Genomic DNA, 144,179 nt, shown 5'->3' with positions numbered 1-144,179 from the left:
GGCTCGGTTTGATTGAGCCTGTTCATGGACGGTAATTAAAATGCATGCTACCGTCCACGCCCTCTAGCCCCGGGTTGAGCAGAACTCAACATTTACACATGCTAAAAATACAAAAAACAATCTAGAGACATCCGCAGATGTGTTCATACGGCGGTGCACACGGAACCTTCAATGCTACACTAGCGTGTAATTCCATGAAGAGCGGCATATGGTCCCCAGTTAAAATAATGGGTTTGCCCTAAACGAGAAAACAATGAGCAGAACTAAACAAACTGGAATTTAGAAAGTGGATCTGAGGTTATGGAGCCTGCATATCACAGGAACTGCCAAAAGACAAAATTAAAAAGCAGGCACCATATCCAAGGGGTAATTAAACAATACCCAAAGCTATAAAAGCGGGAGTATTGGAACCACCCAGACCGAAATGTTCATGCGGAGAAACTAAATAGTACCAGTAACACGACATAAAAGTCGTGCTGAACGATCTGAGAAGATCGAAATATAACAGCCCTGATTGAATGTACGGGGAGACTTTTTACGGCCGCCACACGGCACAAACAAAGTTTCCGAAGGAAAGCCTTATATCAATAAATTGGAAATACATATTAAAGTTTTAGCTCTTTCCAAACGAATACTATAAGTTTTGTTCAGCACCGAGTTAAAATATATCTACAGCAAGTAGCATGCTATATTTCGCATTACTATTATCAACAAAATTGAAAGTTTTGATGAAAAAGTAAAATGAATGGCAAAAACATTAGAATTAAAATAAAATGCTTACATTTGATATTTGACCGTTTGATATGACCTTACTAACCATTAGGAAGAAGACAGCCCGAAAGGTATGATTCCACTTTTATACGAGGATTGTTCAAATATGAATGCATCTAAGCACATACAAATTTATCCTTGATAGATTTCAATGAAAATTTTGTTTGGTCCCCTCTAAGTATTCACCTCCAACAGATATGCAAAGTTTCAGTCTTCTAATCCAATCCTTGAAGGCATTTTCATAGTCTTTTCTAGGTATACTATGAAGACATTGGAATATTGCAGAACAGAGGCGTTTGCACTGCACAAATTTTCGACCAGAAAGGTATTTTTTGAGCCTTGGGAACAAAAATAAGTCACACGGGGCAAGGTCAAGAGAATAAGGAGGGTGAGGGAGCACAACAACCTTTTCCTGCTTCAGAGTCTTGTACAATAGACGCCTTGTGCGATGACGCATTGTCATATAGCAATCTGACATTGGCCAAACCAGTTGTGGGTCTTCAATTTTTGAAATATTTCTTCAGTTTTCGAAGAACTTTAGTCTTGTAAAACTTCGCATTTACGGATTTGCCTTTAGGTATAGCAACCTGAATAGCAGGACCCTGAGTTGTGACGAATATGGCATACATTACCTTCTTGACACTCATGGTCCGCTTTGCAATGCATGGTCTTTTGCCACACTTTGTTGCCCATATTTTGTTCTTAATCTTTCGTTTGGGCTCAAAAAAGTGAATCCATGTCTCGTCACCAGTGACGATATTTGCAAAAGACCGTGCATTGTAATATGGAAACTGTTTGAGCAACATTTTTGCTCATTGCACGCATGCCTTTTTCTGCTCATCTGTCAACAGATGGGGAATCCATCTAGCACAGATCTTTCTCATTTTCAAATTAAGTTTCAGCATTGTATAAGCTGCTCATAATGAGATGCCAACCATACTAGCTATTTTCCTAGCGGTGTATCTTGCATCAGTAGCAACTATTTTTTTCACTCTAGCAACCATCTTGGCAGACGTTGCTATTTTCGGCCGACGGCAATTTGGTGCATCTTCTGTTGAAACTAACCCACATTTGAATTTCTTAGACCAACGAATAACTGTCGAGAAAGACATTTCATTATGCCCATAAACAGAACATATTTCATCAAACATGTCTTTACACCCTATGCCAAGAATACAACGATTCTTAATATAGGACCGTTTTTCAACGGCGTACGCTGACCTTCTTCCAACTATTTTTGTATTAGTATACACGAGTAGGCAATGTTTAGCGAGCGATAGACACAGCTAAAGTGAACGGATTTTAATGGGTGTGGTATCAATGTAAAGCTATCTTGTTTCTCTACTCAATACTCTTAATTTCCTTGTGATTTTCGCATTATTGAGCGAGATAACATTCTAGATGCATTCATATTTGAACAATCCTCGTAAAGTTAACAGTGATTATGACTGTCAAGAACTTCATTAAATGCAAATTCTAGGCCTGATTTTTAGTTTATAGGCGGACTTATAATCTATTAAATAACATAACTGTCTGTACTAAAATATCTAAACTACAGATGGAAATATCTTGTACATAGAATCATTCTTATATATATGGAGTGTTTTTAGCAAAAAAACATATCTTAATCGGGTAAAATCATTTTAATCGTCCAAAGAAAATGCCTTATCAAAAGCATTGATAGTACTTTCAAACCTTCTTTTAAAGTGGATTGTTTTGACTTATAGCTTCAATTCAAACTCCTTTCTTACAATTGAGATTTTCATGAATATGAAATTTACACAAGTATTTGTAGTTCCACATTGGCTTTTAAAGAAAATACGCAAAGATATGATATTCCATATTTTCTGGAAAATGGCCTCAACTAACAATTTAACGTACTAATTATCAAATGATGCTTAACTACTAAAATTTTGGAGCATTCAAGCAAAATGTACATAAAGTATTTGTAAGACTATTTTGTATGATGGCTACCACAGAAAAAAAAATTAAAGTCGTTTGAGAAATTGTGGCAAGTATGTTTTTTCATCTCTTAGAATTTAGCATTTTAAATGAGGTTCCAACTTTTTGAATATAGTTTAGTGTCTAGTTGTACGGAAGAGTAGGGACGGTAAACATGCATTTGCACTGTAGAATGTTGGTAAAGATAGATGTTGTTCATTTATCAACACTATCATGTCGACTTTATAAAGGTCATTCTATTCATTTCCTCATTTTGATTAAGGTGCATACGTCAATCTACCTGAAATGTCATAATACGAAACAAATTGTTGAACCAACGAAAACTGACTAATTTTACATTTAAATGGCTCCGACATATTACAAATACAAAAGAGCGTAAAATTCTATAGTTCTCTGACTATATTGTCATAAGAACTTATTATCCGAGAGTATGGCCCTTTCTTGGTGTCATTTTCTGTGCTCTAAGGTATGTCAATAAAAATAAAAGTATTTTTAATCTTGCAAATAGTGTCTAAATTTCTGTTCAATATTCATATAATCGGTAACTCTTTGTTTCTTTGGTTTGATGAAATACTGCTGAATGTCTGAGCAATTATCAAACTTCGTATATAATGAAATTTTTTATCTGCTGTCAAAGTTGTATTACCTAATATATATTTGTGAATCAAAAAGCATATTATCCCAGCAGTCTAGTATCTGAGGGGGGTTCTGTGTGCATGAGAAGTCCCCTAATGACCTTTAAATAATTATGTAGTTGGATATCTAAGGTGTTAGAAAAGGAAGGAAATCATGGTGCCCTACGAGAAATCAAAGATGACTGCCAAGATTGCTGCCAAAATTTGAAGTCGCACAAACCTCGATATATTTGCCAATGCCTTAAACATAATTTGATTGATTTGATTTGACTTTTTTATGGTCTCAACCATCACTCTTGATCAAAAGTTCGTATTCCATAGGGTTTTTTTTGAAAAAATGTCATGATTTTGAACACTGCACAATTTATCACCACAGAAAAGGTAAACAATATTGAAGAAATCAGGAATAATTTTTGAGTGCATTTTTAAAATGAAATGCTGATTATAAATAATGACAATTATTTAATTCATTGAAAATAGTAATCAATAAAAAATAAATCAAATTAAGACTCAATTTGAGTTTTGCATGCGAAATAAAGTGGGCGGGGTCTTTCAACATAAAAAATAGAAAGCCTTATTTGTGTGGTAGAAAATTAACTTGACTGTTCGTTTGTAAGCACACTTGTACTTTACTGAGATAAGTCACAAAACCATGGTTATCAATAAAACTGTACTAGTATTCGGAAACTCGTTGATTAATAGATATCATTTTAGAGAACGTATTAACCTTACTCATTTGGCTTATCGTGATGACTTATTTTATGATCTGATATTTTATAGTTGTCTACCCTCTAGACCTTACCCGCATCTGCATTGTAATTTTAGGGAACTACAGACTTTAAAACACTAAAACAAGGCATAATATACTGGTTAGACGTAATTGCTTTAATAAATTAAACATTAATGTTCATGTAGAAACTTTATATGGGTTAAATTTAATCAATAATTTTAAATAAGAGACTTAAATCTTCGAAAATATGATGCAACAGGTGCGATGAGATATATTCCCTTGCACCGGTTTATACATTTATAAAACGTCAGCTATGGAAGGTTAGGCTATAATGTTAACATTCATTCATTATCAGAGATGTAATCATTACAAATACTTTGCACATGTACCAGAACACGTTCATAACGGATTTCATTGGGAATTTCCTAACAAAAATATGCAGGATAAGTTTGGACGTGACGGAGACAGCGACAGTAAAAAATTATCACGCAGTCCCGAAACGTCCTATTATTTTTACTACTTACTTATATGCTTGATTAACATAAACAAAAACATTCCTTTTTATGCATCATACTATGTTGAAAATATGTAATATTGTTATAAACATCCAATTTGATAATTTTTGTGAGTGCGTCAAACACCTAAAGTGATCTAATATTTAGTGCATTTTGAAACTGTGTTTTAAGTTTCATACCTCATTTGAATTTGGCAAAATATTTAAATATCATGTTCGGTTTGTCATGTTAATCTTACTTTCTAAAATAAGTCTAAGACCTCCTTTACGAATAGTGAAATAGCTAGCAGGTAGCTATTTGTACGTCAGTTGTGTATTACATTGCATTGAAGTCATTCAACTGATATATTTTCAGTCGATATCTTTACTTTTCCTTTATTTTCCAGTCGCATATAAAGACTGAAGAAGTGATTTCGAATAGAGAAAAAGACTTCATTATTCATACGGTAGAGCCGTATTCACTTTTCATATTTAAATACCATATATCCGTATCTCATGTATTATCTTATTTCATATGTTACACTTATTTTGCATGGGCCACGATGAAAAGCGCCTCCACGAGGCATGGCCTTGTAGTAGTTGAATACAGCTATTCAACTGAAAAGAGTTGTAACTTGTTATTCAACTATAAACGTTTTCTGTAACTAATATACAGCATACGATGACAACCATATTGCACATAAACAAAAAATAGCCTTTTTCTATATTCTATATAACGTCTTGTTTTTGTCTTCTCTGGATGTGCGATAAAAAAGTAAAGAAAAGTAAAGTAATCTGTTGAAAATATATCAGTTGAGTGAGTCAGTGCAATGTTATACAAACTGCCGTACAAATAGCAAACTGCGGGTTATTTCTCGTAAGAATAGTCTTAGATAGTCTCAGATGAACTTCCTGCTTTTTGTTGGGTTCAACAGGGAACAGTCATTGGCCCCTGTCTCTTCTTAGCTTACATAAATGACCTCCCAGTATACATCAAAAGTTACGACTTTTTGGAGATTACACTATTGTCTATCCAACGATTAAATCCTCCGTTGAGTCCCAATCCTTACAAAATGATCTCCATTCCCTAGAAGGTCGGAAAATGGACTTGTGAATGGAGTTCCACCCGGATAAGTGCGAGGTATTGAGGATTATTAAAAAAAAACATCGTCTACAATTATACACTTCAAAATATAGCACTGAAACTATAGAAACTGCTAAATACCTGGGCGTCACACTAAGCACAAGGTCATCCCTCATGTCATAGATTTTGCTATGTGTAATATTGTCATTAATAGAGAGATGAGATGTAAATTTAAAATATGACACAGCCGTTTTCGAATAATTAGTTTTATTTAAACTGGAGCTCCCGTGGAGTAAAGAGTATCCAATCAATTGACCAAAAAAAAAAAAAAAAAAAAAAAAAAATCCATGTTAATAAATATCATCTACGTAGAGTGATATACTATTATATGCAGTAATAATATCTACCTGCGTATCTGAAGAAATGCTCGATATAAAGTCTCTCTCATAGCAATATGATGATAATAATATGATGAAAATCTTGTTGGCTGCCTTGTCAGCTGGACCAAAGACATACTGGAATGAAATTCTTGGATTTCTTTTTTCAGATGTCTTGAAGTAAACTTTGATTTAGGTAGAAGTAGGTTTTAATCTGTTTTATAAAAAATTATATGAGAATCGACAATGTTAATAATATTTCTTTTCCATGATGTTAATGCATTAGGATCAGAATTTTTACGACAACACCATTTAACACAAACGGATTCAGCCATCTGACCACGACAGGCATAAAAATGAATATTTAAATGTAATCTGTATTTGGCTCTTTTATCAATAAATTACAAATACGATTGTCTTTAATAATATCAAAATTCCCAGTGATGACATGACCGGCATTTGAAATATTCTGAGTTCTTTTTTACCTTCGGAAAATTTATTTGAACGTGTTGTGTTGAATAAGATATGGAACAGTGTGAAAAGGATCTGTTAAAATTAACGTACTACTGGTCCACTTTCTCGTCCACGTGCCCTCCGAGTATTGTTTCATGCGTAGTCGGACACCTCAGTGGAGCCACTGATTTTCCATATGCCAACTGGATGACTTCCTCATAAGAAGAATGCTACATTCCAAACGAGGATTTGAAATCACATCGGTAAGGGAAAAGTAATTCAAAGTCAGCGACTTTAATAAATCGGCCCCGGAGACCTCTATTCTAGTTTAAAGACACTGATTCTGGTTTGCAAGGTACGTGGCTTGTGGTCTGCGAATTGGCGGTAAGTGCCAGAGTACAAGACTGGACTACCGATAGACTTGCTTCTGTTTATCACAATAAGCTACTGTGAGCAGTACATAAATTGCATGTGATATTTTTCACCTTTATAGAAAACCAGTTCTCACCTTTATAATGAATTTACAAAGCCTGATTAAATTAGGGCAAAAAAAAAACAACAACCCCCCCCCAAAGTAATAGATACAACAGTTTTTTTTGCATAAATCAATCAAACCGAGCCTGCAACATTTTCGTTTTGTCGTGTTGAGCGACCTGTGAAGTTTCCACTTTTCTCTATTTTATTATCACAGCAGCGTTGTTTGTGCCGTTTGGCGGCCGTAAAAAGTCTCCCCGTACATTCAATCAGGGCTGTTATATTTCGATCTTCTCAGATCGTTCAGCACGACTTTTATGTCGTCTTATTGATACTGTTTAGTTTCTCAACATGACCATTTCGGCCTGGGTGGTTCCAATACTCCCGCTTTTATAACCTTGGGTATTGTATAATCACCTCTTGGATATGGTGCCTGCTTTTGAATTTTGTCTTTTGACAGTTCCTGTAATACGCAGTCTTCATAACCTCAGATCCCCTTCCTAAATTCCAGTATGATTAGTTCTGCCCATTGTTTTCTCGTTTGGGGCAAAACCTTTACTTTATCTGGGGACCAAACGCCGCTCTTCATGGAATTACACGCCTCAGCACGTGGATCATTGAAGGTTCTATGTTCACCGCCGTTTGAATACATCTGCGGATGTCTCTAAATTGCTTTTTGTACTTTTAGCATGGGTAAATGTTGAGTTCTGCTCAACCCGGGGCTAGAGGGCGTGGACGGTAGCATGCATTTCCACTACCGTCCATGAACAGGCTCAATCAAACCGAACCTGCAACATTTTCGTTTTTGTTGTGTTGAGCGACCTGTGAAGTTTCCACTTTTCTCTTTTTTATTACAATAATGTCTCATTGCTGTTGGATTTATATTAGAAATAAAAGAAAATGCATTCAGACATCTTTTATAAATAATAAATCATTGTGTATTTTGAATAATGATATCTCATTATTGCTGGATTTTATTATAAATAAAAGAAAATGTATTTACACAACACACACGGAGCTATATATTCCCAAATGCATTTTTAATATATTAATTCCTTCTGTCTTTATTTCTTTTTTATTCATCAAAAATGCAACTGAATGCTTCTTCAATTTCTAATAAAATCCAGCAACGATATTTTTTTTCTGTTTTTTTTTTTTATTTGTTTACTTAGATAAAAAAGATCATAATAATTGAATAAAAAATTATTTCTCTTATTAGGTTTTAAATAATTATTTTCTTCTTCATCAAATAAAGGTGAGAGCTTTCTAAAACTGTGAGATTCGCTTTGCTGTACAGTTATAATTTAACTGGTTAGGACATTACTCAACTTGACTGTCAGAGCAATTATAATTAGTATATTGTCATCTAAAATAATTTGCCTATATTCTGAAAAAGCTGCATATCAGTCAATAAAATTCAAAACACAGGGAATAACCAATTATCTTTACATCAATAAAATTTATGATCCTGTGACATAGACCACATGTCAAGTGTACATGAGGTTTATGGACCCTTATCAGACTGGACCAGACAGGATCCTACTTATTGGGGATTAAAATGTCTGGCATTTGGAGGGGGGTGGGGGTCACTTATATAGGAGATTTGCTTTGCCTTTAAGAGCCAGAAGGAGTAGTTGTAACTGCGGTCATATGATGTCCGTTGTAACCTATGATACTAGTATTCTTCCACAAATACCACTCGACCTAGTATACTGAAACCGTTGCAATTTTTCTCGCTTTGTTGTATTTATACAAATAGGGTCTATATCTGAACCACTATAGATGCAGCCTTGATATGTTTTTATAATATCATTTAAGTAATAAAAATGATATTTCTGGGGTCACTACTACTTTCTGTTGTTAGCCCACTCACTTGATATTGTATGCATAGACTAAGATAGTGCACAAGTGATTTCTCCTAAAAAGAACAAAATTTTGTCTTTTCTGTCTTATTTCAATTCGCCTTTTATGAGGCTTTTGATATACAATTAAAATTTGGTGGCAGTCTTATTTGAAAGAAATAAAAACGTTTTGTGAGTTTCATTGGGATTATTTGAATGCAGTGAATAGTTAAACTATTTCTTGAAAACATAATAGATGTTTTAAATACATTATGCTATTAAGAAACTATTAAATATTTATTATGAATAAACATATATGCGTATGTTTTCCTACATATATACGACTATTACTGAGTATCTGAGTACTAGTAAAATTTCACTAATAACGATATTTTATTTTTCTTATTTATCTCAATAAAGTACAACTGCGTTGAAATGTTGTAGTCATCTAAAGTAACTTCAAAAATCATTGCTTAATATCATTAATGTAAAAACATACAATGTGTCTAAGATATCAATTGCAATGACAGCAATATTATAATTGTTATGTTAAAGTTTTAAGACAGATTTCCGTCTGTTTTAAAAAGGATAAATAACGTCCCCCAAAACAATTTCAAACAACTCTTTCTAAGATGGCACTTTAAAATAACTACTATGTTATATATAATGAGTAAGTGGTGCTTGACATGATATTCTATCCTGTTGATCTTCTTTTTCAGAATAAACAAAACTGGTATGACCTATTGGACAGCGAGAAAGAACTATTTCCTACATTCTAACTGATATTTTCTGTCGGTGCCATTCACCTAAAGTCGATTGAATGTTAGAACTTTTGCTAAATTTACATTTCATTAAAACTTATCGTACAGTATCTTCGAGTAAGATTGTGGTCTTGTTGTTATATCAGCATCATTATTTCCATTAATACAGATACTTACGTGTAATTTCTTGTATCAACAGCAGATGCCATATGTTTAGGGTAATCACTGCATTTATAATCATTTCCAACGGCTTCAGGAAGAAGATCGACGTCGTGAAAAATGAAACAGTTGTAATTCAGTAGCTCCGATGACTCTTTAAACCCGGCATTCATTAAGAGTCCTCTGTTGAAATCTGTGTAAGGCGGCTATGAACGAAGATTTGTCACTTCATGAGACACAATTGAGACACAATGGAGATTAGACACTAAAAAACGAGTGTCCTGCATAACGTTCTGTCATTTGGTTAGGATTTCTTAAGTGCAGCGTTTATTCAAAATTATTACAAACCTTCAAAGTATTTCCCCACATTTTAAAAACTTTGTACCCAATCGCGAAAAGCAGAAAAACAGTCTGCTTTTGATATCTGAGACACTGATAAATGGCGTGCCCAAGATAACTTTTGGACTTCTATTTCTTTCCAGAAAGTATGTTCTGAAGTCTTTAAATGTAAAGAAACACAGAGACGATTCAGGTAAGGTAAATAAGGCGAATGGTTAACAATTTCCAACATTTCAGCTTAACGACCCCGCACTTGCGACCATCCTTTGCTTGGATGTTTCTTATTGTAAAAGTTTTTTTCACTTTCTTCAGTACAGAATTTTTATAGAATCGTCCAGTGACTGCATGACCAGATATACAAAGTGGACTGCTCACGAGAAGAAAATTGCGTACAACATCTTTTTCGAACTTGTTGTCCTCTTGGCAATACAGGGGTGCTTTTTATATTTCCGCTTCCACTGCTTAGTATCAACCTTTCTCTGGGGCTAAGACATGTGTACCCAGGTTTCGTCACCTGTTATCAAGAAATAACCCTATTATCACAGCCTTTGTGTGTTTTCAAAAGCACATTTAAGGAGTTGTTTTTTTTGCTCCTAAGTGGGAAAATGATGTATCTACCTAGCGCAAACCTTTCTGAGCTCCAAACGCTTTTTGAGAATTTTTGTGCACACTTCCGTCTGACATGCCATTATAATATTTTACTAACAATCGAGCATCCTGTTCGACCACAGCTTTAACAGCAGCCATTTTAGGTACCAGAGGTTTAAAGCCAACCAGAACGGGTCTCATCTTCGACAGATAATTTCCTAGCTTTTAAAGCTTTAAAACACCTAATACCTGCGCGCATTGAAGTGGCATGAGGTCCATATATATCACACAAAAATCCAATATCTGCTGAGAATCTACATAAAGCCTACTGCGGCATTTGATATGTCTTCGAATTTCAGTCTTTTGGTCCATTTTAAAATGTGGCTCATAAATTGGTTAGTGTGCATGACTGCATGCCTTTCAAATTGAAATAATCGTTCATTTCAAACGCATTTTGCAAGAAATAAACGGATGTCGTTAGTCATTGGACACACCATACAAGTGTAATTAAGTTTTTAATACATGGGATAAAACTACGGAAGCCAATTAGTGACAGAACCTTTTGCAAAACGCTCGTAATGGATCAAAGTTTAAAAATTATTTACTGCTTATTTTTAAAAAAAGCTTGGAAATAATTTACATTAGGCGGCTGAACTCAATAAACATGTATGTTGAAAAAGTTTTATTGCCTCTCAGGAGCTCATTCACTGGTCTGTTAGAAAATCTAAAGCAGATACAATTGTTACGGGGTTTTGCATTTTTCTCCTTTTTGAATGTTTCTAAAATTATTATGCACCATTGAAGCTTAAAAATCCCTGACAATATTTGTCATAGCATAATGATGAACACAAATGTTTGAATCTAAAAGTGTGTGTTATCACTACCACTATGACAACTGTTTGAAACTGAAACGGGGTTTGCTATGCATCGCTTACCCGTGAACATCCTCTTGGCATCTCGCAAAGAAAACAATTGATAGATACTGTTGGAAACCAATGGCCGTTAACGACGTTCGAAAATTTAGTGTTTTGTTTTTGAAATTGCGTGAAGATAACTGTGTTATCATACACAGAAAAAAAGTTTTACTTATTCAAATAAATTAATGAATAAGTAATATTTGATATTTTAGTGTGGCAACTGAACGATAACTATGTGAAATATTATAAAAACAAGATACTGAATTTACTAGCATTTACAAAAAACAATATTTTCTGTATATGTCAAGTTTCTTTTTAAGAATTCCAATATCACATATATTTTACTTTAGCAAAATCGGAAAACAAAACATACAATACGTTAATAAGCCTCCTATTAGGTAAAGGCATTGTTATTATGTTAAAATGCTACATTCTTCGTAGATATTATACATAGATAACTTTTAAAAATGTTATAAAGATGTGTTCTCACCATTTCGATAACGAATATTCCATACTCAAGTTTTTGTTGTTGTAAAAACGGATGGATATTTCTCAAGAACACCTTTAGATGATTTTCTCTGTCCCTGTAAGGAATGATGATTGCGACCTTCCACATAGATATGCAGTCTTTAGGTGTAAAGCGTCCTCCAAGCTGTACATTTCTTACATTATTCTCAACAATCTCCCAGGGAAGAATCTCAGTATCTATGTTGTAGGATGAAGCTACATAAAAACACATCTAATATTGAAAATGCTACTACATGAAAATATTACATACAGTATTGAAATGCTCCTAAAAGATGGTTAAATGTAATGAAGTATACATTAATCCTAACACATATATATATTAACTGCAATGATTGTAATAATAATCATTTTCATTTGTGGCAATTCTTTTTACTACATAATAAGTATATGATAAACAATGCTTAGAGTGTTATTACATAAAGTAAGAAACATGTGATATCACTAGTACTTACCTCATTTCGAAAGATTATATTAAAACTAACATTAAATGACAGGGATTTTGTATCATCCTGTTGTTACCTTTCCTATCAGATTTGTTCAGTACAGGGAAAGTTTCAAAATAAAGATATCATGACTTGCTTCTATTATTTAGATTGAACTGCACTTCACCAAATGCATAAATAAGCATACCTAAAACAGGATGCCTAGAAAAATATATTGCATTTATCATCTTAAAAAAATAACTTTTCAATGCTCATCAGAGAGCAATTCGATGTATTCATAATAGATTATGTCACTAGGATTTTGTATTAAAGTAACTGGGTATACATAATACAGCTCGCGCTTGACTAGCACTGGTCTAGATAATATTCATGTGAGCCATTTGCAAGAGATACAGCAGCTGTCTAACAATATCGCTAACACTTACATAATTATCATGTTTGATGATTCAGATAATGGTCACGACGATATAAAATAAGTTAATCTGGAGGGATACAAAGGCTTCCTACGGCTTTAAACACACACACACACATACACACACACACACACACACACACGCACACACACACACACACACACACACACACACACACACACACACAAAACAATTTATTGGATTGGATTATTTCAGAAAATATTTATTCTTTACGAATTCAATCGGATTGTACCACAACATTTGTTTACAAAAAGATGTTTTATACAGTTAAACTTCAGTAGCTCGAACTCGGATCTTTCGAACACCTGGGATCGCTCGAACTCTTCGCCCGGTCCCGAATTTATTCCTTCTTTTTTCTATATAGTTCTATCTCGGATCGCTCGAATTTCGAAAATTCAAACTCTCGAACTCATTTGGTGGTCCCTTCGGCTCAATAAAAGTGATAATTACACCTATTCAGTCGAATAGGCAATTTATCGCCGCAACGGCTTGTGTTTACAAAATTTTTTTCACACCTCTGCCTGACATTCGCCAAACTTCTCCTTTAACCGGCGCGTGCGTATTTTTTAAATTTTCTTTCTGAGCTGTCTTCACCAAATTCTTTTAATTATATTAGTTTTTTATCTGTGTTTTTTCGTATCTATGTCATATTTTAAAATGAATAAGAAAGCCTATTTTAGCGTTCGTTACTTTACAACTGTATCATACACACATTTAGGTACAATATAACAATATATTACGATGTAAGATTTGTAACACATCATGCCCTCGAATTCTCAAAATCAAAATGGCCCCCATTTGGATGGCTCGAACAACTGAAAACTCGAACTTATTTCCACGGGACCCTCGAGTTCAAAGCATCGAAGTTCGACTGTATAAATATTATTCGACAAGGAAAGTGGCTATTCGTATTCGATCCTTTCCCTGGATCTTATCTTTTCTACTTTTTATTATTATTATCATTTTGTTGGGTTTAACGTCGCACCGATACAATTACGGGTCATATGGTAACTTTCCAGCTTTAATGGTGGAGGAAGACCCCATATGCCCCTCCGTGCACTTCTTTATCACGATCGGGCACCTAGGTAGAACCACCGACCTCTGTATGTCAGCTAAATGGCTTCCCCACATTTGTTTTGATTAACAAAATGCTTTTGACATACCAATTTTCTAAGTAAAATGGCCATAATTCTGATATGATTTTAGAAAAAGTAATGTTATCAGACCTACTCACAACTCTTATGATAAGAAAGATTTGTAAAAGATTTTAAAGCTACTGTTCTTATGGTTATGCTGAAATGTAGACTTTTTTAAATAAAAGTCCAAGTACTTAAGAAGTGAAGAATAATGCGCGAGTTTTATCATTGGAATTTCCTTTTGAGATATTGAACTCTTATTTCGCGGCAACTTCGATAAAACAAAATTCGGATAGGATCGTTGAAAATTCTTTTTTGTTTAAAGCATGTGTACTTGGCTTCATATTTCTGCAAAGATTTTGGCGTTTCATATAGGCGTCTGGTGTTATTTTGTGTATGTCTCAATAGTACTTGTAACAGCCCGGGGTAGTTGGTGATCCTCTTTTCAAGAAAGTTCAGCAATTTATCGTCGATCTTTAAATTAATGTTGTTCTTCTGGTTAGTTTAAAGAAAAACCAAAGATATGTCTGCATTCTCTTTTACAATTATACAAATAATCCCAAGCTTCCCAAATTGTTTTAGGGTCGTAAATACCTGGAAGTGCAGTAATGCTAGGGGCGTGACATATTTTGTATTTTGCATTTTCTTTTACCTCTCATGAACAGACTCTATCAAACCGAGTCTGCTATCATTTTCTTGGTTGCATTCTATGCTTCCAAAGGATCTATCTAAAAGATGTAGATAACTCCGTACTGGGGACCGGAAGTCAACCGGACAGGAGGTGTCCTTTCTTCGATATTTTAGCTGGTGGTCCCCTAATTCTAACAAAATCGTTTCTACGACGTCCAGGTACTTGTCAGTGCCAATAAATGATGAGTGCAGATGCACGCTACACACTCAGAAGAATCCAAACATATCCGGCAGCCTAAATATTGGCACTGAATGTAGAAAAATCTAAATTACTTGGGTTATGAAACTTAATTTTGTATCTGCACTTGCGCTCCGGTTGCTACTTACACTGTTGTCCGGGTAAGCTTCAAGGGCATTTTCCGGCGATGTAGTCGGGATACTTTCTTTCTTGTGCGCCTGAAAATCTTATATCTAAATTGTAAGATTTCGCATGAAGTCTTCTGTATTTAACATCCCGTTCCCAATATATTTTCACCGTATGTAATTTTCTGCAAATAGCTTGCAATTACAAATTTCTGGGCCTCTCTTCTGCTTAATTTTAATAGATTTATTCCAATTTTTGTCACGGCACAAATAATATCATGAGATATGCAGAATAATGCGCTGTGTTTTCAACTGTTTTATTAGCGTAAGTGATACAAAGACGTACTCAAACGTAATGAACGTAGACGCGCAGTAAACTTCCAAAGCTAATGTCCTTAGAAAATTCAAGTTAAGTGAACAAAATGAATTGCATAAATTACCTTCAAAGACACATTTCTAAATGAAGGCGAGATGTCTTTCGCTTGGTGCAGAAGGAGACAATATTCCCGAGCAACATTTATTTACATGTACATGTTAAAAGGAATGTAAAATAGAGAAAAGTGAAAACTTCACAGGTCGCTCAACACGACAAAAATGAAAATGTATGTTTCTTCTTTTTGTTGAGGAAGAAACAACTATTTCCTTGTATTCTAAAACATATTTCTAAATAGGGACGAAGTTTCATGCTATTTGTCCGGAAGGTTCAAATATTTCCCAGTAATGTCTGTCACAAATTGACATACGGGCCTTATTTTATCTGTAGTGTAAATGCAGGTATTGCATCATCTTTTTGTAAATTTTTGAGTTATTGAGGTAAATGTCAGATTTCACGCATGAAATACCTCTCATGTTTTTCTGTATTTCATAACTTAAATTTCCATGTAAATTTCATTAAATTCTGTTCAGTAATAAGAAAGTTGATATTTTATAAACTTCAGTAATTTATGTTTTTATCCCCAAAACCACTATAATGGGCCTCAAATTGTCAATTTAAATTCGCGCCAAAGTAGTTAGATTTCCCGGCTATATCGTGAATCCCGTGAAAATGACAATAGTCATAGCTCACGGCTTAGCCGTGAATCCCATGAAATTTAGTATTTGGCGGGACATTATCCTTTAAATAGACTGGACTAGATATGCCTTGCGCACACCACCTTACGACTTTATAGACGAATCTATGTCTGAATTATTTTCTTGCTAGAAATTTATGCTCGATCGAGGTAAGAAATTTATTTGTTAGATTTTTGTATGATTTTTGCATTACGATTTTTATTTGGTAAATTTTTGTTCATTCTACAGAATTCTGTAACATTTACTTTTCGGCACATGATTTTGGCTAGTTTCGGTATGTTAGGATAATTTATTAAATTTTTCAGACTTTTGTAAATTATTTAGAAAGAGGAATCTAAAATGTTTCATTTATATAAGATGTAAAATTTGTACTGAAATTTGTAACATGATATTTATAAAGTACTTTGTTTCAAAAACTTATGTCAAACATTTTGTTAATTATGGAACGCCATTACTGCATTGTATGGTTATGTATAAATCTATATGGCAAGTCTAGCACCATGTATGTAATATATTATTGTAATTTGTAATTGTGTGACAGTCTATTGCATACACATACAATGTCCGTTTTAATGTATGGCATTAGACATTATATGGATGCCAACTCTCATATAACGTTTGATTTATATTGAATTTTGTTAATTTGTAGTTGTAAATAATGGCTGCAGTTTATCATTTCCATTACTATAATGTTTCATCATAAACTTTTCATATCTTTTTCATACTTTAACTTTAGTCTTTTAAGTAAGTAATCTTTGTAATAATGGAAGTAATAAGTGACGTATTTTAATCATGTGACGTTTGAACTTAGTAGCACATATATTTTGTATAAGTAGCACGTATTATTTATGGGAGCCTACGGAGGTATGGTATACCCAAAGGAGCAGTTTTATGCCCTGACTTATTTGTTTTGCTATGGTGCTTACCATATGTTATATATTTTAGCTTCTTCCGCCAGACGATTTTACCTGGTGATGTCATAACCCGGAAGTACAATGCCCGAGGTTCACTTGTCTTCACTCGCCTGGATGTGATATTCCCAGCGCAGAGCTTTCGTCCCATGGTTGTGCCGTAAACCGCAAAGACGATGATTTTTGTTATCCTCTGAAGTCAGCTCAGGGATGCAATCACCTACCACCATAGGGAGCCAATACGGAATCAACGTATTCACGGTTTAAAGGGACTGTATTTTGAATTTAGAAGCTATGTTTTGTTTGTGCTACTTAAAGTTCACAATTACATTAAAGACCTGTGTCACGTCAGATTAGAATGGACTATAAGAACTTTTGTATCTAGAGATACTGAACTTTCTTTTTTTTTTCTTTCTTCTAATCAGTTTTTTTTCTTTTCATATCTATTCATTGTAAATAATCATCTTATGTAAATAAATTTGTAAATATTGTAAAGGGTGTTGATTTGTTCTGATGGTTGCTGTCGCCGGTACGGCCTTTCCTGTCACAATGTCTGCTGTAAAGCTTTTGCTGCGTATATAAAAATGTATGTAAATATTAAAACTAGATACATAATTATAAGTTAGCTACTAAATTATCTAAATGTTCTGGTGGACAGGAAAATTAATGTAATGTAGAAATCGAAAGAATTTGAAAATAAGACTGAATGTTCATTTCGAATAGACATGTTCAAATAACAAACTATTCCATAGCAGTGTATGTATGGATGAGTATATGATTAACATTATGTACACAAATTAATTTGATTTCGTTCAAAATGTAAAGTTACTAACTGAGATTCCTACGCTTTATTTATCGCGTTATTTTGTGACCTTTCTCCGATGCAGCGTAAAGCGATGCATCTAGGTATGCGTTATTAACATAGAAATGTCACATGTACAATATATTTAGAAAGTGCTACTTGTTTAAAACTTATTCATGAGTATTTGATTCTTTATATAATTTCCAGTTTCAGTAAAGCTACGATAATTCTTTTAAGATGTTAGTAACATACAAAAATAGGCACACTTTGATAATTGAATAAAATATCAAACAGTAAATTTCTAGTATGATGAAATATTTACTGCGCATGCGATGCAACGCAATATTTCAACACCCGATTTTTTATGTAAAGTTTGTTTATAATCTCTGAAGCATTCAAAACCTTTAGATAGTGCTTCACAGTATGCAAGAGGTGTTACAAAGGATATCTTCATAGATTTCAGTAAATATCGCAACAAGGGTCTAAAATGCCGTTTTGTGGCTGTAAAACGTATCTTTTTACTAGAAGTCGGTGTATTTATATTTTCTGTTTTGTTTGGGTTCATGAAAAACATTTATTTTCATTGTAAAAGAAATCCACTCTAGCCGAGGTCAGAGAGATGTTGTTGTACCTTTTTCTACTATACATAAACAATCTCAATCAAGCTAAGTCCGGTATTGTTTATAATTTGCTTAATTGCGTTGTATGTTTAGAAAGTATTTTTCTTTTTCACAGATTTTATCTAAATTAAGTCCACTAAGTCTTGTCATTATATCTCTATTTTTGCTGTGTTTTTTTACGCTACGCCGAGGGTTTGATATAAAGCGATATTATACTTTTGGTATCTCACTTAGTATAGTGTAATAAAAAATAAGCATAGAAGGTCTTTAAATAGCTTATGATGGATAAAATAGAAGAAATTACGCTGCTTCAGCACAAAATCTAATGTGTGCCTTTCTACATTGATTTCATGGCTCTGGTAAAAAACGATAAAATGGTTGTTTTGTCCTCGTGTGTTGGCTTTGTGTGTGTGCATGTGTGTGTGTTTGTGGTGTGCACGTAGGTTTCGTTTTGGGGAGGCTGCGATTTTGGTACGTGACATTCCCTGTTTGATATTTGTCTTTGTTTTTTTACATTGGCTGGAATTTCAACTTTAGTATAAATAACATCTATACATAATTCGTATTTCGTATTCCTTTCGAAAAAAATGCTTTTTCGTTATATAGACTACACACAAAGAGCACAGGATTTCTATGTAGACGGTTTGACATTTGATCAAAATAATATCACACAAAGATCCTTACCAGTAGTCACGTTCGTACAGAAAGCAAAACCTACATTACTTTAACTACGGACTAGAAAATAAATATACTAAAATAAATAGATAATGTAAGACAAATACGACTAAACAAACAAAAAAGGTACACCTCAAAGCCAGTCAAATTACAGCCTACGCGGAGCATATACAAATCTGATTACTCTCTATAAGTCCAGCTGATCGACAAATATTAGAGGACTTTGTCCAAGCTTGAAGAAATCAGCTGTATAAACAGCTGTATAAATACTGCTTTTGTGATAGTTGATCAAATCTACAAGAAGATTCTTTGGAAGAAGGAAATACAACAAGCAAACAAGAACAAGGATCAAATAAAGGAAAGCTTGGTTTTAAAAGTAAAACATATCAAGTTTATGTATGTAGTTATGTTTATAGGTAGGTAAGTAGGTAGGTAGATAGATAGGTAGGTAGCTAGGTTGGTAGGTAGGTAAGTAGGTAGGAGGGTATAGGAGCTTTAACAGGTTAATTGCGTGCAAAACCTCACTCTTTATCCACATCATGCTTTAATGTTACAAAACACTGAAAATAAGCCACCAGATGAATCCCTAAAACATGTATTGCTAAAAAGGTACACTATTTTAAACACAAAATGCTCATCACACTTTTCAAATAAGTAAGAAAATTTGAATGGCGATATACAATTCTGTAGACAGCAGAAGAACAAGGGGATAAAAAGGACATTCAAAATGGCAATCAGTAAAGTAAGTCATTTTTAAAATGATTAGTACTTGAATACTTACTCAACTCAGGGGAATGACACAGCGGCTGAACATACAACTTATCTGTAACAGACAGGCTAACTGTTCCAAAAAGATACAGCCAAATTGTCAAACATGTGGCACATAAAAGAAGTGCTGTATCCCTCACTTTTCTTATCATATCTGTTCTGTACTGCAATATAAAAATGATGTATTCCTCACTTTTCTCGTCACATCTGTTCCATTTTGCAATGTAAAGAGTGTTAATCTGCTTTTTAAGTGTAAACACAAAAAGTGTTTTGCATTTTCAACCGTCAAACGTCTAACTTTGAAAGGATCAACACAGTATACCTTTTTGTTATCTTTTATTGCTTTGTTTGACATAAACTAGAAACTTTACAAGACACAATGAGTGTATTTCGGCTTACCGTTTTTAGAAATTTGGGACTTCGTTCTGTGAGAAATTAAATAAATGACTGGGAAAAGCACGACTAATCGGAAATTTGTCAATTTTACATGAGCATTTATGATTACAAAACTTAAACGTAAACTATACTTATTTAAACTAAGTAATTGTTTGAATGCACACCAGGGATAAGATCTTGTTGCACAGTTTGCTTTAATCATTATGTTATTATGTAAATAGAAAGCATTATATTATTGATCATTTATCTTCACTTCTTTTACCTATGATCATTACAATTACAATTAAAGTATTAAGGAAACTTTATTTATAAGATCTTGCGTAGGTTCCATTTGTCTTCAGACAGTTTCATATCTAAAACATCCTGGACGATTTCAGCAGTTTCATGTATCACAAAGAACAAAAACGAAGGTCATGGATAACCTAAAATCACTCAGACTATAGAATAATGTTAACATCCTATTTATTAGTATTTGTGATATATACTTCTAGAAAACCATAGCATATAAAAAAGTTATTGAGTGCATGATGTCTCAAACTACGACAGGCTTACCAATGAGTCATCAATATACAGATGATATTGTGAAGCATACTGGTAAATGACATTTACATAAAATAAGTGAGTATCAAGATTACATTGACCTTAATTCAGAGAACCGTAGTCTAGTATAATCTGAGAGCAGTTTATCCTACATCCGCTTACCTTCATCAGATAATTTACCGTGATCAGTAAATTGTGTCCACTAATAGACATTTGCGAATTAAGGCTATGTGGACTGTGAACACCTAAGACGATCGATTTTTCAAGGGGACCGTGTCAACATGATAATTTTAATTTATGTTTGGTAGGAAAACATTCCTGTAATGATGGTAAGGTCTGGCTTATTATGTCACCGAACAACATAAGATCTGGATTTGTCTTTCCGCCCGTCTGTTCACCAGAGAAATGTTCTATTATTCATATAGCAAAGGGTATTTGATCGAGCGTCATAACACCTTTCTGAAATGTTCTTTAATATTATAAGTTCCGCATAGATCTGCGACAAAGTTGAAAAGATGAGCTAGTCTGATCGCAATGTATCCGTATTCCATCGTCGTCGTCCGACATGAAAAATCTAAACTGGGTCAGCTGGGATCAAAATGTAGGTCAGTAGGTAAATCATTGTGAAATCTGTGGAAAACGTAATAACTTATGTCTCCATTCCTTTGTTGTTATTATACGCCCGAGGAGACCTATTTTAGGATACCACAGGTGTTCATCTGGCCGTCTGTCTGTCTGTCTGTGTGTCCGTCTGTCCGTTAGCAATTTCCTGCCGACTCGTGGACTCCTTAAAGGATTTTAAACAAACTTGACAAATGTTCTCCACATCAAGTCGACGTGCACAGCGCCTGTATCAGGTGGCTCGCTTTAAAGTCAATGTCACACTTAGGTGTCAAGTATGACTTTGTTTCGTGTCCGCTCTGTAACTCTTGATCTGTTTGAGGGATTTTAAAGAAACATTGCACAAATGTCCACCACATCGAGACAAGGTCAATGTCAAACTTTGGTTTAAAATCAGATATCTCTGTTACTGTCAAATCTATTGACTTGAAACAGTTCAACAGTTAAACAGTTCATTAGTTAGTTTTAATCACGACCTTCAAATAACTGATCTCAAACAGTATTTACTTTCTCTAAAAGTCACAAGTAGTTTGATTTTTATAGGTATTAATATTTTCAAGTAATTGATTGAAGATTATTTTTGTCTTAAGGATTTCGGATCTTGATCAACTCAGTACCAAATAATACAATACAAAATAATTTATGTACATAGGTCTATTAATCTAAGATACTGCACATAGGTATAGTATAGTATAGTATAGTATAGTATAGTATAGTATAGTATAGTACAGGGTACATCTATTGACCACGAGCAAACTTGCTCTAACTTTTGACCTACTAATTTTGCTAATAGACATTTGCGAATTAAGTCTACGTGGACTGTGGACACCTAAGACGATATATTTTTCAAGGGGACCGTCTCAACATAATTTGATTATATTATGCGCGGTAGGAAAAAGAGTTTATAACGGCAATACGGTTTGAGTTATTATATCATCACTATGCGGTAGGTGATATAAATTCGGATGTGCCTGTTTTTAGCTCGACTTTTCGAAGAAAAAGTAGAGCTATTGCATTCGCTTCGGCGTCAGCGTCGCCGTTGGTTAAAGTTTTTAATAAAGTCAAATATCTCTGTTACTATCAAAGCTATTGACTTGAAACTTATAAAAGATATTTATTATCAAAGTCTACACCAGGAGAAATAATCTCTAATAACTCTAATTTGAATTTTGATAGAATTATGCCCCTTTTTAACTTAGAATTTCTGGTTAAAGTTTTTGATAAAGACAAATATCTTTGTTACTATCAAAGCTATTGACTTGAAACCTAAAATAGTTATTTACTATTGAAGTCTACACCAGGAAAAAAAACAATTTTCATTACTCTGATTTGAATTTTAACAGAATTATGCCCCTTTTTAATTTAGAATTTTTGGTTAAAGTTTTTGATAAAGTCAAATATCTCTGTTACTATCAAATCTATTGACTTGAAACTTAAAATATTTATTTACCATCAAAGGCTTCACCAGGAGAAACAGTCCCCACAACTCTGATTTGAATATTGATAGAATTATGTCCCTTTTTAACTTAGAATTTTTGGTTTAAGTTTGTCAGTGTGTATGTGTATCTACGCTTGCTTGTCATGGGTGGTGACCCACAGTGTTGTTTGTTCTTACTCGTCTGTTTTTATACCTGTGTATGTAAGATGTGTGGGTGTGTGTGTATGTGTGTTTGTCTTTAGTATGTGCGTGTCTGCGACGTTGTAGGAAATACCGCGTTTAAGGAACGTGGTTTTCCCTGTTGAATATTCACCCTTGCTCAGTCTTCCCCGAACACCCGACCCTTTTATCAATCTTTTACCACCAACCCCCATTTTCTGTATTTTGCATATATTTATAAAGTACTTATTGTTCGATTTTTTTAAGCAGCCCGTCTACAACATTTTCCGTTACAGCTTCTTTTTGTTGTGGGCCTACTTTGCCATGCATGTCTCTTTGGCTGTGTCTGTGGTGCTATGTGCTTTCGGGAAATATATCCCTTAACTTCTTTCTTTCGACGTCACAACGAATTGTTTACTTACCATATAACGTCTTTTAAGCTTTTGATGGTGGAGGAAGATACCAGGTGCCCTCCGGGCAATATATTTTAATACGGTCAGCTCAGTAGAAGTGCACATCTTCTAAAAGCAAACTGGTTGGCTTCCTTACATAAAGAATTAAAGTATGCACCCAAGCAAGTGCACAGATGGTTATTTACATATTAACGCGTTTAATTCAAGTGCCAGCAGTTCAATATAATATTTGGGCTTGAAAGGGTGAAGATTTAAAATGTTTGAGAATCCAGCCTTTACAACCCTCTTTAAATCATTCAGACCGACTCCCATCTAGAGGTATGATAAAGTTAAAATTGAATATAATATTTCTTATAGGTGTTTGATATTTATAACAGATAAACGGAACTTCGGAGTTACTGAAATATTCAGGCACAGAATCAGTGACACGTTTATCCCAAAATATACGAGGTACATCGATGAAGCCAATTCATAAAACATATCTTCAGGAAATGTCTGTCGTTATCAGACTGAGTATCGATATGTGGACGGAAAATATGTTGTGTATAACTTTGAATAAGATATAATAAGTGTAAAACGGATCTGTATAAATAACATACTGGTCCGCTTCCTTGTCTAGTTTTAAAGAGACTGAACAAAAAACCCCCAAAAAAACATGAGACGAAAAAGCAATGTGTGTCTTTCAGAATTTGAAAGAATTAAATCAAGGTCTGCAATAGACACATTGACTCAAGATTTGCGCTTAATATTACCATTGCGTCTTATTCCATGAAATCCAGATTTACGTTTTCTAATGTTTTAAATAGAAAAGATATCAATATCAGAGTTTTTAAAGTTATTACCTTCTTAATATATATTATCATTTAAGCCCAACGGAAACGCTGACTGTAAATTTTTGATCCATTTGAATTTGTTTTATATATATACTCATATTTGGTTTATCAAAAAGTCTCTTTTAAATTTATATATAAATTTTTGACAATCAGTTATAATCAAAGAGATTTATTAATCGGTTCCTAACGTATTAGGCTAGTTTCATAGGGGTAGCCCCCTAGACCATTGGTTAATTGGTTTAAACAGTTGGGTGCCGAAAGGCCCACTTTTCCATTTCGTGGCCCGACTTCGGACCAAACTGTTGACTTTCCGAATTAAAGTAGACCCTATAATTAACCATGTTTAAAACTATATATGCTTCATAAGTATCCGTCGTCGTACTTTGTCTATATAATAACACTACTATTTAGCATTTATTTGAAATGGGTAGAAATGAAATTAAGTTATCATACAGTCATAAAACTATGTATTATACTTGTTACTTATAATATCACTGTCAAATAATAGAAAATATATATCATGCTGCTTCGTTCTATCTAATTACCTTCCAACTCCCGGATAGGTCTCTAATTACCTTCCAACTCCCGGATAGGTCTGCAAATGGAGCTCCTGGGGATGAATAGTATCTACCGATTGAGTAAAAAACAACTAAAAATCCATATTAAGAATATCATCCAGTTAGAATAATAGACTGTTAAATACAAGAATAATGTACGTCTGTGTATCTGGAGAAAGTATCAGAAATAACTCTTTCCTATCAAATGAAAATACTTGGCGAAAACAGTTTTATAATTTGTTCCAATACCAATAACTGTTCGTACAGCTGCCTTCCCGCGTGTAATGTTAATTTAGTTCAATAAAGATATGACTTTACAAACTTCTTCACATACGAACCAACTAGATTTATAATAATGCAACTTGTATAATTGTTTAAATGCAATTGCAAGCGTAAATAATGGGCTTTTTAGATGTCTCTAAAATTTCGCTAGTTAATCTACCAAAATAAGTTTTTACCAAAATGTTCTTATCTCTTTAACTTTAGCTTTTACAGCAGAAAGACATGATACTAGTAGCTTTGTAGTAGTGCAAAGGCTTGAAAAATCGATAAAAGGAGTTTTATATTATTGTATATGTGGTTTAGGAACCCAATTAATTAATCTACTGATCATCTATTCGAACTTTCAAATAAGTTAAGTTTTAATATATAATACGATAAAACTGATATATTTGTTAGGCAGGAAGTCAGAATTAAGACCTGAGCAGTCAGTGCACTTCAAACTGAGAAAGAGATTTGATAAAATTAATAGTGGCCAGTCTTTTAAAATGAGCTCTGCTTTGCTTTTTATAACATTGTAACAGGATATTGAACTAATTTCAAAAATAGTTTATGAAAATAAATACTACAGCGTATTATCCTTAATTATAGAAACATGATCCATATCGAGCTCTGTTCCTTTCATGAAAGATTAAGTATAAGAAACAAAATGTTTTATTCTCTTAAAAAACTCAGACGGGTTAAACTAAACAAAATTGAAAGCCTTCAATAAATCCATCCCGATAACGGTAACTATTTAGTAACATTTCGTTTGTAATTTGTGCATTTCTATGAAAAAAAAAATCCTCTAAAATTGAGCAAGCTCCTACATAATCAGTACGTTGTATTTGACAGACTCCGTGGAGTATTGGTCGGTTGTTATGGAAATTGCAAAGCTTAAAGTCGCCTCATTTTTTATTTTAATTTGTTTTAAATTCAAGCACATTTTTAAAGACCATGCTGATCCAAAAAAGAAAATAACGCCTAAACATTTCACCTCCCAACATTAATTTCATTGATTTGATAATAGATCTCCCCTTTTAAATGTTTGTACTTTGAATGTCGACTAAAGCTTCGAGAACATTGTTCAGTATTTATCTTGAGCTATACATTCTAACAGTATTAACATAAACCTGCTTTTCAGTAGTTTGCATTTAAAATTTGTCTGTAAAGTAGTATAGAAGATAGAGATAAAAATAAATGTTCAAACTTTGGGGGATCTATTTATTCATTTTGTAGCATCTTCAGAATTATAAAACTGACATAATGACTGTTTATTTACTTTTTACAAGACATTTTAGCATATGATTGTTGATTTCTATTGGACAGGAAGTATAAAAGGAAATAGTTTGTGTAATGCATATAGAAAGGTTAGCTATTGCTCACAGTTAATCTGTCAAAACCTCCATGTTTAGTGCATGACACTGATCGGAAATAGTTTGTGTAATGCATATAGAAAGGTTAGCTATTGCTCACAGTTAATCTGTCAAAACCTCCATGTTTAGTGCATGACACTGATCGGTCAAAGTTCCATGGCGTTCCAATGTGTTGTTTTTCCCTTGTTGTTTACATACTAAACATTTCTATGCTTTTATATGCCAAATATATATAACTTAAGAACAAATAAAAGCGGCAGGGAAAATTCACTTACAGAAGACTTGTTCTTTCGGCTCGAAACAGCGTTACACTCTGACTGGAAGACTAACATATACAAGTTAAAGCGAAATTATTTATATGTTGATATGTTCTGTACATATACAATAAATATAATTGAAAAAGAATCAATTATATGTATGGCTGTGTATTTTTTGTTGAAAAAAAAAACAAAAAAAAAAAAACAAAAACAAAAAAACAGATAAGCTCAGCGAAAGGATCAGATGCGTTACGTAATTCACGCTTTCCTGTCACGTGCTTGCCAAATTGAAAAATTATTGGTACAGTAATTATACGTAACTATTAATAGTGTATTATATAGTTAAAACCCTAACACTTGCAGTCAAAAATCGAGAAAGAAATTCATAGAAATTAAAACGACACTTGTCTCTTCAATATGTGTTCAATGGACGGAATCTTGTAGTTAAATAAAAGATAGTCCTGTATATAAATGTGTCTTAGATCTTCAAACAGTTCTTGTGGTAATGTTTTAAAGTATTTTGACATCATGTCTGCCGATGGCACATGCTTATAATATTCTTCTCTTTTTTGAAACTTGACTCTATCCTCAATACTGAGAAGTTTTAAGAGAGCGGCAACGTCTTTCTTAAATGATTCATATTTCCCAATGAAATTATACTTTACAAGACATGGGTGACAAAGGTTACTGACCGAGTCCCAGTGTTCATTGTATCCTTCTTCGATTGTTCTCCAATGTAGCAAGTATTGAACAAACTCTGTAAAATTTACTCCACCTTTATCGGGAGACATCTTGCTAGAAATGTTTCGGGATATGCTTTTGATTTTGCTACTTACATAGTCTATAAATCTAGGGTCATTTGTTAGAATGAATTTATTCCTAAATGCTGAAAAAACACGCTCAAGCGGTTCTCGGACAAAAATTATGTTCTTATAATGATTTATTCGGTACTCGATTTCTGGCTTCGAGTACCTATCCAAGTTGGTTAGCTTTTTTTTCAAAATATGGACATCTTTCCCTTTCAAAAGAATAGGATTAGATACATTATTGTTATCATTGAGTGATAAAAATATACGCAACAAATATGTACATGCAACCTTCGGCACATAGCAAAACATAGCTTTGTTCTTGTCATCTACGAGAATGTGTTTGAATCTCATTTTCTGCTTATCCTGAAATTTATATCCATGCTTGCCAAGCCTGTGGCACATTTGGTTCAGCTCATCAACCCGAGCTCTTCTCGTCACTTCTGCAGTTGCATATCTATACTGAAGATAAACCAGAGTTAATTTTAAACATTTTCCAAATCTTAGACTAATATTTTGTACATGGTCTGCTGAAATCGCAAAATAAATTTTCAGTAAAGTTTATGTTGATACGTAAAAGAAGGTTTAGAAGCGATTAAAAGGGTAAATGGTTGTTTTTACATTCTAGAGGAACCCTTAATTAAAAATTGTTTTGGGACAAACAGACAAAAACTCTATCGAACAATGCAAATAAACACTTTACAATAAGTCATAACATGTAGTACATTTTGTTGCTGCCTCATGAAACATAAAAAATGTAAACAAATATTTGCTTGTTGCGTGGAAATATTTTGAAAGCAGATCTCATACATTTGTTCGAAGTCAGATTCGACAACAATCATGAGTTTAGGTGTTCACACAAAAGAAATTCTGCATTGTAAGATGTTATTAGATAGAAAGAACATTATTGTTGATGCACCATGACATGTTAGGTCTAAATGCGGCGTTATTCTTGATTTAAGTTACATCACTAAATTTAGTTAATTTCAGCACGTGTTTATAGCAATTAATGCGTTAGCTTTGCGGTGATAATAACGATATTTCTCGGGAGGTAAATAAAATAGTAGGAAAACAGTGTGATCAAGTATATATTTTAGCAATTCGGTGTTGTTTTTTTTTCCATTGCGTTATATTATCTAATAATGGATAATGCCTTGTGGGCAATGATGGTAGAGCAGAAAATAAACTTAAGGAAACTGTTATTTAGGAATTTATTTCGAAGATAGTATGAACAACACTTCGCGAATTAGTCGCTAGTATTTAAACGAAACGTAGGTTTAAAAGTATTGTTTTATTTATACAGACTGTTTTGTCGTATAGTTCATCAAACATAAAAAGAAATGGAAAGTTTGATTTTTGTAAAGACTGAATATCTCAAAATTCAAAATTACAAGGTGTTTTAACTTATTTAAAACAACTTTACAACGGCCTATATTCGACCAAAATAGTTTTGACTTTTATAAATTGCAACTGCATGTAAAAAAAAACTTCTCAGGCCGGACAAGAACGAAAAAAAAACATGGGTAGAACCGATGGATGCTCCCCAACATAAAGCATATTAATCGCATAGTTAAATAACAACAGTGGAAAGCATCGACTGTGCGTATACCTATAATGAAGTTTTTAGAACTGAAAAAGTAGTAGAAAAGCTATAGTTCATATTAAATAATAAAAGGGCATATGTACAGTGCACAATGCATTTCTTACTAAAAGTGAAGCTTTCTACGAATTATCGCTGAATTCGTTTATTTATAGGCTATTTATGTATCAGTATAAGTAGTATAAGAATTGTTTGTGCGAAGTCAATCTGACCCCCCTGACCTATAACCCCTTGGTCCGAACCGACCAATGCCGGACAATTTAAAAAATAAGAAAAAAACAGGTTTTCAGGTTGCTTTAACTTGACAAAACCTTACCAATTAACAAAAATGAGAACAAAATCTAAAAATATTAAAAATAATTAACTATAAAATATTTAACTATAAAATGTACCTCCTGTAATATTACTTCCGAATTTCTTATTTATATACTAACTATTATACCGCAGTTAAACAGACGATTTATTGTCGCATTCCTTTTATCAGCTGTTATTTGCAATAATCAATAAAGCGGCACCGGTGCATTAAACCAATATTTGTTTAAAGTTGTTGATATTGATAAACTTGAAAATGACCCCGGGTGTTGATAAATAGTTTTTGTTGTAAACAGTTTATTGAGAATTACGCTGTAATCCGTCTGCACTTAATGACCTTAGTATAGAACGTTTCGCAGACGACATATGTGTCAGTTTTTGTTGAAACAGTTTATTGAGAACTACGCTGTAATTCATAAAAAATTTTAAAAACCATTAAACGTATAGATTATAGCTTTGTAATTTGGTGACACACGGTGTGTTTACAATCAATATTATAAGTTAAACAGACGATTTATTGCATTCCTTTTAAGATAAACATATATCGAGGAGTTGTTTATACAACATATTTGATCTTACTTTCAATTAGTAAGTATATTATTAGGGTACACATAGTAATTAAACCTTTAATCCAAAAGTCTGTTTCTATCATAGGATACAGGTTCATCCGATATGTAGAATTTGATGTAACTATCCGCCAAAAGCGAAAATGTTACTTCTGTAGATTTTGAATCGTCATAAGGATGAATATCAAACATTGTTCCTTGTTTTAGATAAATTTTAATTTTTTTCTTATACATAGATATTAACTGATCAGTGTCAAAGTCCTCGGCTGTGATATTTACATTATCAGATGTATTCAATAAAAGAAAAGTTGGAATAATACTCAACCACCTAAATATAAAATGTGATATTGGACTTTTAATCGGTTTATCCGGTTCACCTATAGGTCTGGCCCCCGTTAATAAAATATTAATATCTATTATATAAATTCCAGTTTTTTCGACTATAAACACACCCTTCAAAAGCACATCTTGTGCAATTAATTTATATTCTTGGTTTGTTTTTATAAAATCTTTATAATCTACAATAATTCCAGGTCTAAACTGAAATGTATTTAAATAGTTCAGACCGGTCATATTTTCATATGTTGAATATATCCAGGCACCACCACGGTTAAAATACTTTTTCATTTTTACATAATCATAAAAGCTTTTATTATAGTATTCAAAGAGAAACACTTCATGTCTCACTTTTTCTATTTCTTTTTCCAATTCTTCTTTTATTTTTTTGTCTTTCTTTTTAAGTTTAAGAATTATTTCAGCTAAATCATCAACTCGTTTTGTTGTAGCAACTTCAGAAGCAGATAAATTGTCAACAACACCTTTTGTTCTAGCTAATTGTGTTTCTTGTTTTAAGAAAACATTTTTTACTTTTGTAATTTCTTCAGCATTAGTGGTAATTTCTTCGACATTAGCGGTTATTGCTTTAGTATTAGCAGTAATTACTTGGGTATTAGCAGTGATTGATTCTCCTTGTTTATCTGATATTTTTTAATTTGATCATTAATTATCTTAATTGCTTCTTCTTGTTTAGCTGATATTTCAACTACAGAGTCCAAATCATTTATTATTTTTTTAATTTGATCATTAAATTCATTAATATCTTCTTGTAATTTTTTTGTAATATTACTTAATTCTGCATACTTTAAATTGTGACGGTTGTCAACAATACTAATCCAATTTCGAATTTGTTTTTTAAAGTCATCTATTTTAGAATTAATTTCTTTTTAAGGTTATCTAATGCTGTATCATGATCATCACCTCTTTGTGAAGCTGCCTTTTCCAATTCAGATTTATATTCTGCAAATTTATTTGAAAATGTATCGAGTAAATCTTGATTCCCTTTTGCCATTTCAGTATTTAGTTTATTTATTTCTGTTCTGATTTCTAACTGATACATATTTTGTAACTTTTTCTCAGCTTCCATAATCTTGTCTTTTAGTTCTTCATGTTTAATCATACTATCTTTTAATTCTTGAACTTGAGTGAATAAAATGTTTAAATTAACTCGAAATACTTCTTTTATGTTGTCATCTGTCAAATCAGATTTCTCTTCAAGTTCTTTAATAGAATCAACCATAGCTTTCATTTCTTCTTCAATTTTACCTTGTAATTGATTAATTAATAATGAATTCTTTTTAAAATCTTTTGTTAATTCTTCAATATTCTTTACTTCTACTTCTAGTGTTTGTTTTATACTTTTGATGTCTTCAAGTTTATAGTCATCTATTACACTTTGAATTTTTTTATACACAAACCGTCTTGGAACTGCATCGTTGGGTTTATCTGGATTTCCTAGGTTGATTATTTCATTACCTCCCATATCTAATGCTCTGTTCATTGTGTTATCAAGTTCCTTATTTCTGTGAAGATACGATTCCGTTTACTTTTTAAGCTTTTTGAATTGTTTTTAGTAGCATAATCACTTAAATCAATATCAAATTTAACTTTACTTATACTGCCAGGTTGATTAATTTGTTTTACATCATTAAAAACTCCCATTATATAATTATTATATATTACCAGTAAAGTTTTTTCTTAAAAACTTCCTTGGTTTGTCAATATATAAGAAATCATATTTTTGATTTGTTGCATTAGCAAAAGTATCACGATCCATATTTTGTTCATCACAAATCCTATTATTTTCCATTTTACCTGGACTTTCAAATAAAATATAATGTGAACAGTTAATCCGAATATCCTTTTGTGTTATAGTAAGACTGACTTAAATAAATAACACAACAGTTTTTGTGGCGTCCTTGAATAAAGTATTTTGTTATTTCATTTTGAACCTTTTTATCTTCACATACAAAATCATCAAATATTACTACTTTTTGTTAATTCTGATTCAAGATTCTCACAAGGTTCAATTTGGTCGGGATCAGCTGAATATTCAAGTATTTCATTTGGATCTACTTTAATTTTTTTTGCAATTTCATTTAAGTGATTTATTAAATCTTGATATTTAGATTGTTCTAGGTTTTTAGCATACAAGTATAATTTATCATAATATATAAGAGGTTTTCGAAGTATATGCATTAGTGTATTTGTTTTTCCAGATCCCGACGATCCACATATTAACATTCTAAAACATGAATCTGGCATAAAAGGATAAAATTGTTTAAAGTTATTGGATTTATCATTTTTTGTATCATAATTTGGAATTTCCATTTATATAATATTACATTATTTTACAATATCTTACATTTTCTTACATTATTTTACATTATTTTACATTATCTTACATTATTATATAAATGCAATCAAAACTTAATGAAATAAGAATAAGAAAAAAATTAGTCGGGCAAAAGATGAGAGATCTTAGAGAAGAAATAATGAGAGAAAAAATAAGAAAAGCTACAAATCGGGATATGTATACTGAAATTTATAAGCCAATTACTGAAAAAATAGAAAGCCAAAAAGAACAATTATCAAGTCAGTTAAAAGCATTACCTGGAATAAAACAACAATTAGCATTACTAGGTGATGAAATGAAAGACATACAAACATACCAGGGTGTACCACAACTATTCCAAGAACCGTCAATTACATGGTCTCCTGAAGATGTGGCGAGGGAATATAAAAAATACAGGGAAATAAACAAAGAACCTACTGAAAAAGAAATTAAAAAAGTACTGAAAGATTATGAAAGAGAACAAGCTTTAAAATCGGCTTCACCAATAGATTGGGGAGATGAATCTGTTGGACGGGTTTCTCAAGATGAACTTAAAAGATTAGAAGATTATGGAAGAGAAAAGATGGGAATAACTGAAACAACTGATGATACAACTAAAGAATTTCCTGAAATTGTTGAGACAAGACCAAAAGAAAAGGAAATACCTACAGTAGATTTAGATGCTTTTGTGGATAATGATGTTTTAGAAGAATATGAATATTACAAATCGTCTGAAATGTTTAACTTTTTTACTGCAGATGAATCTGATCCAGATAAAATAAGTAAAGACGATCTTAAAGCTACAATAGATAAGGTTACTGAAGATATTAAAAAATTAAATGGTCCAATAACAAGCAAATCAAGATCAAAAGATCCAAATAAACAAGAAGAAGCAAAAAAATTAAAACATGATCGAGATGAATTATTAAAGTACAAAGACCGGTTAAATCATATTCTTGGTATGGCTTCTACATATAAAAAAGGAAAAGGAATAAGATATCATAACCCATATAAAGTTTTACCAAATGGACAATATGGTAATTTAATTATTAACTTAAATAAACTTTATGGTCAAAATAAATTAATTGCTAAGGATAGAATAACTGGAAAGGAAGTAATTAACACTAAAGTAGATGATGATTTAATTGATTTGATTAATAAAAGATATAACAATAATAAAAAACATTCAATTCATTCAAGAAAAATATTCAAAGAATTAACAGAAAAGTCAGGATTACCTATCAATAAAAGATCTATGAAATTTAAAAAAGTAATTAGGGGACAAGGTTATGACGTTTGTCCATGTAATCCAAAAGAATTGGTTAATGACTTAGAGTTAATTTGTGGTTCAATTAATGCTGGAAATAATAATGAAGAACTAAAAAATGAAGGTATTAGAATAATTGATGAACTATTAAAAATGAATTCTCTTTTACCAGAACAACATGAAAAGTTATATAAAAATTATTTTTCTTGAATTTAGATTTTAATTAAAGTTTTTAATTATATATAAATGGAACAAAAAATAGTATTAAGTTCTGAAACAGTTAAAGATAATAACAAAAATACTCCGAGTGATTTTACAATCAGATTTAGTCGTTCTTTAATTTTAGATAAAAATAAAACTTATGTTGTTGGTTTGGATAGTATTAACACTATGACCTACTCTTGGCATAATATTAGTGATGAATATGACAATAAAAGAATTCGTTATCATAATGGTAAGGATTGGAAAGATATTATATTTACAAATGGTTCTTACAGTTACACAGATATTAATAATTATATTAGGGAAACATTAATAAATAATGATGATTATGAATTTAATAAATCAGAAATTGCTCCAATAAGTTTGGAATTTGATTTAAGTAGTTTTAAGATTTTGATTTCAATTACAGATAATTTTAAGTTGGATTTGGAAATATCAAATTTTCATACATTGCTTGGATTTGAGAAAAAAAAATTAGACAAAACTGAATGGGGAACTAAAACACCAAATATAACTAACTCTGTGGATACAATTTACATTCATTGTGATCTTATTGATAATTCACTTGTTGATGGTAATTTCAGTGATATTATTTATGCTTTAAGTACTGCAGATTTAACAAGAGCTTATCCATTTACAAAAGAACCACAAAGAGTTGGATATTCTGAAATTAATAAATATATTATAAATTCAATTAGAATATATATTACAGATGTATTTGGTAGAATAATTAATTTTAATGAGGTTGAAACAAGTTTTACATTAATATTAAAAGAAATTAATTAAAACTAAAGTTTTAAAACTTTTATTAAAATTTAGTTTTATATAATGTACAAAAAAGTTTATGACAAAAATAAAGGAATATTTATTTATGTTGATGGTCACACAGGAGAAGAAATCATACACGGGACAGGTATCTTTGACACTTTAACGAAATTGCTTTCAAGTTCAGCCGCATCTTCAATTAGCACAGCTGGAAAAAAAGCTTTGGAAACAGCAGGAAAAGCAGCACTTGAAAGTGGAACAAAAAAGGTTGGAACAGAAGTTGGAAATTTAGCTGTAAATAAAATTTTTGAAAAACTTAAAAAGAAACCTGCTCCAGCAGTTGGTAATTTAATTGCCAAGGAATTACAAGAAAAGAATAACAGTAAAAATAATAATAAAAATAATAATAAAAATAATAATAAAAATAATGATAATGAGGAGGATATTCATATGAGAATAAATAGAATATTGTCAGGATCTGGGACTTTAGCTCGTGCTGGAACTTCAGCTCAACAAAAACGTATTAACAGATTAATTTATAAAAAATAAAAACTAAAATAAAAACTAAAATAAAAAATAAAATAATATATAATATATACATGTTTAGAACAAAAGAATATTGTGAAAGATATGAATTAACTCCTATTCAATTAGATACAGCTTTAATATCTGTCCTGGGAAATAATGTTAAACAACAAAAAAACGGATATCACTTTACAATTAATGATAGAAGTTCATATTTTGATTGGTTTAATGCTTATTTTGAAGTAAGTTTTAAAGTAAATAAGCTTGCTGATGGTAATAATTATGATGTTGGAGATCAAATTGCTTTAATTAATAATGCAGCTTCATTAATTGATCAGTTAGTGGTTAAACAAAATGGAAAAATTGTATATGATTGTAATAATTTATACAAAGTAATAAATGTAAAAAATTTAGTTGAACTATCTGAAGATTATGCAAATTCAACTGGAACAAATGAATTTATCTCTTTAGATACTACTGCTACTGCTGAGAGCAGGAAGGATCAAGCTGGATATAATAGTGGTTTCGCTATTAGAAAGGCATTAATGGAAATGGCAATGCGCATGCGTCGGGCAGTCACCGTCTTTTTCTTCCGGCACAACAAAACTAAATTTTTCACTGCTTTTCAGGGCCCAAATCACTCTCTCTCCTTGGTAAACAGGTAAAACAGTGCCCAATTAATCGCCAAATACAACATACCTACTAATTTACATCGTTCTGTTAGTCTTAGGAATTCTGTGGAATTTTAGGTAGTACTTCCGGTTGTAACATTTTTTTTTCAGTCACTTCCGGTTTATCCGAGTATTACTAAATTCGGGTAAACAATTAGTTTGAGGACTTTCCAGGGTATAACATCGGGTTGTCTTTAATTATAGACACCGTGTCTGCTTTTATACAGTTCCTGCCAGTACTGTTTACCCACTGACTGATCTAGGTAACTTCCACTGAACCAAACATGAGACTTTTCATAACCCTCATGTTCTTATTCATAATCATTCTTTGGTTTTAGGTTAACAGCACAGTACCAGATCCCAGACTTGGTCAGCACCAGCAATATTACAGGTTTGTCAGTGAGAGTCCAAACCAAGAATGCCATTGTCAACCACACCATTAGATCTGTTAAGGGCAGGAATGGGCCTGTCCCAGGTAAAACGACCCTGGTATTTTTACACTGCTTGTTGGTCTGTCAATGCCCAGATTGAACTAAATCCTGGACCCAGTACTTCCAAATCGCAATACTTATGTGGTCACTGTGAAGAGGAAGTCACTTGGACCCAGAAGGGCATTCTGTGCGACACCTGTGAACAATGGTACCACACAGACTGTCAAGGTATCGGAGACAGCACGTATGATCGTCTTTCTGACTCAAGGTTTGCCTGGCACTGTCAATACTGTGGACAGGCGAACTATTCCTACTCCCTAATTGAATCCCTTGACTCCCTTAATGATAGTAACAAATACTCCCAATTAGATTATAGTTCTACCATTTTAGATGCGAGTCACCGACCAGATCGGTCAGTTAGGTCACTCTCAGATACCCCAAATTTCAAACCCTCCCCAAAAGATACTTCTACTCCCAAAACAAAGGTCAAAAAACCCTCCAAAGTCAACATGACAAAAGCGAGAGGATAACCATTCTTAATATTAACTGTAGGTCCATAAAAAATAAAATCCCAGATCTCCATCAATTAATACAACAGGTCAAACCAGATATCATCTCTTGTACGGAAACCTGGTTGAAACCAGATATCCAAACCTCTGAAATCTTCCCCAAGGACCTAAACTTCCAGGTTTTCAGGGATGATAGAACCTCAGGCCAGGGAGGAGGTGTCCTTACTGCAATCTCCAAACACCTCATTTCTCAAGAAGAACCTGAACTGAAAACCAACTGCAACCTGTCCTGGGCGAAAATTACTATCAAAGGGGCCAAGGATATATACATTGGCACATACTATAAGCCCCACGAAAATGATGAGGACTCCCTCACAGAGTTATGGTCATCCCTTTCTAAAGTACCCCAAGACAGTACAATTTGGTTACTCGGTGACTTCAATCTACCTGATATAGATTGGTCATCTGAGGTCCCCAAGTCCAAATGCAGATTCAAGGAAATGTATGAGGACTTCATTGATAGGATAAATTCCTTTAATCTACAGCAAATGGTCAAGATCCCAACCAGAAATGAGAATATTCTGGACCTGTTCCTCACTAACTTCCCTTCCCTAGTTCAATGTACTAAAACAATCCCTTGTCTAGGTAAATCTGACCACGACATTGTTTTCCATGAAATCAACATAAAGATAGGCCGTCCCCTCCAACCCAAAAGGTCAATAAAATGCTTTAACAAAGCAAATTGGGATGATTTCAAAAGGGACCTATCAGAGTTTGGAAAGAAATTCGCTGATTCTGACCACTCTGACCCCGCCTCAGATTGGAATCTGTTCAAAGATGAACTCAATCGACTTAGTTCTCTACACATTCCAACTAAAACTACTAAGACACGCTGCGACCTCCCATGGTTAACTCCAAGATCCTTAGGCAAATCCGCAAGCGTGATAAAATGTACACTAAATTGAGGAAATCCAACCAATCCCCATGTAAAAGTAACACCTTCAAAGCCCTTAAATATAGCATCCAAAAACAGCTAAGGAACTCATACTGGTCTTACCTAGAATCAGTCATATTCATGGACGATTCACAACCAGGTAAAATAAGAAATTCTATTCCTTCATAAAACATAAGAAAACAGAAAATTGTGGTGTAGCACCTCTTAAGCATGAGGGTCTAACATATACTGACCCTGCCACCAAGGCCAATATACTAAATAGGCAATTTGAGTCGGTCTTCTCAAAACCCAAACCACTCAGTTTGAAGCAACTCTGCAAAAAAGTTACTACAAACACTTCAGCACCCAACATGCCCATGATCTCTGTTACAGAAGAGGGTGTTGATAAACTCCTGCAGGGGCTCTCTCCAAACAAAGCCTCTGGCCCAGATGAACTCTCACCAAGAGTTCTAAAAGAGCTACACCACGAGATAGCGCCCATCCTTACAATTATATTTATGTCATCCCTGGAAACTGGCTGTGTCCCGCCAGATTGGAGAAGTGCAGTTGTCGCCCCTGTTTATAAGAAAGGCCCGAAATCCAAGGCCAGTAACTACAGGCCAATATCTCTCACCTGCATAGCTTCCAAATTATTGGAACACATTCTAGTCTCCAACATCATGACACATTTTGACAATAATGACCTCTTAAGCCAGTACCAGCATGGCTTCAGATCTAAGCATAGCTGTGAATCACAACTGATCAGCTTTACACAAGAAGTTTACGACAACCTTGAGCAAGGTCAACAAACAGATGTAATAGTAATGGATTTTAGTAAAGCATTCGACAAGGTTGATCACAATAAATTGATATTTAAACTTAATGAGCTGGGTGTCCACCCTCTGGTATCACAGTGGATAAAGTCATTTCTGAAGGGTCGAACCCAAAGAGTAGTTGTAGACGGCTGCACTTCTGACACCCTGCCTGTCCTGTCCGGTGTCCCTCAGGGATCCGTCCTAGGGCCCTGTCTCTTTCTGGCTTACATTAATGACCTACCAGATTCTATTAGAAGTAAGGCAAGACTGTTTGCAGATGATACCATAGTATACCTTACAGTCAAGTCCTCATCTGATGCCCAAACACTACAAAAAGATTTGTACGCCCTTGAAAAGTGGGAACAGGACTGGTCAATGGAATTCAATCCAGACAAGTGTGAGGTGCTGAGAATTACTCGCAAACGAAACCCTGTCATGTTTCCTTACACCCTGCATGACAAGGAACTGAAATCTACCGGTACCGCTAAATACTTAGGTGTTACACTAACTAAAGACTTAAACTGGTCTGAACATATTAATACTATTTCCTCTAAAGCAAACAACTCTCTTAAATTCATCAAAAGAAATGTTCAGACAACAAACAAAAAAGTCAAAGAGAAAGCCTATAACACCTATGTCCGTCCACAACTTGAGTATTGCTCATCCATCTGGCACCTCTGGCAAAAGTCCCTCTCATACAAAGTCGAAAAAGTGCAAAGATCAGCTGCACGGTTTATCTTTAACGACTATAACTATACAAGCAGTGTAACCCAGATGATTAACACCCTAAACTGGCAAACTTTAGAACAACGGCGCATACAATCTTCTCTCATCTATTTTTACAAAATCCGAACAAATCATGTATGCGTCGACCATAACCATCTAACTCCGACCAGAAACCTGAACTACCTAATTCCACAGTCCCGTACTCAATACCACATGAATTCCTTCTTCCCCCGTACAATCAGACTATGGAATGGCCTTCCCCAATATGTACAGTCCAGCCCCAGCCTCAACATATTTGCTGAGCGGCTGGTCACTGTACATCTGCAGTAACTTCCTTCACTATGTTTTTTTAACTTAGCACCTGTAGTAATTTTTATTCTTTGCACCTAATGAGTTTTCTCATTTTTAACACTGCCCAGACAAGCGCCTTCCAGTCATAATCGTTAATGATTGTTGGAAGTATCATGTAGATGTAGATGTAGAGATGTAATCCAGGGTGGTAATGAGGTAAATGCTAAAATTCCATTAAATAATTATTCATTTTTTCAGGGTTTAGAAACTAATATTTTACCTCCAAGTCAAATTCAAATAACACTGCAGCTAACGGATGATGATGAATTAATTTTTAGAGCTGGCGGAGACCCAGGTAGAGTAATTGTAACAAAATTAATTCTATGGGTTCCACGTTTGGTTTTTAATGAATTTGGGTTTGATCTAATTGCTACTGAAAGATTTACAAAAGCAAGATGGTCATACCTTAGGGAAATGGTGACGCAATCAACTGATACACAACAAAATAATATAACCTTTAGAATAACAGCTGGTGTAACAAAACCACAACATGTATTTGTTTATTTACAACGACCTGACAAAAGTAATTCACAACAACATAACCCACATTTATTAGATACATTTAAAGTTAATGCTAATAATTATAATTGTACATTGGAATCTTGTCGTCTTGAAGTTGGTAATGGTGTTTTTTATCCAGAAACAGAATACACAAGTATATCAAGAATATATGATGATGTAATTAATTATTATTATAAACAAAATAATAAGACTACTGGAAGCCTGCTAAATGGATCAAATTTTTCTGGATTATTTGGATTTATTCATTTTAACTTGGAATATAAAAAGGAAGTAATAACAGAAGATCCTAAGCATATTACATTAACAGCTAAATTAAATATTCCACCAGCAGCTAATATTCGTGTTTACGCAATTGTATTGTATGAAGAAACAGTTGAAATAAATACTATTGGAAATGAACTTGTTATTGTTTAAATAAAATAAATTTTAAATATATAATGTCATCAAATTATATTGAATATAAAGTTAACCTTACAGATGGACAAAAGAAAAATTTAACACAAGCTTATAATAATAAAATTCCACATACTTTTAGATTAAAACATGAACAATTACGTGGAAACTTCCCTTTACTTTTAACAAAAACACAAATTAATCAAATTAAAAAAGCTGTTGCAAATAAGAAGGGATTAGAAATTACAATTTCAAAAAAACAAATGTCCAGTCAAGGTCAAAATGGTGGATTTTTAGGAGCTTTGGCTGGTTTGTTAGGAAAAACAATTCTTCCAATGGCAGCAAAAATAGCTCCAAAAATATTAGCCCCTCTAGGCATCGGCGCTTTGTCTGGGCTGGCCAGTACTGGTGTTAGTAAAATACTTGGAAATGGTATTATTTCAGTAGCTAATGATAAGAGAAATATGATATCACCATATCTTACACCTAATCAAAGAAAGCAACTAGTAGGATCTGGAGTGATTAAATTAACACAAAAACAAAAACAAGACGGTGGCTTTTTAGGTATGTTGGCTGCTAGTCTAGGAATACCTTTGATTACATCTTTGTTAAGTGGAAAAGGACTACAGATTGATTCACAGCGGAGACCTTACAGACGAATTCCTATAGTAAAAAAAAAAATAAAATTTATAAACAAACCTATTTCTAACTTTGAAATTGAACAATGGGTAAAACAATTAAAAATTAAAAACTTTAGGGGTGTATTTAGTAGAAATAATTTATTAAAATTAAAAGAAAAGGACGAGTGTGGAATTATAAATTTGGACGACTCTGTTGGTCCTGGAACACATTGGGTTTGTTATATTGGTAAAATATACTTCGATCCGTTTGGACTTCCTCCACCAAAAGAAGTAATTCAGTATATACCAAATGTAAAATACAACAATGTTCAATATCAAGACAAAACAAGTATGCTTTGTGGATATTATTGTTTATTTTTCATTAAAATGTTACAAGATAAAGTACCGTTGTATGATTTATTGTATAAAATACTAAAAATTAATAATCAAAGAGTAAATGAACAAACTATTATAAATTATTTTAATAAAAAAGGACATTTATTTAACTGGAATAATTAATATAATGGGAATATTCAATAATATAAATGAAAAAGTAAATAAAATAGAAAAACAAATAGAAAGGCAATTAATAAGAAAACCTCCATTGTTTTTAACAAGTTATACCCAAGATACCGATGGTGGATTATTTCAATGGCAAACTGTAAATGCTAGTCCTGGTTTGGTTCAGGGTGGTAATATTGTGGCAATTAAACAAAATTGCATCTTAATTATTCTTGTTGATGCAATTAAATTAGATAAAGGAGAAGCTAAATTACAAATAAAAAATAAAGAAAGTGTAATTCTTCAAAGTTATCATGTAAAAAATAATAGAAAAAATGAATCTATTTCTATTAATTATGCAAATGAATTTAAAATGGATGATGTTTTTTATATTAATTCTTTAAACGTTACGAATATTCAGTTAACAATTTATGGTTCTATAATTTAAGAATTAATTTAAGTTTTAATTTAAGAATAAGCTAATGTATCAATACCATTATCAAGAATATATCTTTTAAACGTCATAACATGATAAAGATGTTTTATTTATAACATAACTGGAAAGATTGTGTTTATCAAGAACGAATAACTTTAAAGGTGTGATTACTTTGGGTTGAATTAAACAAAGTATCTTTATAATTTTTATGAACTATTGTTTTCTTATCAACAAGTTTTTTAATTCCTTTACATTTTTTAACATTAACTTCGTTTTCTAATAAATATGAATACATTTTACTTCTTAATCCAACAAATTCAACAATTACTACACCAGCAGCTTCATCTTTAAATTTTCCAATTACTTTTTTATTATTATCAAAATAAAACTTTGAATTACTATCGTAATCACTATTATCAAATAAATCTTTGTCCTTATAAAAATCCTCATATGCATCTTTGGTTTTAATTTCATAACATAATGAATCAGTGTCAGTGAATAATAATTTACAATTACCCTCGTACTTTTCCTTAATGTAATTATAATGAAAATCATACATTAAATATTTTGATAAATCTAGAATGCACATTCCAACATAACAAGGTCTGTTTAATAACAAACTTTCTTTTATTCTATGAATACCAAAAAGGTTAGAGTTAAACATCGTTGAACTAACAAATGAAGGTTTGGCTATGTATTTTAATAAAATATTTTCATCATGTGTTAATTTAATATTAAACCTCTTGCGTAAATTCTCCATCGTCTTACCAAATACAGAGTTGTTCATTAACTTAAAAAGGTCCTTTTCAAATGAATTTTTTGCTTTAGATCTTTTTTGAGTATTAAAATCAATATACTTTTTTAACCAAGGACTTTCGTCAAAAGTTAATATTTTATGTATTTTTGTTACTTTTAACCCTAATTGTGTATATAGTTCAAGATTTTTATAATGAACTACATAATTTTGTTTTTCATTTAAAGTTGGAACCAACTTCTTTACATTACTTTTTCCTATTTCAAATTCTGTTTTAATATTTTTACTATAATCAGAAAGCCATTGATCTGGTATTTTAATTTTTTCAGGAGCTAAAGGATAATCATTGTGGGTTTTATGTAATTCTTTTGGATATTCAAGATCACATTCAACAATAAAGTTAGTTTTACCTTTTGCAATTAATTTCTTAAATTGTTTTTCGGATATAAATTTAAAGTTTCCAGAGGGTAAAGGTTGACACATAGCCCAACCGTAAAGGTTATTGGCGTCGAGGTACATAATGTATTTGCTTTCTTCTTTTGAATTATAATCCTTCATATATTTATTGTTTGCTTTACTGTATCTGTTTGAAATATAACTTATTCCTCCTCTCAGTCCCTTTTCAATAAAAAGATACATATCAATATCAGTTATTAAATCTAACTTAATTCCAGTCATTTTTAACATTGCATTCCAAGCTAACCCAGGACTACTAAAATAATGACAAGGATCTAATTTGTAGTACTCTAAACATAGTTTTCTAAAATTTTCAAATACATCAGCTAAAAGTAATACGTCTGTTTTTAAATATAGATCATGATATTCTCCCATTGTTTTAATTTTAAATTTATTCCAAACATTTTTAGCATGTTCATATTCATTATCAGAAATATTAGTTTCATTTAAAATTGAATAAAACTCTTCTTTAGAAGGTAATTTTGTTTCTTTGAATTTTTTAAATGAATCCATGTAATCATATGGATAAACACCTTTTGTTTTTAATAATTCAACATTTTCACAATCAAATTCTTGAGATAAGTATTTAAATTCTGGAATATTTTTTACTAAGTTATCCAATGATTGAGACATAAATTGGAATGAATCAATAAAGACCAAGTCAGAAATCATAAATGCCATATATCTTTCCATATTGTTAGGAATAACATTAATTTCTTTTTTAAATTTCCCTATTTGTTGCATAATAAAATGACCGTCATAACCTCTTAAATTATGAAAAATAACAGGAATTTTATGTGTTAGTTTAAAATTAATATTACATTCTGAGTGAGCACTTCCTCTGAATTTTCCTGTTATATGACAATGATCTCTTACTTTGATTGAATCTTCTATATATTCTTTTTCACAGATATGACAAAACTTTTGTTTTTTTAAATTCGGTTGAATCATTTTTAGACATTCTTAGTTCTTTGTTAAAGTTAACACTAAATATTTCTTTACAATATTCCACTTCCTCAAGCATTTTTTCAATAAACTTATAAACTGCATTAGGACCTCTATAAATCTGGGTTGGTTTAGTATATTTATCGTCATAACAACAAACAACTTTATAGCCGTAACCACAATCTATATGATTTTGATATGGTTCAGTAAATGAAGATTCAGTTGATGGTAAAGCAGTTAAAACTTTTTTAGTTATTGAATTAAAATCAGCATAAATTACAAAAGGTACTGCTAAACCTTTATGATAATTTTTAAATTGTACTTTACTTCCCTCTTTTGGCATTTTTACACCTTGGGTACCATTAATAGCTAAACAATTTGGTATGTGTTCATTTAATATTCTTTCTTGAGTAAAATTCTGTAAACATGATTTACAAAAATGTTTCTTGTTTGTATTTTTTGTTTTGTTATTCATTAATCTGTTAAAGTCTTTTATCCAAACATAATGTTGGACTACAGTTCTTGAGGGCTTACAGTCATCATCAGTTATTTTATCATTTATTTTATCATTTATTTTATCATTTGTTTTATCATTAGTAATTAGCAACATGTCACAGTGTTCTTCGTATTGATATTTTGATATGTACAATGGATAAATACTATTTTCTTCATATCCAAATATATTAAATGATATTTCATTTAAAACTTCTATTTTAGGTATTTGATTTAATGTAACAGGAAATTTAATTCCAGTATAATCAAGATCGTTTATATGTTTTTTATAATTTGAAACTCTTTCAGAATGTTTTGTTACAGGAAATTTGTTAGCTAAATGACACCATCTAAAACATTCATTATCATCATTCTTTATATTTATTAATCCTTTCATTGAATTTTGTAACGGTTTTGGTAATTCTAAATAACTTGAAGCAGACAATGGACTATACTTATATCTATTTATATAATGAGCATCAACTGACTCTATTCTCCAGCCACTTCCTTCAGAAATCCAATTACCAATTCTATTTATTATTTCATCAAAAGCTTGATGTAAAGTTTTTTTTATTTCGTTTGTGTTAATAATTTCTAAAGCCTTTGATTGAAAATAAGCTGATTTATAAATTGTATCAGTTTTATCCATTTTTGCAAAAGTTATTTTTAAAACAACATTTATTTTTATACCTTTTAAAGTTTTAAGTTCAGATTTAAGTATTTCATAAGAGTCGTTTATAGTTAAATATAATTGATTCTTTGGATCTTGTCTATATGTAATTTTAATTTCAAATTTCTTATAATATTGTTTTGTAGATCTCTCAATTTCCATCTATATATTATATTTAGAAAAAAAAATCTTCAAGCAAAAAAGGATTAAAAAAATAATTAAAAAAATAATTAAAAAATAATAAAATAAATAAAGTTTTAAATTATCTTTAAGAAGAATTAAAATATTTAAATTTATATCTTTTTCCATTAACTTTTGATATTCCACATTTTACTCGGTTTGTCCTTCACAACACATTTTTATTAACCCAGCATTAATACCAAATTCTTTAGATGCTTTGTAAGTGCTTCTATATATTTTTTCTTCATTAGTATCACAATCGGTTACAATAACTTTTTTAGGATTGTTTCGATAATTATTTGGTCTGGGACAATCACATAATCTTTCATCATTTTCTTCTTCAGTTAATAGACAACCACAGTCCCATTCAAATAAAGTTCTTTTACGAAGATAAGGATCTATAACATTTTGTAATTTATCAATAACGTGATTTTTATATTCATCGCTAACTATTTGATTAAGTTTTGATTTAATAACATTTCTTCTTTTAAGAACTTTCTTATATGAATTTTCATCTGGATTCATTATTTCTCCTAAAGTGCTAGATAATTTTGGCATAATCATTCTATCTACCTTTCTATTAACCATCTATATATAATATACTTATAGAAAAAAATCTTTAAAAAACACACGTAAAATTTAATACAGCTCTTCTTCTTTTTTACTTTTATATCCGTTAAGTTTAAATTCCTTCATATGCATTTCAAGGGGTGTTGAATAATTTTTTTCTTTCTGCATTTCTAATAGTATTGTAAAAATATCCTGAATAACTTTTTTCTCTTCTTCTTTATTTACTTTTCCAATCCGTGCTTTTGTTATAAGTTGTTTTATTTTGTGGTGATGTGATTTTAAAAAAAATTTCTTGTCGTCAAGTTTTAGTCTGTTAGTAAATATGGTAATTACTGATGGAACAGCGCCAGCAACTGCTACAAATATAGGAATAGCTGGAACAAGTACTAATGCAGCTGAGCAACCAAAAATACCTGCTGTAATATATAATCCAGTATTTACTCTCCCACAAAATTTATAACTTTTTCTGTAAGCAGCAGCTAGTTTAGTTAAGTGAATAATTAATTGATCTATTGTTTCTATTCCATTATTATTAGAAATTAGATTTTTATTGCTCATTTATATAATTAAACTTTTTATTTCTAAATTAAATTTGTTCAAGATCGCTAAATGGTACCCAACTATTAAATTTTTCATTGTAACCTTTCCATTTTACTAAAGCTTGTTTTTTCTTATAGTCTCGTCTAATAACTTTTTCAATTCTAAAAACTTCTTGTGTAGTAGGTAAAAGTTCTTGTTCATAAAATGAACCTTGAATTATTTCATCATTTAAATCTTTAATAGTGTATGTTCTGGGATTTGTATTATTGATTTTATAAATTATAAATATTTCCTCTGTCCAGTTTGGTGTATAATCCTTTTTCAAAATGTCTTTTAAGTTTGCTTAAGCGAACTCGATCACCAATTTTAAATTTTGCTTTGCTCTTTGGTATCTTTAAATCACCATATAAATTAAAGTAAACAGTACCTTTATTTAAGTTTTTACTAGCTTCGGTTGGTGTCATTTTTATACTAGAATGTTTTGTTTTGTTATATTTATTAACCATATCCTGCAAATTATTTAAATAAGTATAAGTATTATTTGCTGTAAAATATTTCCACATTATTCTTTTTAAACTTCTATTAAATCTTTCTATTACTACAGCCTTTCCTTCATTAAATGTATGATACATATTAATTTTATTTTTATTTAAAAAATGATTCAAACTTTTTATTATAAAATTCTTTTCCTTCATCTACCCATAAATTTACTGGTAATCGTCCTTCAGAAATTATTTTTTCAAATGCTTCAGTAACAAATTCTCCGGTTTTATTCTTTAATGGAATAACCCAAGCATATTTACTAAATATATCAATAACAGTTAACAAGTACTTTACTCCTTTATTATATTTTGAAAAAGCTTGCATGTCAACTAAATCAGCTGACCAAGTATCATCAATATCATCAACTATCACTCTCCGTTTCCTAAATTTCCTTTTAATTGGTTTGTGTAATTCTTCTGCTAATTCATCGCTCCAATTTATTTTGGGGGTAGTAAAAGTTTGCTCTACCCCCTTTTCCCGTTTTTTGACTTTTGTCCCAGACCAAGTTTGTATTTTGTTTTAATTATAGGTTTCACAACTAAATGTTTTGCAATCTTTTCTCCAAATGTTTTTGATTTAGTTTTATTTAAATTGGAAAGCATTTTTTTGTCACATTCACTTTTACTTAGTCTTGAGTCATAGCAAAAATCATGGTCCATACATACTGCATCCAGTTCATTGACAGGGGGTCTATTATCTAGGGGATTTCCTGGCCCCAATAATTATATCCTGGAAGTGTTAAACCTTTCTTAGGTAATAAAGGTAACATTGCTTTGTGAATATCTAATTACCCCCTGTACTTTTAACAAACTTTGATTTCATCTTTCCACAAGATGAACAGGTAGCTTTTATCATTTTTCTCCCATTTTTTGTTATAACATAATGGGGGTTTATATTATCCGTAAATCTTCTTTCTTTCAAACGATATATTTTATTTTGTAAACTCATCTATATCATATGTATTTAAATTTAACTTTAAAACTTTTAGTCTGTTTAAAACCTGTGGATTTTAAATTGTCCGGCATTGGTCGGTTCGGACCAAGGGGTTATAGGTCAGGGGGGTCAGATTGACTTCGCACAAACAATTCTTATACTACTAGTATACTGTTTTGTATATGTTTAAACATATTCCCCTTCATGCAATATAACTTTACGATATGTTTGTAGATAAGTAAAAGGACAAGAAATATATTTTCAGGTTTTTTTCTTTTTATAAATGAAGAAAAGTCGAAAGGATTGTATCGCTGTCCTGTTCATTCTATAGGTTTATTAAAAACTGAAAGAAAATGTGGCCACAGTACTGCAGCACTTCACCATCACACTCTCACAATTCGCCATCAGTTTTTGTTTAGTTGATTGTTTGATATGACGTTTTTTATATTACATGTCAGCTGAGCTGCAAATTTTTAACTGAGTGTCAATCGCAACAGTTGAGTGTTGCTTTTCGATCAAACCTTGCCGCTTGATAAACTTTAAAGAGTGGATATGCATCTTCGATATCACAGTGGGCATGATATGTCTCCTGCAAGAACTCGAGTACAACAAAGTCGGTACTGTTTAATAATTTTTCTCTTTTAAGTTCTCTTTCAAATATGCAATGGAAGAAACGTTATATCAAGTCAGCAATCGAGCTTGAGTTACAAACAGAAAATCAGTGATGCAAAATATAAAGTATTTCTTTAAACTAAAAAAAGAATAAGTAAACAAACTCCGTTAACAGTAAAAATTCAACTTGTTGGTAATTCTTTATCTTTCGTACATATAGCAACAATCCGACATCTAAGGCGCACAGTTATGATATTTTACATTGATATCGTCCATGGATATACGGTCTCGTTGTCCTTTAGAAAATCTTGAAACGGTAACATGCATGAGTCCATTATAACACAAGTGTTTTTTTTTTGTCCGTTTTTTTTATTTTATAAGGATATAAAGGTGGTTTTGGCAAGGAGAGTGAGGAATAAATACCTCCCACATACGGAACAATATGATAAAATATAAAACGAAACGGACAAAGAAAAACACGTTGAAAATGGGGGTAAGAGGTAGGTTTCATTATTCTTCACCCTCCTTGCCCATACCACCTTTATTTCCTTATAATATGCATTTTTTGTTGGAGAAAAAATAACATGTAATCACCGTAAAGTTTCTTTTGCAAAAAGAAAAGGAAACAATTGTTAGAATTAAGCGATAGCGATTGTGCCCATAAATATGTTTAAATGTCTCTTGAAAGCATGTGCACAAAAAAGATCGATATACATGCACTTATTGAATTATAACAAATTGTGGTTAAATAGGAGAACAGAAGACAGGTCATATGGTGACTTTCCGGCTTTGATGTTGGATGAAGACGACCCCAGGTGCCCCTCCGTGCATTATTTCATCACGAGCGGGCACCAAATTTGACTCTTTCAACTCTTCTAAAAAGAAATTAGCCTGACAGTTTGCATGCCAAGTATTGCTTACTATCTATCATATTGTATTTTTTCTCCACAGCGCAGTGAATATCATAATCTATTCGACATCGAGAAAGAACAAAAAGCTCTGTTCCCTTAGTGAAATCGCCTGAAGAAAACTTTAAATACTTTTAAACGAAGTATTTTTAAACGACGGTTGCTATTTAGATAAAAAGTATTTACATATAGTTGAAAAATAATTTATCGTTATTTTGGATTTCTACTGCACTCTTTTGTGACTTTTCAGTTTTGGGTTAACTTATTGCATCTAGCACGGCTCAATAATTTACGTTCAATTTTATAGTCGTTATGTTTCATTTCTTTTGTTTTATTTCATTCTAATCTAACAACCGACCATCCGACCATATATTAACTCTTTATCCAGGCCCGAACGTCTCTGATTAAGTAAATTCGCGTGGCACTGACCATAAGGATTTGGCCAAGATAATCAAAAATCTGCTAGGAGACAGTCATGATGCTGTTCGTCCCACTAACTCATCTTCAAAGGAATTTGCGCAGAAGTTTATTTATGGCGACGTTTTACACCAAAAACAATTTAAAAGATTAGAAATGACATATTTTGCATAGTCAAACTGATTGTGATTCAACAGACTTGCTTGGTTAGAACACCAGGAAGTATTAAACCGTCTTGTTGATTTGGCTCCTGTAACGATAGAAGATATAAAACAAATCATACAAACATTTCAGATCAAATTCTGTGAACTTGACCAATTGCCAACATCACACTTAAAGAAATGACTTGAGTAGATCTTGCCATTGATAACAAACATCATAAAAAAACATCAATGGAATTTGGGTATGTACCAAAAGTGTGTAACAGTGCGATGATAGGCACCTGCTTAAGAATCCAGGTCTTGAACCTAACCCTAACCCTAACCAGATAGCACACTTAACGAGTTGCAACATGTCCAGAACATGGCAGCTCGTGTCATCACTAAGACACCCCGTCGAAATCATATGACCTCGGTTCTGAAGGAGCTCCATTTGTTGCCAGTGTAATACAGAGTGCAGTACAAAGTTCTGACTTACACCTTAAAGGCTCTACACAGTCAGTCTCCTGCCTACATAAGGGATATGACAGAAGTGTATAAACCGGTCAGAAACTTAAGATCACAACACATGTTGTCACTGGCAAAAAGCTAAAGCCGTGTTGTATGGCAATCGCAGCTTTTCGTTCACTGCTCCCCAGCTTTTAAACTCCCTTCCCGTCAAGATAATGGAAGCTCAAACGCTTGGTGTTTTCAAAAACCTGCTAAAACTCACATCTTTGTACAACAATTTCGTTTACTGGCCAATGCATTTATTTCTTCCAATAACACAGCGTAGAACAGTATTTGATCCTAGGGTCAAACACTTTTAAAATGTTTATATGTCTGTCTTGTTTTAGACATATGTTTTGTTAATGTGAAATACAATGTTAATTTTTGCCTGTGCTGAATGCATATTTGTTTGTATTGTTTATAACCTGTTCTTTAAAGCACTTTTGAGCGTGTATATGTGCATCAACAGTATGCTATATACATGTGGTATTATTAATCGCGCAATTTCAGCACCACTGGTGCTCCGCTTCGATGGAATTGCGGCACTTCCGGTGAACAATTTGCGAAGGGAATATCAACAAATTTACGGTCAGTGGTTTCTTTTTCTTTATATTATTTTTTTTTTATTTGAAACACTCTATCAAAAATCGGGCTTCGCAGTTCATCCTGTATATAAACAAAGACTTGTCCTGGAAAATATCGTCTTAATTAGTGGAAAAACGACCGAGGCACGATGAAAATTCTGCACGCGTATTGACACAAACTTTGCCCAAAGGAATCACAATGCTGTAGATAAATGTTATTTTCTTGATTATTTACCCATTCCAAAGGATGAAATAGCAAAAAGCCTTTCAGATATTACATATGCTTACTTAAAATCGTATTTTACTTACAAAGAGAGCACAGACTTGCATGAAATAAGTCAAAATAGAACTGGTGCTCCAATTGCGACACAGGAGATAGAATTGCACATATATTTTTGTGAAATGATATTCGTTTTTAATGTTTCTATGCTTATTGTTAATCACGATAGCGTCATAGGTTTAGCTCAAACCAAAGTAAAAGAAGGCGTACGACTATGATGTTGTTACCGCGTCTGAAATACGTTGCTGCCACCCGAATTCTATTAATTGTAAAAAAAAATATTAAAGATTAGTTTCCGAAACAGATGTTCACTATTACACCAGATTTATATTGCGCCCTATTCATGATAAACACGTTCAAAGGCGTTTTACAAAGCATACATTTTCCCCCCACTTAATTACTGTTTGATACACCTTCCTATATTAGATTTTTTTGTCGTATTTTATCATAGATTTATATATCAGACTGACAAAAAGGGGTCTCCTGGAATGATTGTGATAAATTCATACTCCGGTATAAACCGGATTTAAGCAACTTGAATGACAAGTATCTTTAATGTAAATATTTTGTAACCATGGTAATCCTAACCCTAACCTTTAGTTAGTATATCATACATACTATATACACTAAATGCGTGTGGACATGCAATGTTTTGCCTATCTTTGCCGTGCTCTCCGATTGATAATCACTTCGGGACATGCGCAGAAGTCCGCTCCAGGTCTGCAATCAGCAACATCGTATATATCATTCGAAAGTCTCTATGGATGGAAGTTTCAAAATTCTGAATGATATCTTCAAAATTTAGATTTCATTTCCAGAATGCCGTTTATTCCTTTGTAAAGCTATGAAATATGCAAATTTAGAAAAAATATCCCAAATGTAAAAAAAGCGTTGCATTTTAGCACAATCCGTCGAGAAAATAATTGCATGTCAAAATTGGATTTTTATTGTCCAAAAATGACTAATGAAAACTGTAAAAAGATCCTTTGGAAGCATAAAATGCAACCAAGAACAATAATAGTAGACTCGTTTTGATTGAGTCTGTTCATAAAAGGTAATGAAATGTGCAACACGCCCCCTAGCACCGGCTAACGCGGAACTCTATTACACATCTATTGAATGGACTCTAAGACAATATAACAACAATATTTATTTGTGAGCTTGAGACTAATTTTCTTTCGAAACGGAGATTTTCCTGCGTGAAGACATGTGGCTTTCTTTTTGAAAATATATGTTGATCGTTTTTTCCGTGACAGGCACAGGCCTTTCTTTGTGAATTTAAACAATCCCATGCCTGAAAAAGAACAGACTTAATGGCCTCTGATTGCTACAGGAACGAGTGTCATTTTAACTAACACTAACTAATTACGTATTGGTGGTAAAAACAATATTTGCCATCTCCCGCTAGTGAAGCATTCCGGATCTAAAGCCTCAAGCTGTTACCATATCTATGAGTGATCTGACATTACAAATCGAATAACAATAAGCATAGAAATATTAGAAACGAATATCAATTTAAAAAACAAAAAATGCGCAATTCTATCTCCTGTGTCGCAATTGGAGCACCAGTTCTATTTTGACCAATTCTGTGCTCTCTTTGTAAGTAAAATACGATTTTAAGCAAGCATATGTAATATCTGAAGGGATTTTTGCTATTTCATCCTTTGGAATGGGTAAATAATCAAGACAATAACATTTATCTACAACATTGTGATTCCTTTGGGCAAAGTTTGTGTCACTACGCGTGCAGAATTTTCATCGTACCTCGGCCATTCTTGCACTAATTAAGACGATATTTTCCAGGACAAATCTTTGTTCATATACAGGTCGAACTACGAAGCCCGAATTTTGATACAGTGTTTCAAATTAAAAATCATCATAAAGAAAAAGAAACCACTGACCGTAAATCTGTTGATATTCCCTTCGCAAATCGTTCCCCGGAAGTGCCGCATTTCCATCGAAGGGGAGCACCAGTGGTGCTGGAATTGCGCGATTAGCAACGCAACCGTGATATAGCTAACAGCAATGATTTAGCTTAGATGTAAACATGTATAACTTTATGATAGATAGTGCTTCTGACACCATATATTTACCAAATACCCTCCACGTAGCCGCTTGTAAGTTAAATTGCCAATGAATATAACACTAACAACGAAGGTTAGTAACACTTTTCGAAAACATTTACTGAACTTCATCGGATGCAGATCGTCTAGTCTTAAAGTAGGACTGTACACCTGCAACAAAAATTCTGAATTAAACTACATCGATTACACAATAAAAAACAATTTAACAGTAGTTCAAAAATAACATTGATAAATCAATGCATGCAATTAAGATTACAATATGAAAATCTGTACCAAGCATAATTTTACGTAAATGGTCATTTCACAAAAACGCGCATACGTTTGAAATGTAAATGCGGTTAAAAATTCGATGTTCAGACTTACCTTGAACACTTATTAAAAAGACTTTACTTACTGGTATCCGAAAAACCATGCAAGCGTACCACTCTTTACATTTCTGCTATGAAATATTTGATTCACCTTTTTTTTTTAGTAGCAATGTTTATTTTATAAAAAAAATATATGTAGGATTACTTTAAATTTGTAGTGTGGGTAAAAAACTTGTGTAACGTTTGTTGTTGGACAGTTAAAAATTGTCAATATCGAAGTAATATATTCATGTTTAAGTTCTGTATTCCGATAGAGTTTATCGTATTGCCATAAAGGCGACCCCTGCAGAGATAAGGGCGATACCACGACAACATGATGTGACGATACGTTAACACTTCTCAATAGCATGCCAACATGTGTTAATATTTTTTTTGTGTTCAACAAATTGTCATCAATATCGCGCGATAGCATCCAGATATCGCTGTGTCGAGGTCAACAGTACGACAACAGTATCGTGTGTGTGTGTTTTCGGGTTTAACGTCTTTTTCAACAATATTTCAGTCATATAAACGACGGTGTCTACTTGTAGCAGTGAGCACAGTGCCCAACTTTATAGTGCTGCTCACTGGAATATCACACCGTAAACACGTGGCATGATACCCCACCCAGTCACATTATACTGACACCGGACTGACCAGTCCTAGCACAATCCTCTTAATGCTGAGCGCCAAGCGAGGAAGCTACTAGTACCATTTTTACGTCTTTAGTATGAAGCGGACGGGGATCGAACCCACGACCTCCCGCACTCGAAGCAGACGTTCTACCACTAGGCTACCGAGGCGTGTGACATTGTTTTGCATGATATATGGTATTTTTCGGAAACCTGTAATATACTTACTGAATCAAATAGTAATGATCCACTGCTCAACTAGGAAACTTTCAAAAGTAGAAACAAAATCAAATCAAGCGCTTTTTTAAACAATGAAATATTTACAGTACGACATTTGCTGAGCTAGTTCTTTGTATACCTTGGTACCTTATTAGGACTTATAACGAAACACTCGACCAGTCCGAAATATTTCAGTGAAATAGTTTCTAGGAATCTAACTTACATACAAAATTTCACCAAATCCCTATACTTAAAGAGATATGGTTTTGAAAAAAATAAGACTCGGCAGCAAAATCTCTTCAGTCGTCTTGCTTAGAGATGCACTGTCTGTCAAGGAAGCTTTGATCAACAAAACTCCACAGCCAGCCAGGAGAATGCAGAGCCTGAGTATCACCTGCAAAGTAGTACTTCAGTGTATTCCATCCTATTTTGGACTTGCAGACATTAAAGAGTCAGACTAACTTGCTAAGCTAGCAGCTCTGTCACAACCAACTCATGGTAGCTACAAGGAGAAAGTCACCATCATTAAGGTACTAACGAGACCAAAGTTAGAGGAAGATGTTTTTATCTCCTTGATCGGTCTGAACAAGTGATGCTGGTCAGGCATAGCTCAAGGCACAACAAGCTCAATGCTCGCATGTACAAGAAATATATACTGGCACCATCACTAACCTGTTCATGTGGTGAGAAGATCAGACTACGGAGCATGTACCTTAGAAATGTAAAAGTTATGAGCAAGCTGCGACTAAGCCTATAGATACCTCGATCCACCAGGCATTGAGGATCTGCGGCAAACCACAAATTTCATTGAAGCTACTGGCCTGACAGTGTAGGACGAAAGAAGAAGAAGAAGAAGGAGAATGTTACTATGTTACTTGGCATGCGATATGTCATCTTATTCAGATTTGAGTTTGAAACCTTCTTGGTATAATTATTTCGAAGAAACTTGCAATGTCTCTAAACTTAGAATGTGCATCATTTTGATACAATACAAGCTAGAGTTATGTACCTTGCCCTCTGAAATCATCTTATAATTGTAAAGCTTTTTATGTAGGGATAATACACGTTTTTGTATGATTAGTCTGCAAACCCGGGGATGTTACCGAGACGAGTCAGTCCAAACATATCCTAAGGGCTTTCTGCAGGCGTTTATACACAAAACAAACGTGTATTGTCGCTATTCTTGCATAAAAAAACATTTCACGACGACGAATGCATTGTTTACATGTGTGATGACTTGACGATTCCGGTGCATTTTTATTTACCATTCTTGTTGTACTTGGAAACGGTAAACATGTTTTAAATATCCATAACCGGGGCACACATAACAACAACATATCTAAAAGCGTGATTTGAAGGTTTTTGAGCATCTTATTTTTATTTTTCGTTATAACAAACGTTACATTACACATAATTTTGCATTTAACTTAAAAATCTGATAAACAGGAACACAATTATTCTAAGAACAACAACTTTACATTCGAATTTTTTTGAGTACGAACAAACAGAGTACGAATGAGTACGAAGCTAGTGACTAGCTTTCGAGGTTTATTATATGGATTCTGCGAAAAATCAGGTAAAAACAAACCGACTGATACTAGCAAAAATCATTAATATAATACCTAAAAACGGGCAATAGCACAAGTTACATGCGATAGTTATTTATTCACAGTTATTTACAATAACTGAACAGACGCTTTGTAAAGGGAGTAAACTGTAAGAGAAGCTAGTGCGTACATTGATGGGGGCAGTACGTTTGGGGCTGGAAACTGATACAGCTAAACATACTATGGATTTTATTGTATCTATAATGCTACAAGAATAGGTTATTATGGAAGAAACAAGATGCAGATGCCAGATATCAGTCTGCGCAGAAATACATACATACGTCCCTGGCAAAGCATTTTAAAAATAACAAGAAATATCTTTAAAAATGATGGTCGACGAATTGTAATAAGGAAAGAAGTTTATGAATTTTTCATCTAACATTCATCTTTCATCTAACATTTTTCAAAATGCAAAACTAAACACCGCACTTTAACAATTTAAATGGTTCTCTTTTAATTTTTCGCAAAGGTTTCGTAGGGTTGCAATTTTGTTTCGTTTATCCTTAGACGAATAATTACAGCAGTAGTTTGATGAAGATTCATGAAGCGGTTCATGAGAAGAGGTCATTAAACGTGTTTATATTTTCAGCTAAATTGGTCCCTATCCCCATTTGTAACAAAATAGCAGGAGACCTTACGATATTGTTACACATCGAGTTTGATAAAAATCCATTACATTTTAGTGGTTAATGCGAAGAAAGGCATATCTACTTTTAACTATAGTGGTCCCTAATAGGGCCCAAATTCCTATATAAATAAATTTGGAAGAGGACCTTATAATGATGCTCCAGACCAAGTATGACAAAGATCAACTAAGCTGTTCATGAGACGCTGTATAAAGGCATTTCTAGTTTTAGCTCTAGCAGCCCCTAAAAGGGGTAAAATGTCCCAGCTGAACAAAGTTGGTTGAGGGCCTAATAAAGATGCTACAAATCAAGTTTGATTAAAATACATGAGAAAAAAATCAATTTAAGGATTTTTTTATTTATTATTTTTATTTATTTCTAAAATAGGCCAACTGATCCCGCTTTAACAAATAGCATATTCGCTATTCATGAATCTTTGGACAATGGCGTCACACCTTTAAAAAAGTGAAGGTCAAGCAAAACAATTGTAATTATTTCAATATTTCTGTTTCATAAGCAAAGTTTGACCGTAGTCATATCACATAGATAAACTGTATGCAGCGTACCTTCATTTCAGTGTAATGAGATTCAGTCATTATATAGCATATATATAATAAAACAGATTTCAACTGAGTTCAATATTTGCATACCATACTAAAGAAAAATATTCATATATAATAAATCAGTTAAAAATTTATAACAAATATATCAAAGCAAACAAGTACTCATTTTAATATGCAATCTGAATAAGTCACAAAAGCAAGAAACATTTTCATATACAGACGACAATTGTAACAAGGGAAATCTTTTAAAAAGCACTTCTCTACAATAAAGACTCTTATCACACCCTTATTCATGTGATACGCAGACCGTATTCAGCTCTTTCTTTAATTTAATATATGTTGGTATTTGAACAGGTTTTTATCATATTTATTAAACTTACTTATCATTTTGAGATATATCAATATTCTTGTTAAATATACTGAGCCAAAGTTAGCTTTAAAACTGTGAACAGCGTCGTTTAGGATAAACGCTTTGTCTACATTTCACAGAGTGAAAGAAATTGACACTCTCGTCCAATCAGGCAGAGTGTTACATAAATCTTCCATTTTGATAAATTATCTATAATGCGTTATCAAGTAGTTTGATTTGCAAACTGAAGTCACGTGGCATAGGTAACGAAAACGAATTTAGACGGCGTCGCCGAAAAATCATGTATTAACAGCACGTGAATTGCCTTGTTTGCACACGATTTTTCTCCCGTTTATACATGGGTGGATCCAGTGAAAAAAGTAGTTTTTATGCAAGAATGGATTTTGAAAGTATTCCGTACACCTTATACTATTGCGGGAATTATGTTATAATACCAGAACAGCTTTTATACAAATGTAGATTACAATCATTGCAAAAACGTTTATTACGGCAATAATTCTATGATTCCTATTTCTGTTTCATTTATATACGTCAGACCTGTATTTAGCTTACATAAGGAATATGAATCATTAAACTACCTTTGTCTAATAGGAGTGGGATAGGGGACTCTGCCGTCTTATAATATCTTGCAAATTTTGATTTTGTTAGTCCATTTTCTCATATAATTGACTGTTTTTAATTTTCGTTGCCATTTATATTTCCACGTTTTCGCATTAACAGCAAATATTTATCACAATCATATAACAATTTGCTTTTAATAAGATACTAGTTTCCAGTCAATTAAAGTAATTATTTAGTTGGTTATTAGCATGTGTTACTGGCATTCCATGACTTCTAAAAAACAACTGTAGATCAGTATTTCAGACGTGCGATTATAAACAAATGTTATTTAAAGCTAATAAATAATGATAATGAAATGTTGACTATGTGCAGTCAATCTAAATGTAAAAATCGGCAGTATTCTTATTTATATAACGGACTTCTCTGAAAAATCTCGCCTTCTAGTTTCCAACAATTTCGTATACATAAATCTGAAGAGCAATGATCTATGATGTAAAAAATTTCAGAATGAAAAATCACCTTTACAAATTATAGCAGTCTTAAGTATATGTTAATATTAAAAAAAAAAAGAAATATAAATTATCAAATGTTACTAGAGAGCTACATTTTAATTAAGATTTCTGATACAATTCACCATACAATTTACCACTTCTACTTTTTCAACACCTAATATTTCCAATAAAAAAATCTTTTATTTTGTTATTAACAATACTCACCTGTAATTTCCTTAGTTTCCTTTGAATTATGAATATATTAACCTCACCCGGCACATATCAGATCATGATCATATTATGTACCTGCTAAATACCTAAAAAATGAACCTGTGCAGTGACTGTATTATAAACTACAAATACTAAATTATTAATTACACATTTATACTTAAAATATTACTTAAAGATAATTCTAAAATTCAGTGCGATACTAATGATGTTAAATGCTTTCATTTTTTTTTGACTTGTGTATAAGGTTAACCACAATGATATCATAATTTATAATGATACGTAATTTGAATTATAAAAAGCAATTTCTGCATATTTTTAAAACTTAAAATCGATTACATGATGTCTATTACGCACTGAGAAGAAAAACATCCTTTAAGTCACTGCGCAAGATGTACATTTGATGTCAGATTGATTTACAAAATACGATATTATATAAATTTACATTATCTGTGATCTTTACGAGGAATGAGAGTAAGAAATTTCCCGTACTTTTACACCGCCTCAAAAACCTAGTGGTAGAGCGCCAATGTATGCGCGGAGGAGTCATGGGTCGATGGTTCACTCAATATCTACGACATACTAAAGACGTGTAAACTGATACAAGAGTGATCTACTTTCCAGATTTTATTTGGCAGATGCTCAAGCATAAAGAATATTGTTCTCGGATCGGTCAGCCCGATATCAGTATGATGATTTTAGGTTGTATAACATCTGTCTACGTTGTGATATTCCAGTGTGACGGCACTATACAGTATGGCATTGTCACACACACATACACACACACACACACACACACACACACACACACACGCCAGTGCTAGCCCTGGCCATTATAAATTAATAGCCACTTTTTTTCAGGGAAAAAATTAATAGACAAACTTGGCGCGCGCGTAATTCGCGTGCGCTTTCGCATTTCAATGAAAAAGATAAAACAGGGTATTTATAACTGTTTTCTTTTTCATGGACCACTTAAACACACTTCATTTTTCAATTATCATTTTTCATGTTTATCATAGGCTTTGAATAATCAATCATACATTTATGCATATGTTTGTATTCAGATGTCACTGACACACACACACAAGCACACGCACCCCTTTCATATACATGGTTGAAATCGTCGGTTTGGGAAATATATGTTCTTTGAAATGATATTGTTCTTGTTGACATTTTGTGAATGTTAAAAATACGCATTTAGTATTGTAGGGTGTTTCAAAAGTCCAAATACATCAAATTAAAGCTAACTACAAACTTCAAAAGATTCTATTTTTAAGACGAAATCAGAAATCTCTTTTTCAAATGAAGTAGAATACTAACTTGTCAAATCATTTATAAGGGAAATACGACATCAGAATGTATAAATGTCACTCTCAATATTTCAATGACGATGTTTAACATCTTGCAATGCAAAATTATGATGACAGATACGCCTCTATCAGATAAAAAACCCATCGACACTATATCGGATAGAAATTTATATATTTTCCGAGAGTTGATACATGATCTTCCTTAAACTCACTATACTAGTGGTATTGGAATATATTGTAATGAACATTATTGAAGAAATTATGTTAAATTTCGTAACACACTATAGTATCTGAACTAGTGTTATTTTCTACAAATTTTAGCGCTAGGTTTGGTAAGAAATTTCAATAAATTTTGCATTGCATCTTTAAAATTGGGAAGAAGTCTTTATAGGTTAGCAATGAAATGGACGAAAATTGCATTCTTTGTTATGGTTTCTGCTTTGGCATATATTGTTTTTAACTGGTTTATGCCGACGTTTAGTCAGAAAGATAAAAACGAAAAAGCTGCAGATGGATCACATTTTATCACAAATGGAATATATTGGTCTGACCTTGCTGAGTCCTACGTTCCGAAAGGTAAACACTTCATTCATGATATTACATCATCTCCACTCTCTTGCTTATGGTAGTTTTGCATGTGTAGAAAACCGGAACTAATTTTGTAAAGTTTTTATCCAAAATACATAGATTAAAGCTCGAACCCAGCATACAAAAACGAAAATCATTTCATGAAATAATATTAGTCCGTCCGAAAACCTATCAAAGGCAACTTTACTGTCTAAAAGGTAAAAGTTTGACCTGTTAATTACTTAAAAGTAGCTTAAAATGTAATGGGCATATGTCGGAAATATTCCTACGTGCCTATACATTTTATTTTATCATATTATAGACGATATGATTATTTACAACTGTGAGAAAATTCATTGAAAACAACATTGCAGAAAAAGATATTTGCAAATATTTCAGCAATTTTGTGATTTTACGTTTGATTCCCACTATGAAAACTTTGGTCAAAATAGATCAGATCAGCCTAGCAAAAAATCAAGCACAAGCTCCTAAATTTTATTTGAAAAAGTCGAGGTTCAGTATTAAACTCTACATTGAAAAAAAGTTTTTTATCCAAACGTGCAGAACTATCTTATATTGAATCATAAATTTATAATTAAGTCGCTTTATTAACGTTTTGCCTCTTACTTGAAATGCCATATACTGGTAGCCTTGTTTATTATCAACCATGGATCAAATTTTTCCGTAAAACAATTTATTTTAACAAAAAACACATACTAATCTGAATTTACAATATAATTACTGTATACGTTTTAAATGTCAAAATGTCTAAAGCTAAATTTTCAGTATTTTTTTTAAATATTAAGGACAATGATTACCTAGGAAAGAGCAAAGAATCATGTAAACTAAACCCTATACCGTAAGTGATTGGTTATGTGCATAAGAGCTATATATTAAAGAAGTTCGGCCATGCGAAAGGAACGGAAAATATGATCGGAAAATCCATAAATTGCACTAGCGATTAACGATTAATATACAAAACGAAGACAAATATCAAACAGGGAATGCCACGCACCAAAAACGCAGCCTCCCCAATACTCATTTTGCAAAATCTCCGGAAACACTTCATTTTTAAATTACCATTTTATTTTCTATCTACTTGTTACCAAATTGTTGATATTTTATTGTATTTAACAACAGAATGACACAAAGTTCGGAAGGACACATATATTTGCTCTATTCAGACACTGTACAATATTGCACTTTTCCTGCATTCTTAGCGCTAATGGAATCTATAGAGAAGTATTCAAGAGAATAATTGAAAGGTGCTAAATAAAGACAAATAAACAAACATCAATCTTATAAAAGACTACACATTTTGAAATAAACTACTAAACATTACGATAGCCGTGCAATATTCCCTTGAAGTCAAAACATGTGCAGAGATACGAATGATTATTTTTGTATTTCCTAAGACTGACATGAGTGGTCTTTTTGACCTACCTTCGACTTTATCGCGTTTCCGTAATTGGTTGGAAATTCTTTGGGATCTCGCGATTTTAAAATTAATTCAAACGAATATCCGTTTAGATTACGTACAAATCCCAAATGATAACGTGATTCCCGCGCAATTTCAAGGACGCGTCCATTTCATGATAATAGACATAACAACAATACATATTGCTTTGCAATGCCTGAAAAGTAAATATCAGTATTTGTTTCAACTTAACTGTCAAATATATTGCACAATAGCTCAGTGGGTATAATGCAGATACCAATAGCAAATCATCACGTCTTTTTGTATGAGTTCGAGTCCTCATTAGGACTTATTAATTTTTGTTTTAGTTTTGTTTTTTCCTTTCCGTTTTTAATTTTGTTCCCGTATTCTTCGTTTCTTTTTGATGGTTTCTATGTGCAAACATATATTTATCAAACATAATATGTTCACTATTCGCTTTCTATTTATAAGTTTAGCACATGCATTTAGCTAATATTACTTTGCCATATCTGCCTCAGATATTTCTCTGTCGTTTTGTCGTAGTGCAAAAGAAGGAATCATTTTTAGGCAAAAATAAAAAAAAATAACTGCCGTGAGTTTCGAACCCATACGGCAAAATATCTGATGAACATAATCAGTATATGCTTTACCACTGAGCTAATTTGTAATTGATATGCAAACAAGAAATATTAATATTTTGACCAGTTACAAAAATGTTGAATTCCCAAAGTTTAATTTCAATCTATTTATAGTTATGTTTGTAAACATCGGCATAGTATACAATGTTGTTGATCTTTCACGCTATATTTTGCATCTATTAATATTTTATAGCCTCGTTTCGGAGCATTCTTCCGAAAAAATCAGAAGATGCGCGACGGATCCGTAAGCCATCGGAAAACATACTTTCGGTTGAAATTGGAAATAAGTATTTGTTGATTTGTTGGTTATTCTTGAATATATTCATGACTATTTGGTCAGATCGTTCAAATGTTAGAGGTGGGACTTTAAAACACAAGAAATAATGGTTTGACCGGCTTTTTTCTCCACCATATTGGCCAAAATCATACGCCTACGGACGACTGCAAACAAGCAAAATCTTTCTTGTCAAAATGACGCGTTGTGCATATTTTTGATATAAATCTTTCCTATTCTATATTCTTTTACACTTTGTATCAATTTACTCAGATCTCCTCTCTTTAAAAAGTCATCTATTATATGTCTTCCTCACTATTCATCATCAAAAAGAGGTACTATATTATGTATTTCCAAATAAGAACATACTTATTGTTGTCAACCAAGGGCAAGAAACTGTAATAACTGACAAAAGAATAATAAGGAATCACATAAGTTTTACGAGGAAAAGATTGCTATATGTAATAAAATATATTGGCGGTCTTGCTCATTAATTCATATCACGTTTATTCTGAGAAAACTGTTGCGATATTATTTTTTGATGTGCTTAACGTCGCACCGAGAAGATTATAAGTCACATGGTTTCTCAATTCAGCTTTGATGGTGGAGGGAAACTTTAGGTGCTCGTCCGTGCATTATTTCATCCTGAGCGGGCACCTGGGTAGAACTACCGACCTTCCGTTAAAAAAAAAACAAGGACAACTATATCTCAGGGAATGCCATGTTCCAAAAACGCAGCCTCCCTCAAACGAAACCCACAGCACGCAAAGGTGCACACTACAACACACACACACACTCGCATACAAAGCAAACACACGAGGACAAAATGTACTAATTGCCTTTGCAGAAGACAGAGCAACAAGAGAAACATCCATATGGGCCAGACAAAACAGGCCAGAAGACAGATATCAGAACAGTTCAGTCCTGAAGGGATTTAAAAACTGCTTATCATAGAGTCCCCCCTCCCCCCTCTTCCTTCAGACACAATCAAAGAGGGAAGCATAGTGTCCAACTATAAACGGTATGAACACTAAACATGAGGTATGTCTCAAAACAGTTGGGTCGTAACCTCTTTTAAAAAAGCGTTTAATAATTTTACCAAATACAGTTGGAAAATTACCATGACCAAAGATCTTACGAAGTTTGTAAACCACATCCCCATAAAAAACGGTTTTAGAAATACCTTCTCGCAGAAGTGTCTTTAAATTACTATTGAACTTATTTTAAACTTATTTTAACTTATTTTAAAATCAGAATAACGATAGTAAAATTTAGCAAAATATTTACGCAATTTGTAATATATTGATTACGTTCATTGAAATCCTTGAAATGATTACACGCTCTGGCAAACCGAATTAATTGAGAAATATATACCCCATAAGATGAAGCCTAAGGTACATCCCCATCCAAATGGGAATCAATTACAATACAAAAATTAAAGTCATCCCTCTTATCATAAATTTGGGTATGTATAATATTATCATAAATAGACAGATGTAAATCTAAAAATGAAGCATCAATGTCTGAACTGTTAGTTTTAATTAACTGAAGCTCCCAAGGATAAATGGTATCTACTAATTGACGAAAAAAAAACCGATTATCCGTATAAAGAATATCATCCAGATATCGTGATGTATTAATAAATGCAGTTATAATGTCTGCCTGCGTATCTGAAGAAAGGCTCAACATAAAGTCTCTTCCATAACAATATAAAAACAAGTCTGTGACAAGGGGTATAAAATTTGTTCCCATGGGAGTACCAATTATTTGTCTAAAAACTGCATTCCCAAACCTGATGTAAATGGTGTTCAATAAGAATGAAAGGGCTTCAAAAACTTTGTCAAAGAGCTACATTGTATAATGTTTAATAACAGTGCTAGTAAAACAAGCTTTACCAAAATTGCAAGTGAGAAATGTAGCATTCTCTCTGGCAAAAGTCTTTTGAATTAGAGAAGTTAGTTTGTCATTTATCGAATTATGTTGTAAAGTAGTATACAAAGTAGCAAAATCGTATGTACTGACTCTAGATACTTTGAAATTATTAATTTTTTACTTATCAAGGATTTCGTCAGAACATTTAATCGAAATAATAAGTGTTTACCAGAGTTTTCGTATACTTGATCGCAGAATCTTTTAACGTTGGCTTTCACAGCAATTAGACATGATGTTAATACTTTTGAAATATTTGTAGTGGTACAAGAGCTTGAGGTGGCGATGAAGCGAGCTTTATATGGTTGTTTAGGAATCCAGTTCATGGCTGGAAGTTTAATTTGTTGATCGTCTATACGAACTTTCAAATTAGAAACTTCAGTGATGTGATCAGTGACCAAATTCATTTTCAACAGGACACAATGTTTAAGCTTTAGTGCTAGTTAGTTCGTTTTGTAAGACATTGATATAATGTAGACGTCAAATGATGATAATATTGTTTGCCTCCTTGTCTTGTCTTTTTTTTATTAAATGTTTTTATTTCTCTATGTCCAAACTATGTTCACAAAGAAATATTTTCATTTTCCACACACACACACACACACACACACACACACATACATGTAAACGCAAACAATCGGGGATGTAAGCTATAAACCTACCAACTGGGAACTTCTTTATTACTGTAGCTACAGTTATCATATTTCTATCAACTCTTATTCTTATGATCTTAAAATTATCCAAGGCTTTAGATTAAAGCTATCTTTAATTATTAAGCAATGATATTTTTGACATTCAGAGCGGGGAATTTTGTGTTTAAACAAACTGAGGTGAATTTGTAACAAACCGGGTGTTTGTGTATAGACGAAATGTGGAATTGTGTGTTTCAACAAAACGGGGAGTTAGTGTATAGACTAAACGAGGTACAAGTGTATAACTAACCGGGTACGTGTGTAAAGTTGAAACGAGGAACTAGCTATTAAAATGGTGAATGCGGAAGCTCCTATTACATATCATATATATGAGGAAAGACAACCGAGGGACTTAATTTGATTTGATTGGTTTTACGCCATTTTAAACACTGTTTCAGTTATGTCAGGTGGGCAGTTTACCCAACAATCGTTCCTAGAAAGATCAAGTACTAGTACTCAAACTGTCATCTTTCTTACATAAAGAGACCTGGTCGGTAGCAAGGATTGAACCCATGCCCCTTAATTAGTGAGTACTTACGAGTGATTTTAAGTCAGCGACTCTAACCACCCGAAAACAGAGGCGGTCAGACAATAGAGAAAGTTCTATATTCTGTATGTAGATACATGTAGCAATCAGTCGACATTCAATCAAAAATTGTCTATGTCAATGTTAACATTAAAATAACTGTTTTATGACAAGACATAGAACAATTGAAGAACAAACCAGACTAATCATGCAGAGACATAATAAAGCACAAAACAGATCTGGTTTTATCTTTGTTTTCTTAAATCACTTTCCATTGCCTAAGAAAATTTTTAAACTTCGTCTAAAAATTTTTTTTCACGGGTTGTGGGTGCTATAAAAATACCGGGCCTCGGGGAAAATTTTTAGGGGGTTACGAGGCCTTCCCGATTAAACGCCAAATAGCACCAAAGGGCAGGTTTTTCCCTTTGCACCTAAACCATGGTCTTTTTCTTGATCCCAGTTTCAAAAAATTAATAAAAAAAATGAAAAAAAATCAATTGAACACTTTCTTTTTTAAAACTATCTTTTCTTAGGGGCAGTGTATTTAAACAAAGCGGGGGAAAACCCAACGTTGAAAAAGGAAAATTTCATGACGTTTCAAAATAAACAACAATGTTTATTTCCCGGTTTTCGTGATTTCACAGGGTCGTGCCACCCCAGGGTTTTAATATTTTTTCAAACCTGCCCAAATACTTTTTCTTTGCCCAAATATTTGCAAAATTTTGCATTTTAAAATTTCAAATAGCTTTTGTAACTTACATAATTTTTTTTTGATTTTTATTTCCAAAAATTTTAAATGTATTGTTTGAATTGCCCTTTTTGCGAATTTTCCCGGCTTTTATGTGCTTCAAAAAAACTTGCAGAACACAGTAATTATCTTTTCCAAATCAATTGTTTTAAAAATTGCAAAGGGGTGTTAAATAAATGTGCGGGGACGTTTTTAAATAGCTTCTCAAATAATAAATTTTCACGCTCCAAAATGCCCTTTTTGTCAAAAAAATCCAAAAACATGGCCCGGTGTGAAAATAATGATTGCTTATTTAAAAATGTTATTTTTCAGAAAAAACTTCTTTTTAAATTTAAGACTCTAATACTTGCTTGACATCCCCAAGGCAAATATTTTTATCGGTTAATTACCCTTTGGGAAAACGGATTCGCCTTTTAATTTCATCATTCGCCGCCTGAAAGACAAAGGCGGAGCTTCGAATCAAAAGAAAGTAGACTGCACTTTAAAATAAAATGTTGTAGTTTCTAGACTTTCTGATTGCTCATTTTTTTATCTTATTTATCTGTTTCCACAAAAATAGGATCATAATTACATACAACCATTTAAAAATTTAATCCTTGTGGGGACCCTTTTAAAGTTTTAAGTTCTTCACCAAAGCCGGGCCAGGTGAAAAATTTTTACAATATATCAAAAAGCAGCTGAAATTGGTTTTTATTAGCGTTTTAAACTACTGAAATTCAAAAAAAAAGTGATCCGTAATTAAGTTCATTTGGGATGTAACCCAAAAATTTTTTAAAAGGGGATCCTACATTTTGGAAAAAAGAATACTGGATTTTTTTGTGATATATACTGTATGGGCAATGTCCCCACTTGTTTAATTTAAAAACACTCGAAAGCCCAAAAATTTGGAAGCAGTTTTGAAAAAATTTTTCATCGCTGTGCCCCTTTAAATTCTATGGTTTTTGTGATTGGTCAAAATTTTTGAAATTAATTTAAAAAAAAACATAATTAATTTTAAAAAGGGGATTGGGTTTAAAAGGTAAATTTTATCTCACGTCGTTTTGTGAAACAATGACAAAGCTTTAGACTTTCGAACGACCCTTTTTTAAGAACAGTTAAAACCAATTGATTTCCCCCCCAGTAATTTGCGAGTATATCCCATTTAAAAAGGGCACGGGGCAATCGTGATAAAGTCCCCTTCCCCAAAGGTACCCCGCAAGGGGGTTTGAAAGGGAATCAAACCGGGGGCCTTCCCCTCTGTGGCACATAATGCCCTATCAACCAATGCTTTTGAGGGTTTCCCTCTTTAGTTTATTTTTAAATTATGTAGTTTGAAGTTGGGGGCTCACTAAATCCAGGGGTCGGGTTTTCAAGCCCAGTGGGGTCGGGATTTCCCCATATACACAGTTCTGGTTTTTCCAAAAAGCAGACTCGAGTGGTTCCGTAAGCTTAAAACTCTGTACATTTAAAAGCAAAATACCTTTTTTATTCCAACACTTCTCTCACCTTTTTTTTTTTCACATCTTTGGGGAACCCCTTTCACAAAAATATAGTAAAAAAACAAAATTTTTTTAAATGTAAACCTACAATTTAAAAACCCCCATTATTTTTTTTAAGTCCTAACTTTTTTGTAAGATCTTTACCCTTTCAGCGTGAAGAAAAAGGAATGTTTTTTTTTTTTACAGTTACTTTTCAGAATTGATGAAGTCTTACACCCAAAAAATGTCCCCTTTGAATTTTTTAGTTGTTAATGTCAGTTTCTTTTATTTTTTTTAAAATAAAATTAGAATTTTTTTTTTTTGTGCCGTGCCAGAGAAAACCACAATTGGATTCCCGGCCAGCAGGGACCCAGACCACTGGCATCGCATCTGGTCGGGACATGCTGTTCGCAAACAGTTTCTTTTTATTCCCAATGGGTTTTAAAAAAGCGAAAGCAGGTTTTTGTAACTGCTAGAACGCAGGCTGGTCGGATCCATGCTGGTCAAAACCCCCTTTGTTGGTTTTTCATACCCGGGCTCATTTTCCTGAAAAGGGTTACATGATAAAAAAGCACTTTTTAATTTACATTTAAGGATTTCAACATTCCCCAAAAGGGCCCCTTTGCACCTTTTTGACATTATTTTATATCATTATATAAAAAACTCTGGACAATTTAGAATTCATTGTTTCATTTTTCAAATAAAAAGTTTTCAATTAAAAGTAAATTTTTCTTCACAATGCTCAATTTTCCCCCATTTTGGGAAAAGTTCACAAGTGAATTCTGTGTATTGAAAAAAAAAATTTTCTTCTTTGAACTATTCTAGAATATATATTTTGCTCAGTTTGCCCCTTGCATTTCTTAGTAACATAATAAAGATGTAGAATTTATGTCACATTCTACCATGCAGGGATTTTGCATTTTTTACTCTCTGAGGGATGTAATAAATGATTTCAATTTTTGGTTTTTTTTAAATCACTTATTTTTTATTTAAAGGAACACATCTTTGAAAAGCATTGTGTTTTTTGTGAAAAAAAAATAGAACTAAAAATAATAAGAAAGAATATTATAGATTTTCATATGTTCCCCCGTGACTGCAATATAAATCAATTTGAGTTGAAATTTTGAAATAAAATTACTGGCATTCTTTAAATTTGGGATTTTTTAAACATTTAAAATTTGAGAAAAAAAGGGGTTTTTTAAAATATTTAATTTTTTTCTTAAAAAAATTTTCTACAAAGTTTTATTTTTATGTCAATTTGTGCAGAAACTGTTTTAAAAACCAAAACCCACAAACTTTGATTGAATAAATTTCAAACCAACCATTACACCATTTTATCATATATTGAAAAAATTTAAATGTTAATTATTCCCCTTTTCTAAAACACTGCAAAATTTATCACCCTTCAACTGCAATTGAAATTCCTGAACTTTTAAATTTAACGAAATTTTCTGATAGGGTTTTTCCAAAGAATATAAAATATTTTTAAGTCTTTGGTTTTTTTAAACTTTCCCAAATTATTTCCCTTTAATTTGAATATTTGCTATCATATAAAATAGGGACCCCCCTAAGAAAAAGGGTTTTTAACTCTATTCCCACTTTTTCTTCATTTTTCATTTTTTTAAAAACCCCCAAATATAAACAATCTGAACGTCCGTTTTTTGACTAAGTTGGAAAAGGTAAAGGGAAAGGGAATTTTTTTTTACCCTTTTCTTTTTGAAAAGGTTTAAATAAGCCGGCGACCTTTAGCAACCCTTTTTCGGGAAAAGTTTAAAAACACAGGCTAACTTAAATTTTTTTCACGTTTCGAAATAAAATTAAAGACAGATTTTGGGGGTCCTGGGGATGGGCTATGGGGGGATAAGGTTGGATTGGAGGGAAGGGCCCAAAACACAATCTGGCCCCTTTATGACTTTCTTCTGTTTATATAATAACTTGTGCATAAAAAAAATTTCAGGTGATATTTCTCCCTTTATCAAATCTTTTCACCTTTTAAGGAGTTTGAAAAACTTGATTGAATTTGGCTAAATACACAATGATAGGATAAAAAAGTGTTTTTCATTTTTTGATTTACATCTCATCATTGCTGTTTTTTTTTTTTCAAAAATGTAAAAAATGCAACGGGACAATTATGTGTTTTTGAACTTTTATAATTTCTTTATTGCTGGTTTTTTTAATAAAAGAAACGTTATTTAGAAAATGGGAATTTTTGCTTTTTAAATATAAAATCCTTCTGTCCATACCCCTTTTTTTCTATTAAAAAGCAACTGAAACGCTTCTTTTTAAATTTTTAATAAAATTCAAAATTATTTTTTTCTGGTTTTATTTGCTTACTTTGATAAAAAGATCATAACATTTAATTAAAAAAACTTGTAATTTCTCTTAAATAATTATTTTTTGTTAAGGAGGTAGAAATTGCTTTCCCCAAAGATTATAATTTAATGGCCCGGGCATTAATTACACAACATGACTGACAATCAATATTATATATTTCGTTAAAATAAATTTTTTGTACATCTGAAAAAAAAAGAAAAAAAAAAAAGCAAAGCAAAACAAAGGAAATAAACCCTTTATCTGTAGGAATAACATTATATTCCCTGACAATAAAGATAAAAGTCAAGTCTACAGGGGTTTTATGGACCCAATCACCCGGGGCCCGACGGACTTTTATATTGGGGGTTAAAAAATCTGGGGATTTAAGGGGGGGGTGGGGGGGGGGGTCCTTATATAGGGGATTTTCTTTGTTTTTTAATAAAAATTCATTAAACCAGAGGAAAAAAAACTCTTACAGCAAGTTTTTTACATAATAAAATTAAAAAAATAATATTTTTAAAAATCTGTAAATTTCCCTCTAGTGCGACTCAAAAACCCCATTGATGGGGCAATATTTGAAGCCCCGAGACCTTAACTACTTGGGCCCCACTCACAGTGCCCCCTACCCAAAAAAAGGTGAAGATTGAACTAACCCTGTCTATCTTTAAAAACAATTTGTGCATCATTTTTCTTTTAAGATAACAAATTTAAAATAACTTTTAAACTATTTTTTTCAAACAGGTTTAAATCTTTAAACACTAATAAAATTTTTTTTGCAGTTTAAGTCCCTTTTTTTAGACTTCTGTAGCAAGTGTAATTATATTAATTTGTAACGAAATGTTTTGAATGGTGATTGCAAAAGGAAATACGATGAACAAGATGAATTTCTTTTATTTTGTCTCTTGGAACCCTCTTTTTTTTTTCTGCACAATCATTGCATGTCTAAGTAAATATACTAAATTAAAAAAAAGATTTTAAAATAAAAAAATTTAAAAAAGTATGCAAAATCCTTGCAAAAAAATTTGGTGGTTATTGAAATTAAAAAAGCAGAATGGTTGTGTATAGGCAAATTCCCCTCTTTTTATTATTCAAAATTTCCCCGTTTCTTTTTTATTTTTATTTGTAAATTTCCTGGTTTTTTTTTTTCAAATTTTATTTAAAAATTTCTTACATTAAATGCATTTTTCTATCTGACATGAAAACCCTGGTCCCGGAGGGGATGGTCACTTTCCTAAAAAATTTTTTAATATATATATAAAAGCTGTTCCAGTTTTGAAATAATTTCACACAAAGGCCCCTTTTTTGACCTTCTATAAAGACTGTACAAATTATTTTTTTTTTATAAACATGGGTGTCAGGGGTAATTGTCACTTTTTCCATATTTGTAATAATGGAAACTTTAAAAATGTTCTGGTCAGAAACAGACAAATTTACATTAACTGTCTACCATTATTGTTCAGCTTATTCCTTTTCATTCAGAAATCATGGGGGGGGAGGGGGGGGGGGGGGGGTGTCATAACCTAATATTCACCAGTCCTAAGTATTACATTTTCTACATTAACATTTTCTTCAGAAGGGCTCTCATGTTATTACTGACGCATTTTTAGCTCGACTATTCGAAGATATCAAGGATTTGACTGAACTATGGCCCTTTGAAACTTTTGTCACTTGTTTATGATAATAGTCTCTCTATATAGGCAAGAGTTCATAACACTGTAGAGTATTTTGGATGAATTATGTCCCTTTTGGACTTTGAAATTGGTTCAGTTTTTGTACAAGTCCACATTTTGACAAAACATTTTGACATATAGCTTTCAACACTAAGTCTTACCATTACAATAAAATAACTTAAAATAGTTGTTCAACATCATCAATCATCACCCACATCATATTACACAAGATGCATAACTCTTGCACTAAAATTTAATGAATTGTGCCCGTTTGCTTAAAATGTACTTTGTATAGTGTTTTGATACACTTTATTTTTATCTCTCATATTACTTAATATTTTAAAAACAGACTTAGTTATTATGCAATATCTTCATCCGCCGTTGGAGTCATTAAACACAACAGTGACAGCTCCAGTGTTCTCAGATGTGCCCAGGCTCACTATCCAGCACCGAAATAGTCGAGCATGCTAACTGAGAACAATCAGGTAGATAACTATGGACAGATTTTATGTCAATTCACCTCCCTTTATTTAAAATTTGAAAATGGGTACATCAGCGTAACTAATGAAGATACTGTTATGCCATCAGATTGACTTGGACAGTCAGTGAAGATACATATTGACTGAATTTATGACAAAAGTACCTCCCTTTATTTTTTATGTAAATGATTATATTTAGCAGCTTCTAATGAAATTGGTTTGAAAGGCTTTTTATGTCTTCCATGGTAAGATATAGCCATGTTAGATAACTCTTGATTGAATGTTTATAGATATGAATACTTCTCTTATATATTATTGTGAAACTTGTACTGTGTATCTTCTACATGTATGTACCAATACATGATTACCTTCCCTGATTTTTATAAAAATGGATTTATCTCATTAAGCATATATATAGGACTCATTTGAAATTTCATTATTGTCATTAGTTGGACAGAGGCAATTATTGTAGATTATATTGACTGATTTTTATGTCAAGTTACTTCCTCTCGTTTCTTGTTAAAATAGGTGTATCTCTGTAACCAATGAAGATACTGATTTGCAGTGTCATTTATTTCATAAGATGGACTCGGACAATCAGGGTAGAAAACTTTTGACTGAATTATGACAAATAACCTCCCTTATTTTTGTAAGTGAATATATATCCCCGCAGCATCTAATGAGATGCTTTAACAATGTTATGTAAGTCTTCCAGGGTAAGAAATAGTCATGCCAGTACAAAAATGCAGCATTTGAGCCTGGGTACCCTCAAACATGATATAGAGATTGGCTCTGGACTAGTATGTGACCCATAGGTCAAAAGGGACTGTTACAATGAATTTTTTATCCTGATGATATTAATGTGTAGCACTCTCGTCTAAAGAAATTTTTGATTTATTAGGAAAACAGCAGTATTGGGCAGAACTGGATAAAAAGTACATTGTTAGAACTTCAAATATGCAACAAAAAAGGTGAATATAGGAAAATTTATAAATTCTCACCACAGGATGTGTGGGTTAGTGGCTTTGATTTGTGTAAATTCTGTACATAGGTCTATAACCTTAATCTTCTGAGAATTTTTTCCCTTAAATGATGGATAAGTCTTTAATATTGAAATAAATTTGCATCTGTGCTTCTATGGCATTATTAGGAAAGACACGTTATTATACATTGTAACAGTTGGTGTTTAGATCCTATAACTGTTGTTAATTGTTGATTTATTAATAATAAAACATAAAATAAATGTTGAAAGTTTCATAAAAGATCGTTTCTTATGATTTTCCATTTAACTCCCATCCAGTTTAAACCCATCCATTTTGTTAAACACTTCTTGACAAATATTTTTAAAGAGTCTTAGAGTTTCATACCTGATAACTATAAATTAATGAGCCGCGCCATGAGAAAATCAGCATAGTGGGTTGCGACCAGCATGGGTCCGGACCAGACTGCGCATCCGCGCAATTTTGTCAGGATCCATGCTGTTCGCTAACAGTTTCTCCAATTCTAATAGGTTTTAAAAGCGAACAGCATAGATCCTGACCAGAATGTGCGGATGTGCAGGCTGTTCCGGATCCATGCTGGTCGCAAACCCACTATGTTGGTTTTCTCATGGCACGGCTCATATTTTTTGATTGACCTACTTAGATAAAAATTATGTTAGACTTCATTTACCCGAGGGGTAATATATCGGACGTCATGCTGTAATCTGACGTCATAATTGATGTCATAGTGGTCTCTTACCAGTCCATGCGTCAACCGTTGTTTATCGCAGAATATATAGAGCTTTATTTCCTTGTTTATTAGTAATCAAGGCGTTAGTCCGGGTGGTTAAATACTGCAGCATCAGAACGATGAACCTTGGCAAATTAGAAAATTAATCAAAAGAAGGCCTCGATTGTTTTCATTCTGACATGCACATTGACATTTTTATGCCCCCCTTCGGAGAAGGAGGGGTATATTGTTTTGCAGATGTTTGTCAGTCGGTCGGTATGCAATCGGTTTCCGGATGATAACTCAAAAACTCTTGAGCCTAGGATCATTAAGTTGATAGAGAGATTGGTCATATAAGTCCAATTTAAATAAAATATATAGAAAATAATGAAACTATTCTAAAAAGAAAGACAGTTATTTTTATGAAAAAAAAAATCCCAAGGTATGTGGCTTTGATGCACACCCCCGATTTGATGCGCGCCTGAATACCCAAGTATTTATACCCATTGATGCAGAAATCGTTCCTGAATAATTTTATATATCATATTGTTATATATGTCTTAAAGCTAAGACCGCCCGTGCGATTATCACAGCTATACCCGAAACCGTGTGATTCTCACGCCGTTTTTTGTAGAGCCCGTTGTCCAAATGGCTGTTCGGTGTCCGTCCGTATTTCTTTGTCCTGACCATAAGTTTGTCATTGATTGATTGTGGGATTTTAAAATAACTTATCACAATTGTTCACCAATCATTAGACGGCGTGTCGCGTGCAACACCCGTGTCAACATCTTACGGTCAAGGTCACACTGAGTTTAAAGGTCAAATACGGCTATTACTGACTTTGTCTGGACAATAACTTCGTCATTGAAAGTGGAATTATAAATTGACCTGGCACAATTGTCACCATCGTGAGATGGTGTGTTAATGCAACACCGGCGTCAATATCTTAATGGTCAAGGTCACACTTGGAGTTTAATGGTCCAATATTGCTATAATTGACCTTGTCCGGACAATAACTTTGTCATTGAATGTGGGATTTTAAAATAATTTGGCACAATTCTTCATCACCATGAGACGGCGTATCGCGCGCAAACACCTGTGTCAATATCTCAAAGGTTAAGGTCACACTTGGGGATTAAAGGTCAAATGTGGCTATAATTGACCTTGTCCGGACAATAACTTTGTCATTGAATGTGGGATTATAAAATAACCTGACACAATTGTTTTATTTGGCACAAATGTTTGTCTCAGTGAGACAATGTTTCGTGTGCAACTCCGAGTCCTTTTGTAAGCCGACGGGCTCGACATCTTGCCCTTGGGCATCTCGTTTTCAAAGTATATATGTCTAACACTAAGACCGCCTGTGCGATTATCACGGCTATACCCGAAACCGTGTGATTCTCACGCCGTTTTTTCAAAGGATGTGGCTTTGATGCACACGACCGATTTGATACGCGCCTGAATACCCAATTATTTATACCCGCTTATGCAGAAATCATTCCTGAATAATTTTATTTACCATATATGTACATATGTATAAAACTAAGACCGTCCATGCGATTATCACGGCTATACCCGAAACCGTGTGATTCTCACGCCGCCGCGTAGTTATCGCAAGATACGGAAACCTTAAGACAACTTTTAATATGAATAACTTTATTACTTTTCCCATTTTTTTTCAAAATATGTTGCTTTGATGCTCACTATAGAGTTACTACACACAAGAATATTAAATAAATAAATAAATAAATACGCCGCAAAAAATGCCTAGTACCCGCCCAGGCACTGGATTATTTTATAATTTATCAGCTCGTGGTTAAGCATTTCAGTCCAATTTAGATAAAATATATTGAATAAAACTAAAACTATTTTAAAAAGAAAGGCAAATATTTTCATAAAAAAAATCCTTTTGTTTTTCAAGGTATGTGGCTTTGATGCTCACCTCCGAATTGATACGCACCTGAATATCCAATTATTTTATATCCGTTGATGCAAAAATCATTCCTGAATAATTTTATGCATCATTTTGGTAAATATGTGTAAAGCTAAAACCGCCCGTGCGATTATCACGGCTATACCCGAAACCGTGTGATTCTCACGCCGCCGAGTAATTATCACAATATACGGAAACCTTTTAAGAGAAATTTTAATATGAAATACTTTATTAATTTCTATTTTTTAACATATGTTGCTTTGGTGCTCACACCCGAGTTTCTTCACACCTGAATATTAAAAAAATTACGCCATTAAATACTGGAATCATTCTTGAAAAAAATTAATACATCGTACTCGTATTTTATACATGTCTTAAACCAGGAAGGTCTAATACGTATCAGTTGTTCCAACTTAGACTAACAACGTTCATTTAATATTAACGGCCACACGCCGAACCGCAAAAATGCTAAGTAACCGCTTCTGTCTTGTTTCTTTTAAGAATCAACTCGTCGTTAAACATTTGATTTTAATACACTACACGGAAAAATCACTTCGAAATTAATTCCACAGGATGCTCTGTTACCACGCAGATAATTGCTCAATACAGAATAATTATTTTCTTTAAATAGAAATAAATATATTTTCATCAAAATGTTATTACATTTTAGTGTGCACCCTTGCGATGGCCTCAAGCCACGCACTGGAAAATAAAGTTTTAAAAATAGACACAGAAGCCATTCTGAATCATTTTTGCATTATATAGGTATATCATATATACGCCGCCCGCATAGACATTTATCGTAGTATACTCCTCACTAGCCGCCCCTGGATTTTTTAAAGTTCGTATCAGTTTCTAGCCCCTGGATTATTAAAAATTGTATCATTTCATAATATTCGGTTTAAAAATAAATGTACGGAGAAGTATTAACAATTTAACACTACTCTAAAAAGGTCTGAATCATTTTGTTTATGAAAAACAAAAACAAAGAAAACTTTCCTTTTTCTTAAAACTATGTTGCTTTTATGCACACACCGAGTTGCTACGCACCTGAATATTAAATATCATTCTTGATAATCTTGTACGTGGTTATTGTATATATGTCTAAAACTAACAACACCCGTATATTTTAACATACGCTGTACGTCATATTTCTCTATCAAAAAGGCGTCAGTTATAATCCGCCCCTGGTTTCTATAAAGCTCATCATTAAACATTTCGTTTTATTGCAGTACACAAACATATTTATAATTGATTTCGAAGATAGGTAGATTTCATTATTTCTTTCAAAAAGGGAGAGATGCAATGCTATACTTATGTTTCCACGCACATAAATAGCCCGCTTATACAGAATATGATTGTTTCCCTTAAATAAAAATTTTACCAAAATATTATTATATTTTAGTATGCACGCACGTGTTTTCCCAATCATTGTCCGCCCCCGGATTCCTAATATTCATATCAGTCCAATTCAGATAAAATATTGAAACTATTCTAAAAAGAAAGACTTGATTATATTTATGAAAAAAAAAATCCCATTTTTTTCAAAGTATGTGGCTTTGATGCACAACCCCGAATTGATACGCGCCTGAACACCCAATTATTTTATACCCATTGATGCAGAAATCATTCCTGAATAATTTTATGTATCATACTGGTATATATATCTAAAGCTTAGACCGCCCGTGCGATTATCACGGCTATACCCGGAACCGTGCGATTCTCACGCCGCCGCGTAATTATCACACGCGTGGTAATATTACCACGCGTGTGATATTCACGCGACACCGGTTCTGTTTTACCAGTTGCAGCGTAACGTTATGAATTTTGATAAAATAAAGTGATTTGAATCGAGAAATATACTATCAGGAACCAATAGGAACAGTCAAGGTATTGAATTTTTATTCCGTTGTTTAAATAAAATATATATTACTACACAAATCTTTTACATATAAGTAGTTCTTATACGTCATTTACAGCACGAGAGTCATCTTACACCACCCCTGGGTGTAAGATGGACTTTTCCAACACCGATAAAGATACCGGAAATCCCCGTCTGGTTTGCAGGAATAAGTAATATTGTATGTTTTAGTTCCTTCTTTATGTTTTAACTAAAAAATTAGGCATTCACAAATCTCAGGGCGGATACAGGATTTGGTGTAAGGGGTGCAAAATATTTGTAGTAGAACAACTAGGAGAGTCCGTGGGCATGTCACCATCTTCCTCTCCCCACCCCACCCCACCCCACCCCACTGGAACATTCTGAAAACAATAGATCCATCTGGTGCATTCTTGGCGTTCTGAGGTGCTTTTTTTTTGGTATTGAAAATAGACAGGTTTTATGATAAAATCAACCCAAATAATATGCTACGTAAAGTCCATGTTTTAATGACTCGTCAGACTTATTCTTGCTTAAGTATCTCAGAATGGAATTTGTAAGCGCTCGATTTCTGAGGATTTTTATGGGGAGGGGTTACTAAAGTTTATTAACGTAAAGTAAAAAGCTTTATAGGAGCTCGTGCAAACAAAAAAAATGCCCCAATAATAATGATAAGTTTCAAAACGATAAGGCATTACAAAAATGACGTTCACATAATAGGATATCAACTCAAGGCTCAAGACGAAAATAATAGTAATAGGTAATTAATTTGAATAAGATAGAACTGAGGCAAACACATGACTCTAAATCAGGAAGAATGACATTTATTTTTATTTTCGCTTTTCTCTCCGATAACAGGTTAACGAAAACTTGATTTTCTTAGAAAAGGAATTTTGCGCTTATTTAAATGCAAAGTAAAATTTTAGGTTCGATATGCGGAAACAGGAAATAAAAATCGGGGAATCTTAATTCAAACTCCGCAAGGACTCGCAGTCCCTGACTTTTGCATGAAAATTGTTATTTCCTGCCCGGGAAAATGGCAATCAATATTAAAAAGAAAGACTTAAACAAAGTTTACACATTTCCAATCTATTCTAAACTATTTTCCCATATAAAATTTTTGTTTTTATCTTTGTTTTAGAAAACCAGGCTTCAGTAAACGTTGACTTTACATAGTTAATCTTTCAAAATTTGTGAAGGTCGTGTGTTCGAATCCCACACTCGGAAAGTCTTTTTCCCAATTTTGTGACGATTTTTCCTTTAGAGACTGAACATGATTTAATTGCAAACACAACTATCTGGAGTTTCGATCAAGAAAATATATAAAAATAAAACATTACAAAGGTAGTAGAATGAAAACTGAAGCAACAGTTGAATTCATCACAAAGTTTAACAGTACTCTTTCAAAACAAAGTACATGCAGAAACGGAATGCTCGTGTAAAAATCGTTCTGATCAAGGAAGATTAAAATGAAATCAGTCATAGGCATTGTGCTATTGTTTTAACCTGTCAAATATGCATACATTACACGCTCTGTGCATTCGATATTTTAATATTCGGCCCAACTTCGGTGCTATCCGTATGTTTTACAGAAAGAAATTTTGGTAAAGTGTCTAAATATCATTATTAGTATTGTAAGTGAAACACATTCTCATCGATCGTATCTATGGCTCAGTGGTTACAGCATTTGGCTCGAATGCGGGAAATCGCTGGTTCGTGTCCATTAGCGAGCACATTTTTTATTTTTCATTTTCAGTTATTAATAGGATTTAATATGATTCGCTGACGCAGTCCCGACACCGGGAATAAACTAAAAGAGAATTAAGCAGTTTAATTATTTGATGGTTTTTGATACTGTAAAAAAAAATAATAAAATATATATAAATGAAAATTGTAAAAAAGAAAAAAAATGAAAAAAAAATATTTAAAATAAATGAAGGAAATTTTTTTTACAAATCAAGGTTTCAAGATGACGATGACACTGAGCTACGGTCTTGCGTATATCTTACATATTTAAAAAAAATTTTAATTGGGGTTACTTTCCGTAACAAAATGGAATGTCCCGAAAATCAACCCAAAGGTTGAAATATTCTAGCACCCCCCAATTTAATCAATATCATTTGCCGTTCAATAAAATAGGACAATACTTAAAATTTCAGAATTAATTTTTTAATCAAAAATTTATACGTAATTTATTTTTAATTATTATAAATTTGTGTTTCCCTCAAGTATTAAATCCAGAAAAATCATACGTATGGCATGCCCAAAAAAAAGATACATATACTTGCATTTTAATAAATACAGCGTTAATGCGTCCCCGAATGGGAAAAAGTCTTATTTGTTCGGTCAGTTACTGATGAAATATGAAAATAACCATATAGTAAAACGAAAATATCGTTATTATTTAAAATTTTATATAAAAAACCCTTAAAATCGCAATAAAATTTCTTGTTTTAAGTTTCAATAAAACGATTAGTACAGAAAATAAGTTGTAAATTCATCGAGGGTTTTACATATTTAATTCAATACCTTGGGAACTCATCTGTAAAAAAGTATTGTTTCTTTTCATCAGCACGTCGTTAAATCATCAAAAATGTTCGTTCTTTTTTTCCCCAAAATACCACGAAAAATGCCCCCCGAATAAACGCACGGGGATATTCACTGAATGAAAAAAATGATAAGCAGGTTAGTGGGGGTTTTTCCCAGCCCGCCCAAAAAACAAGATTTATTAAAACTTTTTTTTTTGATCAAACTGAACTTCTACGGACCTGAAGAAAAAGGAAATTTGAAGAAAATAAATGGATATAAAATTTGTTGTAAACCATACAATTGAAATGTAGGATGTCATGAAGAAAAAACCCCTTTTGGTAATGGGGCTTGCTTGAAAAAATTCCCCTTGGTATGTCAGTAACGCACTGAGACTTTGGCTTTCCAATTTTTACATTCAATTTTTTTTGTGTAAAAATTTAAAATAACTTTTATAATGGAAAAAAGCGAAGTTAAAAAGAAAAAAGTTTATTAAAATATCGAACCCTGAATAATTTTTTTTAAAATAGGTGCTTCAGGTTGCAAATGGGGGGAAAAAATTTCCCGGGGGATATACTGTTCGTTATGTGAAATCAAATTTATTTTATTTTTTATTTATTTTTTTTTTTTTTTTTTCTGAGTTTTGGTTTTGCTGGTTTCCCCAGTTTTAATTAAATTTCCGGTTTCTTTTTTTTTTGCCAAAAAATCCAAACCCCGTGCACCCGAGCATTATCATCTTATTTAAATGTCGAAATTTATTTGGGACATGTTTTGAATATTTTTGCCCTGTCAAAAATTTTCCCCGGTTTCACTTTAAATTTTAAAAGGCTGAACAAAAAAATTTAAAGAGCCGGGGTCCTTTTTTGACAGGTCAATAAAGGGGACAATAAACAAAATTTTTAACCCATGTTGTTGAAAATTTTTCGTCATGAATTTTGATGGCGATCGCTAAACAAACATCGCGAAAAAAATACATAAAACCCGTTTAAAGGGTAAATGCACGAGTTAGTTTGTTTTGGGTTTTTTAAATTCCCAAGTTGAAACTTTTTAAAGAATGTATTGGAGCAGACCCTGTGTCTTTTCTTGATGTGTATTTGAAAAATAATAGATAATTATTAATGTTATTTTAATTGGTCTCAAAATTTTGACAAATAAAACTTTTTTTTAAATTTTTTCGGTTTTTTTGTTTCCCTCCCCCTTAAACATACGTAGAAATTGCAAAAGTTGACAGTTAATACAGTAAAAACTGTAGAGTAAGCAAAAAAATGCTGTTTCAAAGCAAAAAAATTTTTTGAGGGTAAAGTTTTTTTTTAATTTTGGGGACTTTTTTACATCACAGATTTCAACCACTGGTTTTTGAACAAATCAGGCGAAAATACAAAAACCCCTTGTTAAGAAAATTGCTGAGTTAGTACTTATTTTATGGGTTTTTATTTTTTTTCAGGTTCAAATCTATTTTAAACGTATGGGCCCTTCATATGCATTTTTTTGATGTGATAAATAATATAAATAAGTTAATTACAAATGTTGGTTTTTTTTTACAAATAACGAAACTTATTAAAATTTTGCTTTGCTTTTTAAATTTACTGTTAATTTACTAGGAAAGCATGATACTAAATATATGAAATTTGGGGGTAATAAAATTTATTTTTTCAAATATAATATATAATAAAATTTCTTTTAACACAAGTATTGCCCCAAAAAGTCAAACTTAGCAAAAAAAGGGGGGATAACAAATAACCAGAAAAAAAGCGGAACAAAAAAATAAAATAGTTTTGTAAACGTAAAAAGAAATTTAATGGTAAATTTAATTACAACATATTTTCATAAAAAGCTTAAATGACGAAAGCATATTTTAAAATTAGTAAAATTTTTTTAAAACCTTTGTGTGTTGTACAACGGTTGTATCAAAAAAATGGGGAAACTGGGGGTAAAGGCGAAGATACACCCCTTTTAAAAAAATTCTGATTGTGGTAAAATTGGTAGCCCAGCCGGCGTAGGGGGAAAAATTTTCAACCCCAAATAGCCAAATTAGTTTGCAATTTAATCAGAATAATTAAATTTTTAAAAAACCCGGGGAAATTCCGGTTCGAGGCGCCCCCGTACGTTGGGTGTTTTTCATACAAAAAAACCCCATTTTGGGCAGGTTTACAAATCACACCCAAAAACACAACACACAACACACCCAAAACCCCAAAAAAAAACCACAGTGTAACCTAACAAAAAAAAAAGAATAAAAAAAAAAACCCAAAAACACCCCTACATAAGCAAATAAACCCCACACACCCCCCAAGACTGTATTCCAAAACAAAATATGATTGCGATATCACGGGTTTAAATAATAATTAAAAAAAAAAAAAAAAAGAAAAGAAATACATCACGCAATTTTGTTTTTTTTAATTTTTTTAAAATTTGACCGCAAGGAAAGATTTTTTTCCCATTCTGATAATTTTTATTTTTTGTCGTGCTGCAAAAAGCTTTTTTTTCATTTTTCCCCCGATTTAAAAAAAAAAGTTTTTTTTTTATTTTCCAAAAAAAAAAGAAAAAAAATTTTTATTAACAAAAAACCAAAAGTTTTTGTTTTTTGTACAAATTTTCTTAAATTTTAAAAAACCTATAAAAATTTTTTATTTTTTTGTCCAAAAAAAGAAGAATTTTTTAAATTTTCTTTTTTTCCCGCATTTAGATTTTTTTTTTTTCCCTTTGGAAATTTTTTCGTTCATGAAATTTTTTTTAAAACTTTTAAAAGTCCCAAATTTTTTTTTTAATTTTAAGGGGCATTCAAATATAATTTTTTTTGGCCCGATAGAAATCAAAAAAAAAATCTTTTAAAAAGGAAAATTTTCCCAAAAAAAATTTTGTTTGTTTTACCGACCTTTTTTTTTTTTTTGTTTGGGAAATTGTTTGCAGATAAAAAATTTTTTGAAAAAATTTTTTTTTTATATTTTTTTTTATTTTTATTGATTTTTTTAAAATTTATTTTTAAAAAAATCTTTCTTTTTTTTTTTAAAAGTTTGAAAGTGTTTTTTTCAATTTTTTTCCCCCTTTTTTCAAGTATGTTTTTTTTTCCCCCTTTTTAATTTCCATACTTTTATTCGTTTATGTTTATTTTTTTTAAAAAAAGAAATGTTTTGTTTTTGGGGGAAAAAAAATTTAAAAAACTGTAATTTTCCCCTTTTAAAATTTCTTGTTGGTTGCTTAAAAAAATTTTTAATACTCAATTGGGTTAAATTTTTTGAATGAAAAAAAAATTTTGCAAAATTAAAAACAATGATTTCCCTAGGTAAAAATTTTCTTTAAACATATTTAAAAAAGGTTATGGTGTTTTACCTTGTTTTTCTTTTTTTTGTTTGTTGTTTTTGGGAAAATATTTTTTAAAAGGGGTTTTTAAAATTTTTTAGGGGGAAAAAGTTGGTTTCAAAAAAAACTTTAGTTTTAAATTTTTTAACTAAATTTTTAATTTTGTTTTTCCCAAAAAATTTAATGAATTAATAAAAATAAATAAAAGAGTCAGGGGGTTTTATTTAAAAAAACCCTTTCCCTTTAAAAACCAAAATTTTTGGGTTTTAAAAGGAAAATTTATAATTTCAATTTTTGCCCAAAAAAAAAAAATTTTAAAAAAAAATTTAAAATGCTTTAAGCTTTTTCAAAATAAGAAAACAAAATTATTTTGGGTGAAATTTTTATTTGTTTTTAAAACCCAAAATAAGATATTTTTTTTCCCAAAATTTTTTAAAACCCTTTTTTAAAATTTTAACAAGATTTTAAAATTTTATTCTTTTGGGCTTTTAGCATTTTTTAAATGATAATTTGTGGTTAAAATTTTTTAAATAGGAAATTTTATGTTGCGTGAAAGTTATTCAAATGATTTTGCGTTTTTGATGCCAGTAAATTTTCGTTTTTTTGACAGAAATTAACACAGAGTTGCATAAAAAACCCGTTTTAGCACATTGCTTTTTGTTTGTTAAGTTTAAGTCCTAAAAATTTTGCCAAAATTTAATAGGGCCCTATTGGGTTCAAAGGGATTTTTTTGAGCCGCGGTGAAAAACTTGCGTCGCCCAAATAAAATTCTGATTTCAATTTTGTTAACGAAAAGCCCTTTTTTATTTTTTTTTTCCAAAAACAGTTAAAATAGCAATTAATACAGACAAAAAATGGGAAGAGAGAGTGGGGCCCCTTGGCGAACGTCTTTTTACTTCAAAAAAGTCCCCTATGTCCTTATTTATTAAAACTTTTTTGGGGCTTTGTAAAGGAGTTTTATCCTTGAAAATATTGTTTCCAAAGTTTAAAAAAATAATGTTTGAAACAAAAAAGTTATATTAACTGTCGAAGGGGTTTTTTAAAACAAAAAAAACAAAATTTCATCTTGGTCTGTAATTTTTTATTTTTTCTAAGACTAAAGATAAAAACGTAGTTTTTCTCCAATATACTTCCCCCCATAAAAAACCCCCATGACTTTTATTTATTATCAAAGAAGTACTTTTTATTCTGTTGGCTATGACTTTAATTATTTTATAAACGAAAATTTAGAGGTGAAAGGTCTCCGATTTTTATATATAGCGTTCTTTATAGTTTTGGTAGAATTAATTATGCTTGCTTTTGAAGCTCGTAATTTTTGATGTTCAAAAAATATTTGATAGATTTTAATAAAATTCTTTATTCTTCCAAAAGTTTTTTAAAATTCAATTTCAGGCCCAACCGGGCTTTTATTGTTTTCATAATTTTAATGCGTTTCGAATTCAATTTGTTATTTTGTATTTTAAAAATTTTATTTTCTTCATCACTAGAACTGGGTTGTTGGGCCAAAAAACAAATTTGTGGGTTTTTTGTTCCACATCTTTAAAAGGTCTTTGATTAAAGTCTTTTATTTTTATTGTTTTTAAACACCCCTTTAAATTTTATATGATTTATTAATTTTTTTCTCAAAATGTTTTTTTTTTTTCCAAGTTTTAAAACATTTTTTCTATTTCTTTCATATATTTCCCATTTTCTTTAACTTCATTAATTCCGTTTATCTTTTATCATAAATTTTATTTAAAAGAACTTTTTACATTTGTCAATTTCTTTATTTTTATTTGATTTTCAATACGGGTTTGAACAATTGTTATTCAAAAAATTTTAATGTGGATATTAATTTTTTTTTTCTTTTCGTTTTTTTTTTTTGTTTACTTGCAAACTTGTGTTTCATTTTTAAAATTTTTTAATAATTCCCATATTTTATTTGGATTTGTACCCGCTTTTTGGTTTTTGTTCCCCTTTAATAAAAGATTTTATTTAATTTAAAAAGCCATTTTCTTTCAGATGTATTTTAGTATTTAAGGAAAGGTTTTTCTTTAAGGGTTTATTTTTATCCCCTTTTTATTTTTATGAAATTGTTTTTTTTTAAAAGGTTTTGCGATAATAGAAAATAGTCGAGTCTAAAAAAATTTTAGGTTTTATTATTTGAATGCCATGTAAGTTTTTTATTTGGGTGTTTTAAACCCCCAAAAATTAAGATATTAAATTTCTCTTATTCTTTAAATTTTTTTCTACATTTTTAGAGTATCTTTTTGCACTTCTTTTTGTCAATTTGGATCTAGAAATATTTGAATCACCCCCTATTTTTTTAGTCTTTATCATCATTGTCGCCAGAAATAAATTTTCAAATAGTGAAATGTCTGTATTGGTCCATAGATATTGGGATAATAAACTTTTACTCTCAAGTTTAAATCGATTGCAATTAACCTTTTACAGACTCTGTGTATTTTTTTTATTTAAAACAAATGCAAATTTTTTAAAAGCAACACCCGGCTGAAATTTTTTTTCGCCCAAAATGGCTTTTTTCCCCCCCATTTGATTTCAAGTTCTGAAATTTGAATGAAAATTTTGAGTGTTTTGTAAAAGGCAATATTAGTTTTTAGCTTCAGTTTATTAAGTATTGATCTTTGAACAAAGATCTAAACGACCCTTTTAAAAACTCCTTGTATATATGGATTTCCAGTATTGTATTTTTAATTTCACAAATTATTTTTTTGAACCCCAATCAGAGACTTGTTTGAAATTTAAAGAGAAAAAAATGTTAGTCATTCCCCGGGGTTGAACCCGGGCCCCCCTCCTTACACAGCAAGTGGCCTTCGATGAGCTAACCCGGGTATCCGCACATTACGAATTAGAAAAATTTAAAAGTAAGGCAAAGATAGATTTTCAAAATGTTTTTAATTAAATCTGATTGGCTAGCGAAAGGTCGCAGAACGAGGCTTGGGTAGGTCGTTTTCAAAACCATTACGTAAAGGAGATGATTTGCCCAATTGTTTTTAGCTTTTGCCATTTAACATTTGTTTCCCTTTTAAAGGTTTACCCGTCCCCTTTTCATTAAATACAAATTTTATAGTCATGTCAAAGTGGCGTGATCATTTCTTTCATCAAAAGGGACGGTAGTGATCTCACAAAAGATGCAAATAAAAATTGATAATTTGTAAATGACTCATCATGTCCAAAAAAAAATATTAAAAATAAATACATAACCTTTTGACTTATTAAAAGGGACATTGTATAAAGACATTTAAAAAAAAACACCCCTTTTATGATGACAAAAAAAAGAAATAACTACAATTTAAATTTGCATGGGGTAAAAAACAGATTGTGTTTTTTTTATCTATTAAAATCTGTACTATATATGTATAAGATTTACTGAAAAAAAGCGACTTCATCATGAATAAAAAAATGGGAATATCTTTAATTTTTAAAAATACATGGATAAACAAAAGATAGTTTTTTGATTTTTCCTATAAAAACAAAAAAAGAAATTGGGTTTTTTATGTAAACGTTAAAACCGACAAATCCGGAAAACCCAAAAAGGCCGACGGCCAAAGGGGACACCCCCCGACCCCCCCCCCCCGAAACCGTGACGACCTCCGGTACCGCCGAAACCCAAACCCGGACATACCACCGGGAAAGCCCACAAATCCCCCATAAATTCCTGAGAACCCCCATAAAAAAAAGTTTTTGTCCTAACATTTAATTTTGGAAATTTTAGATATTTTCGACTATATATATTATATTTGTCGAAAATAAACACTTTTTTAAAACAAAAAGTGGAGATACCCATAGTTTTTAAAACAGGGGGAAACAAGGGGTATTTTTTTTGTTTTCCTCTCTACAAATGTAATTATTTACTTTATCATGTTTGTATATGATTTTACGAAAAAATTAAAGACTTTATTATAAAAAAAAAGGGGGTATTTAAAGTTTTGAATACATGGGTGTAATAAAGGGTATTTTTTATGTTTTTATCTCCATTTTAAAATATTGATATTTTTTCTAAACTATAATATGTATAATTTAAATGAAAAAAACATTATCATAAACAAAAAGTGGAGATATCAAGTTTTCGAATACATTGGGTATAATAAAGAAGTCTATGTTTCCTACTCTATTTTAACATTTGATATTTTTTCTTTTATATATAATAAAAACTTAAAAAAACTATGTCCTTTTGGTAAAGATTTAAAAAAACCTTTTTTTTATTTCAACTATTTAGATTTAAGTTTTAATACTGCTTAACCCGGGGTAGGGGCTGGGCATGTTGCATTTTTCATTACTGCTCAGAACAGATTTTTCAAACCCGGTCGCAATTTTCACTGTTTTCTTTGTTCTCGGGGTTCCCGGGGGTTTGCTTTCGATTTTATTATAACAATCTGTAAAAGTATGTCTTTTTGGTACATTTTTTTAATCACTAAAAGTTCAAACAAAATTTAAAAATAGGCAATAAAATAGTTTTTAGATAATATATTAGTTTTAAAAACCCCCCAAAAATATCAAAAAATTTGTTTAAACAATAAATTGTTTAAAAAAATCTTAATTTTCTTAATTCACGCTTTAAAATTTCTTTTTTTTTTTAATACTCCCCTCTTTTGTGTACCTTTTTAAAAAAACAAAAGCTTTATAAGGGTATCAAAAGGGGAGCGAGTGTTGTTTTTGTGTTTTTTTTAAACAAACCAAATTTTCCCAAAGAACAAACACAAAGTTTGGGGACCGATAAAAAACAAAAAGGGAATTTTCCTTTTTATTTTTTTTAAAAGGTTTTGATAATTGAAAACAATGTATATTATATAGTGATTTTTATCTGTAGAGATTACCCGCCTTTCCAAAAAAACCGCCCCCAAAAAGGGTTCAAGTTTGGGTTTGGTAATATTTGTGAACAAGGTTTTAAAAATTTTGCCATTACGCTAAAAACGGGGTTTAAGCGCCACCTATTGCAAATTAATAAAGCCTTTTAAAATTAACTAGCTTTTTAGTTCAAAATTCAGTTTTTTAAAAAAAAAACAACAAGGGGGGGTTCTCTTTGTAAAACAGTAAATATTAAAAAATTTTATTATTTCCTCTCTTGAAATAAAGAGAATAAATATTTTCCATGCTTATCCTTTGTTCAAGGATATGAAAATGCTTTTTAATGCTACAGATATTTATTACATATGATTTTAACCATGCATTCCTTCTGAACAACTCTGACTATCTGTGTGACAAAAAAAAACAAAACAACAACAAACAACAACAAACCCGATAAAATGACCAAAAAAGTATAGAACCAGGTATTTCCCACTAAGTTACATAGTCAGTTGTATATTTGACAATCAAAAAACGAAAGTAAGTACAAAAATACATCTATTTTGTCCTAACATAGTACTGTCTAATAAATTGTTCAATATCTTTGTTTATCAACAAGAATTTATCTCTTCACTACTAAAACCGGTTTCACAACATTCGAGTCTATTGTTCGCATTGATCTTATGATCCTGTCTGTCCGCTCTTATTCACTGGGTTTCACTCTAGTTTCGTTAATTCTCTTTTCAGGTTTTCATTTGCAGTTTCATTGTCGAAAAGCTTTCCTTCTAGAATATCAATCCTCTTATATACAGAGCATAAGAGCTCTTCTTTCAATTGTGTAAATGTTTCTTTGATGGTATTTCGAAGATTGCCATCATCTTTGGTAATAACATTTGTAAGCTTTTGACTGATAACTTTTAATTGATTATTTATTCTGTTTAGTGAGTGTGATTCTATTTCTCGCACTATAGAGTCAATGTCTTCATCGCTATCGTGTTTTCCTTTCTTTTTCTTTTTTTTTTTGTTTTTCCATAATTCTTCCTGTGCCTGTGCCTGTACTAGTCTAATGTACTACTTACACTACTTGCTTCGGCTGTTTTTCTTTTCTTTTCACTATCATTTATTTCTATATCTTCATCTACAGTAGCTGAACGAGACATGATTCCGACCTTTGTTTCAGTAGGTAGGACACGGTGATTTTAAATACACTTTACAAGGCTGGTTCCCTTTTGAACTTTGTATAAAAGCGTTTCATATATGGTCCGTTTAAGTTATGATGGAAAGCTGCACTATCTCTGTATTTAGCATTCTCAGTTTTACAAGTTTGTGTTAATAAATTATTTAAAGAAAGATTGTAACCGATGATCGTCAAAAGTTATTATCCGATCCATTTACAAATTGTCCTTTACTCAAAAGTGTCACTAAAACACAAAAACTTTTCCAACTATAATTTCAACGTGGCATCCTTTTATACCTGCAGGTACCCCTTGTCTTGTCTGCTGGAACTAAAATATACTTAGAATGAAATTCTTTGATTTCCTGTCTTAAAGTAAACTTGGGTTTTGGCGGACGTAGGTGTTCATTTGTTCGAATAAATTTTATTCGAGAATCGACAATGTTAAAAATGTTTCGTTCCCAAGACGTTAATGCATTCTAACGACGACACCATTTATCACAAAAAAGTTTCGATGGATTCCGTAATCTGAGAAAGACAAGCACCAAAATCAAAAGTTGAAGGAATTCTATATCTTATGTTCTTTAAAGAATAAATTACGATTTAGCTTGTATTTATGATATCAAAATTACCAGAGATGATATGGCGACATCTAAATAGCAAACTTTTGAGTTTTCACCTTTGCAGTAAGAGGGGGTAGTTGTTTGAAAATCTAGGTCAGAAACCATTTTATTGTAATTGAATATAACATTTCTTAAGTTTTTCATATTTATAACAGATAATAGGAACTTCGGAGTTTCTGAAATATTTATGCACAGAATAAATGACACGTCTATTACGAAATAAACTTGGTACTTCGATGAAGTCAATACCTTTATTCATGAAAGTTCATAAAATAAACTTTAAGAAAATGTCTCTCATTGTAAGAATGAGTGTCAATATGTAGACGGGGAACGTGTTGTCTGTAACTTTAAATAAGATATGATACAGTATAAAACGGATCTGTTTGAATAACATACCGGTCCGCTTCCTCTGTTAGCTTTTCCAAAGACTGAACAGATAAATATGTGAGACGAGAAAGCATTTAATGTTACCAGAGTTTGAAAGGATCAAATCGAGTTGTGCAACAGGTATATTGACTTTTAATTGGCGCCTAATATTACCATTACGTCTAATCCTAAAAGACCTAGATTTACCTTTCCTTATATTTAAAATAGGAAATATATCGATATCAGGCTTTTTAGCGATTTTGCCTTCTCGCATGCATTCATGCTCGCGGAAACGAACTTTTAAGATTTATAGATTATTATGAAAAACAGCAGGCAAATTTGAATTAGTACGTGAAATATAAAATTACTGTGCAAAATGTAGCTTAAATTGAAAAAGGCTGATAGTGTATGTCCTAAAAAGTACTGTTATTTTTAGGCAAATGAACAGAAGATGCAGAGTGAAACCGAAGAGATTATTATTATTATTATACCAGATTTATACGAAAGAATTAATAACGGAACTCAATTATTTGTACTCATGATATGTAATTATGTAATACCATTCTGTGAAAAGTGCCGTTCGGATAGAACAGTCATCAGTTTCAATTACTTAAGTGAAAATGTTAAGCGACAATTAAACTTATCGCATAGTGCGGCAATTTTCCTTTGATCTTTGCAGCATGTTATACATAGTAACACACATTATTACTACAAAACTGTGCTGATATCTTACAAAACTGTTGCGATATATATCAACATGGAAATCTCTATGGAGTTTCATAAGAAAAAAAGTGTTCCGATATATATCAGCACAGTAAAACTGTTCCGATATATATCGGAACACTTTTTCTCTATTGAGGTCCTATCAAGGGAGTATAATTTTTTCCTTTCAAAGATTTAAAACCAATGCAGAAATTTGTTGGGTACTTTTATCTGGGGAACACATTTTCTAAAACAGAAGTTTTGGTGTTTCAGTCAGCGAGGCGCAGAAAGGGAATCAAAATAGTAAAAATAATAATAAACAAATTTAAATGAAAATAATATATAAATTTTAATGATAAACTATGCGATAAAACAGTTATAATATGTAATGCTCGTGTGTTACGAGGATATATCAGAGCTAGGGGTACATCTCGTTATTTTTCTCTTCACATATCTGTCTCGGCCTACCGGCCTCGACGATATGTGCAGAGAAAAATACCCTCGATGTACCCCTAGCTCTGATATATCCTGGTAACACACTCTCACACATACTATAACTATTACATAACCTTGTAAAAAAGCGCTGGAGGTCCCAGAATACAACAGGACGGGATAACTAGCATTGACACGAATGTCAATAAACACAGAACCTTCAACACGGTATAAAATACTCCTCATCTTGACAGAGGCCGAGAGTTTAGAACGAATAACAATCCCTGGAGGATGGCGGGGAGACTTTTTAAGGCAGCCAATCGGCAAAAACAACACAGTTGTGCGAATAAGAATCAAGGTCAAATATCAAACAGCAAATGCCATGCTCAAAAAACGAAGCGTCCACCTCACATAAAGAATTAAATAATGCTCGAACCCACATCGATGATGGGCAAGTGATTAGAGGTCAGCGACCTTAACAACTCGGCCTAGGAGATCCCGTTACGATTATGATAGCATTTTAGACAAGGCCTTATAACAGATCTTTGATGTTGATATACTTAAATTCCTTTAGCTGAAATGCATTTTCTTACACATTACACATCAGATTTTCTGATAGCTAGATTAACCTATTATCGCTATTTTTGAATAATTTGTCAGAAGTCAGTGTGCAATGTATTTGTTTTTAAGTTCATAACGATTTAAGTGAAAGTCAGTAAGCGTTTAATATGGTATTTGCATAAAATCGCTAATTTAATAACTGCCTAATCAAAGTTTTAAATATTAAGATGGTAAAATGTCTGTAAGTAATAGTTATAGTATGTGTGAGAGTGTGTTACCAGGATATATCAGAGCTAGGGGTACATCGAGGGTATTTTTCTCTGCACATATCGTCGAGGCCGGTAGGCCGAGACAGATATGTGAAGAGAAAAATAACGAGATTTACCCCTAGCTCTGATATATCCTGGTAACACACGAGCACTACATATTATAACTGTTTTATCGCATAGTTTATCAAAAAAAATTATATATTATTTTCATTTAAATTTGTTTATTATTATTTTTACTATTTTGATTCCCTTTCTGCGCCTCGCTGACTGAAACACCAAAACTTCTGTTTTAGAAATGTGTTCCCCAGATAAAAGTACCCAACAAATTTCTGCATTGGTTTTAAATCTTTGCATTTCATTGGCCAGACATATTGTAAAACTTGTTGTTTTGTTTGTAAAAAAAAAATCAAAGAAAAGAAACATTTGAGAAATCTCAGAATTTCATATATTTCATGTATTTTTGAATTTGGCAATAACAATCAAGTTTTTGAAATATTCTAGTTTATTTATTCTTTTACTTTATAAATGTAGGTGTTTGTGACAATTCTTTCTCTGTGAACTGTAAATTGGAGCTAAAATCATCTTTTCTTTGAAAGGAAAAAATTATACTCCCTTGATAGGACCTCAATAGAGAAAAAGTGTTCCGATATATATCCATAGAGATTTCCGTGTTGATATATATCGCAACAGTTTTGTAAGATATCAGCACAGTTTTGTAGTAATAATGTGTGTTACTATGTATAACATGCTGCAAAGATCAAAGGAAAATTGCCGCACTATGCAATAATACTAAAATAAAAAAAAATGATACTTCTAATATCAAATTTGTGACTGATATTTCATAGGTTTATCAAAAGTCTTATTATTGTTATAACATTAGACTTGTCATTGTTCAGAAATGTTTGCAATTCAGATCATCAGAAAATATAATGTTCAGATCTCTTCTTCCTCTTAGATTTACCACCCTCTTTTCAAGAGTTTTCTCTGCACACTTTGTGTCACTGTGGATTGATCAGCATTTGTTGGAAGGATCTTTGATATTGAACATTTTGCTTAACTACAATCTCTTTTTATATCACCATTTTGACCAGTTTTGACTTTAAAGAAAAAGACAGACTGACAAGAGATTTTTATCAAGCTATAACTATAACAACTGCCTGATAAAGCCTGTCTGAGAAAAGCAACTGACCTGAGAACAGTTTACACTGTGTAAACCTATGATAAATTCCAAGGACATCAGATTATGTCTGCCATGCATTTAAAACTAAACGCTTTACATGAGTCACCTTCCGTTTCTACGAGCGTTTCCATTAGAAAAACTTTTTGTGGTAATTGCATACGGTAGACATATGCTAAACATTAGTGGCATGGTCTTACGTACCTAATAAGAGCGCGTTACAAAATAATTGCGTAAATATGTCTTTTAGCAATTATTCTCAAAAACAAAATGGCGTCGTTTTGAAAAAAAATAAATAAAAAATAGAAGTCCGGCGAAACAGAAAAAATTGTTCCACCCCTACGTTTTGCCCTTAAATATTTCGTATGAAGGTAGGATAAAAGTTGTTAATAAATGCAAGATAAATAAAATAACGGGTGACTGTCTTTTGAGAAAGGGTCTGAGAAACCCTTTCTCAAAAGACAGTAAACTGTTATTCTCTATTTATGTAATTTTTTTTTAAATTCCTGTGATCTGAGCTACTCTTATTTGAACGTATTTATGGTAGCTGTTTAGTTCAACTTGACATAAACTTTATATAATCAACACCTTTTCATCTTAAATCAAACTTCCAGTAAGCAAAGCACAACCTGCATTTTGATGTTTTAATCAACTAAAACAAATCCAAGAAGGCGCATTCTCACCTTCATTATGTCATCTATGTTATGCGTTCTTTAAAACATGGTGGATTTATCCCAATATTAGCACAAGCGATGCTTGCGTGTTTTAACGCATTAGATCATACCCCTTACCACCTAATATATTCCAAAGTTTCAACAGAATTTATATAAAATTTATCACCAACAGCTGAATCTCTTTCACTCGCAAAATCTAAAACATAATATGAAATAGAACCACAAACATGCTCATTTAATAGTTATAGGACCCAGACAACCATATATGTATGTGCTGATTATCTTTCAAGAAGACAGAACAATGATAGAAGCACCATTAGTGGCTTGACGAAATACACACGAAAACAACACTATATTGTGTGGAAATAGAAAAGTTAGTGCCACATTAATCTTCAGCAGACACAAAAATTGACAATAGTTGGCCGCATTCTATTTTGCACGTAACTGAAGCTAAAAGGTTAGCGACAAGTCTCTATAGTCGCTTTACACAGGCTATCTTGGTATATTATTTTCAATGTCCTTTCAATAACTTAATTGTAATGCCATTTGAAAGTTAAAGTTATAACAAAATCTTAATATAAACAATATGTCGCAGATATAAAATATCAATCAGAAGTTTTTATTGTAATGTTATAGGTTTATCGTTCAGAAAATGTATTTCACGAACAAGATATTTTCAAGGACAAGTTGTCACATACCTTACAAACTCATCACGGCGTGTATGCGGCCGGCCGCCCGATGCTGTGATAAATATAGAGGATGGAACAGTCATGTGTGCAAAAAACAGAGGAATTTATAGCGCAAATGGTATATCATAAACATAATTGAAAGTTTTTAAGTGATTTCATTAGTCTTAATTAAAACTTTTAATACTGAAGAAATTGAACTTTTACCTGATCCTGATCCTTATTGATTGCCTCAAATATCACATTTACCGATTTTGTGTCAGGACGTTGATGCTGTATTATAGGTTAATATTTATCAATACAGACTTAAAGTTATGAGACGTTGTGGCGGTCAATTCAACTATTTAAGAATCTGTTACAAAAAGTCACAGAGAGAAAGATGCATTATTTTCCTACTTCATATTTAAATCACTTAATGTGGACATTTAGCAGATTTCGAGTTCCGATCCTTTTGATACAGAGGCGTTCTTACATCTCTTAATGTAGAACGTTGTACAGTTGTAAAAGGAGCTAATGAATAATAAACAAACTCGAATAATAAAAATACACACAGCTCTTATATGATTACTGATATTGATTGTTATATTGTAAATGCTCAATGCAAATTTCAAAAGGCGGAATTATAAATGTCAAATGATTGTTGCTACTTTTTGTATTTGCCTATTCATTTAAATAGCTGAATATGCCTCTGATTTAGCGAATCTATTGTATAGTCATCGACCCTTGATATATGACTTTAACCTTTCAACAACTGTTCCATGGTCACAAGATCTGAATAACATGCTGCTGTTTCAGATCCAGAGGAACGAGGCTCGAACCCCGGTCTAGACACTGGAAATTCCTGATTTATTCAAACAGATGTTGACATAGTTTTATATGAGCCTTTCCGTAGAGCACTCAACACAAATAAAAAGTGTTGTTTTTTTCTTCAGAAAAGTCCTCAAAATTTTCCAAATCATCGCTAAGTTATCTTTATGACGTTTTGGTATCCCCCCCCCTCCCCCGTTTTTTAATGTGCAGCAGTTTCGCAAGATTTCCAACTTCTGTACATTATAGGTATATATATTCAACATTACGAATTTTCTATAATGTAACTATAAAACTCTTAACCTGCTTTTGAAGAGAAAAGTAAAAGGCGTTAGCTCTTATTAAGAAACCTAAAAATAACACTCTGAATTTACACATATTCGCTGCAGGCAATGTCTCTTACCTAGCCTTTGTTGTTAAATTGGAGCATGCATTAGTCGTGCGAGCATTGGCAAGCCTCGAAAACTCCGCATGGACGTTGTGCGATGCCCGTACGAGCTCTTTCGGGGATCTTGCGTTTCCCGTACGGTGCTCTTGCGAACTGCTTCCTACTTCGAAAACTTGTACGAGTTAGTAGAGAACTCGGTTGCTCGGTGAAACACTTTCACCGAGTTTCCGAATCCTCTACAAGTTCATAAAATCCGTACGACGCTCGTACGAGCCAACGGTGTCCGTACGGAAGCCGTATGAGTTTGTCATAATTCGACTGAAAACATACTCGTATCGAGCTGGTAGCGTTCTTGTGATCGTAGTTTAAATGTTTCATTATCCTGCCATGTTAAGGGACTGACAAGCATTGTTGTTATTTTAGGTGAAGTGCTAACCTTTTATCTTTCACGCTTACTGCGTACGAACAATGTTCCAATAGTAATTCATGTTAGAACAAATGCAACGTCGAATTTCTGGAGACATGTAAACTATTCGACACTTTCATGGGAAGAAAATCAACTTGTGTCATTAATTGAGTGGATCAATGATAGGTAAACAACTTTTCTTGTAGATAATGTACTTCTTTAAAGATGTTAAGATTGCTAACAACAACTTATGAACTTTCATTTTACAGAACTTGGACACCACAGTCATTGTACAGCAAAATGACTGTGAATAAAATATGACCTGTTCGTATCGAACTTTTTAACATGGCAAACCTGCATTGTTTTTACACTGTAATGGTGTACGTAATCTGCAATGAAAGAGTATTCAAAATAATTTCTTTATTATCAGAGTATCAGGGAATAAGGTATAGGCAGGAGTCAGGATGTATAAATATAAGCTCATGAATGAGTTAGGTATTTATTCTAGGTGAATTGCAAAAGATAACAGGTAAGGGTAGATTTCTCGGAAACACAGAACACCAGAATTACAGCCTCAGAGCCACGCATTTGCAAAGTAGGCACAAAACAAAAGGAAGCTGTAACGGAAAAATATTATAGACCAGTTGCTTTAAAAATCAAACAAGTACATTTTAATTTTGTGCAAAGTATAGAAAAAGTTCGGGGAGGAGTAGGGGATAGAAAGTGGGGGTGGGGGGAAAAGAAGGGGAAAGCGGAAAAAGGATGAATTTCATAGATAAACAAGTAAGATATAACAACACTATAGGGCACCGCCCAAGACAGTCAAACGAACAATCACACAAACTCACACACATAAGCAGGAAAAGATAACAATCGGACACCGCTTTAGGATTCCGGCAGCCGAAACCAAGATAGGCACGATAACGTACTAATAATGAAAGGGGAGGGGATACCAAAGCAAGGGAGCACAAATGCAAGGGGAAAGGATAGAGGGCGACAGGGGGAGTGAGGAGAAGGAGGAAAGAAACGCTAAAAACAAACAAGACAACACACGCAACACAAAATACAAGACAAACAGAAAAGAAGTTGAATATAGGGATACCGCCTTGGAACGGTCATTAACCCATATAAAGGAAACTAGGGGTTTAAGGAGGTAGGTTACCTTGTTACAAGGGTAAATTCAAATTAGTTGAACCGCAGCATCTTTTTGTATTTCGTGTAATATGAAGTTTCAACTGCTAAAATCTCAGTTACGTTTGTCTCTGTCCCTTCAAGTTCAATTTTTATCCAGGTTTGAAGAACATGACCCTCCAAGGGTATTTCATATTGAAAGAAGAAGGAAAATACGGATATTTAATACTTTTCAGTGTAATGTAGTTTCATTGATATCCGTAGAAGTCAGCATAATCTATAATTTTAATAGTATGCACGTTAGCTTTCTAATATAAGCTTAAAATGTATATGTCGCGGGGCTCGTGTTTCCATGGTAACGCATTTTCCCTCATTTTTAAACAACTATGAATAAATATAGGGGTTTTAGATCTTAGTTTTAGTATATAAGTAACAAATTATCAACGGAACCCGAAAAATAGGTATTACAAATCAAACTGCTAGATTTTTTATTTGAAAATGCCGTAACAAGTAACCTCTCACTCAACTATATTCCAAATAACATTGGTTACCATCATCCATTTTCTTACATTCCGCATTACATTTCAATATAACTATATAAAAGAAGCAAAATATTGATTATTATTCAGAGCAAAAGACTCATAAAAAATAGTTCAGCAAATAATGGTTATTTGACAATAGTTTGAATAAAGAAAATGCACAGAATTACGTACTTTCAAGATAAAAGCTATTAATTTTGCGCGGTAACTAACACGTAACGTCATGACGTCAATGACGTCATTTTAAGGCAACATTGTTTTGAAGCGTTTCTGCGGCAATTTATTCATTATTTCTGCATAATTAAACCATAAAGCGTCAGATCGGAGACAGGTCTATGATTTGTTTTCAGAAGAATGAATAATTTAACACATTTAGTTTGTCGTAAACGTCGTCGTAAATAGTCACGTTAGCTTCCGGTTGGACATACGCACATACAAATATAAAGGTAACCTACCTCCTTAAACGCGTTTAGGGCATGTCAACCTCGCATTTACCCTTTTTTCAACAAGACAGACAACACATTTTAAATAAAATCATTCCCCGCTGAGATAAGCTCTAACATTAGTGAAAAAATAACAGACCGTATTAAGTAAAACATAAAACTATGGTAAATCTAAGGTATAATTACACCATTACAACTTGTCTGAAGCTAGAGCACCAATAGACTAACCTTTAAGGGCATGACTATGAAAATAGGTTTTACAACGTACAGTTTTCCAATTTTGACACCTCAAAGTAACGCTGAGCACCAAACTATAATTTTTTATGAACATTTTATGCTTTTATTTTATGTTACAATCATCGTTCTTTCCTCAATCACATGCAGAAAATGAATTAAGATTATCAAATGTAAAACCTTTATTGTGTTCGAAAATAGTAAACACCAGGCATGTGTTTACCATAGCACTTTTCTGAAAAGAATGCCAACTCTATAAATTTAGTCACGGTACTTCTTGACTATCGGCTTCTGATTTGTGAGTAAGGATAAGTGTAGTGTGGTCTCCCAAGGCTCTTCACGAAGCGTTAATAGGAGTGACATTGCCTTGGTGAAACTCGACTCGATTTTCGGTGCTTCCGGGGGATCTACTTTTCAAATTTTATTATATTGGTGATTTTCACAAGGTAAATTTTCACGATATAAATTTTCACAATGCAAATTTTGACAAGGTAAATATAATGGATTCCGAGTGGTTGTCTTAGTTAAGATTGTTAATCATTTGTGAATAAGAATGAATAATGTACAAATTGTCGACTTTCTTATACGTGGAATTGTAGAATGAAGTAGTCTTTCAATCTCTGACGAAGGTGGTGTTTGAGGATTGAATTCATTCAATTCCTTTTCTCAGAACAGAAATTCATATTTTTATTTTGAAGTTTTGAAGCGAATAGGTTCTTTTATTTATATAGGCAATGTTTCTTTGAAGGACGGACAATAAAAGTGTATCACAGTGTTGTTAAAGATTAACCCATTCTTGAATAATACCATTTTTAGGTCAACCAGGAATGATTTCTGTGAAACGTTTGTGAAAACGTTAAAAGAATTTTTTTGACACGTTAGAAAGTTTATAGAACGCTCGCACTGTAGACTGTTGACACATTTGAAGTACTGGCGAGAGGGCTGGATCTGTTTGAAGATAGCAGTGGAAGATTATTATTTAAAAAATCTTGTATAAAATTTCATTAAATTAGTACCACAGTATAGCTAAATCTTTTCATCTTCATTTTGGTATTACACATAACAGGACAATTTATGCAGGCTGTCTAGTGTCAGTCTACAAAGGGCAATTCATACAAGCTATAGCGTCAGTCTGAACAGAGCAAGTTTATACAGGCTATAGTGTCAGTCTGCACAGGGCAAGTTTATACAGGCTATAGTGTCAGTCTGCACAGGGCAAGTTCCATTGTACGACACTGCTTCATTGATACAAACTTATACACAACATTTTCTTAGACCTCATATTGATTCTGAATCCGATCATAAACGAAACTTTCTAAAATTATCTTATATAAATAAAAGAATCGAGTTTATTGATTTACCTAGTATTTTGAGAGACCAATCTGTAATTAACTCTATTCCTTAATATTTCAAGAATTCAGAAACACCTATTATCTGTTACAAATATATTAAACCAGTTAGAAACGTTATATTTAATTACAATCAAATTGTCTCGGATTTAGACATAGAACTTAATGTTTTAGATAATTGTAACTGTAAAGAATCTAAATACTGTTACCAACAAGCTGGTCATGTCTCAACGGGTAATTTCAAGATTTTTAAAGATAAAAGAATCAGAAATATTATTTTCCAAAGGTCCAAAATATAGGATTCCCTCGTCTATTATCTTTGAAAAATGTCTCTCTGAAATAACTCAGTCTATTGATGACTACGTTAAAAATGGTGTCGGAAGGAAAATGCAGATCAGAACGCTCACACTGAATAGAAAAAGAGTATATTTAAAATCATTAAAACTCGAGTTAAATTTTATGAATCAAATCCTTCCATTTTACCTCCTAAACCCAAGTTTTCACTTCGAAGTTTAAAGAAAATTTTATCCAAGGTACACACGAATTTTGTTTTCACTCCTGCAGACAAAGCTTCTAATAATATTATTAATTATATGACGCATTTACTACACAGAAGTATTACAAAATGAACTGAAGCGTACAAAAACTTACCAGTTATCACAACTAGATGAGGAAACTACTGCAAAAAGTCATGCAAATCAATGTATTAATTTTAATGTCACACTTGACGACAGTCAAATGAAGCTCCCTACTCTTTATTGGATCCCTAAACTTCACAAAACACCATATAAAGCTCGATTCATTGCAAATTCAACCTTATGCACTACAAAAACATTTCTGTACTTTTGACTTCTTGTCTTACTACAATTAAAGACCACGTACAGAAGTATTGCTCCAAGGTATATGAGAACTCGGGTGTTAATCTGTTTTGGTCCATCAAAAACTCTGGAGATGTTATCAAAAAGCTAAAAAACAAACACTCCAAATGTTCGAAGATAAGTACGTATGAAATTTCAACTCTTTATACTTATTTACCACATAATCTTATTAAAGACAAACTAGTAGCTTTAATTGAGAAAACATTTGCAAGAGAAAACGGTAATTATCTGGCTTGCAATGAAACCAGAGCATTCTTTTCTAACAGTGCATTTAAGAGATAGAACCTATGGAGTTGTGATCAGGCTTGTGAAGCTCTTAAGTATCTACTAGATAATATATTTATGAAATTTGGCAATAAAACTTACAGAAAAGTAATTGGTATCCCGATGGGAACAAACTGCCCCCCCCCCCCCCCCCCGTCAGTGCTGATTTTTTCTTATACTGTTATGAACGAGATTTCATGCTTAGTTTATCCACTGAGACACATTTTGAAATTATTGAAGCTTTTAATGGAACCTCAAGGTATCTTGATGACATTTTAAATATGGACAACCAATATTTTACAGAAATGGTGAAATATATTTACCCAAAGGAGTTACAGCTTAACAAGGAGAATACCTCAGATTAAGAAGCGTCATTTTTGGATCTAAATTTAACAATTGTGAATAATAATCAAGAAACGAAAATATGTGACAGAGCATGAGATTTTGGGTCCAAATGCAATTTTGGTCAAAAATGGGGTTTTGGGCTAATCTGACAGACTGACCCGTTCTGAGTAAAAATCTTCAATTTGACAACAAAAATCAGTCGTTGTCATGGAGATATTACCACTTTTCGGACACCATGTTTTTGTCTAACTGTATCAAAATTGAGGCAGTATATCTTAATAATGACACCATATTTTAATAATATCAAGATAAAATACATGATAAAATAACAAAAGCAACATGCAATTAATGGAATGTATTTCTTTTTGTCTCTTTCTTTCATGTAGTATAAAAATATTTGTGTTCTAAAAATCGTTTCTATAGCAACACTGTTGTTTAACCTCTTTTTTAACAGTTTTTTGATGAATCTGGCAATAAATTACATAGAATGTGAAATAAATACACAATTAACTTTTTCTAGTGTGCTAACAGTTTACAGACAACTGTTTTATGACATTCTTTTGAACAAGATACAGAATTTATTTGACATCAAATTAGACAACATCCCAAAAACTAGGACATTAATCTTATTATTATAGACACTTTATCTATTAAACAGTAAGAAAGAATATCAGGCAAGAAAATATAATTATTAGACTGTTATTATCAACTGTGAGTTTGCTAAAATTTCAAAAGACTTAGATTACTGATCAGTGAATCATTACCATGGCAACGATGTGGTATTTTCTTACAAAAATACTAACATTACCATGGCAACAATGTGGTATTTCCTTACAAAAATACTAACATTTTTGGCAATTTCTTTGTAATAAATTGAATATTGGAAGTGTTTTTCCATATATTTACATCAAAAGCTGTCTGTTTTCTTATTTAAAAGTAAGAGAGTAGACATCATTCCGTGAAAATTAATGTAATATGGTTTGAGAAATACATAATTTTCAGATACACCTCTCTCAGTTACAACTATTGCCATTTTAAGGCAGGCTTGTGTAATAACATAGTGCTTTGTTGATGCAATTATTACATATGAAAATATATTCACTAACATAATACAGCTTAACATATATAACATATAAACAAGAAAGATGTTGTTTACATATAATGATATCCAAAATAATTTAAAAGTTAAATTAATGTTACCATGGCAACAATACACTATTTTCTTAAAATAGTAGTTTTTTGTAAATTTTCCAGAAAGAATCAGAACATTCATTTAGCATCTGTTCAGTATACATTTGTTTTACACCACAACTGGTCAATTATGATCATTTATAAAAAACAAACATCATTTTATGTAATATAACTTGTCTTTCAGAACTACATATTTTCCTGATATGCCTACCTGCATTACAGCTCTGCCACTGTATGACAGATTTGTGTTATGACATGTTTTGTTGATGGTTACACATAAAAGATATTTTCTTGCAGAACATAGTCTGATTAGCAGAATATAAAGAAGACACATGCTGTCTACATAATCGAACAAATCTATATTTAAGTCAAATTTCTGTTACCATGGCAATTCACAATGTTTTGCAAAAAAATAGCTATTTCTGCAAAGGTCATGTCATGTAAAAATATCTTTTAACACAATTATAACCATGGATTACCATGATTAATTCTTGAAATAAAATATATTATATTCAGCCAGTAACAAATATTTTCTGCTATATTGGTAGTTTTCTGCCATTTCTGGAAAACTCCTTCCTACATTCACACTGGCAAGGCAGTTTTTATTGTAAAAATGTTTCCTCCAAAGGTTGTGCTTTAATGTCACACATGTTGTAGTTTTGAAACAACCAGGATTCATTCAACAGACATGTCTTAGTATTTCATGCATGCAGTTTTGGAAAATTTATGTTAAATTCTGTATTGTTAGAACAATTTAGATAGTGCTTCTCAAACCACTTCACAACTGTCATGACATCAAAACACTACTTTTACCCAATATTTCTCACAGTTGACTAAGTTTTACTTTTTCTTGAAACACATTTGTAATTTGAACTAGAATTTTTAACTTTTTCAGGTCATGAGGGCAGGAAACATGACATTATTTGTGCAATATGGAGTTATTTGCTCATATCAGCATTTGTGACATGCACTCTATTCCACAGGCATGATTTCAGCTGGATGATCAGTAGAACATATTAATTCCTTCTGTTTCATTCTTTCATCTGCAAAACAAAAAATCATCAACATTAGAACTTCATTTTAATAAGATTAGTATAAGGTTACAGAATATAAGACTGTAAAGCATTTTTTAAGCTTAAGAGAGTCTTTTTGTTAAAAGCTGACTGAAAGCAGATTTGATAAGTATAAACTCATCCAAGAATCTTACAGTATTCATGCAGAAAAAGTAGCTTTTCAAGAATACATAAACTAGCTAAGATTCCTACAGACTAGACATACAATTCATGCAATCAAACTTATGTAAACACAAATACTGTAAAATAATTTGAAAATATGAAAAAATACATACATGATATATTCAATTCTTGTATGTCATTACTTATTCACTTCTTAATATATTACACATATTTGTTGAATGGGTCTATAATCAAAATCATTTCTCTTAAAATGTTATGAATGAAATAGATCATTTATGTTTAAGCTACTTTAATGTCTTTATCTTTCTTAGAATAGCAGTATAGTAAGTGTAAAAATGTATGAAGAAATTTACAAACCCCCATAAAATCCAGCTTGTTGTGTATAGACCTTCCTGGAAAATCATTTCACTGTTTAAGGTCATTGCATCAAGCCAAACAATCCTCAGTGGTTGATCTGTAAAATGAATAAAAATACTGAAAAAGGCTGAAATGTGAGATAAAAATGCCCTGGGCAGTTAGCTCAGTACCTATTTAGCACAAAGACTTCTATAAAAAGAGTAATAGGTTTGAATTCCTGGCAAGGCTTTCAAAACAGAATGTATCTAAAGTTTATATATTTTACTAAGTGGTTTTTAGTCACTTGCCAAGAACAGTACAAAATGGACAGGAATCCAGAAATAATGGCCAAGTGAACAGTATGCAAATTTAACATGAAAAGCTTTGGAAAAAACTGTCTCTTTCCAAGTAAAAACAATATTTATGCCTTGTAGAAGTTTTATGTATGGACTGATTTGACATTACATGTAAGAAATTAGTGGTTGAAGCTGACAATAGATGTGTTTCAACTATTCTTAATCAGTCACTTTCATGGCATGGCTATATTTATAAAATGATCAGGGCTTTAACTTTAATATGTAACGAAACATTATGACTGACTGTTGTAATTTTGTCTGGCACCAGAGTCACAAGGTCTCCCTGTAATTGTCTTGCATACAGATTCTACTGAGTCAAACTCGATTTAAAAAAAAGTTGAATTCATGGCAGATTCAGTAAATAAAATATAGTCTACAATATATTGACACTTGTAAATAAAATGTGAACTGCGCTAAATCTACCTCGAATCTGTCATAAGTGTCAAATCCGGGCTATTTTTGGAAAAGATATCGGACAAAACTGTCGATATGAACTCAAATAATATTTGTAACACTACATATCGCTTAAATACTTACTTACCTTGAGATTCGCTAACTGTCATTCTTTATACAATCGAAATAAATCATCAAATAATTGTTTTTGGTAGTTTCATTTTCTCCGCGACCTTCGATGTTTACAAATGGCGTGTCGATTCAAAGGGCGATAAATTATCAGTCATTTAAATGTTTTAAAGAAACGGAATTGCAAAACACGGAAATGTTTATAAATGTCACTTCATTTTTTTCTTGTGGCAAGGTAGAGTATTATTGAAAACAAGAAATGCATTAATTGCCGCGAACACGTGGTAACGTCCACCATTTTTTTTGTGACGTAACTTTAATCGATGTTTTCTCAAATGACGTAACGCCGAATTTGGACCCAAAATGTCATGGTGCGTCACATATATGAAAAAAGGGACGATTTTAATTTTGAAATTGTCAACTTTACCCATCTTGATGGAGATGTCCCTTGAGCAACATCATACGGTGTCTATATTTCACAACTTATTCGTTTGGAAAGAGCTTGCTCAAAGATAGATGATTTTAATGACAGAAATCTTCGTATCACTAAGAAATTGTTTCAACAGGGTTTCCGTTATCAAAAGCTACGAAAGCTTTTAGTAAATTTTACTACAGATCGTCGGAACTGTCAGAAAAATACAATACGAACCTTCAAACACGTTTTAAAACTTGAATTACACACCCGGAATACTATGGGGATGTAGTTTATAAATTCGGAAAATTAAACATAGTCCTTATTTTAATCAAATATTTGTAAAATTGGTTAAAAAGTTTATCAAAAGAGGATACGATGCGAAAATCGTGAATGTTTAGTGATTGACCCCTCTACAGTTAATTGCTACGCTTTCCTATTTGATGGTGCGATAACTGATAAAGTGTAGCATTCCACGATGCTTTTCTCCTTTAGAAATCCTACATACAACGCACGGAGGGAGTTGATTTTTGTCTTACAGTTTTCTTAGTCGTGCTCTTAAAAGTTAGACTCTTGTTGCTCTGACCTCAGACAAGTTGTTGAGTACATTGGTGTAATTATACCTTAGATTTACCTTAATTTTATGTTTTGCTTATATATCTGTTATTTTTGCACTAATGTTAGAGCTTTTCTCAGCGGGGATTTTATTTACATTGTGTTGTTTAACTTGTTGAAAATAGGGTAAGTGCGAGGTTTGCATGCCCTAAACGCGTTTAAATCCCCAGTTTCCTTTATATAGGTTACTGACCGTTCCAAGGCGGTGCCCCTATTTTCAACTGGTTGTCTTGTATTGTCTGTTGCGTATGTTTTCTTGTTTGTTGTAAGAGTTTTTCCTCCTCCTCACTCCCCCTATTGCCCCCTCCTTTCTCTTGCTTTCACGCTACGTTTTGCATCCCCTCCCCCTTTACTTTGAGTAAGTTTTCGAGGCTCCCCCTTGTTTTGGCAGCCGGAATTGATTGTTTTTTCCTACTTGTGTGGGTCATTTGTATGCTTGTGAGTCTATAACGGCGCCCTACTGTTTTCTTATGTGTTTCTTGTTCGTTTTTCTATGTTATTCAGTTGATCGTAGTTGTGTGTTTATCTTTGGTACATGAGTGTCTGCGCTACTGTGGTTTACAGTGTAGTGTGACTGTTATTAAAGAACATGGCATTTCCTTGTATATTCGTCCTTGTTCATCTTTCCCCTTCGGGTTCCTTCACCCCCTCCCCCAATTTTGCCCCTTACCATTTCCTTCCCCTCCATCTATTTTTAGCATAAATTAATATGTACTTGTTGGATGTTTGAAGCAACCCGTCTGAAATATTTTTCCATTACAGCTTCTTTTTGTTGTTTGCCTACTATGTAAATGCTAGGCTCTAGGGCTGTGTTTTTGGTGCTCTGTGCTTCCGAGAAATCTACCCTTACCTATTATCTTTCATACAGGCTAAATATGGCCAGTCTATACGGGACAAGTTTAAACAGGCTATATACTGTCAGTCTACACAGGGCAAGTTGATAAGGCTGTCTTATGTCAGTCTACACTGGGAAATTGTATACAGTCTATATATTGTCGGTCTACCTAAACAGGACAAGTTGATACAGGCTATCTAGTGTCAGTCTACACAGGACAAATTTATATAGTTTATTTTGTGTCAGTCTAAGTGTCTACACAGGTCCATTTTATAAGGCTATATATGGTCAGTCTACAGAGGGCAAATTTATACGGTCTATGTAGTGTCAGTCTACACATGGCAAATTCATTCGGTCTATATCGTGTCAGTCTACACAAAGCAAGGTTTTACAGCCTATATAGTGTCAGTCAACACAAGAAAAATTTATACAGCCTATATAGTGTCAGTCTACACAAGGCAAGTTTATACAGTCTGTATAATGTTAGTCTACACAGGGCAAGTTTATAGGACATTTTCTATACAGGGCTAGTTTATACAGTCTAAACAGGGCCAGTCCATACAATTTACAAAGGGCAAAAAACATTTTGTTACCGTTTCGTACATCTGTTCATCAGTTGTACCATCGTCGTTAAAACTAAACGATCAGGTATCCTATTGTGATATATTTTTACGTAGTGTTCTTGTTTGTTAGGGATACTGTTATGAATATATTTATATATCTTAACGAAAATTTTAATTCTTGCATATGAAGTTCTTCATTTCACGTTTTGTTTTCATTCTATGGAAAGAAAGAATGATCTACAATATTATAAGTAATAGTTATAGTATGTGTGAGAGTGTGTTACCAGGATATATCAGAGCTAGGGGTACATCGAGGGTATTTTTCTCTGCACATATCGTCGAGGCCGGTAGGCCGAGACAGATATGTGAAGAGAAAAATAACGAGATGTACCCCTAGCTCTGATATATCCTGGTAACACACGAGCACTACATATTATAACTGTTTTATCGCATAGTTTATCATTAAAATTTATATATTATTTTCATTTAAATTTGTTTATTATTATTTTTACTATTTTGATTCCCTTTCTGCGCCTCGCTGACTGAAACACTAAAACTTCTGTTTTAGAAAATGTGTATCCCAGATAAAAGTACCCAACAAATTTCTGCATTGGTTTTAAATCTTTGCATTTCATTGGCCAGACATATTGTAAAACTTGTTGTTTTGTTTGTAAAAAAAATCAAAGAAAAAGAAACATTTGAGAAATCTCAGAATTTCATATATTTCATGTATTTCTGAATTTGGCAATAACTATCAAGTTTTTGAAATATTCTAGTTTATTTATTCTTTTACTTTATAAATGTAGGTGTTTGTGACAATTCTTTCTCTGTGAATTGTAAATTGGAGCTAAAATCATCTTTTCTTTGAAAGGAAAAAATGATACTCCCTTGATAGGACCTCAATAGAGAAAAAGTGTTCCGATATATATCGGAACAGTTTTACTGTGCTGATATATATCGGAACACTTTTTTTCTTATGAAACTCTATAGAGATTTCCGTGTTGATATATATCGCAACAGTTTTGTAAGATATCAGCACAGTTTTGTAGTAATAATGTGTGTTACTATGTATAACATGCTGCAAAGATCAAAGGAAAATTGCCGCACTATGCGATAAGTTTATTCATTTCTATCTTTTATGAGACATTTGTTTGATATTACTTATATCTAAATGATTTCTTTATTTACAGTTCACTTTCGAAAACAAGGCTCCCCCCTTTGATATACAATGCTTTTATGAAAGGAGAACCTATCACTGCTAACATAATCAATACCTCTAAACTTTTAGACAGAACTCCTGCTGGAATAGCTGAAATTGTACAGTGGGGGAATATGATATTGCTTGACTTTTTAACTGCCCATAGCGACAGGTATGATATTTATCAATTTTTAATTGTGTCGACAGTTGAAATATTGCTCAACATTTTAATTGCCAGTGTCGACAGTTAAGATATTGCTCAAACTTTTAATTGTCTATGTCAACAGTTAAGATATTGCTCAACATTTTTATTGCCTTATCATAACAGGCATGATATTGCACGGCATTTTAATTGCCTAAGTCGACAGGTTTGACTTTGCTTAACCTTTTAATTGCCGATTTCGATTGGTATGACATTGCTTGACTTTTTAATTGCCCATTTCGACTGGTATGATATTGCATGAAATTGTAATTACCCATTTTGACAAGTATGATAATGCTTGACGTTATAATTACTCATGTCAATAGGTACGATATTGCTCAACTTTTGAAACGTATTTTCGATACGTATTTCATCATTGTCTGTTAAAAAGTATTTAATAAGGGGAAACTTGAATAATATCTACTGTTGAATTAGCGGTATTTTATACTAACATTAATTAACTTCTTTCATGTGTACAAAAGATGCTAATAGAAAACAAAAACGGAACCAAATATTGTTAAGTGTAATATATTGGGCCATAACAAGGTTTATGAAACATGTGTAGTGCATATCATTTTATCACACTGTGCTACGTTTTTATATATAGCTATCTGTTACTTGGCAAATTTATACACGCCTGATAAACTACAGAGCTACCCCTTTAAGAGGTATACGGTAAACTGCTCTGTCGCAACTTCCAAGGTAGTCGCGATAAAAGAACATCAACAAATATTTTTGCATTTTTACAAGCAGTGTATCGAATATCAAAAATCGTTCCCTAATTCATTCTTAATTTGTGGTCGTGGTGATTTTACCATCAAGCTGATTTAGCAGTAAATTTGGCCATTTCGTCATGAGAGCACTTTCATTGTCAAATATTTACATTTTAACTAATATTAAGAAGCAAACCCAGTGGGCGTGAGATAGCTGTAAAATATACAATGCATTTGGAAATAAAATATGTACCGAAAATGGTTGGGAAGTAAAATTATTCACTTTTTATTGTGAGAGATAGCTCTGTCGTGAAGGAGATAGAGATGTCGCTAAGGAGATAGCTCTGTGATGCATTACTAGTTTTGAGCAGTGTTGAATGTATCCGGATAGTAGTTATGTCCACTTACGAGATACAATTCAATTATCTCATTTTCATATTTATACATCATTTGTATAATACATATTGAATATTTTCTTATATTTATTTTGCTTGTTTTTTAACTTGTTCTCAGCAACTAACTATCAGGTCTTCCTACAAACACATTGTAAAATAGTCAGGGGGTTCGAACTCAAAGCCCATGATCAATAGATCTGCACTTTCACTTTTGATCTAAGCGAGCGGGCTATATTTTCTTACAACAGGCATGTGCTACTTTCTATAAAAAGGAATAATTCAGATAGAGAAAAATTAATGCATGAACTTATCTTGTGAAAAGCAAGGGTTGTCTGTAACTTTAGTGGAAGCGGCTCTGATACTTGTTTACACTAACTTTTACGCTATATTATATTCAGATATGATTTTACAAGGTTTGCTCAATCATATCTGAATATAATGATACCATAATTGCTTTTCGTTGAGGTCACGACCAGTTTGTTTGTACGTACCGGTAAATAAAATATACTTTGTACAAATATCAGAGTCGATGTGATTTCATCATTGTACAAGAACGTTCAAATGCACTAATGAATCTAAGATCTGAAAGTTTAAAACAGTCATGCTGATTTACGAGCTATATAAATTTTATAGGACAACTTTACATGGAGGCTAATCATAATGCATTTAGTGTACGCATTTAATTAGGAACCTCAATTAAACATACAATTACTGACATAATTACTACAGTGATCGAATTCTGAATTTAAGAACTTTCTTTATAATCGAAATTCTAATATTCTCGGCTATTTTCATTTCTATCAATTTATCTTTTATCTGAACCGTTTAGATGCGTTTGTCGAAAGGATCGTGACTTCAGATTTTGAGTAAAATTATCCTTCTAATTTATAATTTGAATTTTGTCATATTATGACATAAGAGCATTAGCATCAAATTGAGAAATTAGGAGAAAAAACACGTCAAGGTGAGCTATTGTGACCTGTCCCGCTTCCGTCGGCGTCCGTCGTGAGTCGTCTGTCAACATTTGCCTTGTGAACACTCTAGGGCCACATTTGTGAATCAATATTTATGAAACTTGGTCAGAATGTTTATTTTGATGATCTCTAGGTTATTATTGAATCTGGATCATGTGGGGTCAAAAACTAGGTTAGTAGGCCAGATCAAAGGATAAGCTTGTGAACAGTCTAGAGGCCATCAGTCTAAATTTTATGAATACCCAGTGTAACATGCAGCCCCTACTGCATACAGAAGGTTTTTCTTTTAAATGACCAGGTGACCTAGTTTTTCATCCAAGATGACCCATATTTCAATTTTACCTAGATTTTATCCAGACAAACATTCTGATCAAAATTCATGAAGATCCGGTATAAAATACAGTTCCAATTGCAAACACAATTTGTTTCTTTCATTTTTCATAGTGGCCTAGTTTTTTTATCCAAGATAACTGGATTTCATCAAGGCAATCATTCTCACCAAACTTCATGAAAATCAATTGAAAAACTTCAGCCTCTGTCACATATTCAAAACTTTCCTTTGATTTAACCAGGTGACCTAGTTTTTTGTCCAGTTAACCTATATTCAAATTTATCTTAGATTTTATCCAGACAAACATTCTCATCACATTTCATAAAATTAAAGTGTAAAATCGAAATTCCTTATGCATAGATAAGGTATTTCTTTAATTAGCCCTTGTGACCTAGTTTCCGACCCCAGATAATACATTTTCTTACTTGACCTAGATTTAAACAAGACAATCATTTTGACTAAATTTCATGATAAATTGAAAAATACAGCATCTATTGCATGCACAAGTTAAATGTTGACGGAGAGACAGACAGACGACGGACGACGGACATCGAGCGATCACAATAACTCACCTGAGCCAGAAGGTTAACAGAATGTACAACTATCCAAAATTTACAATGATAACCTCATGAAAAACCTTTATCAAAACAATACCGAGCTCTGTTCATGCAACACAGAGCTATCTCCTTAGCGACATGACTATCTCCTAAAAGACAGAGCTATCTCTCACAGTAAAAGGTGAATAATTTCACTCCCCAACCATTTTCAGTACATGTTTTATTTCTAAATACATTGTTTATTTTACAGCTATCTCACGCCTTCTCGGATTGCTTCTTAATATTAGTTAAAATGTAAATATTTGACTATGAAGTGCTTTCATGACGAAATTGCCAAATTTACTGCTAAATCAGCTTGTTGGTAAACATCACCACGACCACAAATTAAGAATGAATTAGGAAACTTAAAGTTCTCTGTAAAGTTAAATAATATCTACATCGCCTACCATTCCCGGAGTTTTGATATTCGATACAGTGCTTGTAAAACTGCAAAACATATGATGACACTCACCTTTGTTGATGTACTTTTATCGCGACGGGCATTACCTCGGAAGTTGCGACAGAGCAGTTAACCGTATACCTCTTAAAGAGGTAGCTCTGTAGTTTACCAGGCGTGTTATAAAAACTTTATTGAATCAGGATGTTCACATGGACGCTTACAAATGAGCGACTAATATATCTCTATATATTCTTCAAATAACTGAGCTTAAATTCATTCGACCATAAACCTGTAGAATAAGCACAACTACATCGCACCAATAATGTAGAAGCTTTATCAAATTTTATAAAACACATAACTTTATGGGGCTTTAACTCCTGAATAAACTAGAGCTATCACTAAAAGCGATTATAAACCCCATTCGCGACATAATACAGTGAAAGTGATTTGTTGTGATAATGATCGTGACCTTCAAGTGTGACCTTAAACCTAGTGACCTCATTTGTGAACTCTGCATGTCGTCCGGATGACGTTATCAACTTGTGCTGAGTTTATGGATTTAGAAGATATGGAGTGGACCTTGCTCTTAAACTTAGCGACTCGGGTTAATTGCTTTGCATGTGGTATTAATAGGTGTGCGAAAACACAAAGATGAACTAATTGACATATGACCTTCAAGTGTAACCATGGGCCTAGCGGCGGACTGTGCGTGTCATTTTGTTGAAGTAAAGAACTAATGTTTCATCTTGATAAGGTAAAAACTGGCGTTAGAAAAAAAATAGATTATAAAGCGCACACAAAGTAAATTTTTTATTGGTGTCCTAATGCAGCCTTGACCTTGAGCCTAGTAACCCGGATCATGCTCTCTGCATGCTGCCTTCTTACAGTAATTCTCCCAAATTATTCACTAATCCCAACTGAATTTAATATGTCTAAAAGAATATAAAATATAAATTCTGTCTTAAAAGTTATTTGTTGTTTTTTTTTAATCCCCAGTTTAACGTAATTTGTTCATATATTAAATGTCCAAAGTGGTAATATTTTGTTTGTAGGAAATACAGGAAAGTTTTCAATAAGATCTTTAACTGTAGGTTCCACACTGTTCTAAAATAGCTAGTATTTTATGTATCAGGGAAGGTTCTAGAAAAAAATAAACAAGGAATAAACAAGGAAGAAAATCCAATATGAAAAGCCACGTTCTAAAAAGACAGCTTCCTAAAACGCGCACGCGATCAACACACGCACACAGCACAAACACACAAAGAAACTTTCTTTCAAATATCATCAAGAATAAAAAGAATATTCTGGAGAAACCAAGAACAATCTAGAATTTAAAAGTAATTGTAACACCCTGTTTATCAGTATCAGATGAAATTTCAATCCAAAGCATATATTATTATTTTTTGACTGTACACATAACTACTACCAATGTGTGCAGCAGAAGCTTGGAAAATAGAATAGTGGAGCTAAACCACATTTATTGGTTGAATTTATATAGAGAATGCATGATATGAAAAGAACTATTTGAAAATTGAAACTGATAAATTGTTCTATGTCCTATTTAGTATAATCCATTAAACGGCAATTACTTTGGTCTTACTTATATATATTCAACAGTGGCCAAACTTAAAACTTCAACATTTAGAATGTCAGTCTTTGTGACATGCGTTTCTTACATTTTTGTCCGTTATTAAAAAACAAATCAGAAGGCATATTATACGGAGAAGAAACTGTTTACCACACATATCGTACTATAACCAGTCCATACTGATTTAAACAAACAAAAAGAACATACATTAAAAAATCTGGACAACACTAACAAGTATCATTTGTGATGTTTTACATCAAGAAAGAACATTTATTTTACAGCTGCTGAAAAGACTTCTTATAGTTTTTACTTAAAGTATCATATATAATTAAATACATGTATATCTAAAATTGATAGTTTTAGTCCTCTCTTACATTTTTACTGGTATATTATTAAAAGAACTAGCATTTCACAGGAATCAAACTCACAACCTTTAGGCTGACGGCCATGTAAAAAGCAAAAGCGACGGCTATGTATGTACTTAGCTGTAACATCAGTCCTAAGATTCTCTAGGAAACGCATCTCAGAGATAGGGACAGTAGCTAATACAGTAGGGCATATTATGGATTAGAATGAATCTTTTTCGCTAAAATGTTTTTGTAAATATAAACGATTTTCAAAACTGTACGGACAATATTTGATTGATAAGCATTTTATTGTTTATTAACTCATGTGGAACTCTTTTTCTATCTGTTAGTTGGCTTTACTTTCTGCATTATTTATTACAGGCATGTCAACCTTCATATTGCAGACGAAAAAAGTAAGCATCCAAGAATTACTTCAAATTTTACACGAAACCTAATTCATACTCAAGAAGGAAAACTATGGTTGATCGACAACGAAAGGACACTGTACCAGTCATTTTTCGGTATTAAATGTGCAAATAACACTTGTTTACCTCGGCGTAAAGTTCTTGAACGTTTGCTAAAAACAATTTGTGTTTTTCAAAAACCAGTAGTTGAAGCACTGATGCACCATCTAAGAAAAGGTTCAGTTTTTAAAACGCTTTTGTCGCTTTCTGCGTCATATCAGTTTCTTGAAAACAATCTGGAAATAGATGACGAATACAGCTTAATTGAAGATATACTAGACAACAGAGCAGCCAAAGTAGTATACTGGATACAGAACTGTCAAAAAAGAATTTAAACAAAATTATAACATATTAGATATTAAAGAAATGGCTTGATTTTCGAATTCACATATTGCAATGAAAAAAAAATTACAAGAATCAGTTTTTGAAGTTTTGTTTCACTTTTGTCTTTGGTCTTTGTTCTCTGTTGTTATATTATTATACTTGTTCTTACACAAATAGATAAAATGAAAGTTTATATAAAGATTTTGAACATGACTATTATAAACCTTTTTAACCTAATTCTACTAGCCGGGGGCCTCCGTGGCCGAGTGGTTAGAGTCGTTGACTTCAAACCATTTGCCCCTCATCGATGTGGGTTCGAAACCTCATTTGGGGTGTAGAATTCTTCACGTGAGGAAGCCATCCAGCTGGCTTACGGAAGGTCGGTGGTTCTACCCAGGTGCCCGCTCGTGATGAAATAGTGCACGGAGGGGCACCTGGGGTCTTCCTCCACCATTTAAGCTGGAAAGTCGCCATATGACCTAAAATTGTGTCGGTGCGACGTTAAACCCAACAAAATAAATAAATAATTCTACTAGCCACAACGGTTGTATGTAGGATTTACATATTTTTAATTAACACGATATCATAAAATTGAATTTCGACGATATTCTGATCAGATGTTATTGACATATCGGTTAAAAAGATATGTCGATTACAAGTATCAAAATGGTTTAAATGTTGTTTTTGTCTTCGGTTTTTGTACATCTGGAAAGAATATTATTAGTTTTTATCGTTACACAAAATGCGTCAACAACTTTTTTAATTCATGATTAACATAAAAAGGGAAACACTTTTAACATGTGAGTCAGTTAGTTTAAACACGATACATATTTTTCCATTACAACAATATAACTTATCGAGAGGATTAAGAAGTAAAGATTTTTGTGCCACGCCATGAGAAAAAAACCAACAATATGGCTTTGCGACAAGCATGGATCCAGACCAGCCTGCTCATCCGCGCAGTCTAGTCAGGATCCATGCTGTTCGCTTTCAAAGCCTATTGGATTAGAGAAACTGTTAGCGAAGAGCATGGATCCTGACCAGGCTGCGCTGATGCTCAGATTGGTCTGGATCCATGCTGCTGGTAAAGCTACTATGTTGTTTTTATTCATGGCGCGGCTCTTTTGTAAACTCTCTTATTTATTAACTGAATGGTCAAAACGTGCCCGGTTTTAAAACATTAGGTAAAGGTTTTATAAAGAAGCCATTCAAATTGCTTACGAAAGGTCTGTGGTTAAACTCTAGTGCCCGATCAAGCTTTAACGGGACCGTACGCCGCTCTTCATAGCATTGCACTCTAGTGTATCATTGAAGGTTCCATGTACGCCACCGTATATGTTATCTTGATCGTGAAAACATGAACAGAACATGGGTTAATACGTCAAAAATAATTAAACCGACCTATTCATTTTAATCTACTATTTGATAGACAGCTCAATAGTTGTTTTAACAACTTTTGAAAGTTTCATAAGAAACTTTTCATTACAAAAACATTTATTCGCGAAAATGTCATCAAAATTGATATTTTTCAATAGACACCAAATTACGCTTTCAAAAAGTTTAGCGAAAACGTAATCACATGGCTTATGTATGTTTCAATTGCCAAGTCCCCGAACTTCAATCTTATTTTGAAGTTTTTAAAAGTAAATAGTTTCATTAAATTCGAAAAAAATCTTAGAGCTTTGTACTACGTTGATAGCTTAGTTGATAAAACTACGTTCTTTAATTTTGTACAGGAAGTTCCGACTATTTAAAATATAAAATAACTTTCCTTAGGGTAAGACTGTTGGTCGGAGGAAATCAGATTAGTAAGAACCCTGGTCTGTTAAAATGTGAAATTTAATATCAAACAATAACAGTTGAGGCGTGTTATATTGATTCTGATCCGTATTTGTCATAAAAGCATCTAATCTGGCGGCGACCTATGTCTTTGTTTGTTGACGTTTTCTACATAGACTGAATATATTGATAGACTAAAATGCAGGTGTTTAATATATAAATGTTATATCTAATTGTTAAATAAATAGTAAAATGCATTTTAAAGGTTGGTATTTTATTTTAGAGAAAAAGCCTAATTGAAATAAAGAGGAAAGCGTTGTTAAAAATGGCATATGCCTCTTGCATAGATGTAATCTGCACTTTATTAATTTAGTTAATGTAATAAAAAGAAGAACCAAATAGAAGTGTCTAAGTTCCAGGTACAGATACCACCGCAATTAATATATTCATTTGTTAACGATTAAAGATTTCAAATACACAAAGTAAAACAGAATTAGAAAACTAGATTTCAAATGCATAAAGGAACAAAATGGAATAAAACCTTGAAACGATCAGTGAAAGAACGTAGTAAATAAACTGACTTATTATGCGCAAACAACCACTCTTTCTTCTCAAGAAGCAAATGTCTAAGCCTGAGGGCTGTTGCACTTTCCATTAGTCTCCTCCAAACTCAGTCAAGCCGAGTCTGCTATTAGTATGCTAGGATTGGCCGGTAATCTGGTGGCATATAAACTTTGGAAATGACACTCAACATCGATACTGGTATATTTGTATTTAGGCATTGGAGGACTGGTTGCTGACTAAGGCCGCAAAACACACACAAAGAAAGAGAGAATATGAGAAAACCAATGTTCTAACAGCGTCAAAAAATTGAATTAAACTGTTTGACAATGTTTGAACATACAAATTACAATGTTTGAACATACAAATTATTTCCTTATACTCTATAATTTTCGTTGTTTGTTTTTGTACCCTTCTGGGATTCAGTGTGTTTGGAAAGCATCTCGTTGATGATTTTTTCTCTCTCTCTCTCTCTCTCTCTCTCTCTCTCTATCTATATATATATATATTCTAACAACCAATATATTCTAACAATAGAGCAGTTTACCTATCTTTTCTTTACTAAAATATAGCCTTTACCTGTTACTATCAATCCTGACAACGACTTTTATACCTGAAACGATTACAATGTCATAATTCTCCGACAACATGTGATAAACTGATTTAATTAGCTTTTGATCATTATCATTATCATCATCATTCTTACCATTAGCGTCACAATTATCAGAAACAACAACAAAAATCTAGTTCGTTCATGAGAAGTTAAAGATGATGCAGGTACCACCTTCTACCACTTCACGCCTCTAAAACTCAATAGTCCTCCAGGATCCTCCACGCCTCTAGAACTCCACAGGCTTCTAGACCCCTATCACGACCCTAAAAGTGATAGGCCTCTTTGGCCTGCTGACCTAGGTTTTGACTTCACGTGACCTAGTTTCAAACTTTACATAAAAATCTGTACAAACATTCTGACTAAGTTTCATAAAGTTTGGATTACGACTGTGGCCTCTAGAGTGTTCACATGCTTTCCCTTTGATTTGACCTAAATTGACCCCGCATAACCCAGTTGCAAAGTTGACCTAGAGATCATCTATACAAAAATTCGGACCAGGTTTCATGACGATTTGGTTATAAATGCGACCGCTAGAGTGTTAACAAGCTTTTCCTTTGATTTCATCACATGATCTAGTTTCTGACCCTACATGATAAAGATTTGAAGTTTATCTGTAGATCGTCAAGACAAACATTCTGACTAATTCTTGTGAGATTTAAACTTAAACGCTAGAGTGTTAACAAGATTTTCTTTTGATCTGTCCTAATGATCTAGTTTTTGATCCCACGTGACCCAATTTCAACCCTGACCTAAAAACATGACGGCCAAAGAACGTGGCCGATTTTCGCAATATGTATATAATAGGAACTTCATGAAAATCTTCTTTGGCTTAATCTCCATGAAACAAAGGCAGTTTTTTTTCTTTTTGGAACTACTGAAGCAGTCCGTTTTGTTCTTTAAAACATCAATTATGTACAGTAATAATAGTTACAAATAAAAAGTATGCTATATATATCATTAACAATCGTTATTGTTTCATAATACATTTGAATTTCTAAGATATTCTCATACTTGTCAAACTATTTAAAAAAAAATAAACATAACATTGTCAAAACCGGTATGTAGTTTGTATCTTTATATTGCGCACAATATCTGGACAGCCTCAAAATAATTTTGAAGTTGTCTTTATGCGATGAATATTCATAAAATTAGAAAACCTTTATATAAAAGACATCATATAACATAGCTATTGTTGAAAGCGAAAAAAAAGGTCTGTTTGATGTATTTATATTTTGTGGATACTCAAACAATATCTTTAAAAAGATGCAAATATTTGGACAACAGATAATTACGTGACATTTTGGTTTTGTAATATTGTTCTAATACAAGGAGGTCATCATAAAATATTTTAGTCACATTAATAAAATTTGAACGCCTGTTACTTAAAAAGTACGACTTGTAGATACATTAGGTTAACTGACTGAGTATGATATTAATAGCTGCGTATTTACGATATATCGGTTTATATCCAATGACAAGATATTTCATACATTTAAATGAGTGATTGATGTGTAGCCTTTGGAAAGATTTTGAATATTCTCCCATAGAGGTTTTACATGCTGGCAGTCAAGAAAAAAATGCTCTGCAGTTTCTATGTTGTTACAACAGTTACAGTAAGGATTATCGAGAACTTTCCAGATATAAAGATTTTCATTTGTTGGTACTATTCTATGAATTATTTTCATTCGTAGTTGTTTGACCCTATTGTCGGCGATTACATTGTTTATTATTATAGTAAACACTTTGCCAGTATACTTTTGTTTTAAAATACTGCTCCCAGTAATTATGTTGGAAGTGTTTCTCTATTTTATTCTCCAGGAAAATTGCACGTATAGTTTTATTAGTCATTACATATATTTTAGAGTTTATGTACGATAAATTTGTTCTGATCTTTGTCTTTATTGATTAATCAGTGTTTATAATTGTTTTCCATGTTCTAGGTATTGCTTTCTTTATTTTGAAAGTTGCAGCTGCCCAGTTCACTTTATTATGCAATTTATTTAAAATAACATTTTCGTCAATTTTCCCAACTTTTACAATGTCATTAATAAATACAATATTGGAATTAATCCAACATTCAAAATATAGTGGTTTTTCTGCATATTTAATGTACTTATTTCCCCATATGATTTCTTTTCTAATATCATAATATGTCTTTGGCTTTTGAGAATTGAGAGTATTATCAAATTCTATGTAATACTCTAGTAGTTCGTAACAAAATGGAAACAATGGTAATCTAGTTTTTGGAAGGGATTTTATAGAGCCAATATTCATATATAAAATCGAGCCAATATTCATATATAAAATCAGTAAATTTTTGCCAAATTGGTTAAGAATTACCTTAGGGATAACTTTCCAGTTAGCGCTGTTGTTTTGTTTCAATGCTTGGATCCATTTCATTTTCAGAGATTTGTTATAGGATGCAATATCAGGTATATCTAAACCCCAATTAAGACAGATCTTCTGATTTTTTCTTTTTTATTTGACCAAATGAACTGAAATATCATTGTGTTAATTTTTGAAATAACGTATTTTGGTGTCGGTAACGATTGAATTAGATATGTTAGTTTTGGCAAAAACAACGATTTTATTACAGTTGTCTTTCAATAAAATGTTAAACTTCTACTATTCCATTTGTTTATCATAAGCTACCAGTCTTTTAATTTATTATCCAAATTAAGTTTTTCACATTCAGTCTTGTTTGTACTAAAATAGACACCCAGTGCTTTTACATATTTGTTAATTGTTATTCCATAGATTTCAGTTTTGTTGTCATTTTTGCATTTTCCGATATGAATTAATTCTGTTTTTAACCGATTTAGCTTAAGGCCAGAATGTTTTCTAAAGGTATCCAGAATTTCAGTGCAATTGGTATTCCATCTTAATTGTGTAAAAATAATGTTGTATCGTCAGCTTACCGGCTGATTAAAAGTCTTTTAATCTGTGTGCCTGTTTCGATTTTAATGCCAGATAAACAAACTGATGATCTAATTTTAGGCGCCAGAATTTCAGCAATTAAAATAAACAATAGAGCAGATAATGGACATCCTTGTCTAATACCACGTGTAACTGAGAAGAAGCGAGACTTCCAGCCATTGTTAATTACGGAAGAATAAATATCATTGTAAAGTATTTGAACCCATGTAACAAAAGTATTCTTAAAGCCAAATTTACGCAAAACATTAAACATAAAATTCCATTCTGTTGTATCAAAAGGCTTCTTGAAGTCGAGAAATAAAACAATGCCCTCTTCATTTAAAAACTCCACATAATCAATAACATCTTGAATTTGGCGAATATTATAACCAATAAAACGATTTTTTATAAAACCTTGTTGATCTAGGTTAACAATTTTTGGCAATACTTTCTGTAAACGCATTGCCAAAATTCTTGCAAGTATTTTATAATCGATATTTAATAAAGAAATAGGGCGCCAGTTTTCTAGGTTTTCTGGGTCACCTTTCTTATATAAAAGTGAAAAAAATGCATTGTTTTTGACTCCTTGATAACCTATTTGCATTCATACTCTGTGTAAAGGAGTTTAATAACAGTTTATCAATTTTGTTCCAAAACGCTTGGTAAAATTCGACTGTGAGTACATCCAGCCCTGGACTTTTAATTAGTTTCATATTATTCATAGCGTCAGTACATTCTTGAATGGTTATAGGTCCTTCACATAAATTTGCTTCCTCCGGTGTTAATTTGCTTTCTAGTGTAATATTATTTTAATAATTTGATTCGTCGTATGTCTTAGATTGTGTTTCATATAACTTTTCATAAAAATTTATCTGTCCATGTAATTTCGACTTTATGTCTGTAACGTGTTTTCCAATAATCTTTAGAGATGAAATTAATTTTCTGTTTTGACGGGATCTCTCAAGATTTAGAAAATATCTGGATTTTTTCCCCGTCTTCTAAAAATCTGTACCCTTGATCTAACTTGGGCTCCATGGGTTTGGAAATTATATATTTCAGATATTTCATGTTCTATTTCAGCTATTTTACTATTTAAAGTTTCATTATTTTCAGAATAGAGTTGGGTTAGTTGTTTTTGAAGGTGATGTAATCTGTTATGTCTTTTACGTGACATTTGTATCGAATATTTTATAGATGCTTCTTTAATTTCATATTTACATATTTCCCATTTTAGAATACTGTCGACCTCTAAACATTCACATTTTTCGATAATTTCTGAAATAATTTCACAATATTCTTTATCATTCAAATATGCATTATTCATTTTCCAATAACCAGGACCTCGTTTAAAAGGTGATTTTAACTTAATAGATATTACTAAATGATTAGTACTTTGTATAACTGCTGGTCCAATATCACATGAGAATATAAGTGGAAAAAGGTTATTTTCAATTAACCAAAAGTCTATACGACTTTTTTCTATACCATTCTTTTTTCGCCACGTATATTGATTTATATTTTCATGTAATTTTCTCCAAATATCTATTAGATTATGACTTTTTAGCAGTTTAAGTAAACCTGAATTAATTATAAACTTGTTTGAATTCGAAGCATTTGTTATTCTATCATTTGCCTCCAATATATCATTAAAATCTCCGCCAATTACTTTAATGCCTTGCGCTTTTACAAATAACTCATCAGCTAAGTTAGTAAAGAAAAGAGTACGTGACTTTTTGTCATTGGGAGCGTATATGTTTAAAAAACAAAATATATTACAATGCGTATCCACATTAACCCAAACGTATCGTCCATCTGTGTCTGTGCAACTGTCAAGTATATTATAATTAAGCTGTCTATGAAACAGAATTGAACAACCTCTAGCATTACTTTCTCCATATGAATTATAAAATTCCCAGTCTTAAAATTCATTCTTTAAGCTATTAGTTAAATCTACTGTGAAGTGTGTTTCCTGCAAAAAAACAAAAAAAAAAAAAAAAAAAAAAAACAACTCTGCACTTTTGATGATTTAACCATTGTATAAGACGACTGCGTTTATTTTTATCCCCAAGACCTTGGCAGTTTAGAGATAGCATGTGTAATGTGTCAGTACTTTTATTCATAATGTTTGTGTAATTGATGTAAAAAAATTGTGACACAGAGTTTTAACAAAATAGTTAAAATAACAAAATAACCGTCTAAATAAAACAAGAGGGCCAAGACGGCCCTAGGTCGCTCACCTGAGAAACACACCATAACACACCATAACCTTGTAAACATGTTTGACCTAGTGATTTCATGGAAACAAATATTCTGACCAATTATCATTAAAATTGGAGCATAAATAAGTATTTTCTTTGATTTGACCTAGTGACCTTTCATCAAGGCTATCATTCTGACCAAATTTCATGAAGATCAATTGAAAAATACAGCCTCTATCGCATACACAAAGTTTTTCTTTAATTTGACCTAGTGACCCAGTTTTTGACCTCAAACTACCCATATTCGAACTTGACCTAGATTTCATCAAGGCAATCATTCCGACCAAATTTCATGAAGATCAATTGAAAAATACAGCCCCACTGCATACAGAACGGTTTTCTTTGATTTGACCTAGAGACCTACTTTTTGATCCAAGATGACCCGTAATCAAACTTAAATTTTATCAAGGCAATCATTCTGACCAAATTTCATGAAGATCAATTAAAAAATACAGCCTCTATCGCATACACAAGGTTTTTCTTTGACCTAGTGACCTATTTTTTGACCCTAGATGACCCATATTCAAAGTTGACCTAGATTTCATCAAGGCAATCATTCCGACTTAATTTCAGGAAGATCAATTGGAAAATATAGCCTCTATTGCATACACAACGTTTTTCTTTGATTTGACCTAGTGACCTAATTTTTGACCCCTGATGACCCATTTTCAAACTCGGCCTAGACTTAATTTCAGGAAGATCAATTGAAAAATACAGCCTCTATTGCATATAAAAGCTTTCCTTTGATTTGAGCTAGTGACCTACTTTTGACCTTTTGATTAATTGAAAAATACAGCCTCTATAGCATACACAAGGTTTTTCTTTGATTTGACTTGGTGACCTAGTTTTAGATCTCAGATAACCCATTTTCAAACTCGGCCTAGATTTCATCAAGATAATCATTCTGACTTAAATTCATGAAGATCAATTGAAAAATACAGCCTCTATCGCATACAAAACGTTTTTATTTAATATGACCTAGTGACCTTGTTTTTGATCCCAGATGACCCATTTTCAAACTCGGCCTAGACTTTATTAAGGTTTTTCATTTTGACTTAATTTCAGCAAGATCAATTGAAAAATACAGCCTCCATTGCATATAAAAGCTTTCCTTTGATTTGACCTAGTGACCTCATTTTTGACCTTTTGATTAATTGAAAAATACAGCCTCTATAGCATACACAAGGTTTTTCTTTGATTTGACTTGGTGACCTAGTTTTAGGTCTCAGATAACCCATTTTCAAACTCGTCCTAGATTTCATCAAGGTTATCATTCTGAATAAATTTCATGAAGATCAGTTGAAAAATACAGCCTCTATCACATACACAAGCTAAATGTTGACAGACGACAGACAGACAGACAGACAGACGACAGACAGACGACAGACGTCGGACATCGGGTGATCAGAAAAACTCACCTGAGCATTGCTCAGGTGAGCTAAAAAAGATACATCTGTATTTTTTAAGAAGTAACATGCGCGCACTATAATATAAAGAAAAACGCATGTGCAAAAAATTATACAAACACATATCAACTTCTTTGCATACATAGTAATCCGTTTAAATTTATAAAATACATTCTAAATTTTAAGAAAGTAACTTGCGTGTGTTATAAGAAAAAAACATGTGCAAAAAACAATACATATTACATATAAATTTCATATAATAGGTACATGTCTTATGGCCACACGAAGTCTTAAAATTTCCGTGCAAAGTATATAGCATAATTTTCTATTGTCCTGCTTATATAAACACATTGACCGATAACAGTATTTAGCAAAGAATAGAACAGTTTATTAAACACGTGATTTAAACTTCAAGCAGTTGTCAAGTTTAATATATGACTATTCAGTTAATAAAAATAGCAGTACTCTTTCAAAACACAGATCCACATAATTGACAAGATTATGTATGGCAAAGCACGATATAATCGTGAAAATCAGTACTGTTAACAAGTGTAAAGCAAAATCTTTATCTATTTGCGCCATTTTCATATATTAGTGGAATACATGTTTTTATATTCTGTGATACAAATATACTTATATTTTCTACGCATTTTTTATATATACCGTCCATTTATATAACTATAGATAATTTATTTATACCATAGCTTTAAATAATCGTACCTATCGTATAGGTCACGATGAAGATCCGTTACGTAGTGCATGTTCGTGAAATTCGATACTCCATAGTTAGTCCATAAAGGCACATACATGTGTTTAAGAAATAAAATGCAGGCAGTTTTGCGAGTTATTTTAATCATAGACGGGTATCTCGGTCCTTTCTTGTTTTCTTAGCATCGTCATTTAAAACCTCTGCCGGCGTGGGAGGTGACCGATCTACTGCATGACCATGTTTACCCTTGTTCGGCGTTTCACAATTACTATCCACGCTTTTCATGTAGCATTCAATTTGTTTCTGACCACTCATGGGTTGTTTGTTGGCTTTACGATTATGTTTTCCTTGCCGTTTCTTTATAACGGGAACATCCTCGTGGTCACTTGATGGACTGTTATTCTCGGACTCCGCGTTACTCGTTACACAAATTTGTGTATGGGCCGGGTTCACTATCGGTATGTGGGGGTTCCGGTAGTGTGCTTTGTATTTCGCACTAACCGCGTTTATGTCAAGTTTCACCACATTTCCAGTCATTTTGACATTCGGATACCTTATGTCCTTCCTGAAGACATTTCTTACATGTCACAACCTTGGTTGTGTCACTTGCACTCTGCCCAGGATGGAAGATTCTACCTGTAAAGTGTCCAAATGGCAGACAATTTTACTTGGTAAGATCGTAGATGCTGTCGAGACTTGCTTATCTTGGTTTGAAAGCGTGGTCACTAGATCAAATGATAGAGACATCTTTTCGCACTTTGGAGGCTATATCTTCTAATGACTTTTGATAATACTGCGCGGAATATTGTTTTTATAAATTCTACCACAATCTCGAAAATGTGTAATATTGGCTCAAAAAGTAGGTCACTTTTTCAAATGATACATACATACTGTTAATACTCTAGAGGCCGTATTTTCTTCTTGATCATAATGCCTGTATACAGATATAGAGGGTTGTTTCCGGTTTCAACACACGTTGCGATTCTTCTTTTTATTTACATTGCAACCGTGCTAATTTTACGTTTAGTAATAGCTTAGGGTTTTATTTCTAGCTGTATTAAACACAGAATCTTTTCGCCGAGTAAGCGCTTAAGGAGGTAGGTTACCTTGTTACCAGGGTAAAATCAAATTAGTTATACCGCAGCAATTTTCAGTAGTTCGTGTAATTTAATGTTTGAACTGCTACAATTTCAATTTCGTTTATCTCTGCCCCTTCAAGTATAATTGTTATCCAGGTTTGAAGTACATTACCCTCCAAAGGCATTTTATATTGACAGAAGAAGGAAAGTACGAATATTTAACACTTTTCAGTGTATTTTGGTTTCATTGTTATCCGTAAAAGTCTGCATAATTGATATTTTTACTTGTATGCGCGTTTGCTTTCTAAAATACTATTTGGCTTAAAATGTATATGTCGAGGGGCTAGTGTTTCCGTGGCAACGCATTTTTTCTCATTTTCAAACAGCTATGTATGTAAACGGGTTTTTCTACGGCTTCAGTGCCATTCTGTAAATGACCAACATGGAATATTTGGGTAATATTACTGGAAAAGTACCAAGCACTTTACACGGTACCTTATTTTTCTTAAAGTGTAAAGTAACCATGGCAACAGAGATGGTTAGCTTATATCTTACTTTTAATCATAATTTCGTAGAAAAAATATAAAATAGATTAATCTTTCTTGTTAATATAGCTTTAAAACGTCTTATTTCTAACTTAAGTAATATTTTCGTGTTATCTGAACTTATTTAAAACATTTTCACAGCTTAAAAACCTTACAGCAGTACCCCTCGTGTGATATTTTTTATGGAAAAATCGTTCTGCATGCTGCTTTTATTCTCATGGATATTGTTGAAATGCAAATAAAAATCCGAAGCTGTGTTCCATAAATAGATCAGTGTCAACGCTTTTGAATTTTACATTTGGATATATAGGTCATGGGCTTTGTTTCCATGGTAACATCAAATTCAATTCAAGGAACCACAATTTTCGACTGAAATCTGAACAATTATAGAGCTTAGATGTAGTATATAAGTAAAAAATTATAAACGAAAACTGAAAAATAGTTATTACAAATCAAACTGCCCAGGTCTTATTTGAAGATGGCCGTAAGAAGTATTTTTTCACACATCCATGTCCCCAATAACATCAGTTACCATCATACCTTTTCTTACATTCCGCATATCATTTCAATATGATTACACAAAAGAAGCAAACTATTGATCATTATTCAAAGCGAAATATTTAAGCAAATAATGGCTGCTTAAAATAGGTCGAATAAAGAACCTGCGTAGATAAATAAAGAATTGCGTACTTATTTCATTTAATTTGGCGTAAACGTTGTCGTGAATCGTCACGTTTGATCCCGGTCGGCATGCGCACATACAAATATTAAAGTAACCTACATCTTTAAGGTCTGACTTTGAACTCAATCGTCTAATCTGTGTCTGGATCGAAGTTATCCTTTGTAATTACAGGCATGATGTTATTGGAATTTTCTACCATCCACTAAACTCAGATGAAATATATCATAATCTCATTAAGGAATTTATAGGGCAAGCATTTGACTCAAGACATGAATGACTTTATCATATCTGGTGACTTAAATTACGATTTCCTCTACTCATCCTCAAATCGTAAAATTCTTTCTATTACACAGCATACAATCTTCAAATATTGCCGAAGTCTGAGCTTTTTAATTAATCATTACTAACAATGATCTACATTCTGGTACTCGTCTTCATTTTCTTGAACAAGAACAGCGCTATCTCTATCCTGTCTAAAGAATACTCAAATTAAAAAGGCCAAAGTAAAAGTGCTTTGTTCGACAAATCTAGAAATATAATTGGAGTAATAATGATCAAAACGAGTTCTTCATGAATTCTTATGAGCATGCACTTTCTCTGTGTGACCTTTGCAATACGTCCTTGCAAAGTAGCAAAGTCCTAAATATATGGAAAGAAGCTCATGTCAGTGCTGTTTTTTGTTTAAAGTGATACCTCACTACCTAGTAATAATAAAGGAGTTCTTCATGAATTCTTATGAGCTTGCACTTCCTCTGTGTGACCTTTTCAATACGTCCTTGCAAAGTAGCAAAGACCTAAATATATGGAAAGAAGATCAGGTCAGTGCTGATTTTTTAAAGTGATACTACAACATTTTCGTTTTTGTCGTGTTGAACGACCTGTGAAGTTTCCACTTTTTTCTATTTTATTACCACAGCAGCGTTGTTTGTGCCGTGTGGCGTCCGTAAAAAGTCTCCCCGTACATTCAATCAGGGCTGTTATATTTCGATCTTCTCAGATCGTTCAGCACGACTTTTATGTCGTGTTATTGGTACTATTTAGTTTCTCAACATGACCATTACGGCCTGGGTGGTTCCAATACTCCCGCTTTCATAGCCTTGGGTATTGTATAATCACCCCTTGGATATGGTGCCTGCTTTTTAATTTTGTCTTTTGACAGTTCCTGTGATACGCAGGCTCCATAACCTGAGATCCCCTTTCTAAATTCCAGTTTGTTTAGTTCTGCCCATTGTTTTCTCGTTTGGGGCAAACCTATTATTTAATCTAGGGACCAAACGCCGCTCTTCATGGAATTACACGCCTCAACACGTGTATCATTGAAGGTTCCATATTCAACGCCGTTTGAATACATCTGTTGATGTCTCTAAATTGCTTTTTGTACTTTTAGCATGTGTAAATGTTGAGTTCTGCTCAACCCGGGGCTAGAGGGCGTGGACGGTAGCATGCATATCCACTACCGTCCATGAACAGGCTCAATCAAACCGAGCCTGCAACATTTTCGTTTTTGTCGTGTTGAGCGACCTGTGAAGTTTCCACTTTTTTCTATTTCACTACCTAGTAATTATCGTTCAATTTCCCTTTGAATATAATCGAAAAAGTATTCGAACATCTTATTTTTAAAAATGCATCTTTAATAATTTTAGAGATATTCAATTTTTTGCTAGAGAAAGCAGCCAGTATTCGGCTGCAAAAAGTAGAAAAAGAAGTAGCACTGTCATAATTTATCAAAAGTTTCGCAAAACTGAATGCCACTATTGTGAAAACAACCCAAGAATCGCTTGTAAGGAATGAAATGGTGGTCTCAGTTACATATTTTGAAAGGAATGAAAGGATGGCTTCTGTTACATCTTTCGAAAGGAATGAAATGTTGACCCAGTTATATCTTTTGAAAGGAATGGAATAGTGGCCTCTGTTAATCTTTTGTAAGGGATTGAATGGTGGTCTTTGTTACATCTTTTGATTTGAATGAAATTGTGGCATTATTGCACCAAGAAACATTTTTATGTTATATTTGATCTATATTTTACAATGACAGGCATATTAGAATCAAAATAATTTACAGCAAAACTGTGTGTGAACACTATACACTCGGTCATACCAAATAATTTCACACGTGCTGTTTTCCTGGTTTGTTTAATATTTACTACAATGTATATAGAACTTCAAAGTTCACCGCTGACGATACAAGTCAAGAAAGCTTAATAAACAACCAAATAAAGACAGTCACATAATCACATCAAACAACACGACCATGCAAATGAAATTGTTAAACTGTTGTGTTGGGTAAAGGTCCATTAAGCAGAGTAACGGTTAGTTCCTGAATTAAAAGTTATATTTTTTCTTGTTTGTGTTACAATATGGAGAGCAGGGTCTAAAGTATACACAGTGTGCATTGATAATCATTTGAACTGCACACAATGTAGTTTACAGTATGCATAATAAAAAATTCGGATCAATCATTTCCATGTATCAAACGTTTCGGAAAAGTGTGATTTAATTTTAGGGATATATACATTCGTGCCCAAAAGGTCATCACATCATGTTTCATTCAAAACTTGTTCAATGATTCCAGTATGAATAGGCACCTATGTAGTCCTGTAGTATACGATATATTATCATTTTCATTCTTAAAGCGACTAACCCATACATTGTGATTCATGATTTTAAGATCACTTTTCACCGAAAGTCAAAATGCCGCCTTTGTTTCCTATAATACATGAAACTTATTTGTTTATCAGTTTCTAATTTATAGAAATACGGGAACATTCGAGTTTTCGCAGTTTTTCTATTGCACTTGTATAAACAGTTGCAACGGTTTATTTTTCTAAATATTGGTAAATTTAGAACGAGAAGCTCATCACGTGGGCAGCAAACCAAAACGGCGCATACTCATACAATTTTTAACTCCACTATTCGGAAAATAGGAGTGCTATTCTACCCGCCCCGGCGTCGGCGTCGGTGTGAGCTTTCTTGGTTAAAGTTTTTCGGCAACCTTTGTTTATCTTTGTTACTATTGCTTATATCTTACTGTAACTTTTCATAAACATTGTCTAGCATACAAACAAAGCATATACAGGGGCTGGGCTCATTATATTTAATGTCAAGGTCACCAAGTTGTTATACTTGGAATTATTTTCATGTTATCTTTTCAGAAAGCTCCATTTATAGACATATCTTTGGTACTTTGAAAAATAATGACTTGAAATTATTTTTTCTTTAGAATCATCATTTGCATAATTTCATTTTACTGTCAAATCGCCAAATAGCGGAGCGCGCTGTCTTACAGACAGCTCTTGTTAAATAATTATATTTGTTCTTTTTAATTTTATTTTGCACAGCAGATATTTTTCTGTTTCTTTCACTGTATTTTTGTTATTTCTACCACCCGGGCGCTTCCAAAATAAACTACCGATGTTGGTTTGCCATACTTTGACAAGGTACGGGAAATTAAACGGTGACTTTAATAACATTAACTCAAGTTTATCTTGTATTGCTTATAATACAGCGAACTATCCAGACTTTAACTCACCAATGCAAGCGGGCAAGTAGAAATTTACACTCATGAAACATTTCATTATGTCTCTTTTTACTAAGAAATATGTCTCCCACCACAGAGTGGTGTGGGAGACATATTGATTTACTCCAGTCTGTCTGTGTGTCTGTGTGTGTGTGTCTGTCACAAAGCTTGTCCGCACTCTAAGTCGAACATTTCTCATCCGATTTTCACCAAACTTGAACAAAATGTGTTTGACCATAAGACCTCGGCCAAGTTCGATAACTAGCCAAATCGGTCCAGGCGTCTTGGAGTTATGGCCCTTGAATTACCAAAAATCGGTCTTTTTACTCTTGTCCGCACTCTAATTCGAATGTTTCTCATCCAATCTTCACCAAACTTAAACAAAATGTGTTTGACCTCGGCCAAGTTCGATAACTAGCCAAATCGGTCCAGGCATTTTAGAGTTACGGCCCTTGAATTATCGAAAAATCGGCCTTTTTACTCTTGTCCGCACTCTAAGTCGAACATTTCTCATCCGATCTTCACCAAACTTGAACAAAATGTGTTTGACCATGAGACCTCGGCCAAGTTCGATAACTAGCCAAATCGGTCCAGGCATTTTAGAGTTACGGCCCTTGAATTACCGAAACAATCCGTCTGTTTACTCTTTTCCGCTCTCTAAGTCGAACATTTTTCATCCGATCTTCACCAAACTTGAACAAAATGTGTTTGGCCATAAGACCTTACCCAAGTTCGATAACTAGCCAAATCCGCCCAGGCACTTTTGATTTATGGCCCTTGAATTACTGATTGGATCCACTCATCCAGACCATCTAATTGGATCCACTCGTCTAAAACATCTTGAGAAACTTACATTTTTCATAGGGGCATTTGTGGGAGACATGCGCTTTTCTCAAAAGCATCTCTAGTTTCAGTTTATTTATATGCTTTTTTTCAAAAAAAAAAAATGTTTATTTCACTTTCAAACGCCGAAGTAGTCAAGGATGGTGTCTCCTGTGACAGCTCTTGTTAAACATAGAAAGACGTTTATATGATGTCTGAAGTATTTTCCTAACAATCAATTTTACCTGTTTAATTTTAAACATATTGCAAGCAGCAGGTGGGTGCTAATATTTAAAGCCATATTGATACGTTTAATTCAGAGTCATTAAAAATGAACTGCAGATGAATAAATAGCAAAAGCAGTTTTGAGCAATTCTAATAAGATCTACCTTGTTTTACGCCCGTCTTTCACGTATTATGGGAACGCCGTTGGTGGGCGGGCGGCGTCCACAAACTTTGTCCGGAGCAATTTTTCTTCATAAATAGAGGGATTTTGATATACCTTAGCACAAATATACTCAATCATGAGACGTAGTGTCTTGCGCAAGAACCAGATCCCTAGATCTAAGGTCAAGGTTAAACTTATATGTCAAAGGTCAAATTCAAGAATGACTTAGTCCAGAGCATTTCTTCTTCATGCACGGAGGGATTTTGATTTAAATAGGTACAACTGTTAATCACTATGATACGGAACATCATAAACAAGGACCGGGTCCCTAGGTCCAAATGGTCAGATACAAGAATGACTTTGGCGAACCATTGCTTCTTCACGTATGTAGGGATATTGGTGTTAACAACCATGAGACTGAGTGTCATGCGCAAGAACTAAGTCCCTAGGGCTAAGATCAAGGTCACACCTAAAGCCAAAGATCAGATACAAGAATGACTTTGTCTGGAACACCTAAACTTAGACTTTAATTCTTAGCTATACATACACTGACAAATATGCGATTGGGACAGCATCCATGGCTTTTAACGATAGCCCTTGCTTTCGTATGTTCAAAGCTACTATCATGATATTTGAACTATATGTGCCATGTTGTAGCAAAAACGTTTCTTCTTACAAGCTCTGCGGGCGTATTTTATAACTATGGCACCCTTGTCTAGTAAAGAAGTAATTTCAACTTATAAGTAGTCAGTTCATCACATCAGACTTTCCTTTGCCGATAAATAGCTTATTGTGTTAATTTAATCACTCATTGTCCATTGCCTCTATTATCATGATCAGAATTTCGAATATTTCTTAAGTTGTATTTGTATAAATTGAATATATATATTTAAGTAAATTTATTCCAATTATATTCTAACTAAAACATCAAATTTTACATTCCAACATAACACCATATGTTCTGTTTCTGTGATTACAGTTTCTATTTGTTTACTTGGTTTGTTAATATGTCACATGCTCTAAATGAGCTGTGATTTTGAAATAAAATCTTGAAGTCTTGAAAATCTTGAAATTGATTATTCTATTACTTCTAAGTAATATGTTGATTTAACTCTTTGTCTGCTGACCATCTTTCACCGACGTCAGCATGTTTTATCTAGTTTCAGTTTTGTTTTTCACTACAAAAGAGTATGTTGATATTCATTCTATTATAAAGTCATTTTGTCTACGATATTTGCTGGCAGACTGTAACTGTTGTGCGCTTTATTTGTTACAGTCATGCTGGCTCTTTTACGGTTAATACTGTTAAAGTCGGCCGGAATTTTACGGTACTGTCCTGGAAACCAGCTGCCGGGATTTGTCCCGTAATATTTTCTGGTATTTTTTATACAGTGATATATCTTTCTGCTAGATTGGTGACATTTAAAAAAATTATCAATGTTAAAAATAATGTATTCAAAAATCAATTGTCAGGAAAAATCTGTAATATAACATAACATATATGTAGCAAAATTTTATTTCATAAATTTACTTATCTGACATTACAGTCAGGATGACCTGTTCGGCCTTCTTTTTAACCCGTTCGCAAAAACGGAAACACGTGTTATTATGTCCCTTTGTTTACGTTCCCACAATGCAACGCGCACCTTGCGAGAGCACGAGTTGTTGCCTCCATCACTTCAGTTTCTTGTTTTTGGCGCTACAGTGAATATTTTACAGCTCGCTCGCGGCATCTGTTGGTAGGTTTGGAATCGGATAGTAAACAGCTAGAGGCAAGAATACCATCCGCTGTGGAGAATGACGCTAATTGTGCAGAAAAAAAATTCTGATTTGGACTCAAATATTTCAACCACGTCCTCGCATTCATCTGCCATAGCAGTGCATTCACATGCGGGGACAGCCCCAAAAACGCACTCGAAGCCTAAACAAAATATAAATCTCTTGAAAAGAAATTGAACCTCCCTCCTAGAAGAAAAATTGAACATAGTTTTAACCCAACTATAAGTGAATTCTGCTACGTCAAAAAGTCGGCTACACGTGGTCGGTCGTTGTGTTTATCCGAAAATACTCTGAAGGACAATTTAGGGGAAGATGCAAAAGTGAAGTCTAAGCCTCAGACACAGGGTTTAAAACTTGATGTCTTTAAGAAATTTTGCCAATTGTCAAATTTACATATACATTTTTGCAGGTTCCACTTCTTGACCAAGTGGAGAATTGCCTTATCAAAAGACACTGTAATGAAGCTGCCTTTTGTAAACACAAAGTCAAAGGCCTTTTCACCCAACCCTGTAAATCTGTTGAGCCTATTGCCTATAAAGGTAAACATGCTATTCATCTTGGAATGGTGATTCAAGTGAACATACAGCAGCGTCTTGGAAATTTGTTGGAACAAGTGCATACCGAGCAGTTCGACAAATCATCCGCAGAATAACAGATCACAGCAGATGTTTTTGCAATGTCAACAAAAGGTTTGGAACAGCTCAGTAGAACAGCTCAGTAGAACAGCTGCACTGCATCATATTATCAGGAGGTCTCTCGCTATGTCGGACCCTGCCTTGTATGACCTTAGTGATGCCAACGATTTTTTTGCCTTTGCGAGGCGATGGCAGTAGGGATCTCGATGGCTTGTTGAAAAACAGAAAAGAGGAGAAAAAGCAGCTAGAAGACTTAGTACCTGATATACAACGAAAGGGGAAATTTGATCTGAATATGTCAAGTTCGAGTACGGTTGCTAAAAAGGGCAAGTTTAGCCATGTAGGGAGACCATCCTCTCAAAACCAGCTTCCTCGTGGCAGCCAGGGAATTTTCGCACCCCAAAGTTTTTTAGTCAAGTAAATGCCACAGCAGACACTCGTCCTATTAGAAAGGAACCGCAAGAGATACATTCCTCAGTAAACTTTCATCCTCAGGAAGAGGACATGTGAAAACTGGGAGACAGTGACTCGGTATATATATTAGCAAAGTGTGCAGAGATATCTGTTGGGGGAAGACTTACACATTTCCTACCTGAATGGCAGAATATAACTCGAAACAGATGGATCTTATATGTAATAAAAGTGGATTACAAGCTAGAGTTTTTGCAGAAACCATTTTAGGAATAAAAACAACAAAAATAGTACCAAAACTCGTCACATTTTCGAAACAGAAATTCAAAAACTTTTAGACAAAAAGACAATCAAACTTATAACGCAAAATCACAAATCAGGCTTTTACTGACCTCTGTTTCTAGTACCAAAAATGGGAAGTCTAAGACCAGTAAGAAATCTAGAACCCCTCAACAGGTATCTCAAGAAACAACATTTCAAAATGATCCATACTTTGTAAAAGGTTCTAAATCAATCTAGTCGAAGTAGGGGATTAGAGCATAAATCTAGATTTGTCCGATGCTTACTTTCACATTCCAATTTTCAAAGCACATCGCATTTCTCCGGTTATGCTACCAGTCAAAAATTTACCAGTTCAGGGTTCTATGCTTTAGTCCAATTTCAGTACTACAAATGTTTTGAAAATAGTAGCCATGTTACTGGTACTGTTTAGTTTCTCAGCATGAACATTTCGGCCTGGGTGGTTCCAATACTCCCGCTTTCATAGCTTTTGGTATTGTTTAATCACTCCTTGGATATGGTGCCTGCTTTTTAATGTTGTCTTTTGGCAGTTCCTGTGATATGCAGGCTCCATAACCTCTGACCCCCTTTCCAGTTTACTTAGTTCTGCCCATTGTTTTCTCGTTTAGGACAAACCCATTATTTTAACTGGGGACCATACGCCGCTTTTCAAGGAATTACACACTAGTGTAGCATTGAAGGTTCCATGTGCATCGCCGTATGACCACATCTGCGGATGTCTTTAACTCATTAATACCTGCAGCCATATCGCCGCTTAATTACTGGTATCAATTTTCCGATACATTCCTGAGCCACTTATCAATTTATCTGCTTTGTATGCCTGTGGATTTTCACTGATAACCAATAATCGATAAGATCTAGGCATCCTTTGATCAAAATTAGGGATAAACATCTGTTTATAAAAGATGAATAAAACTGAAATTTTCACAACTGATACTACAATTCATGACCTAATCAATAATTTAAAATTTACCATTATTTTGATTTGCAAAATTGTTTTACAGGCCAGCTGAAGTAACATGAATAGATCTATGGAAAACTGCAATATTCAAGAAAGATTGGACATAGAAAACAGCCATTATTTGATTATTTTATATTTATTCAAATATCATCTATTGCTAAACAAATGACATTATGAAAGAACGAAACTATACTTTATTTAATACAATTAAAATTACTGAATAAAGAAGAAAGATTCTGTGGTATAATAGAATGAGAAGATAAAACAGGTAATACCTACAAATAACTTTCTAATTCCGATATTTAGTGATGAGTATATTAAAATATGCTTAAATAATAAATATTTTGGTTGTTTCGATCGCTTCCGGGTTTTATAAATCTTTAGAGTAAAATATTTTCATTGGTTGACTTTGACAGAATTCTAATCGTTGGTACTCTTACAAACGTAAAATCACGTCACGCGGCATACAGTACTATCAGGCGGATATCGCATTTATGCGATCCTCGGCATACACGCCTGTTATCTTTTGACGGATAAATACGACATGCGGTACTCGATAAGAGTTAAAATGAACGCATAAATGCGATCTGCGTCCTTAATGAGTTAAATTGTTTTTTGTACTTTTAGCATGTGTAAATGTTGCGTTCTGCTCAACCCGGGGCTAGAGGGCGTGGACGGTAGCATGCATTTCCACTACCGTCTATGAACAGGCTCAATCGAACCGAGCCTGCAACAGTTTCGTTTTTGTTGTGTTGAGCGACCTGTGGAGTTTCCATTTTTTCTATTTTGGTAGCAGACTGTTCGAGGAAACAAAGCATGTGGTTGGCAACGTACTTCGACGACTGGTAAGCACTAAATCAAACGAGACCAAATCTGCTTAACGACTTTGCTCCATCTTCAATCCCGACTAGGTTTCATAATATACAAAAATAAATCGATTCTAGAACCAGTTCAACAGATAACTTAAATAGACAGTCTTTTTCAGTTAAAAGAAGGGTTGGTGTTTCTGACTCAAAAAAGGATAATAGGTATAAAAGCAGGTATGACGGGAATTTTACAAGGTTAGAGCACAGCTTAGTATTTTCCAGTTCGCCTAGGGAAAATAGCATCTTGTCTAGAATTAATAGCCAATGTAAGGTTGTTCATGAGGCAAATCCAACTTCATATGCCTCAAAATTGGAGTCCCTCCAGAATTGAACTAATCTTCCAACTTCCTGTTTCTCCAGTCCTAGTAAAACATTTGAACTTGTGTTTACAGAAAGCAAACATTCGGGGGGAGGGGGGGGGGGGGGGGGGGGGGGAGAGGTTGCTCTTTTCAAGGAGTCTGTTACAGTACGATCATAACAACAGATGCCTCTTCGTCGTGGTGTTGGGGTGGCCATATGAACAACCTAAGTGAGCAAGGCGTGTGGTCAAATTTACGGAAACTCCAACATATCAGTTGTTTGGAGATGGAAGCAGTGTACTTAATAGTCAAACATTTTCTGCCTCACTTGAAATGAAATGTCTGTTTTGATAAGGCTAGACAACATGACAGTCTTCCAGTTTATCAACAAACAGGGCGGGACCAAGTCAGTCCAACTTTGTTGGCAAAATTGGAAACTGTGGTATCTGACCAATACAGGTCGGATCTGTCCAAAAGCTGCATTTGTGGCAGGTGCACGCAATGCCTTGGCAGACACTTTGAGTCTTCATTGCCTGGAGGAAACCGAGTGGTCCCTAAACAAGACAGTGGTGAACAGTTTATTTCACCTATGCGGTCGCCATTTGATAGATCTGTTTGCGACATTCAACAACAAATAGAAACCTTTGTTTTGTTTATTGGTTCCCCACCCGCAGGCCTTTGCAGTGGATGTCCTGTTAAATGTATTGCAGAACATGTTTGCCTATGCATTTTTGCAAATACAATTGATACCCAAAGTTCTGCATATGCTTCAGTTGAGTTGCACTCTGTTGTTGATAGCACCACACTGGCTGAAACAACAGTGGTATTCCAGTCTATTGCAACTACTCATAGCTTGTCCGGTACAATTAACAGTACATGCGAATCTGTTGTCTCAAGCAAAGGGTCGAATAGTTCATTAAACCCCAAAGGTACTAAACTTAACTCCTATCGACAGATGTCAAAAAGTAGAAGATTTTTCAAAACACAGAAGACCTCTTTTTGCAGCCTCTTGGAGGTCAGACTCGCAAAAGATTACAAGTCTAAATTCAAACAGTTTTGTAGCTGGTGTGGTGAGAAACAGATTGATCCGTATTCGGCGTCTTTGATTGAATGTGTAAATTTCTTGTCGTAAAAATTTCACCAAGGTTGTTCATTCAGAACTGCCTTGTGGTACAGGTCAATGTTCTCTTCAGTATTACAGCCTGTAGATGGGCATGCAGTTGGACAACATCCAACAATTATACGTTTCACACCCTGTAAACGATTGTACTCTCCCTCTTCCTCTTGCGAGTGATCAAAACAATTAACAGACACGCGGAAGGTTAGAAATCACCTGGTAATTAATTATTTTGCTTTACATTGTATGTGTATTTAAGTTTAACGATAATGCTATCATAAATATGTGTATATGATAATAGATGAAACTGACAGATAATTTTACAAAATACTGTCAAAATGTTGACTGATCACACTCATTGCATGAAAATTTACACGATCAAGTCACGAAACTGATGAATAACACGTCAAATTGATTTGTAATCCAATTATCCATGATGTTTTTTTGTAATGTAACAGGTTTGAAAGGTGCGAAATATTTTATATTCTATAAATCATTGTTTAATATGTTACGGAGAAAGATGATAAAATAGAAAAAGTGGAAACTCCACAGGTCGCTCAACACAACAAAAACGAAAATGTTGCAGGCTCGGTTTGATTGAGCCTGTTCATGGACGGTAGTGGAAATGCATGCTACCGTCCACGCCCTCTAGCCCCGGGTTGAGCAGAACTCAACATTTACACATGCTAAAAGTACAAAAAACAATTTAGAGACATCCGCAGATGTGTTCATACGGCGATGCACATGGAACCTTCAATGCTACACTAGTGTGTAATTCCATGAACAGCGGCGTATGGTCCCCAGTTAAAATAATGGGTTTGCCCTAAACGAGAAAACAATGAGCAGAACTAAACAAACTAGCCGCAATGCTTGAATTTAAATAAATATTCTATTCTTTTCTGATCTATAAATTGAAAATATTGAAAGCTTGCTGAATGCATGGATCCGATCTGTCAATCAAATCAATAATATTGGCCAATAAGATAAAGCGTTTTCCGTCGATCCGTAGACTTTGTTTCTAAGGCGCCATTGTGTCTCACAAGCTTACCGTAACTAAGTACCTACAGACTGTAAAGTTCTAAATAAAAACAGCATTCTTTTACGTTCTCGAGATGCTTTACATATAAAATATAAATATGACATCTAGAAATAAGAAAAGAAGTGACCACATGTAATAAATTATTGCGAAAACCGATGTAGCATGTTCATTTATCAAGTGTATCATTTCAAGAAATTACAGCTATTTTTTAATTTGTTCTCAGACAGGTGTTACAGGATTTTCATTCGCTGTTTCACTTGAGAAAACGAAGTTCTTTAAGGCAAATAAAGCATACATGTGAACGGCGATCTCCAAATTTCGGCCACGCTCTACACATTTTGTATAAGAATTTTAATGCTAAATAGTTGTGAACTGATGTTTTGCTTCTCTCCTAATGTCAGAAGTAATGTGGAATGCATTATCATTATTAGTTTCAGCAACACTCAACAGACTTTGTGTAAGAATTTAAATGCTAGATATTCCGTGAATGGATTTTTTGTTTTTCTCCTTAAGAATATCAGAAGTAATTTTGAATGCGTTATTCAAGTTTCTTGCCTTATTTAATGTTGCAGATGGTGCGTGAACCAACTGAAACGAAGAAAGATTGTTATGAAAATGATGTTGGTTGCGTTACCACAATTAGAAAAAAAAAACTTGTAGCCAGTAACAAGAGGAGCCATACAACAATAACGCCTAACTAACATAAGTTGATGTTCTGATTATCTATTTTTATAGATATAAATATGTATTTTTTCATGGGAATCAGCATACATTCGGAATAGGTGTTTCTGCATCTTTTGTGCAACTTGCTATGTATATATTTCGGAATAATGTCTGCGAGTGCGTTTGTGCGAGTGCATGAGTGTTTTAATACCGCAATGAGCATAAAATTCCGTAACGATGTATAGACATATATTTCTTAACTTTCTTGTTTTCAAAATACAAATCTCAATGAATATAGAATTAACATGCGTTAAATGATCGTATGGCTTCTTTATTTAATAACCACTTAGATGTCCATAAATATCATTGTGTACAGCTTGTAAGAATTATGTCAATTTGTAGCAGTGACTGATCAAATAATAAGATAATTTAATTAATGACATGAATAAATGTGTCGCATATTGAAAAACGTTAACACCTGCTGATTTGTTACTCCTTCTTTTCAATATAAACATGTATTATCAATTACAACTTATAACAGGCACACACTACTGGTGATTAACACCGATGTGACAATCGATCTGCTTTCTTTTGTCGTTCGCAGCGGGCGATAACCGTGATACATACTGCCAAAGTTTAACTTTTTCAAACCGTGTGTCATTCCTTCAGAAGGTATACACAAATTGCAGAATTTCCACACATAACGATGTTGTGGCTAACAGTATTAGTCGAGTCTCCAGGAGATTACAACATATTTAAATAAAATACAATGATTTTAATTCACATTTAAATAATATACTGGTACTTATTCGCAAATATAGAAATGAAAGAAATTTTGAATCATCATATATCGGTTGCGTAAAAGCAAACATATCATGCACGAACATGTAGAATTTACAACGCGCAGGTACTATTCAGTGAAATCAACAGATTCAACTTTAATTTATTTATAGATATATTCCTCTTTGCAAGGACGCAACTGTATCGTGATTTCTTTTTATTATATGTATTATACTTTATACCAATAGTCTGTGAACATTTTGTGCGGTCCCAAAATAAACAAATTTATCAAATTCTACGACTTTCATATTTATGAAGACCTTATTAGCACCGACATTTAACAGCTACATTTCATCACTTTTCTGTACGGATTTAATGTAACCTGAATTGTAATTATTAAATGATTCATTTAACGCGTGATCCGGCAGGTTTTTGATCTTTTTACAGTAATGAGTAGAAGATTTAGATACTTTATAAAAGAGAATCCGTCATAGCGGTATCATGTGTATCCGCCATTTTGGAGAAAGCTTGTGAGACTTAGCAACAATATCCAAGGGGGGCGTTCCTTATCAGAAAAATCGGATCTATCCATTATCAAACCTGTCACAAAACATGTAGCCCAATTAAGGGTTCACAGGTATACATAGTTGTTTATATCATTTACTTCCGGGATCAAAGTAATTATGTTTAGAGAAAAAGGCACGATGAATTGCGTAATTTTACATAGCGGCTAGACTGCTTGTTGGATATATATGATGAAACACAATTAGTTAGTTAGAGGGAGAGATGAGAGAGAAATGCTAGATAGCTAAGGTCACTTTCACTTGATAATATTGACGTAAAAATGTAATGTTTAAGTTAATAAAAAGAATGTTGCTATGTTAAATAAAACTGGTTAAAAGTATTGCTATCCTTCTAAATTCTATAATGAATTGAATGCTTCAGCATCGTTTACATGCAAGTATTCCGTGTTGGTTTTACACACATATACCATCATAAAATACAAAATTAGAAACTGAAAGTATACACAGGGTCCATACAAGAAATTAACCGTGGAACTAAAATGGTGTGAGTTCTACCTCGTTTTTGTTTAAATATAGTCTGCATATTCAGACATCTAAATCGAAAGCTGTGTGTTATTTGTTAAGTATAAATGTAT

The 144,179-nt window shown here is 32.8% G+C and overlaps 2 protein-coding genes and 1 long non-coding RNA gene across 3 annotated transcripts; 1 reads left to right on the top strand and 2 right to left on the bottom strand.

Moving 5' to 3' along the window:
* Positions 1 to 26,900: 26,900 nt before the first annotated feature.
* Positions 26,901 to 28,056, bottom strand: LOC123553617 (carbohydrate sulfotransferase 11-like). The gene has a single exon (XM_045343297.2). The coding sequence runs from the start codon at positions 28,022 to 28,024 to the stop codon at positions 27,206 to 27,208; it is 819 nt and encodes a 272-aa protein (XP_045199232.2). The 5' UTR covers positions 28,025 to 28,056; the 3' UTR covers positions 26,901 to 27,205.
* An 8,580-nt stretch (positions 28,057 to 36,636) lies between these two features.
* Positions 36,637 to 117,420, top strand: LOC123552572 (uncharacterized). The gene is made up of 6 exons (XM_053542358.1): positions 36,637 to 36,917; positions 37,202 to 37,803; positions 96,504 to 96,674; positions 98,172 to 98,340; positions 110,554 to 110,733; positions 116,489 to 117,420. Exons 1-6 carry the CDS (start codon positions 36,637 to 36,639, stop codon positions 116,904 to 116,906), a joined length of 1,821 nt encoding a protein of 606 aa, XP_053398333.1. The 3' UTR covers positions 116,907 to 117,420.
* On the bottom strand, positions 103,609 to 107,279 carry LOC128556545 (uncharacterized). The gene is made up of 3 exons (XR_008370763.1): positions 106,958 to 107,279; positions 106,082 to 106,178; positions 103,609 to 105,571 (listed from the first exon to the last, which is right to left on the bottom strand). It is a non-coding gene; the product is annotated as an uncharacterized LOC128556545 (long non-coding RNA).
* Positions 117,421 to 144,179: the final 26,759 nt, after the last annotated feature.

The sequence above is a fragment of the Mercenaria mercenaria genome, chromosome 4 (genome assembly GCF_021730395.1).
Source record: "Mercenaria mercenaria strain notata chromosome 4, MADL_Memer_1, whole genome shotgun sequence".
Lineage (NCBI taxonomy): Eukaryota > Metazoa > Mollusca > Bivalvia > Venerida > Veneridae > Mercenaria > Mercenaria mercenaria.
Note: the sequence above shows the minus strand (reverse complement) of the source record. Positions and strands in the feature narration are given on the sequence as shown.

What these genes read in the sequence shown, in the direction of transcription:
- LOC123552572 (XM_053542358.1), top strand. Translation starts at nt 36,637, where the DNA reads ATGCCATTGTCAACCACACCATTAGATCTGTTAAGGGCAGGAATGGGC. An exon ending in ATTGAGTGGATCAATGATAG is followed by an intron (nt 98,341 to 110,553) that starts GTAAACAACTTT and finishes CTTTATTTACAG; the next exon opens with TTCACTTTCGAAAACAAGGC. An exon ending in TTAACTGCCCATAGCGACAG is followed by an intron (nt 110,734 to 116,488) that starts GTATGATATTTA and finishes TATTTATTACAG; the next exon opens with GCATGTCAACCTTCATATTG.
- LOC123553617 (XM_045343297.2), bottom strand. Translation starts at nt 28,024, where the DNA reads ATGTGCCACAGGCTTGGCAAGCATGGATATAAATTTCAGGATAAGCAG.